Here is a 121,896-nt window from a genome sequence, read left to right as displayed (position 1 = left end):
AAGTTACCACCAATATATATCATGGGAATTAAAATCATCGTGCTCAAAAGGAATACACCACAAACCATGCCAAAGTAGGTATGAATTCTAAAAAATTGACCAACAAAGGCAAGGGCAAGGTAGAAGTGCTATGGACCAAGGGAAAATGGGAACAACTCTCAAGATGAACTCGAGAACTCCCATCGGCCTCTTGCTTAGAGGAGATTCTTGTGAAATCGTAAAAGAGCTAGTTAACAAGCAAATCTCACCTCTAAGTAGCCCCAAGACACTCAAGTCTTCAATTCTTACATGGGAGGATACCTTTTTATAAAGAGGTTGCTGTGCTTGCTAATAATATGTCGAACCATTGGATATAAGAATTTATTTCTTACCTAATAACATGTTGAACCACTGGATATAAGAATTTATTGCTTACCCAATAGCAAAACAAAGCACAAAGAAAATACATATATATAACCCGCTGCAATATCAAGTCACCGGAGGCCAAAATGTACCAAGGGCATAAAAGTCAAGAGTCAGGTTGCAAACGGCAAAAAAGCCTACGTAAATCCAAAGCATAGCAGGTTGTGTCATCCATACTATCTTTAAAGTCAAGTCACTTGTGCTGGTGAGGCAAGAATATTTGTCAAGTCGAGTTGCCTATGTCGGATGCACGAGGCATAAAGGTCAAGTCCAAGTCTGGGTCACAAGAATGAAGAATTATGTCCCCCTCATGCACTAAATCACAAAAAAGGCTTAAGTGAAATCTTAACTCTAGAGCCTCTCAAGTACGTTTCTAGATGGGGAGCGCTAGCGAGATGATGGAAGGGATACCTTTCTCTGGCTAGCCTAGACCCATTGCCAAGGAATTCCCTATGTAATCCTTTCTCACATCGCAAGATTATGACATCAAATTAACGGAGTACCCAAGGTAAAAAACTCCTCCTCAAAAAGACCATGGACCCTCACTAAGCATTCTCACACCACATGTTTTATGAATCTAAATGCATCCCTAGGTGTGCCTATATTACACAGACACATACATTAAGCACCTTGGATCTATAGGGACCCACGTACTAATACCTTGGGCAAGGCAAAAGAATCCCAAAAAGAAAATTAATACTATCATGTTTTGGTTCGCCCAATCCAAATCCATACCAACTATCCCGAATTTTGGATCATCATAAGATTTTGATTTGTGATCCGAATCCATACCAACTATCCTAAATTTTGGGTTATCATCAAATTCTAATTGACTATAACAAAATTCTATTGCTCTAATATTGCGATCCCAAGATCCCAAAATTCTAATGTTCTGAACACCAATTCCAAGTCTCAGATCGTTACACTTTTGGATTGCCAATGCTTATTTTGGATTGTCTAATTTCATATTGCCTCATTTTTAGATCATATAAATTCACTACAGTTTGGATCACTCATCCAACCCATTTGCCACGTCGATGATCAAACTTAGATTTTGATATAAACCAAATAGCTATTTGTATAGGCATTTCACTGACAATCTAAAGCATAGAAGTGTCTACATGCTACCAAAATCGTTTTGCTACATCTCTTTGAAAATCGATACTTTAGTATAGCTCCAATGAATAGTGTGGTTAAAGATTCTGTCGAGCAGGCCTAGGGTTGTGCAGGCTGTGTGATTACATTCTATAAGGTTGAATTAGGGTTAGGCCCACAATCAAAACTTTGCCAAAACAAATGCAAAAGGCCTGTAAACCTAATATTTCAAAAGTAGTGATAGCCATTTGCATTGCATGGCAACAATTATTTGTAGAGGTTGTGAAAGTAGAGTGCAACAAGTTGTTTAGGCATGATTGCAACAGGCAATCCTACATGATGGTAAATCAAAAGTTACAACCCCCAATGAGGTTGTATCCCCTTACATCCCACACCACATAATAGCCAACATGGTGGGGTTCTTCCACAAAGAAGAACTACAGCAAATAGGGAGATGCATGGTGAAGTTCCATGTAAAGGATGGTCACATAGACAAGACTTATTATGTAATGGTCACACAAACAAGACCTATTATGCAATGGTCCCATTAGCAAAATGCCGTAGCTAATTTTGGAAGATGTAGACACCAGAGTCGGCTCCTAGAAGAAGTAGGCCTCCTATAATTTTTTAGACTATCGCCACCACCGTGGGGCATGGAATACTTAAGGTGCTTCGAGGCAATGAATTCATATGACTAAAAAATAATGGCCCCTAGGTAGACTCCATTTAAGGTTAGGGGGAACAAAGATTCATTCTCACTTAGACTCACTATGGAAGTCATGCAAAATGCCCTTAGATTACCAAGGGTTGGTCGGGGGCTTGGGTCAAGCATAATGCATCTAAAGCACAAAGAAAGGTAATGTTTGGCCCAACAAAATCCACAAAGCCCCACAAGACTGATGTGCGATTGTAGTATCTCGTCACAACACTTGGAAAGGCCATATGCACTTCTCTTTCTACAAGCCAAATAGGTTTACTAAAGTTGACTCTAGGAACTCCTGACACTATAGATGGCTTATAGAGAACAAGATGCTGAGGCGACACTTCAAAATTTTGCAAAACATGTTTATAGGGAGCTAGAAAAGCTCTTACCACCACTGGGGAGAAACACCTTGGTGAAGAACTGCTACTCATAAGAATAATCCACTCTGATCTTGAGCCCTAGAGCAATTTCTAGAGCCCATGCATAGGCTCGCTATAAAGACCTACGCAACAGAAAAGAAGTAGACTCATCAAGGCCAACTCCCCCACTTGCAAAGAAGCTAACAGTGAAAGAGACCATACAAACATCTACAAAGAAAAGAACAGTTTTAAACTTAAGGATATCAACTTGGTAATGACTTCAAAATCTGGCACTAACTTAGAGAAAACACCCTCTCTGAAGCCATAGGCATAAGGGAAGGGCAAGCAAAAGGTACATGTGGTATAGACAATTAGACTTGGTAGCATGCAAAAGAGGCCACTACCATCACTTAGATGGCGGGGACCATTGTCCCTTAATGCTAAGTAAATAGACAAATGGACGGCTAAAGTTACATATGCCAACAAGGGTGCTTTGCCAACTGCTTGATTCACATCCACGCTGGGTGTGCTTTGCCAACTGCTTGATTCACATCCACGCTGGGTGTGCTAAGTTGATCCAGCATTATGTTGCATAGCTCTCATAAATGTATGTGACACAAGCTCAGAAAGCTATAGAGAATGCCCAACAAAGTGCCAATTATACAAGAACAAATTAGACATCCGGAGGCTCAAAAACATGAGCTCATGGGGTCAAAAAATGCCATGTTTACAACAATTCGGGACATGGAAAAGGGACCAGTCAAGGACACAATTACATGTGGCTGAATTGGATAGACTCTTGTCCCAAATTTTAAGAAACCAATCCTTTCTCACAAAGTAGGACAGGGCCATAAGCACATTACAAAAAGAAAGGGATTCAACCCTTAGTGCATTAGCCAAGCAACACAAAGAGAGGTAAATCGCCTCGAGGCCATGCCGCACACCAATGCATTGTATATATAGCATAGCTCAAGAGATGCCATCATCAAAAAGCTACAAAGCAAGAACTTGTGAAAAAAAGATCTCAAGAACCAACAAGAGTCGACATGAGCTAATGTAGAAATGGAGCTGGACTCTGCAGAGTCCAGCTCATGTAGAAATGAAGTATGGACTCTGCAGAGTCGACATGAGCTAATGTAGAAATGGAGCTGCTAATCCTAGAAGTGGTTGTTGACTTGCCAAACCTAGTGCAATAGCACCATAGCCCAACCCAATATCTTCATTTGGGTCTCCATGAAATATCCCTCATGTTCATCTATCATTTGGGTCTCCATCAAATATCCCTCATGTTCATCTATCAAGGATATACCTTGGACCCACCTCTCACCCCACATGTTTATATACCTATGCGCAAAGTGCCAATGGAATATATGCATCTAATCAACATTCATATTTTCAAAGGAGATAGATACCTATAGAAATTGGCAAAACATTTATATTCAAAAATTAATTGTTACAAATTTCCATGATTGGTGCTCTTTTCTGAACAATCCATTTGCAAAGGCCAATGCAAAGCAGATAGTGTATTGAATACTGATCAATTTGTTGCTGAGTCCAGTGCCTTGTGGGAATGATATGTTGGACCATGTAGAAAGATGGGCTCATGGCAAAGGCTTTTCTCTCATGCATACTACTTTACAAAAAGTGTTGCAAACTAGTCCAAAAGCTACTACTTATAACCCAATCGATGTTGTAGTTCTCTATTGCCAGATTGTGACATGATTTGAAGTGCAAAAAGTAGCCAATATCATCTTCTTTACCACAACATGTTGCTTATCCCATCTTCGACATGATGAAAAGGGATGAGTCTCTTGACTTTACTAATAAGCTTGATAGGAAATATTACTTTGACAAGTATCATGAATCTGGAGGAGGTTTACACCCTCAAGGCTCAAGCAAAGACAATGAGGATGCAGGTAAGGACATTTAAGAAAAGGATAGGGAGCCACCCTCTAACAAAGAACAAGAAAAGGATGTTTAGACATCCAAAAGAGTTGAAAAAGGAACAAGCCCCAAGATGCAGACTTCCTAGACCTCAAAGCATTTGGATGCTTGTTTTGCATGGCTTTTTGCCTCTACACAAAAACCAACCATCACCACAACTTGTACACACTTTTGCTTCACCCAATATCGACTTTCTTGGTACTTTCTTGAATCTGATAAAATATGTGATTTTTTTTATGAAATATGGTTTCACCTTGGGTGGCTACCATGGCAACCAAGCCCTTATCCTCAAGATCTAATGTGGCACTCAACAACGTATGGTGATGCATGAAATTATAAAGAGTGATGTTGTGGCACTCAACAGTGCATGATGATGCATGAAATTGTAAGAGTGACAATGTGACAGTCAACAATTGTAAATTGCTTGATGATGTGTGTGGGAGTGATGATGTGAAATTGTAAGAGTGATGATGATTTAAAATTGTAAGTGATGATGTGGCACACTTAACAATGCATGATGATATGTCACTCGACATAACATGATGATGTGGCACTCGACATTGCACGATGACCTCACATTAATATTGCATGATGTTGTGGGACAAAACATTACATGATGACGTAACACACAACATTTCACGATGATGCAACACAAACATTGTTGGCACGCAACATTATACAATGATGTGGCACTCAACATTCCATGATGATGTCACACTCTACATTGCACGTGTGTTTTAATTTTGTGTGGAGATTAAAAATCTCTTCTGCTCTCCCCTCTTTCACTCTCCTCTCCACCACTCCTCAAGACTATGCCTCCTTGTGCTTTCTGTACTCCAAGCTACATAAGGCAAGATGTGTTATGAGAATATATTTTAAGCTCTCTTATAAATATTATTCTACCCTCTTAGATAATTCGGGGATGCTTGGATTATCTTTGCATCATGCCAAATCATGTTAATATCATGGGTGAATATTAATACATTTGGTATACATTGATGTATTTTTGGGTTCTCCCAATGTTTATTACAGCTGGTTTGTATGGAAGGGTGATTCTTGGGTTACTTATGCCCAGCAACATTTGTGTGGTGATGATGATTTATATACTTATGGAATATTTGTTTAGAAATTTATTGTTGGTTATTTTTATAGGTAAAGAGGATTCATAAGATTGAGGAGACTATGTATAGTATTATTTGTTGACACACATTTTTGTAAACAAACACATTTTTGTAAACAAGCACATTTTGATTAATTTTAAAAGCTTAGATTTAAACTTTAATACTTTTGTAAAGCGTGATATAGCCTCAATTTATGGACACACTATTTTGAGCATAAGAAAGTGCCGTGCAAGTAAAAGCACCTTTTGTATTTTTGGAGGCTATGGCCTATTTTGGAATAAAAGAATTACGTAAATACTCATGTGTGGGGAGAGGCCACACACATGAGGGGATAATATTGCACCCTATGAGGCCACACGCATAAGGGGGGAATATTGCACCCAATGTTGAGTTGTTATCTTGAGCTAAGTATTTTACATGTTATTTATTCAATTCTTGAATATGTTGAACTTGTGATTTTTGATGAGTTGATTGGGTTGAATAACCTATTTTCTCGCAAGTCTCTGTTTTCTCTATTTTCCTAAAAGTGGATCCATGTCAGTGATATTAGAGCTACAGGTCTAGGAAGATGGAGGGAAGACTTAAACTCTTAAAAGCATAAATCGAAGGTTTCAAGAGTTGCAGGCTGTTGTCCAAAGGGCAAAGACCAAAAGACAAAGGAGGTGGTAAACCACTCTGCATAAAGCAAAAAATCACCTTTTTTCTTAAAAAGTGGTTTTTATATTTTCTCTACCTCTTGTTGATCCATCTATATGGATGAAATCGGCATACAAGGGAGGAATTGGCTCCACTGTCAGATTTTGCTAAGATTTTTTCTCTGACTAAATTCCATAATGGACAGTAGTTGATTACCCTTTGGAGAAGAAAATTGTTTTAATCATTTGCATGCCATTAATCATGGATTAAAGCTTAATTAAGAAGAAATTTAAGCTTGTTTAGATGGAATTAAAGCAATTGTTTCTCATCCTTTTCTCTTCATCCACGGGCTGTGGTAGAAAAATTGGGAAGGACTGGCGATTTTGGTTTCTCTTTTCTTTCTCACACAGTGAGTGTAATGTAGGTATTCAGCCACATGAGACAAAAGCTTATGTTAAAAAAAAAAGCTTTGCAAGCTTTAAAGTAGCTTATTATTATAAGCTTTATTTTAAAAAAAATTAAGAGAAGAAAGGCTTATAACCATCAAAATTTGCAAAGCTTTGAAAGCTTAAATCTCTTTAAGCTCCAAAACCCCTCATAGTCAAAAAAAAGAAGAAGAAGAGAGGGAGCTCTATGAAAGGGAAATTCTGGCTTGCTGAATATTTGCAAGAATTACTGAAAAGTTTATATTTATTCTTCAAAAAATTATGGGCACTACCAAAGGGGTTCAAAAACCAAATAATTTTGGAGGTGCTTTTCAATGCCAATTTCTTCATCACATCAAGCTTTGGGTATGATTTTTGGATACTCAATGAATTCAAAAGTGGCTTGCCAAAGTCGACCAAGACTCAAGTCTCTTGACCATGCTCGAGATTCATTCGGAATTGGAGCAAAGGACGGTGTTAAGATCAACCTTTTGACAAATTTCAAACCTAATTCAACACGGTTCAAGAGCTAAGTTTCTCATTTTTTTGAATTGATCATCATAAATTGCACTTTCTTTATTTGATTATTTTTGTCCAATTTCCTTGTACAACCCACTATGTAAGAAAATTTATACACTTAAAGAGCAAATTACAAGTGAGCATGAACTCCGACATAAGCTAGAGTGACATATAAAGCATTTCAAGTGCAAGTGTGACTCTTCCATCTTTGATGAGGAGGAAAGTGATCACATTACGTGCATTATTAAAGCTACTTTGCATGCTTCGAGTTCCCGAAAAGATTCAAGGATTAGTCAAAAGGCATTCACTTTCTAGATTTATGATGATGACAAGAAAGATGCACGAGTATTCATTGTATGGCTCAGTCAACTGGATGACTATTTTTCAAGCAAAAATTTCTTGGAAATAGACAAGATAAGTGTGCTTGTAATAATTTTATTGAAAGTGCTACTTTATCATGGAATGTGATCAAGTAGGGTAACCATCTACCTACAACATGGAAGGAGTTTCAGAAACTTTTAAAGAAATGTTTTCTTGCTTCTCAATACAAGGTTAAAGCTCATCAACGATGGGATACTTATGCAGGTCAAGAAAGAGGATGTCCAAGCCTACATCAACAAATTTTGGGACATTCTACTATTTATAGGTTCAAGTAATCAAGAAGGTCAAAGAAAGAGAGAAAAAAAGAAAATTCATTGCTGGTCTCAAGCCTACTATTAGGGTTGATGTTAATATATTTCATCCTTGTAGTCTTCATTCTGCTATGGATCTTGCTCTAAATTCTGAACACAAAACTTCTATTTTTAGAGATTCTAGAATACAAGAAAAGTCTTTTACAAAGCCTTCTAAACCATTTTTTCGAGTAATCTTGATAAATCTAGGATGTATAAGGATAAAGATGTAGCTAAAGGAGATGTTCAAAAAGACAATAACAACAAACCCTCGAATGGTCAACTGAAGAATCGTATCATCGAGTGTTTCAAATGTCACAAGGAAAGTTACCTTGCACGAGACTATCCAGAGAAGAAAAAGAACTACACACATGTGGTTGGTCTTAACGTTGTTGAAGAGAACAACAGCAATTCTTTCAAGCAAGAGTGTAATTCTAATCCTGACCATTCAAAAGAAGGTAAGATTCCAATTCATGCTTTGTTGATAATTTAAGGGAAAATAAATGGAAAACTAATTTCTATTTTGTATGATATGGTAGTTCCCATGACTCCATTTTTGAAAAGGCATGGAAAGCACTTAACCTAGATGCATCGTACTCGAAAACTGCATTTCAAGGAACTAAGTACAATTGCACTCTAAAGAGGTTAAGAATGTAGAACTGGAAATGGATTCACTCTGAAAGAAAAATAACATTTTTAGTATCTCCTTTGCAAGGTATTGATGTTGTCTTAGGAATGCCATGGAGATATCTACATAATACTCAGATTGATTATGGCACCCATATAGTATAGTTAATGAAAGGTGACATGGAAATTCGTCTCCAATGTCAAACTAAGGGTGATTTAGGTCCACTTTTAACTCATACCCAAGCTAAAAGAGCTGTAAGGAAAAAGAAGAAGACATTTTTTATTCTTGTCAACCAGCTTAGTGCTCTGGTTGACTCTAAACCAAACGTGTCTCATGATCCTTTCTAACTACTTTATAGATGACCTACCTCCTTGCTTACCGAAATCTTGTCCAAAAGATCATAACATTGAAATAATCCTTGGAAGCTCTCCACCATGTAAAGCTCCTTATCGAGTTAACATACTTGAGTAGAAACAAATTCAGAGACAAGTTCAATAATTTTTTGAGAAAGGACTAATTAGACCCAACAGTTCTCCATTTGGTACTCCGATTCTTCTTGTTAAAAAGAAGAATGAGACATATTGAATGTATATCGATTATCGTGCTTTAAACAAGATTATTGGCAAGAACTGATATTCGATAGCATGAGTGGATAACTTGCTAGACAAGCTTAAGGGAGCATAAGTTTTTAGTAAAATTGACCTCAAGTCTAGTTACCATCAGATTCAAATGGATGAAGGAGATATTTTCAAGACTAATTTTAGAACACAAACTAGTACTATGAGTTTTTAGTTATGCTATTTGTTTTGACTAATGCTCTGGCTCATTTCAACAGAACGATGAATATAATATCCTTGAAACATTAAAATTTTGTTGAATTGTTTTTTTTATAATCTTAGTTTTCGGTAAGAATCTTTAAGAGCACGAATAGCATTTAGAAAACGTGTTCTCACTTCTTTGAGAGAATTAGCTCTTTGTCAATTTTGAAAAGAGAAAATTCTTTCAAGAGGAAATTGAATACTTAGGACATATTGTTTATGTTGATGGTATTGGACTACAACCCAAAAAGACCAAAAGCATTACTAATTACCTGCTTAAACCACGTGATATTCACGAACTCCAATCTTTTCTTAGATTGTGTAGCTACTATAGGAAGTTCATTAGAAATTTTGCATATATTGCACATTCTTTAACCGAACTCCTAAAGAAAGCTATATATTTTAATTAGACTAGTAGACAAGACCATTCCTTCTCTGCGCTTAAGAAAGCATTCACTCATGCATCAGTTCTTACACTACCAGATTTTCAACAACCATTCTTTGTTGTAGTGAACTGATGCAAGTGGACATGGTTTTGGTGCTGTTTTCATGCAAGATGTACAACTCATTGCTTATGAAAGTTGTAAGCTTAAACCAAGAAAAAGAAATTATAGTACATATGACAAGGAATTAGCTACTGTTGTATATGCTTTAAAACTTTGGAAACATTATTTAATGGGATCTGAATTCTTAATTAAGACAGGCCAACAAAGTATTCGTTATTTGTTGACCCAAACATTAATTTACGAGACCGACATATTAAATGAGCTTCATTTATCCAGAGTTTCCAACCCATGATTCAAAGAAAACATTGTGGCCAATGTTGCTTTAAGTAGACGTCCTAGTGTTCACAACATTTTTGTCATTCAGAGAGTGAACCTTTGAGTCCTATGAGAGAATCTTATGAGAATGGTCCGAATTTCTCTGAGGCTTGGACGAAGCTTAGATTGGTGATTTCTCATGCCATGATGGTTACCTTTTCTTCCAAAAGAGATTGTGTATTACACAATCTTTCAGACAATTCATATTGGAGGAAATACATCAACTGTAGATGGGTCATCGAAGTGTTTCAGCTACTTTACAATTAATCTCTGGAGAATTCTTTTGGCCTTATCTTAAACAAGATGTAGCAAATTTTGTTGCTGAATGTTCTATTGTCAGAAAATTAAAAGCTACAAAGGTAGTACCCAAGGACTTCTTATTTCTCTACCAATCCCTAATGATACTTAGGAACAAATATATTACATGTTTGCCTACTACATCCGGTCATAATGACATGATTTGGACTATAGTGGACCATTTAAATAAGCAAGCGTATTTCTTACCTTGTAAGAAAACATTGATTTCTCAGCAAGCTGCGACTATGTTTATCAAGCAAATCTTTATATATCATGAAATGCCAAAAATCATTGTTTCTGACACAAACTCTAGATTCTGCAATAACTTTTGGATCGCTCTTTTCTCCAACTTAGGTACTAAGATAGATTTTTCCATAGCTTTCTATCCAAAAACGAATGAACAAACTGAGGTTACTAATAGCACTATCTTGGATCTACTCAGAGCCTTTGTTGCCCAACAACCTAATTCATGGGATAAGTGCATTCGTCTTCTTCAGTTTGCTTACAATAATACTCCTCATTCGGCTCTACTGGTCGAGCACCTTTTGAAATTGTGTATGGAAAACCTTTGCATATTCTACTACTATACTTTCTTACAAAATCGAAGATGTTGATCAATTCACTATCAATTTTAGTAGCATTTTGAATGACGTAAAACATTCCATTACACGTGGTCAAGAGCAATATGTTAAGAAAGCAAACCGTATATATAAAGTTATCTTGATTATGTACTTTTGAGAATTGAGAAATGTAGACTTAAGAGTATTGAAAGTTTCCTAGCTATTAAGATTGTCCCAAGATTTTATGGACCTTTTAAGGTGATTCACAAAATTAATGATGTTGCTTACAGACTAGAATTACCTTCTTATTGGGCTGATTCATAACTCATTTCATGTAAGTTTGTTAAAACCTTTTAAGGGATCACTTTCTACTTATCTTGTGTATGAGGAACCACCTCTTCTTGAGGGTGAGAAAGAAGTTTTGATTCCAGATACTATCATTGATCATTAGATTACATTAACTCGTACTGGAAATTTATATATCAAATATTTCATAACTTTTCAAAATCATCCTTGTGGAAGATGCAAGATGGGGGTGCTTGATAAATACTTTCATGCCTTTCCTAAGATCCTCCGTTATTTTCAACAAACCTATAATTAAGGGCAATTGTAAACTCAAGCAAGAGGGAATGTTGTGAGAATATATTTTAAGCTCTCTTAAAAAATATTATTCTACCCTCTTAGATAATTCAGAGATGTTTGGACTATCTTTAAATCATGCCAAATCATGTTAATATCATGGGTGATGCCATTATAAATATTAATACAGTTGGCATACATTGATGTATGATTAGGGCCTCCAATGTTTATTACAGTTAGTTTGTATGGAAGGGTGATTTGTGGGTTACTTATGACTTGCCAAACATGTATATGGTGATGGTTTGTATACTTATCGAATATTTGTTTACCAATTTATTGTTGGTTGTTTTAATAGGTAAAGAGGATTCAAAAATTTGAGGAGAATGCATACAATATTATTTTTTTGCACACATTTTTGTAAACAAGGTTTGTATATACATGTGCTAGCTTGTGCACATTTTGATTTATTTAGAAAGCTTAGATTTATTAAGCTTAGACTTGAACTTTAATACTTTTGTAAAGCATGATCCTAGCCTCAATTTATGGACACTCTATTTTGAGCATAAGAGAGTTCCGTGTAAGTAAAAGTACCTTTTTGTATATTTGGAGGCTATGGCCTACTTTGTAATGAAAGAATTACGTAAATATTCATGTGTTGGGAGAGGTCACACACATGAGGAGGGAAGATTGCATCCAATGTCTCGAGCTAAGTATTTTACATAATTCTTGAATATGTTGAACTTGTGGTTTTTTATGAGTTTATTGGGTTGAATTCTTACAAGTCTCTATTTTCTATATTTTCCTAGAAGTGGATCCGTGTCAAGATGCAATTGAAATTTATTTACCATTGTTGAATTCTTACAAGTCTCTATTTTCTATATTTTCCTAGAAGTGGATCCGTGTCAAGATACAATTGAAATTTATTTACCATTGTTGCATTCTCACAACCCTTTTCACAATCCCACACTTCCTCTTGGCATTAACTCTTCCTCCTACAAACCCAACCCTCTCCTCATCCTAGCTTCACTCCCTTCCCATGCGCAAGCTTCACTTCACTTTACTACGAGATTTCACCTCAAAGCCTGTTCCTTCACTTATAAGAACCTTCTACAAGCTTTCCACACATATATAAACCTCAAAGCTCAAGCAAACCCATAGCTCATGCAAAAGCCAACATGACAAGCTCATATAATAGCTAGAGCACTCACAAGTTCCATGGAACAAGAAATAACAAAGTCCCATAAGGAGAGTAATGAGAAGCATCCACAAGAGGGGAAGAGGGCATGAAAGATCTCAAAGTAAAATTGAGCATGTAAAAGTGTATTGATTGTAGGGATTTTGACTTATATACAACTTAAGTTATGGGTGTTCCATCCTGTATATATTGGTCTAGTCTCCAACTCCTTATTCCCTAAGCTTATTATTCAACAAACAAGGCACAGGGAACGAGGGGTACCTAGACCATTAAGGGTGCCTAAGAGTATAATTACTTATTTCAATGAAGCTACAAGTTGAAAATGGCTTTTCCTCATGCTCTTGGGTTTCTCTGGTCAATGTATCCATCTTTATAATAAGTACATTTGACCTTAGAATTGGTGCTTTCCACCATGTGGACCCGTCTTGGGTAACTGCCCCCATCAATTAGAGGTTACTTGTGAGCTTAGTATCATTACTAGAGCTTTAACTTCCTCATACATTGCTCGTAGAGCTGATTTGTGTATTCTTGGCATCGTCATCATAATGAATGCTTCCTTAGCTGAGCTTTGACTTGCATTGACTCAAATTGACCAGGTTAACATCTCCCCCTTTTTGGGTGACATCTAGTCCCTTGAACTCACTAGTACTATGGTACATTTAGGAATTTGCGGACCCTTATCACACTTATCACACACCATTGTAAGGGTGATATGATTGGAGCTTGGGGGCGGTTGGGTGAGCTCCTATGGGAGAGGGACACCTCTTATGTACGAACCATTTTTTATGGAGGATGCATTTAAGGTGAAATACTGGTCTCTTGGATATTGTGGTTTTTATGGTTCTTATACTCATGTCATCGTGGTGATAAAGAATATTTGTAATGATGTGGATATTGCACATGGTTATGAATGTGTGAATGAGGCTTTAAGAGTGACAAAAGATTTTATTATGTGTATTTTGAGTTAGTGCACTATCCTTAGTTGAGTAATTTGGAGTTGGAGTTGTTGCAGGCTCCTTTGTTGCATCTTCTATCTTTATCTCCATCCCTGCCAATGCTCGCAATGTCATTCAACACCTCAAGGAGATTGTTAAGAACAATGATGTGGAGCTGTACACCATGTTCAATGACATTGAACAGGGGTCCCAATGATACTGTGCCAAGACTCCTTAACCAAGACATCTTTCACGAGGAAGTAAAGACAAGAAGAAAGAGAATGTGAGCAAGGGGCCTACAAGACAAGGGCTTAAGGGATTGGTGGCTTTTGTGTTTGTGGCATCTAAATACCACAACACAATGATAAATTTAGTAGCAATGGGGGCGAATGTCCTTTTGGGCCGAAGGGGTAATGGTTAACATTATAAAGGAAGAGCATCTAACATGGGCACATGTGGAAGCACATTTGTAATGTAAGACTAGCTCTTTTAATATAAGTGAGAGTAGTCCTGTAGTCACAACATCTGCTTTTGGCTCTACCAAATGGGAGTTCTCAATACACTAGAGTTTGTCCACGGATCTAGGGGTAGCTAGGGTAGTGGTCTTGGTTAAGCCTAATGCCACTACTATTGTTGTGCACCTCAACAACATTTCTACCCTCACGATGGTGCCGTATCTTGTCCACTAGACCATGTGCTACATTCTTATCTTGACTCTCACACAGCTAGTTATGTGGGTGCTTAATTAACACTAGGACATTGGCAAGTGAGAGATTCATTGGAGCTCTTTCACCTTTGCTTCTAATAGGATCTAGCTTTGTACTAGCACCTTCATTATAATCGTCTTAAAGTTATGATTCTTCATCACGGGCATCTAATTTTGTGATGCATCTAATAATTTTTGCCTCTTGGGTGTGTTCATGCTTATATTTATATAACTTTTTCATGGATGGACTTTCATTCGGAAGTCAAACATCTATGTATGAGAGAGTTTAGGAGACAGTTGGTGCATGGTGTAGTTGGTTAGGAGCCAAGGGGCGGAGGGTTTGGCGTAGTAGGGAGGCACATTAGGGAGAAGATGGCTTGGCGCCACGAGTACACAAGTATGACTCCACTTGCTTTCTTATACATCTATGATTAATCTTTGTATTGGGTTTGCATGTGTGGGGAGCAACATAAAAGAGCAAAAATAACTTTTAGGAAGGAACCAAAAAACCTACATAGGTGGAACCATAACCCTAGGCTTACATTCTCAATGCTAGGTTGGCACTTCGATTCTCTCTTCAATAGTTTAAAAGACTTGCTGCAAGGATCTTGCTACAACCCAGGCGGCCTCCTCCTTGAACTCATTTGATTCATCTGGAGCCACTGTAATTCTTTCTCCTATGGTCAAGGATCTTGTTCTACAGCCTAGATGTTCTGCTCCTCGAACTCATTTGTTCAATATGCTGTTGTGTTTGGATCAAGGAGGGAGGATTCAATATAGGACAAGGCCACAAAGATGGAACCGTGGGGCAAGGGACAAGGAGGGAGGATTCAATATAGGACGAGGCCACAAAGATGGAACCGTGGGGCAAGGGACAGAGTGATGAGTAACCATGGTGATGGCCAAGCTGAAGAAAATGAAAACAAAGAAGGAGATGGAAAATAGAAAACTATTTTTTTAAACATGGGAAAAAGTGCACTTTTAAAATCCAGATTCCAAACTACACCAAGTGAAACAGCGTTGGCTATTAAAAAAACCCAATGAGGTGATGCCACGTCATGATATTATTTCAAAAATTAATGTCCAAAGTAAAAACGTATGGGTAAGACCTACCTTTTTACACAGGCTTGCCGAAAATATATGTTGAGGTCTCCGGATCTGCGAGGATGTTTGAAGCTCGAACTGGAGCTATGAGGGCCAGGTAACCATTGCCATCTGCACGTCTTGTATGATCCAATTAGGATTTGTTCTGATACAGTTTGTTGTGCCCCAAGTATGGCTTATCTGCGTATCTGGGTTTGTTTCTGTGCTGAGCTCCAATTAGGGTTTCATCTTACGTGTTCAGAGCTCCTTTTCGGGTTCGTCTGTACACCTGATAGGGTTTTTATTTTGTTTCTTTGCAGAACTCCGATCGGGGTTTTATGCTTCTATTTGATGCTGCTGCTGCTGTTACATAATGTGGTGCTTGCGTCGGCACAGGACAAGGGTCACACCACGCAAGAGGATAAGAACAATAAGTTCCGACAAAGAGAGGCCACCGATGATCAGCTTCCCTATCCCACTCTGTGAGTGGTAATCTAATTGTCATCAATGTGCAATTAGTAGCTCGCAGTTGTACTTTTTTTCATCCAAATCTCAATAATTGTAATCGGTTAAGGGGTGAAGGGAGGACGGCTGCAAGGGTAGGGCAGGACAAAATGCCTTACATGAGATGCTCATAATGAGAACATATCTTTATGATACAGTCGGCATTTCTGGTTCAGAAGTTCACAAAGCTTGAGAGAGGATGGATGAGATTGGAGTGGATTGGATGGTCTATGAAGAGGTCGTGGCTTTGCTTTTCAACATACTACACATGGACTAAATGATAATTTTCCCATCATCCTGCACATCAAATTGGCGTGATGTCTTGCTTTGTTAAGGCACCATCACTCCTAGTCCTTTCCCTATGTACTTTTGATGTGCTTGATGTCTTGCCACCATCACTCCTAGTCCTTTCCCTATGTACCTATGCTTGTTAGACATCATCTCCTTGTTCCTGGCTTCATGTTTGGTGTCCTATTTTAGCCTCTAGGGCTGACCATGTTAGCTTGTGCGGTTGGTCATCCCTCACTTATTTTACCCATATTTTATCCCCATTTTATGGAGTCTTAGGGCACTTTTCTTTAGTCGTGGGAGGATCTTTTCCCTAGTCAGCTACCTTCATGTTGGCATATATATAGCTGGCTTTGCCTTCCTCATTCTTCACTGCTTTCTTAGCATTGTTTGTTGCAGCCCCTCACATTCCAGGTTTTCTCCCTTCTTACTCAGGACATGTATTCCTTTGGATGATGATATTGAGAGCAGGTTCTCACCTGTGTTTCCTGAACGGTTTACCGCAGGACATAGTCAGTGAGAGGGACTCTAAGTTTACAAGTGACTTTTGGAGGCTTGTTGTTGAGAAGTTGGAAATAACTTTGAATCTGAGTTCCTCAGATCATCCTCAATTTGATGGCTAGACTGAAAGGGTGAATTAGACTTTGGAGGACATGCTTCGTGCATATGTCTCCAAAAGACAAGGTTCATGGAAAGATTATCTTTCTATGTTAGAATTTGCATATAACAGTACTAAGCATACGAGTTCAGGTTTTAATCCTTTTATGCTTATGGACGGAGTTCAACCTAGATCACCTGTTACCGTGGGATTTTCAGGACTTCAGCATAATGTAGCGCGTACTTTTTGCAAGACATGCAAGAAATGTTACAAGTTGCGAAGGAATCTAATAGAAGTGCTCAAGACAAAGAGAGATTTTATTCTAATAGACATCGTTCACCAAGAGAGTTCTCTCAAGGAACAATGGTGTATTTATGAGTTCGGAAAGATTTCGAGATTTTACGGACAGGACGATCTTTGAAATTATTCCCTAGATTCTGCAGACCATTTCAGGTTACACGTCGGATTGGTTCAGTTACATATGTATTGGACTTGTCTTCTCATGTGAAAGTTCATCCTGTATTTCATGTCAGTAGACTTAACGAAGTACTGGGTGGAGTAGATCAGCTAGTTACTCCTCAAGAAATCATAGATGTCGAGGATGACATTTGTGCCATACGAACTAGAAAAGATTCTTGGATTTCGTTAAAGACGATTGCGGCATACGCTACTCAAGGAATACAAGATCAAGTGGAAGGATCTTGTTGAGGAGGATGCTACATGGGAGACATTGACTACCCTTCAGAGGGACTACCCTGGGTTTTTACTGAGCTCAGGAGTGAGCTCTTAGAGGAAGGGGAGTATGTCATGTGCACAGAGTGTATCTACCATGTGCAGCATGCACAGAAGACTAGCTTCGAGGCTTGGGGTAGTGTCAAATCCCCACGGATCCCCTCGTGATCGATCTTGGTTCGAAACTCGAATCCTGCAAACAAACTAACAAACAAACAAGCAAGGGGGTGCAGGCCTGACTCACCACCCAACTATGACAGCCGTGGGTAAGCCCACAGTCTTGGCTGTCCCTACCGAGCCACGAGCTGAGCTAACTAGGATGATGTACCGACCAATCTCCTCCTCGCGACGTTCCATACCGCCACGAAGCTGCCCTCGCGGACCTCGAGATTGCTGCCGGTCTCGGCTGCGTAAAGCAGGTGCACGTCTGCACTAGATCCAGGCTCCAAGACCATAGAGCTCTCACAAACTCGCGAGACTCTCTATATCACAATAACTAACCTTGGCCACCCTTTTATAGGCTCTTGGCCGATCATCGGGCGTCCACACTTGGCCGCCCGCTCGTCCGTACTTGGGTGCCCGCCGGGTAATCTCTCTGAAGAGTAGTCAATGTCTCCCATGTAGCGTCCTCCTCAACACGATTCTTCCACTTGATCTTGTATTCCGTGATAAGCGTATTACGCAATTTTCGTTTACGAAATCCAAGAATCTTTTCAGGTTCGTGCGGAACAAATGTCATGTCCACGACATCTATAATTTCTTGAGGAGTAACTAACTGATCTGCTCCACCCAGTACTTCCTTAAGTCTACTGACATGAAATACAGGATGAACTTTCACATGAGAAGGCAAATCCAATTCATATGCAAGTGAACCAATCCGTCATGTAACATGAAATGGTCCACAGTATCTAGGGGATAATTTCGGAGATCGACCTGTCCGTAAAGTCTCGGAATCTTTCGGAACTCGCAAATACACCATCGTTCCTTCGGAGAACTCTCTGGGTGAACGATGTCTATTAGAATAAAACCTGTCTCGGTCTTGAGCACTTCTAATAGATTCCTTCGCAACTTGTAACATTTCCTGCATATCTTGCAAAAAATTACGTGCTGCATCATGTTGAAGTCCGGAGAATCCTACTGTAACAGGTGATCTTGGTTGAAAACCATACATAAGCATGAAAGGACTAAATCTTGAACTTGTATGCTTAGTACTGTTATATGCAAATTCTAACATAGGAAGATAATCCTCCCATAAACTCTGTCTTTTGGATACATATGCTCGAAGCATATCCTCCAAAATCTGATTCACTCTTTCAGTCTGGCCATCAGATTGAGGATGATGAGAGGAACTCAAATTCAAAGTTGTTTCCAACTTCTCAAAAACAAGTTTCCAAAAATCACTCGTAAACTTAGAGTCCCTATCACTGACTATGTCTTGCGATAACCCATACAGTCTAAACATTGCTCGATAAACTGCCGTGCTAATTGCGTAGCTGTAATAGTCTTCCGGGTCGGTAAAAATCTAGCCATTTTTGTCAAGCGATCTACCACAACCCAAATAGAATCGTGGCCGTGATGTGTTGTAACGCCTCCGCTACGGCTGCGTCTTCCTCAAGCCGCCATAGCCTCGGCGTGGAGAAGAAGAGAGGGTGGAAGTCGGTTCACCTCCCAACCATATAATGACGAGTTAGGGTTTCTCGTTGGGTTTTATAGCAAAACCCTGGCCTGTGTCCACACCTCCTAGCCCGGCCGCCCATCTTACTTAAGAGCCGTGCTAACTTAAATGTGTACACACATGGACCAAACCCTAACGCCCATTAACCCCTGAACCCCGCTAGCACTAATAATACTCTCGAGACTCCGAAAGCTATTAACTTATGCTAGGGTTCGACTTCCGTAGGACCATAGTCCTGACATTACTCCCCCCTTTGAAAAGAGTTTTCGTCCTCGAAAACAAAAGTGGGGAAACGTTTCCTCATCACACTAATGTTTTCCCAAGTGGAGCCTTCCTCTGGACGGTCCTTCCACTTGATAAGAGCTTGTTTCCGAACTTGGTGGCGAGTACGTAACATGTGATAATCCAATACTCTTTCTGGTTCATGAGGCAGTATTGGGGGTTCCACATATTCTACCAAGAAAGAATCATCCACCGGCCTTTCATGACCCATAAGGCGTTTCCTCAAACGGCTTACGTGAAAGATGGGATGAACCTTGGAATGTGCTGGTAACTCAAGTTTATAGGCTACTGGGCCCACCTTCTTGAGTATCTTAAACGGTCCACAAAATCGGGGCGACAATTTTGGTACGGGACCCGTTTTTAAACTGATGGAGTTTTCCGGTACCTTCAGAAACACCCAATCACCTTCTTGAAAGTGAAGTGGCCTACGTTTCTGGTCCGCAAACTTCTTGTAACGATCTTGCGCTTGACGAACATTTAATCGTGCAAGGCGCAACATATCCATATGGTCTTGGATAAAATCCTTAACCTGACTGATTTTCTCATTCGCCAGTCCCACCGACACTGGTGAACGTGGCTGAAAACCATACATCAACATGAAAGGGCTAAAGCCTGTCGAGACATGCTTTGCACTATTGTAAGCAAACTCAAGAATAGGCAAATAAGACTCCCAATCAGATTGTTTTTTGCTGACATATGCCCGAAGCATATCTTCTAGCACTTGATTAACCCGTTCAGTCTGACCATCTGTCTGCGGATGATCAGCTGTACTAAGGTTCAACATAGTACCCAACTTACTGAATACTGCTCGCCAAAAATGGTTGTTAAACTTGCGATCGCGATCACTGACAATATTGGATGGTAAGCCATAAAGTCGGTAAACATTCTCCACGAAAAGGCGTCCCAATTCTGGAGTTGTAACTGTTTTCTTAGTAGGCACAAACCGACAAAGCTTGGTTAATCGATCCACGATTACCCAAATGGCATCATGTCCACGATTCGTTGTGGGCAAGCCCGTTATAAAATCCATAGAGATACTTTCCCACTTTCCGTCAGGAATCTCTAATGGATGCAGTAACCCGCCAGCTTTAAGACGTTCTGCTTTGTTCACTTGACACTTCTGACACTGCAGAACATAGTCAGTAACATCCTTGTGAAGTCCAGGCCAATAGAAATGCTTTCTTACGAGAGCATACGTTTTGCGAATGCCCGCATGACCTGCACTTGGACTATCATGACACTCAAAAAGAATTTGGCGCCTAGTGTCTAAGTCCAATGGAACACAAACTCTCCCCTTGTGGAGTAAGTATCCATCATCGATGGAAAAGTTTTTCCATCGTTGTAGTTCATCTTGTGATAAAGAAGAACCATGTGTGGAAGAACTGGAAACACTACCGTTTGAGTGAGAGGGACCCCTCATTTGAACATGATTCCACACCTTTGAGTATGTTGAATCCTGCTTGCATTTGCCTCGTAAAGATTCTAACAATTCGCTTTTCAACTCTGTGAATAGTAGCGAATTAATCTCCGGCATACGACTCAAGGCATCAGCTACAATATTGTAACGTCCTTTGCGATAGCGTAGTTTGCAATCATACTCCTGAAGGATCTCAGCCCATCTGGCCTTTCGACCCTGCAAATCTGTTTGGTTCATAAACCACTTTATGCTTTCGTGATCAAAAACAAGCTCGAATTGTGCACCATATAAGTAATGTCGCCATTTTCGTAAGGCATATATGATGGCAAAGAGCTCACGCTCGTAAGCTGAGTAGTTTTGTTGAGCACGATTGAGCTTCTTGCTCTCATAGGCAACAGGATGACCATCTTGAATGAGAACCGCACCCACTGCCTTAGCACTGGCATCCGTTTCAATCACAAATGGTTTTTGAGGATCCACAATTGCCAAGATGGGAGCTGTAGCCAAAGCAACTTTAAGCTTATCAAAGCTACGTTGTTGCTCCTCACGCCATTGAAAGGTAATTGCCGCGCCTTTCAATTGATCAGTCATGGGAGCGGCAATCTTTGCATAACCGTTCACATATTTGCGATAAAATCCTGCCATTCCCAAGAAGATTTGAAGTTCTTCCTTACTTCGAGGTGTTGGCCATCGCATAATAGCATCAACCTTACTAGCATCCATAGCAATTCCGTCTGCAGAAATTACATGACCTAGGTATTGTATGCTATCCTTGAGAAATTCACACTTACTTTCTTTTGCGTAAAGTGCATTCTCGCGTAGTAACTGAAAAACTTTTCGTAAGTGTTCCAAATGCTCTTCTAAAGTCGAACTATAGACCAAAATGTCATCAAGAAAGACAATGACAAATTTGCCTAAGTACGGCCTTAGTACGCTATCCATAAGCGTCATAAACGTTGCCGGGGCATTAGTAAGCCCAAACGGCATAACCAAAAACTCATAGTGTCCAAAGCGAGTTCGGAACGCAGTCTTGGTTATATCATCAGCGTTAATACGCACTTGATGATATCCTGAACGTAAATCAATTTTAGAAAAATACTTCGCACCTTTGAATTGATCAAACAACTCATCTATCTTAGGTAGCGGGTATTTGTTCTTAATGGTTACCGCATTCAAGGAGCGATAATCCACACACATGCGCATGGATCCATCCTTTTTCTTCACCAAAAGAATGGGCGATGCCCATGGTGAAGCACTATGGCGAATGAAGCCCTTACTAAGGTAGTCAGCAAGCTGACGTTCCACCTCAGCTGCTTCAGTCGCACTAAGCCTGTACGACGGCTTACTAATTGGTTTGGTGCCCGGAACGACATCAATGCGATGAGGCAAAGCTCGTTTGGGTGGCAAACCCTCTGGTAATTCATTAGGAAAAATATCTTTAAATTCTTGTAACAGTTGTTGCAAAGACAAAGCATTAACTGATTGCTTAAGATTATTTAAAGAGATTTTAGAAGAAGGTAAAGAGAAAGAAGGCATCGCTGAGGAAGATTCATTTGAAGAAGAAACATCATGCACATCAAACCCACTAGTTTGAGACACAGAATAACAAAAATAGACTTCTTCTATTTGATTACTATGCTCCAAAAAAGAGAGTTCGGCATTACATATGAGTGGTGTTGGGGGTACATCACGTTCCCCAATAAGTAAAACATGCTTACCATTGGCCTCAAACGTAAACGTATTATGTTCATAACTCCTTTTGAGTGATGACCCTAACCCATATAACCACTCCCGTCCTAAGATGACATCCGCACGAGACATATTCATCACTTGGAAGTCAAGAACCATAGTGTGTTCTTGCACAAACACAGGCACTTGCCGTACTAGAGTATCCCACACATCGTGATCATCCCCTTGAATGGTGGACACCACATAACGATGAGAACTCTTTGTCTCCGGCAACTTTAATTTCTTAACTAATGCATAGTTCAAAAAATTGTGCGTGGCACCATCATCAATGAGAATACGTACTCGATGACCATAAATGGAGCCATGCATACGGACCAAATCATGTGGTCCAACTGTCTCTTGCCACATAGATGCAGTGAGATTACACTCATGCATCTCGGCAGTGTGCGAAACCTCTACCGCAGAATACTTAGGATCAGCATCCAAGGGAAGTGTTTGCACCATGTGTACAGCCTTCTCCTTGACCTTCTCCTTATCCTTATTCTTGCGAGGCAACTGTGGACAATTTTTCTTCTCATGATCACTACCTAAGCAATGATAACATAGTTTCTCCTTCTTGGCCCGTTCAAAGTCTTGTGAAGACAACGGACCACTTGACCCTTTAGACTTCTTTGTGTTTTCAGTAGAATTGCTGGCAAGTTTACGCTTATTAGCATTAAATTGCGAGCCATTGAATTTGGCCGGTCTATCCATGCCCTTCTTATCCATGGTGTCATCAAAGATAAGGGCACTTTGGATAGCCGCTTCCAAAGTTTTAGGATATTGGGTTTTAACCTTTGCCTGATATTCTTTATCAAGGCCTCTAACAAACCCACGAACCTTTTGAAAGTCGTCCAAACCATCTAGCTTGAGAATGACTTCACGGTATTTGGACACATACTGATTAAGTGTAAGACCTTCCATCTTGCACTTGTCCCAGGCTGTCCAACTCCGATCTTTCTCGTTTTGTGGTAAGAACTCCTTTTTAAATGCTGTCACAAACTCCTCCCAAGTCTTAGGGCGAGTTTCAATAGGTAGACTCATCCACCACTTGTAGGCTTTACCTTCAAGTGTGAGACTCGTCTCAGTGACCATAACAGCAGCGGGAGTGCGGCGTAAGCGATGCAAGTCCGTCCACTTGTGTAAAAATGTATGGACCGCATCCTTGTTACGATCGCGCTCCTCTCCCTTAAACACAGGCGGCTTCACGTTTTTCAACATAGCCCCTTCCTGCGTTGCAGATGGTGCAATAGATTCTACTATAGGATTTGGAACAAGAGGAGGCATAACTATCGGAATAGGCCCTCCACTTGCCGCCGATCCACTTGCAAAACGTGCCATAAATTCAGTAAAAAGCGTGCTCATGTTTGTGAGATTGGTATTGACATTTGTTATAGTGCGCTCAAGTGCAACTACCCTTGAAGTGAGACGCCCAAACTCTACCGTGTCTACCAAACCATAATCATCTATTGGACTCGCACCCCCTTCGGCATCGGTCATGTTGTCATCCCGATCAGGCGCAACGGCCTGTCGCGAATCACCCACACCACCACCCAAAGGGTGTGCCTCACTAACATCATGCATATCATTCTCAAAATCGAAGTGAACATGAGACGGTTCCGCTGAGGCCATGGTATGCACGTGCTTACAAATAGAGAACGGATTACCTTCAAAAGTGAACTCCAATTGAAGCGTCGTAGAAGAAGTCCTCTTGCATGCACGGAAATCGAGAAGAAATCACCACTTGAGTCGTCAATCAACACATGCATGCAAAAAAGTGTGTTGCATGTAGCATGTCGTTGAAGATCCGTCCACCAAAAACTTCCAAACTTGGAGCATAGAAAACTCCTCTCACAAATTGAAAGAAGGAAAGTTGAAGGTGAAAAGGTCACTTTCCTTGTAGTTTGTGTCACTTTCCTTGTAGTTTGTGTCCTCCCTTGAAAGAATAAGTAGAGCTCTTTTGAAGAGAAGAACAACACAAGTGAAAAGGTGAAGTGGCTAGCACACTTGCCTTGGAGCTTGAGGTTGTGGGTTCAAAACCCCACTCCTTGGATGGTGAAGCCTCCCCCTTGTGCCACTCAAGTAAGGGAGAATTCTCGCGCGCTCGCCAACGGCGCGCCAACGATCGCTCACCGATCGCCTTCGAGGACTGCCGGTCTGCCTTGGTCGCCGCCTTGGGCGTCCGCTGTGGTGGCCGTCTGCTAAGGCCGTACGGACGACGGGTGCGTGGCGGCACTCGCTGTGGGCTGTTCACGCGGACGCGTGTAGACTGCGCTCGTGCAGGTCACCGTACGGGCGGCGGCGCTCGTTTCTTTTGCTGCAGCGTTGAGCTCTTTTTCTCGTGCAGGTCACGCCGGTCGCCGCTAGCTCTGATACCAGTGTAACGCCTCCGCTACGGCTGCGTCTTCCTCAAGCCGCCATAGCCTCGGCGTGGAGAAGAAGAGAGGGTGGAAGTCGGTTCACCTCCCAACCATATAATGACGAGTTAGGGTTTCTCGTTGGGTTTTATAGCAAAACCCTGGCCTGTGTCCACACCTCCTAGCCCGGCCGCCCATCTTACTTAAGAGCCGTGCTAACTTAAATGTGTACACACATGGACCAAACCCTAACGCCCATTAACCCCTGAACCCCGCTAGCACTAATAATACTCTCGAGACTCCGAAAGCTATTAACTTATGCTAGGGTTCGACTTCCGTAGGACCATAGTCCTGACATGTGTTCTTGGCAATCCGGTAATAAAATCCATAGAAATACTTTCCCATTTATTACGTGGGATTTGCAAAGGATGCAACAACCCAGCCTGTCTAAAGCGTTCAGCTTTATTTGCTTGACAAATTCGAACATAATCTTCTACATACCCTTTCATCTTCGGCCAATAAAAAGTGTGTTTCACTTTTTATTGGCCGACTAGGATCAGGCAATGCTAAGATAGGTGCTTCCTTGGTTTCAAAAGTCTGAAGGCCATTTCCAAATCGTTATTCCAAGTGATAGGCTGATTTGACTTACGTCCACGACCTTTCAATAAGTCAGTCATCGGTAGTGTGAGCTGAGAGTACTCCCGTACAGATTTCCGAAGAAAAACAACAAAACCGAGAAAAGAACGAAGTTGTTTCACTGTTCGCGGTATAGGCCAGTCCAGAACCTTTTGAACTCGGTCATAGTCAATGCTCAATCCATCTCTAGTGATCTTGTGTCCCAAGTAAATGATGTCGGTCATAAAGAACTCACATTTACTCAACTTAGCATATAGTTGATTCTGTCTTAAAATAGATAAGCAATCGTGAGGTGTTTGACATGATCCTCAAGAGTACGACTATAAATCAAAATATCATCCAGGAATACCACCACAAATTTTCCCAAATGTTCACGAAAAAGATCGTTCATCATTTGCTGGAGCATTGGTTAACCCAAAAGGTAATACGAGAAACTCGTAATGGCCATACCTAGTCCGAAAGGCGGTTCTTTCGACATGCCTTTCATGAATACGTATCTGGTGATAGCCAGTACGTAAATCTATCTTCGTGAAATATTTCGCTCCTGCTAACCGGTCAATCAGGTCATCTGATCTAGGGAGAGGATAATGGTTCTTAATGGTCAGCTTGTTCAATCTCTTGTAATCTATACACATTCTCCAAGAATTGTCCTTCTTTCTCCTAAGTAACACAGGTGCACTCCAAGGTGATTTACTTGGACGGATCTGGCCCATCCTCAAATAATCTTCGAGTTGTTTAGCCAACTCATCTTCCTCAGCTTGGCTCATCCTATAAGGTGGAATACTGACAGGATGAACTCTAGGGATCAAGTCAATACGATGATCTACTGCCCGTTCAGGTGGTAAACCCGATGGCAGTTCCTTAGGAAATACATCTTGAAATGAATCAAGTATCTTATGTAATTCTTTGCTTTCAAACACACTTAATTCATTTACATCCATGGAAGGGATGAGAAAAGAAGAAAGTGGAATCAATACACAATGGAAAGCGGTATACAAAGAAGAATCCATTATATTTCCAAAATCAATAGTATTTACAAGAGGTCCCTGAGAGGGATGAATACAATCACCTAAAATACTATACTTGGTGTCCTTGAGAGGGATGAATACAATCACCTAAAATACTATACTTGGTGTCCCTATGCTGAAAAGAAAAAATATGACTAGACCAATCTATCTGGACGTCAAGAGTCTTAAACCACTCAATCCCTAATAACAAGTCTACATTTTCCAGATGCATTGCATAGCAATTCCAGAGTATCTTTGTAGTCCTGAATCTGGATTGGAAGCATCTCCACCTTGCGATCCCAAACTTGCCTTCCCGCAGGTAGACGTACCTCATAGGTATGGTTGCTAAGTGTCGTATCAAGACTCAATTTCTGCACAAGTTTGTAGTTAACAAAGTTATGCGAACTGCCAGGGTCTAAAAGAATGTGAATGTTATGGCCATTCACTTCTCCATAAACTCGGAGAAGATCATGCAAGCCAAATACCTTAGAATTGAACAGACAATCAGAACAAGTACTAGGGCGAGAAAGTACAGTAATTGACATACCTGTCAAAGACAACTGGTTAGTAGCTGCCTTTGGCTTTGGTCCCGCGTTTGACATGGTACCCTTTTGCTTCGGGTACTCATTACGCATGTGTCCTTTTTCTTCGCAGATAAAACAACGTCCTTTCTTCTTCAGCTTTAAAGCCTTAAGGAGTCGTTTCTTCGTTGGTGTTGAACTGGAACTCTTCGAAGGTTGGTCTGAAGACTTTCCTTCTGTCGTGTTAGCCATAGGTGCGGAGAACTTTCTTTTATGCTTGTTCCCCTGCTCTGTAAAACGGGTTTCGACTTGGAAGAGACCATCATATCATCATAGATACGAGCTGAATGAATGGCCTCGTCTAATGTTTTACATTTGTTATTTTTAACCTGTAATTGGTACGAGTCTGGTAAACTAGCTACGAAAAACCCCAAAAGAGTAGTGGGATCCATCTTTGTAGCTTTCATCTGCAAGTCACAAAACTTCTGGAGGTAGACCTCATAAGTGAGGTGCTGCGAGGTCATGGTCAAAGCTGAAAACCGGGCAACATCGTAATCATCCTCTTTCATGAGGAATTCTTTCTTGAAAACGTCTTCAAATTGGGCCCAAGTCGTCGGCTTAGGGTTGAGTTCCTACTACCAAAGCAAAGCTTTGCCGGACAAGAAACCTGTTGCTAACTGGATCTTCTTTCCATCATCATATGGATGAAAGTGAAAGTGAACTTGCCACATGTAGCCACGTGTCCACGATCTCCTTGGTTCGTTGCTTTTGCTCGCCCCCGAAGTTCGAACGGTTCCGGAGTAATGTTGGGGCCTAAAGCTGAAGCCAAGGTATCCACACCCGAGAAAGTAGAGAGAGTAGTGGTCAATAGAGCGATGGAGTTCTGCAAAGCTTGCATCTGGGTGGCGATTTGTGCCTGACGTTCCGTCGAAGAAGCTTCGAGAGCCACTTTGAACTCTTGGAAATCTGATTTTGACACAAAATCGTCAAAAAGATCGGCATCGGTACCTTCCGTGTTGGGGTAAAGGCAGAATGCCCACCCTTATAGTGTGTACAAGCCCATAAGTTATAGTACATAGTACACTTAGTACTTTTAATGTACTAAGTGCACTATGTGTACTAGTGCAATATACATGTGTGATAGGGGAGTCACACACTCACACTTGGTGAGTTGACTTATCCCCACAACTCTCTCTCTCTCTCTCTCTCTCGTTCTCTCTGTGTATGTCTCCCACATGAATGAACTCTAACCCTAATTCTTCCTTCTCCCATTCAACTGGTATCAGAGCCTGAACTTCCAACATGGTTGTGTCGAATTTGCTATAGAGGAGAAGAAGGTGCAGGCGCTGATTTCTTTCCTGGCTTAGGTAGCAAATCAAGGCTTGTGCTGCTTGTGTTGAACGCTAGGCTGTCTGTGTAAGCAGCAAGGCGCTGGTGGCCTTAAAGTGTAACAAAGAAGCGTAAGGCTGTGTGAGCGTGGAGTTCCAGCGCACAGCAGGCGTTGAGGCGTTGGTCCAAAAAGCGTATAGTACTGGGCGTGAGACGGCCACTACGCAGGCGAAGGCGGTGGCAACCATTAGGCGTTGGAGTGTTGCTGCGAACCAGAACCAGGCGTAACTGGCTGCGAACAAGAACCAGGCGCATACCTGGTGGTAGCCTATGCAGGTTCGTTGGCTTCATCGACTTGTCCGTGAGCAAAAGGCCTCTGTTTGTGGTGTCGATGCTATTCCACACCTGCGTTTTGGCCGCCCACGCCATGCGGTTCGACATGGAGGCAATCGAGACCAAATGCTTCTCTGAGGAGCTCAGCGCCAAGGGCCTGGTGCTCGCCAACTACCACGTGGTCTCTGAGAATACCCCCAACATCTCCGTCAGGATCGCCCAAATGCACTTCAAGCGTCCCCAACTCCTGTGCTTTGTGGCCACCAGCAGTAAGCATACCACAGTGCGGAGCTGAGAGCATACGTTGCTGTCTTGATCCTCTGTACATCAGCAGCATCATCACCCCCTTTTCCTGCAACAACAAAATTCAGCCTGCAAATTGAAGAAAAATCAGAAATTACAAGGTATTTTCCTCAATTTTTTTGGGGATTTGCAATTGAGCAAGTACAATCAACAATTGAGTAGGTACAGGTGTCGAATTGCTCAATTTTGAGCAAAATTGGCAAAATTGGGTGACATTGGTCACAATCAGGATCAATTTGCAGGAAATTGGTCACAATCAGGATCAATTTGCAGGACATTGGATGTCGAAATTTGGGGCTTTTGATGTAATTGTGCAATTAAGCACTCATACATGCTGAATGATGTGAGAAATCGCACATTTGGGCAAAATTGCAGCAAATTGCAGAGCAAATCAAGGGGCTTTTGTGCCGATTGGATTGATTTGCATGCAGGCAATCGCATTTGATGCTGTGGATAATGTGTTGATGCCTTACAAGCACTCAATGTGCCTGTAAATCAAGGGGCTTTCATGTATTTGATGTATATGTGGCGAGGGGGAAGCATCGTGAACACTCTGGATGCCTTCATGTGCGTCAATGTACCATGTATGATCAGAAATTGATCTTAAATCAAGGGGCTTTTCAAGTTCGTATGCTTGTTGAGCTTGGCAAAGGAGCAGGCAAGACTTTTATGCCTTGAATCCTCAGAAATCAGCTTGCAGTCAAGGGGCTTTTGCCCAATTTCTGTTCGGAACTGTTGTATGCAGTGTTCGGGACTGTAAAAGTCTGATTTTCACTCATTTGGACAGCCAGGAGAGCATTTATCGCTATTGTACCTGCTGGTACAGATTTGGCACAGCTTTGTGCAAGTTTTGGCATGGCTGTACACTGTTTTGAGTGACCAGAAGGTTCAATTTCAGCTGTTGTACTTGCCGGTATAGGTTTGGTACATCATTGGTGAGCACTTGGTACTGCTGTACAGTACTTTGGAAGGGCAACAGAGCACATTTAAGGTGCTGTCCAAAATCTGCAGCAACCAGATTTTGGTGATTTCATCACATAAAGTGGGAGAAAAGTTGCATTTGTGCTTCCGCAGTGGGAGATAAAGCTTGGGAGAACAACAGTGAGCACTTTGTGTGCTTTTGGTGCAGTGTTTGCACATTTTGCAGGGAGTCAGGCATTGACAGGTTGCATATTGCTATGGCAACCACATGTGAGAGCTCTTCATTGCTTCACATCAAGAAGCTTGAAGGCTCGCATAATTATGATATTTGGCAAACCCAGTGCTACAATGTGTTGCTCCAGAAAAAGCAGCACAAGCCTATCAAAGAAAGGGGTGTGATGCCCGCTTCTCTTACTGCTGAAGAGTGGGAAGATATGGATGAGCTGGCAAGATCTACTATCATGTTGTCTGTGTCAGACTCATTACTTTTCAGCATTCGTGAAGAGAAGACAGCTTGGGGAATGTGGCAGAGATTGCAGGACTTGTATGCCCAACAAAGTGCCTCAAGCAAAGTGTATTGGTTGAAGAAACTCATAGGTCTTTAGATGAAGGAAGGGGCGTCTATGACAGCCCATCTAAATGAGTTTAATGGTATTGTCAGCCAGGTCATTAATCAAAAGTTGGCAATGGACGATGAGTTCAAAGCCACTTTTCTGTTATGCACTTTGCCAGAGAGTTGGGACACATTCAGGACAGCCACTAGCAATTCGCACGCTATGCTGTCATATGCAGATGTTGAGGGTGCTCTTCTTCAAGAAGAGATGAACAGGAAAAACAACTCTGTTGGAAAGTCCAATGCAATGAATGCACGTGGGAGATCCTAGCAAAGGGGGAAAAGCCAAGAAAGGGGAAGGAGCAAGTCTCGCTCCAAAAAGGATTTGGAATGCCATTATTGTGGCAAGAAGGGACACATTAAAAAGCAATGCTACAAATGGAAAAACGATCAAAAGGAAAAGGGAAAAGGCAAAGACAAAGAGAAAGATGAAGCCAAAGATGTAAAGCCAAAGGGCAAAAGTGGAGTCAAGATTGAAGAAATCAATGTGTCACATGCAGGTGGCAATGAGGATGAGGTCCTATTTACTTCTTCACTTGATGCCCATTCACTTCTTACAGGTGGTCATGGTATGCACTCATGGATCATTGATTCAGGTGCCTCCTTTCATGTCACAGGTTGCAGAGACTTGTTTGTCAGGTATACTGCTGGCAATGAAGGAGTGGTTTATTTGGGTGATAACCATGCATGCAAGATTCTTGGCAGAGGTGATGTGAGGCTTGTGTTTTCAGATGGCTCACAGCTTATGCTCCATGATGTCAGGCATGTGCCTGAGATCAAGAAGAATCTGCTTTCTACTGGACAGCTTGATGATGCTGATTATGTTACCACATTTGGTCGTGGAAAGTGGAAAATTAGTAAGGGCTCACTGGTTGTTGCCGGAGGCTCTAAGGTGGACACTCTTTATTTCATGCATGCAAGTGTTTGTCACCATGCTAATGTAAATGCAACCGAGCTGCCGGAAATCTCTGTGGCATAGCCGGTTGGGACACATGAGTGTCAAAGGAATGGAGCAATTGTCTCGTTTGGGTTACTTGCCTTCTCTAAAGTTTTCAAGTTTTCAGTTTTGTGAGCATTGTATATATGGTAGGCAACTACAGTGCCCGCACAAGAAAGCTCTTGGACAGAAAGATGCTCAGTTAGAGCTTGTGCATACAGATGTATGTGAGATGTCTCAGCTTTCTTTGGGAGGGGCAAAATATTGTGTCTTTTATTGATGATGCCACATGCAAGGTGTGGGTTTATCCTTTTCGTCTGAAGAGTGATACATTCTCAGTGTTTCAGAAGTTTGTTGCTCTTGTTGAGAATCACACTGGCAAAACACTGAAGGCTTTGCGTTCCGACAATGGGGGAGAGTATATGTCCAAACAGTTTCAGGACTTTTGTGATGCTAAAGGCATCAAGAGGGAGCTCTCTACTCCTTATGATCCTCCACAAAACGGGACAGCAGAGAGGATGAACAGGACCATTCAGGAGAAGGTCCGTTCTATGTTGTCACATGCTGCATTACCTCATGGTTTTTGGGCTGAAGCTGTTATGACAGCCGTTCATCTTATAAACAGGTCACCTAACACGAGGCTTGGTGGAAAAGTGCCAGAAGAGGTATGGACAGGGAAGCCTCCGTCATACAAGCGCTTGAGAGTGTTTGGTTGCGTTGCGTACGTGCACATACGCAGGGAAATGCGCACCAAACTTGATCCTAAGTCTCACAAATGCATATTCCTAGGATATGGTGACAGAGGTGAAATGGGGTATAGACTTTGGGATCCCGTGAATAGAAAGATTATACGCAGCAATGATGTCATTTTTGATGAAACATGCATGTATAAGGAGCCTGCAAGGCAACAGGAGCCTAGCAGAGTCATCTTTGATGATGATGGACATCATGGACAACAAACAAGGGCTGTAAATCAGCCATTACAGCAGGAAAACCAGCCCTTAAATGGTGCTGAAAATGGTCCAAATGGACAGCCAGAGATGGCAGAAGATATCCCTATGGATATACCACAGTTAGAGGAGATACCGGACATGATTTTTCAGCCTTATGGCATGGAACAGGAGCCACCAATGGGTGATATGCAGCTTGGACAGCAACCTGCAAATGATGGTCATTGGGTACGGAGGTCCACAAGACCCTCCAGAGCCCCTGACAGGTTTGTTCCAGGGGTTGACTACTTGATGCTTACTGACTGTGGGGAGCCCTCATGTTATAAGGAGGCTTTACAGAGGGCAGACAAGGCTCTTTGGGAGCGTGCCATGAAGTCAGAGATGGATTCTCTGCACAAAAATGGAACATGGAAGTTGGTGCATTTGCCTGCAGGCAAGAAGGTTTTGCCATGCAAGTGGGTTTACAGGCTCAAAGTTGCACCTGATGCAAAGCCAAGATACAAAGCCAGGTTAGTGGCTAAGGGCTTCAAGCAGGAATATGGTGTGGACTTTGCAAAATGACCACACTTAGAGCTGTGTTAGCTTTGGTTGCGCATGATGATCTGGACTTGATTCAGATGGATGTGAAGGCTGCTTTTCTTCATGGTGATCTCCATGAGGAGATATATATGCAGCAGCCAGAGGGTTATGCAGTGACTGGAAAGGAGAAGCTTGTATGCAAGCTGAAAAAGAGTCTTTATGGGCTCAAACAGGCACCAAGGGAATGGTATCATAAATTTGATACATTCATGAAATCCCAGAAATTCAGGAGAAGTGACATAGATCACTGCTTGTACACCAAGAAAGCTTTGGATGGCAGTCTATTGATCCTCATCTTGTATGTTGATGATATGTTGATTGCTGGGAAATCTCGTAAGGAGATGGATACCTTGAAGCAGAGGCTGCATCAAACCTTTGATATGAAGGATTTGGGTGATGCAAATCACATCTTGGGTATGCGGATACTTCGGGACAGAAATCAGCATGTGTTGTATTTGTCTCAGAAGGAATACATTGGCAAAGTCTTGCAGAGGTTCAATATGGACGGGGGAAAGAAGACTAGTACTCCTTTGCCTCCATATGTGAAACTCAGTGCTATGGACAGCCCACAGTCGGATAGAGACAGGGCTGATATGGCCAAGATTCCGTATGCTTCAGCTTGTGGCAGTCTCATGTATGCCATGGTTGCTACTAGGCCGGACATTGCATTTGCAGTGGGAGTGGTTTCTAGATACATGGCCAACCCTGGCAAGAAGCATTGGGAAGCAGTGAAAGGTGTCATGAGATACCTGAAGGGCACACAGGATATGTGCATTTGCTTTGGCAAACAGGATGCATTAGTGCATGGTTACACGGATTCGGATTATGCCGGTCATCCAGATAACCGGAAGTCCACTACCGGTTATGTATTTACATTCACAGGAGGTGCTGTGTCATGGATATCCAGGATGCAGAAGTGCACTGCCTTATCTACTACAGAGGCCGAGTATATTGCAGCCATAGAGGCTTGCAAGGAGGCATTATGGCTATCTCGGTTAGTGGTTGATTTGGGTTATACAGGGGATATTCCATTGTTGCATTGTGACAGTCAGAGTGCCATCCAGTTGGCAAAGAACCCTGTCTTTCATGCAAAGACGAAGCATGTGGATGTGAAGTATCACTTCATCAGAGAGGTGATAGAGAACAAGCAAATTCAGCTTGTTAAGATTCACACGGATGACAACCCGGCTGATCTGTTGACAAAGAGTTTGCCTCCGGAGCGGTTTGCTCATTGCAGACACTTGATGGGCATTGGATGAGGCCAGTTTCAGCCTTGATATGGCCTTGTATATTATCATGTACATGCTGATTTTTCTTTTCCTTCATTTAAGGGCACTTTGCCTTTAAGTGGGAGGTTGTTGGGGTAAAGGCATAATGCCCACCCTTATAGTGTGTACAAGCCCATAAGTTATAGTACATAGTACACTTAGTACTTTTAATGTACTAAGTGCACTATGTGTACTAGTGCAATATACATGTGTGATAGGGGAGTCACACACTCACACTTGGTGAGTTGACTTATCCCCACAACTCTCTCTCTCTCTCTCTCGTTCTCTCTGTGTATGTCTCCCACATGAATGAACTCCAACCCTAATTCTTCCTTCTCCCATTCATTCCGTAGCCGGCAAGCCTTCGCGTTCCACAAGGGGCTCCAACTCCGATTCTTGGGTCGACATCGTGAAGAGGGTACGTGGAGAAAATTCGATCTTTGCACAACAAAAGTGCGAGTGAACTTGAGAGCTTGAAAGCTTGAAAACTTGAGAGATGTGTGGCAAGAAGCCCGCTTGAGGAGGTTTATAAAGGTTTCCCAAAAGCCAAAAATCTCCAAAAGCTAGGCTTAGCTTTTGCTTAGCTTTTGTGTTTTTTTTTCTTGAATAAATAAATAAATATATATATTAATATATATATATATATATATATATGGATATATATATTCTATGTTCTTTAAAAAAAATAAAAATATAAACACTTTTAAACGTTGGAGAAGAGATGACTTTTAAATTTTTATAAAAAAATTTAAACTAAAAAAAAACGAAAGCCCAAAAATAAACGAGTGCTTTCCTTGTTTTTTTTTTTTCGCTTCCCTCCTGGATTGGTTGCCGTCGGTTGGCTGTTTGCGGACGTCACCATGGCCACCTGAACCGCCGGATCTGCCAGCGCCAACATGTGTAAACATGGCCTGGGCGCCGGCCTGCTGTGCGTGGTCTGGGCGCTGGCCTGCTATGCATGGCCTGGGCATCAGCCCGCCTTGCCTGGCCTGGGCGCCAGCCCGCTTTGCCTAGCTTGGGCGCCTTCATGGCTTGGCTGCTTGGCCGCCTGGCTTGGCAGGCCTAAGGTGCGTTCAGCCGACTGTAGCCCAACGCCAGCAACACCCGTCAGCTCACAAACACGCCAGCCTTCAGCGCCTCTTCTCACAACCGATCTCTCTCTCTCAAACATTCATTGGAAAGCAACGTGCTTTTTTTCCTTTTTCTCTCTCTACAGTACATGCGACTGCACAACCGATTCAGGCCTCTTCCTCATGCAAATCAACGACCCTACTTAGACTACCACCTCCCATCAACATGGGTTTCTTTGATGAAGGAAAACACATACTATTATGAAAACAGCAGTATGCACAGAAAAAACAGCAAGCTTTTCAACACATACCTTTCTTCGACCTCTTCTTCTCTACCTACCGACTTGCCTGTTCACGAGGTACGCTTTGATACCACTGTCGAATCCCCACGGATCCCCTCGTGATCGATCTTGGTTCGAAACTCGAATCCTGCAAACAAACGAACAAACAAACAAGCAAGGGGGTGCAGGCCTGACTCACCACCCAACCATGACAGCCGTGGGCAAGCCCATAGTCTTGGCTGTCCCCACCGAGCCACGAGCTGAGCTAACTAGAATGACGTACCGACCAATCTCCTCCTCGCGACGTCCCATACCGCCACGAAGCTGCCCTCGCGGGCCTCGAGATTGCTGCCGGCCTCGGCTGCGTAAAGCAGGTGTACGTCTGCACTAGATCCAGGCTCCAAGACCATAATGCTCTCACAAACTCGCGAGACTCTCTATATCACAATAACTAACCTTGGCCATCCTTTTATAGACTCTTGGACGGTCATCGGGCGTCCACACTTGGCCGCCCGCCCGTCCATACTTGGGTGCCCGCTTGTTAGTATTTCCCTAACTTAGCTCGTCAATCAGCCTGCCTAGTTCCAAGCTTCCCCAAGCCTCGAAACTAGTCTTGCATGCGTATAGCACACGGTAGATACACACTGTGCACATGACAGGTAGCTTGGAGCTAGGTAGGCTGATTGGCGAGCTGGGTAGGGATAGACCAACGGGCGGGCACCCAAGTTGGACGGTTGGGTGCCCAAGTGTGGATGCCCGATGACCGGCCAAGAGCCTATAAAAGGGTGGCCAAAGTTAGTCAGTTGGTCATAGAGTTTCGCGAGTCTTTGCGAGAGCTCTACGGTCAGGAGCCTGGATCTAGTGCAGACGTGCACCTGCTGTATGCAGCCGAGGCCGGCAACAGTCTCAAGGCCTGCGAGGGTAGCTCCGTGGCGGTATGGGATGTTACGGGGTAGGGATTGGTCGGGGCGTCTTGCTAGTTAGCTCAGCTCGTGGCTCGGTGAGGATAACCAAGACTCGTGGGCTTTGCCCACGATTGTCATGGTTGGGTGGTGAGTTAGGCCTACATCCTCTTCACATTGTTTGGCTTTGTTTTGCAGGTTTCGAGTCGTGTTTTAGGAGCGCTCTACGAGGAGATCCATGGGGATTTGACACTCCTTGTCTTGTAATTCCGCAAGGAATTCACCCTCCGTGACTTGGGTCAACGCCTCGAGTTTTGAGGACGCCCGGGTTTCTTCTCATTGCCCTAAACAATCTCCCATAAACCCTTATGTATAAACTTGACCCGTAGATGTAGCTTCCAATGAGCATAGTTGGTTCTGTCCAACTTGTCCTCCTTTTTTATACACAGGGGAGCCATATCCATAGCAACAAAGTATGCTGCAAAAACACACATCTCAGCAGTCCAAGACTTCTCTCAAGCACTTTCCAATGGAGCAAGGCACGAGGTCCAATCAGCCCCCTGTCAAATCTGAGAGAGAGAGAAGCTGGACTGCAGCAAAACAGTCCACCAAAATGCACCGGAAAGACCCAACCGAAGGGAGGGGAAGCCGGCGAAGAAGTAGGGCTGTCGAGGCAGCTTGTCGGGCTGCACCACACTCGAATAGACCACCTCCAGAAGCTGACCTGACTGTAAAAACAGCCACTCGAGGAGAAAAAGCCCAAGGCAACGCTGGTCTGAGTAGTCCATCACTCTAGACAATGGACAATGACTCTAAGAGAGATTGTCGACAATGGACAATGACTCTTAAGAGAGATTGTTGACAAGATCACCTTTTGATTAGCAAGAGGCTTACAATGGGAATAGCCAGCAAATAGGGTTATACAATGTGCTTGGGATTGAATACAACAAGAGTGATGAGGGAGGCCCTTTATATAGGAAGGCCTTGTAGCTGGATGACTGCTCATGAAGTGGCCGACAGCAGCCCACGACTGTAATAAAGTAGGAACTTTATTCAATAGGGTTAATAATGGGACAAGTCCATGTATAAAAGAGGGGACTTGGACCATGGTTGTAACTTTTGATGATCATTTTTAGAAATGGAAATTTATGTTTCTTGGAGCTCATGGCTTCTCTCTTGGCTTTTGGAAGGCTATTTCCATTCTCTTGGTGAGAGACTAAACACACTTAGGCATCATGTTTACATGGTGATTACTCATATTTTTCATGCATTACATCCCTTCATTCCAATTGGTATCAAAGCTCTTGATTTTGATCATGGGCATGCATGGATTGTTGGGAAAATTTGCTTGAAAATTTGAGTTTCTTTCATTTTTTTTTTCTCATTTTCTTGTAATCCTTGAGTGATTCTTGACAAATCTTCTCTAATCTTGCTTAATCTCATGGAGATGGTGAGCATTTCATGGAAATTGCTTGAATTTTGAGTGATTTTGGCCAATTTTGCCATTTTTGGACCAAATTTTGGGCCTCTGGACCAAAAATTTGAGGCAATCGGGCCAAAAGTTAGGGCAAGTGACTAATTGCAATTAACTTTTCTGTTAATCACGTTTAGTAATCATCTTCTTCTTCCTCAAGCTTTCCATAGCCATGGGATGCTCTTCCTTTACCCGTTTTGATGCCAAACCTTAGGGTTTTTTGTAGAGCTCCTTGAGATCTTTCATTTGAGCCTCTTTCTTGCAAATTTTTCTCAAGATTGGAGAGCTTTTGTTCATTCTTCCATGGCTGTGAGAAATCTTGCATTGCTAAGCTCTTAGACACTTGATAAGCATCATATTATGGTGATTTCTTCTCTCAATGAGCATGGAGACTAGCAATGGGACTGATTTTCACTTCCACGTTGAATTTTGGACTGATTTTCGCTGATTTTCGTCGCCTCTTCCAAGCTATGAAGCTTAGTCACAAGCTTCATGAAGGATTGCTAAGTGTTTTAGCCCTTTTTGGTGAGATTTTGGGAGCATTTCATGGCCAATGGAGAGGGAGAAATGGTGTTCTTTGGCTGCAAATTTGAGAGCAAAGAGAGGCCACGTTTTTCTCCTACAAGAGGCTTCTTCAACAATTTTTTCCATTGAAGCTTTCCGGATGACATTGGTGAGTGATTTGATCAATTTCTTGCAAATTTGAACCATTTGGTGGAGCTTGGGAATGGATTAGGGTTGGACACATTCAAACTTCCCTAATTTTCAGAAATTAACCATTAAAGCTTGACCATTCACATGCCAATATTGCTTCTCCATGCATTATTGATGGCAATGGTGAAAGGAATTGATTCCACATGAGCTTGGCCAATTCATAGATCACATTTTGGGGGATTTTCTTCATTATGTCTCATTTGGCATGCCATTGATGGAATAGCAAGCTTATGCAATGCTTTTGGAGTCCCTCATGCTCATCTTGATGCCATATGGACACTATGGATGCTATACATAGCCATGCCAATGCTATGTTTTACACATGGGCATAAGAGAGCATAAGTTTTGGAAGCATGCATTTGTCAATATGATGTGAAAGGGATTGTTGGAATGCAATTGCAAATGCCTTGATTGTGGTTAACAAATGCTTATGCAAATGCCATGGTGAGGGCATTGTGAATTGTTGGTTTGTGTTGGAGCTTTTGGATGATGGATTGAGGCATGAGTCCATGCTTTATTGATGAGTTCTAAATTGTAAAAGGGCATGAGTCATGCTCAATACTTGTAAGCCAACAAACTTGTTCTATCATTTGATATTATCCACATCATTTTGTACCTACACTCACCATTGCTACCACTTCAAGTTTCTATAGAATCTAGCAATGTGTGAGGGTACCTTGGCATTGGTTGGAGAGGCCAAGGGGAGAATGGCTTGAACTCTTTGTGCCGTGATTGCTTGGTAAAGCGGTACAAAGGGGGATTAGGTACACCGGTGTGAAGAAATGGCCTCAACCTTCACCTTGGAGGAAAACTCGGTGAAGGGGTGAGAAGAGCTTGGCCGGGAGATCGGCAAGCTTCAACGCGCGTCCTCAACAATCCTCACCATCGACTTTGTGGATGCATTTGGGCAATGGGGCCCCTTTTCCGTCATATTGTGTGGATATTGCAAATGCTTTGATGGACAAAGAGTGCATATGATCTTTCATGACATTGTGGGATACAAAGAGTATTGCATTGTGATTTGAGAAGTTGCATTTTCATTTGAGATTTGGTTCCAATTACAAAGGAGACTCTGGCGGAATTTTTGCAACAAGGGAGCCAAACAAGCTTATTGATTGGAGATTTATCCCATGGATACACTTGAAGAGTTATTCATAACTACCAAGGGGAGAAACACCAATCATTTGTAGCCGGATTGAGCTTTGGGACCGAATTTGGGGAATTTCTGGGATTTTACAAAACCCTAATTCAGTCCTAGGGTTTTTGGGATTAGGTCCGAGTGATTACACGACTCTATTCTACTCCTTGAGAGTTTTCAAATGAGCCATAGAACCCCTTAATCGGATATCACAATCTCGGTCAAAGTAGTCATCTTGACTTTCTGGTCAAAGTCAAACAGAATATACTTCCACTTTGACTGAATCAAAATGCTTTTAGGGGTAGGTTCTATCTTCCGTTAGCTTTCTATAGAGCCGTCAAAATCCTAATTCCGACATATATTTTACGTTTTAGAGCCAAATTACTACTTTCAGCTGTCCTGCACAAACCCTAAAACAGAGAGTACTTGCCCACACCTAATTCTTACTGTGTTCATTTGGGAGGATAGTAGACACCATTACCTACCCATAGAACCTTCTTTTGTCCAATTCCGACATCATTTGGGCATTCTACCAACATCTTGCATTTCTCTACTATGCCGAAGGGAAGACCACGCAAGGGTGGGGATGTTGTGCAAGAAATGATCATTGGTGATGAGGACATGGAAGGTAATATGGATGCAAGGGATGCATTCATCAATGAAGACAATGGGGGCAATGTACATAATCAAATTTCTCAAGGGACACAAGCGGCGGTTAACCATGACACCCTCATGCAAATGCTTGTACAACGGTTGGAGACCTTAGACTCCAAGCTTGATTCTCATTTTGAAACATTATCCTCACGAATTGGTGTGATGGAGGACAAGTTTGGGAAGTCTCAAGCACAAGAAAAGCATGGGAATTATGGTGACTATGAGCAAAGAAAAGGCAAGGGCATCTTGAATGAGGATTCCATGAAGGCCGTACAAGAGGATCCATTGGGAGCATCCACTCGGGGATTCATGGCGGATGCACGGAGACCTCTTGTCAAGGACATGTTTCCTCCTTCTTTTCATTCGGGTTTGTCTCACCTCAATGCATCAAAGGGTCCTACCTTTTCTAGGGCAATGCATTCAAGGGAAGAGGATGAGGTGTTTGTGAATGATGAGGAGATTGCACTCGATTGGAATCAAATGTCCTTTGCCCAAAGACAAAGGGATGCTCACGAGAAGTGGATGGAATTGTCGAATATCATCAAGAGGGATTACAAAGACTTTGCACAATTTATGGAGTCATACTCGAAGATGCAAAGATTCAAGCCCTCTACCCAACATGATAACTCATCCCACATATCTTCCAAGGATGTCAAAGACAAAATCTCACTATCAAAGTTCAAAGGTGACGGGTCATCTCCGCAAGAGTTGGAGGAGTGGGCTACCAAGCTTGACACCTATTTCCAACTTTACCCAAAAAGTGAGCGTGATATGGTACAATTTTTCTCCTTACATCTTGAAGATTATGCTCATCAATGGTGGAGGCACTTGGTCAAACAAGGGAACACGCCATCAACTTGGGAAGGATTGAAGCGGGAGATGAACTTGGCCTTCATTTCACCCTTAGTGCTCGACCGATACCATGAAGAATGGTATGAGCTTTCTCAAAAGGGGATGATGGTGAGAGGTTACATCAAGAGATTTTTGAAGCTTTCAATGTACGTGGAAGGCTTGAGTGAAGACATGAAGATCAAAAAGTTTGTGCATGGGCTTGAACACTTCATCAAGGCGGATGTGTCGGCTCAAAGGCCTAGCTCTCTCAAAGAAGCCCATGACTCTATGAGCCAAAGTACAAGAGGTCTCAGCCCATGACCTTCACCAAAGACACACTCAAACCAACCACTACTTCTTACAATTTTGGGAAAGGTCCTACCTCTACATTACCATCCTCTAATCCAAGAACTCCTACATCATTTGGGGGTGGACAGCCAAAGAATGGGATACATCAATTTGATGCCAAAAAGAGTAGTGACTTCATGAAGAAGAAGCCCTTTCAACCCTTCAAGAAGACTCAAAGAATGGATGATCCAAAGATTGAGGAGTTGAGAAGCAAAGGGCTATGTTTCAAGTGCAAAGAGAGGTGGTCACCCGGGCATGTGTGCAAATCAAAGAAGATTGTGGCCACTATGATCCTCATGGATGAGGTAGAGAACAAGGATGACTCTCATGACATTGAGGAATGGGAGGATTGCAATGAAGAATCACATGAGGAGTCACTTGAAGACCATTCTTTCATCACGGAGGATGGTGAGTTTCCGTTTGATCCGGAAGGTGGAGTTAAGGAAAGCCTTGTGGACGGAGACATGCCTACAAATGCAGAAATTTCAGCTTGCATATGCTCTATCTCACAAGAGTTGTTGGCGGGTTGCAAGAACCCAAGCACACTAAGGTTGGTGGGGACCATCAATGGGAGGGTTGCACATATTCTTGTGGATTCCGGGAGCACTCATAGCTTCATCAACTCTAAATCCATCAATTCTCTCAAACTCAACACAAAGAAGACACCTACAACGTTCCAAGTGCAAGTGGCAAATGGGGAAAGTGAGAAGACTAGCTTGGTTTGCCCTTCTACAAAAGTGGTTTACTTCATCCATTACCTATTCCGGATGGTAAATGGACTCACATTTCTATGGACTTCATCACGGGTCTACCAAAGACAAAGCATGGATGGGATCAAATATTTGTGGTGATTGATAGGCTTACAAAATCAGCCCATTTCATTGCTTCAAAGACCACTTATGGAGCATCTCATATTGCCAAGCAATTTTTGGAACATGTATTCAAGATACATGGCTTGCCACTCAACATAGTTTGTGATCGAGATACCAAGTTCATGGGGACTTTTTGGAGGTCATTATATGAGAGCTTGGGTACTCAAATCACTCCATCTACGGCCTATCACCCTCAAACGGATGGGCAAACGGAGTGCACAAACAAATGGCTTGAGGTGTACTTGAGGCACTATTGTCATGACATGCAAACATCTTGGGATGAGTGGCTTTATCTTGCTGAATTTTGCCATAATTCAAGCAAGCATTTGAGTATTGGCATGTCACCATTTGAGGCTCTCTATGGATATCAAGTACATGTGCCATCGATAGCCTTCCATGAAGACAAAGTGGTCAATCCATTGGCAAAAGAAGAGTTGGAAAGAATGAGACAACTTCTTCAACTTTGCAAGGACAATATGAAGAAGGCTCAAGATGTCATGAAGGCTAATGCGGATGTTCATAGAAGGAATGTGGAGTTTCAAGAGGATGATTATGTGCTATTGAAGCTTCCCAAGAGTCGGCATAACACTCTCAAAGGTGTAACCAACTCAAAATTGGCTCATAGGTATTATGGACCATACTTGATTATCAAGAGGGTTGGTGATTTGGCGTACAAGTTGGATTTGCCTTCTTCGACAAGGATCCATAATGTGTTTCATGTATCTAACCTTAAGAGGTTTATGGGATCTTTGCCTCAAGAGATGGAAGAGCTTCCACCCATGAATGAAGAAGGTGAGATCATTTATGAGCCGGAGAGGGTTATTGGCAAGAGGACAAGAGAGTTGAGGAATCGGAATATTGATGAATACCTTGTCAAATGGAAGCAATTACCCATGGATGAGGCTACTTGGCAATCATTGGAGTATGTCCAACAACATGGCTTACTTGTGGATGACTTTCCGTGACCAAGTGGTATGGTTTACTTGAGCAAATTGGGTAATATGAGGAGAAGTATACATGCTGTAATTTCTGGACAGCTTTGGGAAGGTCTACTATTGGGCCTATTTTTCTACTCCAACAAGCTTCATGGCGTATCTTAATGAAAGATTATGATGTGGGCTACATATGGCTGAGTGTACATATCATTTTCAGCCCAATATATGGAGTCTAAATGAAGGATTTTCAAGGGTCTTCATCGACTAGAAGGGCTTCATAACAGTCCCACTCATACACTTTGGGCTTGAATCTTTGTGGACTTGTATACATCCGGATTTTCATTGTATATGTGCTTTGGATGTACTTGAGAACTCTTAACCACTTCCCATTGATTACATTAGAGTCTCATACTTTGAGATTGTACATGTTATTGATTTTGAGGACAAAATCTTTGGGAAGGGATGGTTTGTAATAAAGTAGGAACTTTATTCAATAGGGTTAATAATGGGACAAGTCCATGTATAAAAGAGGGGACTTGGACCATGGTTGTAACTTTTGATGATCATTTTTAGAAATGGAAATTTATGTTTCTTGGAGCTCATGGCTTCTCTCTTGGCTTGTGGAAGGCTATTTCCATTCTCTTGGTGAGAGACTAAACACACTTAGGCATCATGTTTACATGGTGATTACTCATATTTTTCATGCATTACATCCCTTCATTCCAACGACCCATAAAATGAGAAAAATACATAAATGCCAAATAAAGGTTCAGTTCCCTAATCAATGAGATGCACTATATTCTAACAATATGGAGACCCAAGGAGGAGAGCTTCTACTGATTATTCGTCTTAGAGGTTGAGACAGAGGAGCATTAAATATGTCGCTGCCCAATATACTATGAGATCTGCCAGAGGTTTCAGTGTTTGTTCCGTGAGGGATTTGGCCCACTCTCCAGGATCATTGACTTCCCATACTAGCATAATCGACATGGGAGAAGAGAAGCATGCGCTTGTAACTCTAGTAGATGATGGTCATTACAGGGAATGTATCACTGTATGCATCTCTAACTAGAGTTTACACATATGGTATCATCATTGGTATCATGGTCTGTTTCGGGCCTCCAAGGATGTTAATAAGGATCACTCTCTCTCTCTCTCTCTCTCTCTCTCTTTGACGATACATGTATGTAGTACTGAGGTAGTGTTACAGGACTGAGTATTTTACCTCTTGATCTTAAGCATTGTAATTATGTTTTGAGCATGTTTAACATTCACTAATCATGTTTTGATCTGTGTATGCATATGTAAGTTTGTACACATGTGAGGATACAGATACATGTTTAGTGTGTGTGTGAGTACATGTTTGTTCATGCCCATTTGTATGTACATATGCATGTTTCTCTTACCTTGATGCAGGAGCAGCAGCTAAGGCACCTTGTGGGACAGCCCAGTCAGCAGTTGACACGTGGCCTAGTCAGTAGCTGACACGTGGCCCAGCCACGTGGCACATGTACAGGTGCTTGGGTGATTGGGTGCTTTTGAGATTTGAGAAGGCTAGACTCAGGAAAATGAAGGGTAAACAGAGCTTATATTCTAAATTGAGTATGCGGTACTATGGGTCTTTTCAGGTGATTGAGCAGATGAGTGATGTTTCCTATCGTCTTCAGTTACCGGATCTTTGGAAGATTCATAATGCATCCCAAAACGCAGCATGGATTTTTATTTTTATTTTTAAAAAGCTAAGCACCATGCATTTTTATTATTAAAAAAAAAGAAAAAAAGAAAGAACTCGGGAAAAAGCCTCTCTAGTAGATTTTTTTAAGGGGGAAAAGCATAGCTTTTTTCCCCAAACTTGTATAAATAGAGGCCAAGGCTCTTGTATTCGAATAACACATGTTGGGTGAAAGCTTGAAGGAGATCTCCTCCTCGTGGATCAAGGAGGAATCTTCTCGGGAGTTGTGCAAGGGCTACGCCGACTTTGAATTATAAATAAATACCTACGGGGACACCATGCTTTGGGACCAATTGGTCTTTTCTGCAAGAGCACTCTAGCTCCACTTAAATATTTTCTTTTTCTTCCAAATTTATTATTCTAGTCCATAAAGTGATTAAAGTGTGATTAAGTGTGTTCACCGCCCGTCAAGTTTCTAAAGCCCGGTTTCAGGTAGCACGCTGAGAGACAGGCCCAGTCTCGACAAGACACCTCTCAAAGAGCCATCATAGATTTTTTCGTGGTATAGGCATCCATATTAGAGTCCACCACCCAGATGAGTGCCTTGCTTTGACATCAGAGCCCACCACCCATACCCGAAGGTCGGCTTTGCACCCGACAGGAGTCCTCAGTGACCGAGCTCGATCTATCCTGCAAGCCAGACACCCTCATCTAGAGCACCATGATCCTCCTATTAACAGAGACAGATCCACGAGATTCTCGGTCGATATGACATGCTCCCATCACAGAGGTCTGATATTCTGTCTACTAGCTGATCACGGCATATCTTTCTCTACACAGGATCATTTGCTGATTACATGTACATACACTAGTGTTAGATGTTTTCTTTTTACCTTTTTTTTCAGTTTTCCATGGCTTGGTATATCTATGGTATCATTGTATTACTTTTGGTCTCATAGACCCTTGGGGTCTTTCATAAATGTTAATATTACATTCTTCGCCCCCCCCCCCCCCCCCCCCCCCCCCCCCCCCTTTCCCCTTTTTCCTCCCCTCTTGTTTTTTGGGTACATTGGTGCAAATTGTTTCCATTTATAGAGGATACTCTACACTTTTGATTACAGTGATGAAGCAGCATTGACGAATACACAGTGTCCTCAGCACGTCGAATTACGGTGGCAGACGGAAGTGAGCTCCAGCATATATGCCACTCCTTTGGTGGCAGACATAAATAGGTATTCTTATGTTGAAAATGGTAATGCTCTCTTTTTTGTACGTGCCTAAATACACCAATCAAGGGTTGACATCAAATAAATTATAATTTAATATTATATTTGCAAGCACAACATGAGCAATGCTTTGTACAATGAAAGCTGCACAATTTGATTGAATGCTAACCCTCAAATGAATTGTTTTGTAGTGATGGCAAATTGGAGGTGGTTGTTCCTTCCTTTGTGCACAACATAGAGGTTCTTGATGGATCAGACGGGGAAAAGTTGCCAGGTACAAATCTCTTTGTTGTGTCCAATTTTTATGTTCAAAGTTGTTCAAGGATTCAAGTCTCACAAGGCACCTTTGGATATTGCAGGTTGGCCAGCATCTCACCAATCCATTGTTCATTCAAGCCCTTTAATGTATGATATCGACAAGGATGGTGTTCGGGAAATCACATTGGCAACATACCATGGAGAAGTCTTGTTCTTTAGGTGCATTACTTGACCAGAGTAATTGTTTGTTTTGAACTGAAAGATGATGAAATATTTGAAGCTTAAGTGAAAGTTCATGTTTTTGTGAAGGCCCTCAGGTTATTTAATGACAGAGAAGCTGGTTCTCCCAAGGGAACGCATTCGGAAAGATTGGTATGTGGGTTTAGAGAAAGATCATGCAGACCGATCGCATCCTGATGTTAAGGATGAGAGTCTCATTGCTGAAAGTCGAAGCCGGTCCACTTCTAGTGGTATTTTTTTTGAATTCTTTTGTTGGGTTTTTGAAGATGATAAGATGTCTCTGCCCTGCTTGGTTCTCAAAGTAGTGGTTTTGTAATACTGTATCCTGGACAAATTTTTCTCCATATGCTGTGCATGTCCTCATAGCTACAGATTTCAATGGATTGAGATGAAGATAGGGGGAGAGTTGAAGCGCTTTGTGCCCAAGTGGTCATGGTTATTGTAAGTGCATTTTTGACTGAACCCAGTTTCTTCTTTACTACAGATCATGCTAAATCAATTCCAACAAGTGTTAACGAGACTGCTCTCAAGGCGGCTGCTGATACTGATAAAGCTGATGGTGGTGCCTCACTTCAAAGTGAGGAGTCAACCATGAGCAAGGAAGTAGTCAACAAAACAGAAGGTCAAGAACCTGTAAATGCTGCAAAAAAGCCAGAAAACACACCAACAAGAAACTTAGCCGATGCAAAGGTCGATGAAGAAGTGAAACAAGTTGAAGTATTAGGCATGGGATTGGAAATGGCTGCTGCTTCTCTGAACAAGTCTCTGAATTTGGGCGTATCATCTGTGCATGGGGCACAAAGGCGGCGGCTTTTTGAAGATACAGGAAACTCGCAAACAGATGCTAAAGCAGGCGAAAGTGAAAAAACTCCCACTGTTGAAAATGACCAGGAAACCTTAGAAGATGCAGCTGATGCTTCATTTGATGTTTTTCGTGATGAGGAGGAGAACATGGAGGATGGATTGACAGAGGAGTATCAATATGATTATGATGATTATGTGGATGAGACGATGTGGGGTGATGAGAACTGGAAAGAAGCTCAGCATGAAAAGGAAGAGGATTACATCAACATAGATGCGCATATCTTGTGTACTCCTGTAAGTGTTGTGCCTTCCACCCAGAACTTTTTAATCTTGAGCATTACAATGTCGTTTAAGAGAAATGCACGCATGCAAAAAAGAAAGAAAGAGAAATAAATTATATCAAACGTCTACAACAGACCAAAAGCATCTTTGAGACTAAGAATGAGTACATATGATCCATGAATAACTGGATGTGAGAAACATGAAAAAAGAATCATCTACCAGATAGAAACTGGCTCGCATAATCGGTGGACACGTGTATTATACAGCCTAGTTGCATGACAACTCCGTTTACATTGATAAAAACACGTTTTTGCGTTTTTATGACATTTTCACGTTTGCATGACGTTTTTCCTGTACCAAATCATGATGGCTTAGAAACCTTAAACGTTTACAAACGCCCATTGGCAAGCCGTTTTCATACTGTGATCGTAAGATTGAGCTCATTTGAGGTATGGTTTTGTTTATGTGACATTTTTGATGGCGTGGTGTGGCGTTTTCATATGTTACATTTAGAAAAAAAGTCAGGTTTCATGTTGATGTAGCATTTTTATCCATTTACATTTACAAAAAAGAACCATTTTCATGTGATTGCATTGGCTGCCGTTGCGTTTATGTTTTTACGTTTTGATAATTATGGTATACAATGAAGAGAGTCAAAGGTTACCATGTCAACCTCCTCTTGAGTAGCGTACACTGTAAAGTGCAGCAATGTCTACCTGCTGTGGTGGTACATTTTCATGGCATCTGAGGACATCTTGCATTTGCAAGTGGTGGGTCTAAATCTTTGGGTATGGTGACATCTTGCTCTTTGAAAAGGCTACACCCTCTCTGGTGACTCTCCGGATGCGTGGCACCAGGGGGTTTGTCACATGCACGCTTGTGCCATTGCTAATCTTCGGCATTAACAGCATTAATCCCTGATTAAGTCAGCATTTAGCATCAGTAGCATCATCTTCGTGCCAAAGATTTGCCATGGCATGAGCGTGCACGTGACAGGGTTGCAGGCTTGGCTGCGATGTTCGCTTCCCCCTAGTCTACGTAAGTTTGGGTGTTGATCCCTATGGTCACCTTGTGGGGCCCAAAAAGTTTGTAATAGAGGTCTGAGAGGTGTCGTGCTGATCCCTGATGACGGTGAAACTCCATCATCAAGTACAAGCCCAAACATCTATAGTTCATCACCTGTGAGAGGGGGCCAAAATCATGTGTGTGTGAGAGAAAGAAAGAAAGAAAGAAAGCTTTATTAACGTCTACTAGAGGCCGAAGTCGGCCTATGAGACAAAACAATATACAACTGTCACTATCCTTTGGGTATTCAGATAATAGAAAAAGGTACAAGGTACAAAGCTGAAAAGCTAAGGATCGATGGGAGAGTGGACCTTCAAAACTGACAAGGGATGGATGGAGCTCTATCACTAGGGGCTCAATGTGCAGTACTGTATGCATCGGGTATACAGTCATGCTATGCAAATCTAGCTAGCTCCATCCAGTACCATACTGGGGATGTAGGATGGTGTACATCAGTGGAGCTCGCCAGTGACAGCAAGAGGTAGGTGTGATCCACACCAATAGGACAGGGGGGGATGGTGAAAGATGTCACTGCTTGTGTGGTCACCATGGACCCCATGATGTAGTCCACTGTGCTACCCCCCCTGATTGTTGAAAGCATGTCAGTGCTCTTGAATCCTGCCACTGTCTCATCCCGTTATAAATAACGAGATGGTGTCGGGCTCCCAACTCAAGTAAGTGATGACCATATCTGGTGTTATCTGGCCCCATGTCCTCTAACACCCTACAAGCTCCCGTGTCCTCCACCTCTAGTGTGTGCATCACCTCGGAGCGCTCGAAATCATAAATGTCACACTGTTGGCTTTGTGTCCGTGCATTGAAGTCCCTCATAAGGAGGACTTCCCCCAGGTTGGAGTAGTGTATGATCTCATCTGAAAGGGCTGCATATGGTGACTCTCCCAAGGGCCCTGTGTTCTCCTTCTCTCTACTCTCCTCCTCTGCTGTCATGGCATATCTTGATCCTCTAGGAGAGAAGTAGCATAGAGCAATGTATAACACCCTGTTTACCAAGAGCTGCAGTCTGATCCACATGTATCTAGCCTCCTGGTCACCCGTAGGTGCTCATGTAGCTCTTGCCTGAAGAGTACCGCTATACCTCCAGATCCTCTCGATGTGCTCTGTCGTGTGGTCCCCCTATGTGTAGACTCCCACTGATAACCCTCTACTTTGGGTAGCCCCCTCTCTGGGCTCTAGTGTGTCTCTGTAAGTAGTATGATGTCCCGTCCCTCCATGACCTCCTCCATCCTCCCAGGATGTGTCCAAAGTGCTCCATTGCAGTTCCAAACTGCTATGTGTATCTGTGAATCTGGATCCTCCATAGCCGATGTCCCATAGGCCGCCTGGCGCTAATCGGTGGCCTTGCCATCGATGCTGACACGGCCATTGCGATAGAATACTCTTGCCCTCTTTCTGGGCCTGTAGGACTCTCAGCATGCATGTTTTCCTGTGTTCTATCTGCATCCTCGTAAGGTCATCATCCAAATAGATGGGATCTCCCTGTAATCCTCGTAGAATCACCCTCTTCCTCATGAAGGTGGCCCTCTCCATCTCTCCTGCAAACTGTAGGATGAGGGCTCGCTTGCGTGTTGAGTCTTTCTCGGATCTCCATGCTTTGGTGAAGGGGAGAGGGTCCTCTTCCCTGTAGCCGAGCTTCATGCATAGAAGCTTTCCATCTTTCTCGGGAGTGGAGTCCGGTGTCTCGGCTCTACCTGTGAGTCGAATGTTGAGGCGGCGGGGTTGCCTCATCTTCTCCTCTTCAATGGTGCTGTGAATGATTTGGTGTTCTTCCCTTTGAGTCTCCTCTCTCACTTCTTTACGGATGTTCTTCTTCACCACTTCAACCCATCCTGATTGCTTGGCTTCGAGTTTCCCCTCCATGTCCTTAGTGATCTCCTTGGAGATCTCTTCTTTGATGGCCGTGAGAGTGTTGTCATTGATCTCCCCTTCTTCCTTCTCGGTGTTCTTGACGGCTACCAGTTCCACTTTCAATGCACTCACCTCCTCCTCGAGTGCCGTGTTCTCTTGTTCAAGTTCCATGACCCGTACTTCGAGGGCCATGATGTGCCGGTGTAATTTGTTCTCCACCTCATTGAGATTGGAATCGGATGTCTTCTTGTTCTCCTTGATTAGTGCCTTCATTGCCGTCTCGAGGGCCTCGAGCTTCGCTTGGAGACTGGGAGCCATTCCTCGAGATTACTCTGCAGCGCTTCCCATAGGCAGAGAGGAGCGAGAGAGGGAGCGCAGTAGAGAGAGAGAGAGAGAGAGAAAGAAAGAAAGAAAGATTTTATTAACGTCTTCCAAAAGACCGAACTCGGTCTATGAGACAAATCAGTGTACCTGTGTGGGGTATCCTTTGTCATCCCAACAAAATGAAAAAGTACTGAACTAAAAAGCTGAATCTGGGTGTGCAATAAGTGCAATGAGTGGGGGAGGGGATGGAGCTCTACTACTAGGAGTGCAAAGCTATATGCATGGAGTATACAATCATGATCTGCAACCTAGCTAGCTCCATCCTGTACCATACTGGGGGAGGGGATGGAGCTCTACTACTAGGAGAATGCAAAGCTATATGCATGGAGTGTACTTGTGTGGGGTATCCTCTGTCATCCCAACAAAATGAAAAAGTACTGAACTAAAAAGCTGAATCTGGGTGTGCAATAAGTGCAATGAGTGGGGGAGGGGATGGAGCTCTACTACTAGGAGAATGCAAAGCTATATGCATGGAGTATACAATCATGATATGCAACCTAGCTAGCTCCATCCTGAACCATACTCTCACGGCCATCAAAGAAGGGGAGATCAATGACAACACTCTCACGGCCATCAAAGAAGAGATCTCCAAGGAGATCACAAAGGACATGGAGGGAAAGCTCGAAGCCAAGCAGTCAGGATGGGTTGAGGTGGTGAAGAAGAACATCCGTAAAGAAGTGAGGGAGGAGACTCAAAGGGAAGAACACCAAATCATTCACACCACCATTGAGGAGGAGAAGATGAGGCATGCCCGCCGCCTCAACATTCGAGTCACAGGTATAGCCGAGACACCCGACTCCACCCCCGAGAAAGATGGACAGCTTCTGTGCATGAAGCTCGGCTACAAGGAAGAGCACCCTCTCCCCTTCACCAAAGCATGGAGAGCCGGGAAAGACTCAACACGCAAGTGAGCCCTCATCCTACAGTTTGCAGGAGAGACGGAGAGGGTCACCTTCATGAGGAAGAGGGTCATACTACGGGGTTTAGAGGGAGCTCCTATTTTCTTGGATGATGATCTTACGAGGATGCAGCTTGAGCATAGGAGAACTTGCATGCCACGAGTCTTACACGCGAGGAGAGAAGGCAAGAAGGCCTTCTATCGAGATGGTCGGGTTTTCATTGATGGCCGGCCCATGGATTAGCGGTTTGGGGCCTATGGGACACAGACCAGGCCACTGACAGAGATACACATGGCAGTATGGAACTGTAATGGTTCACTATGGGTGTAGCTTGGACGACGGGAGCATGTTATGGTGGGGAGAGACATCATACTTCTGACAGAGACACATCAGAGCCCAGAGAGAGGGCTACCTTGAGTAGAGGGATTCCAGTGGGAGTCAGCATACAGGAGGACCACACGCCAGGGTACCTCGAGAGGGTCGGGGGGAGTAGCAGTCCTATTCAGACGGGAGCTACAGGGGAGACTGAGAGTGGTAGCACATGATCCAGAGGCCATATACATGTGGATCAGCTTACAGCTCTCACAGGACAGGGTTATATACATAGCTTTATGTTACTTTTCTCCATCAGGATCCTCCTATGTCATTACAGAGGACATGCCACAGGAGGAGGAGACAGGAGCCTCGCCATACACTTGTCTGTCAGAGGAGATTATGCATTATTCTACACTAGGGGAAGTATTTCTTACGGGCGACTTCAATGCCCACACACAGAGCAGACAGTGTGAGGTGTATGACTATGATGACATGGAGATCCTCCACCCTGTGGATCCAGAGGAGATAGGGGCTAGTCGGGCATCAGAGGATACTGGACCAGACAGAGGACATTATGGGGACCACTTACTAGAGTTGGGAGCCAGGCATCGTCTCGTTATTTATAACGGGATGCTACAGTGGCCGGGATCAGGAGGGCTGACATGCTTCCCACATGGGGGTCATACACAGACCGGAGGCACGGTGGTAGACTACATTATGGGGTCTTTGGAGGCATCACAGCTTGTCACCTCATTCTCCATTCCACCTCATCCTATTGGGGCAGATCATACATACTTGGCATTTTCACTAGCCGGATCACCAGTATCATCAGCCCCCCACATACCGACGCCACACACTACCATCTACTTCACACATGACATGGCAGACATATACACTGGCAGAGTAGAGTATGGGCTCCTACTCATGGATCCCCTGGCACCTATGGATACCATCACAGCCCAGCTGGCATCACTCCTACACACGGTTGCATTACAGAGCTTCCCACATCGTGTACACTTAGGAGAGCCTGCGAGACTTGGGACTATGCCCCAGAATAGATGGTATGATGACGAGTGCAGAGCCCTATACTCACGGCTCCGCATATAGAGAGCCTTGGGAGCCATCACAGAGCAGGAGTCGAGGAGAGAGATGAGGAGACTTACTCGCCGCAAAAGGCGGGCCTTCGCAGAGATACAGGAGCTAGAGATCTTTCATTTCTTCATGAGTAGAGATAGTCCTGTCTCATGGCGGCACTTCAGAGAGCCCCGGACCCCGACACCTATTGCAGACCCACAGACATGGCACACATATGCAGAGGGCCTATACCATGCCCCACAGCAGCCACCTATACCTCAGCCCGACCTACCACAGCTAGCTTCTTTACCCACTCGATGGTACAGGAAGCTATCCGCCGCCTACAGCATGGATGGGCCGCCGACCATATGGGCCTGCAGGGTGAGCATCTCATATATGCAGTAGATTCTTTAGCTCCTTTTCTTGCACACCTGTTTAATAGGGCACTAGCAGAGGGTTTGCCTGCGGAGTGGACGATGCACACCATTGTGCCGATTCACAAAACAGGGGATATGCTCGATCCGAGCAACTACAGGACGGTTATGGTTGGCCACGTGCTGGCCAAACTCTATGGTGCAGTGCTGGAGCAAGAGCTTAGCTTATATGCTGAGCGAGCAGGTTTACGCTCATCAGGGCAGGCAGGCTTCAGGAGAGCTTTCTCTACCATTGACCATGTATTCACTTTGAGATGTATGATTGATCGGGCCAGAGTGAGGAAGAGAAAGCTCTATTGCTGCTTTGTGGATTTCTGCAAGGCATTTGACACAGTACCACGAGAGAGGCTCTTTCAGCGCCTGCAGTCTCTTGGCATACCAGCAGATATGACATGGGGCATCTATGCATTATATGAGCAGGTTTTTGGGCGAGTCAGATGTCAGGAGGTAGTCCGAGATTATTGCTAGCACCATTGGTGTGAAGCAAGGATGCCCACTTTCCCCCACGCTATTTGGGTTATACTTTGATGAGGTGGCTGACTTCATTACACGGGGAGGCGGAGATGGAGTTGATTTTGCAGGTACCTCAGTACATATTATGCTCTATGCTGATGATATTGTATTAGTGTCTGAGTCTCCAGGTGGTCTACAGCAGCATCGACATGCACTCGATGATTTCTGCACACAGAGGGGTCTTACTGTGAACCTTGGGAAAACCAAGGTTATGGTCCTTCATACATCGAGATAGGGCAGGAGTCAGCTGACATTCACTCTCGCAGGATGCCAGGTGGAGGTGGTGACATCATACGTGTACCTAGGGGTTACCTTCTCTGCAGCAGCCACACGCTTCACCATGGGCTCAGCAGCCAGAGCTAGATTGACACGGGGATATGCAACATTGGCTATGCTAGAGAGACAGTGCCACCAGGCGCATTTTTAGGAGCCCCGGACGAAGGGGTGGCTATTTGACACATTAGTCACACCGGCATTGATGTATGGAGCAGCGGTATGGGCGCCAGGCCTTGCTACCCATTGGTGGACACAGATAGAGAGACCACAGGCCCTCATGATGGCACGCATGATACGCAGCAAACCGTCAGTGCCTCATGACATTATCCGAGCAGAGTTTGCTGCGCCTCCTATGATGGTAGAGGCCATATTTCAGACTATATGCCTGCTAGACAGATTCAGGGAGATGCCACAGGACAGATTGTCATACAGAGCTTTTGAGGCATCTAGACAGCTGGCTGAGGCAGGAGACAGAGGATCATGGTATGCACAGGTCACACATTGGTTCTCACAGCATGGCCTAGACATGGATCATCTACCACCATTCCAGTATGACAGCGATGCACCACATATCCGTCTCTCTCATAGTGAGAGGAACAGAGTATTGAGACAGGATCTATGGCAGCTCTATACACGAGAGACATGGATGTCGCCTACACAGTCTCTTCCACCGAAGATGCTATACTACAGAGATCACTTCATGAGTATCACTGATGATGGATTTATAGAGAGGCCTAGATACATGGAGGGCTTTTTACCACACGGCTCCCGAGTGGCTATTGGTCAGCTCAGAGTTTCATCACACCGATTGGAGATTGAGACTGGTAGAGCAGCACGGATCCCCCAAGAGGAGAGGGTATGCAGATTGTGTAGAGAGGAGGTGGAGAGTGAGGAGCATTATGTATGCAGATGCAGAGCATATACAGCCATCAGAGAGAGAGATCCCATTTTGTTCAGAGAGCCACATTCCCTACGCCAGATCTTTGAGACAGTAGACCAGCGCATACTGGGGAGATACATTCTAGACATACAGCGCCACAGAGAGACATTATTACAGGCTTAGATAGCTCCAGAGGGGGGGCGACAGACACAGATTACTACATTTTTTCAGAGATCCATCCCCCTCCCAGCCCCTACACGGCAGGGAATTACTCTCCAGAGAGCTGAGACACTTAGAGCCCACAGGAGACAGAGGACACCTGGCTTTCGGACACCACGCCTATACCAGAGAGAGATGACAGAGATCAGAGCTCAGTTTCACAGAGAGGGTGTGGAGCGACTGGCTCGCTTCAGAGCACACCCAGGCATGTTCTTCAGGGAGCTGTGGACACCCCCTTCACTGATGTATACCATTTTATACCCCCAGTATGGTACAGGATGGAGCTAGCTAGGTTGCATATCACGATTGTATACTCCATGCATATAGCTTTGCATTCTCCTAGTAGTAGAGCTCCATCCCCTGCACACCCAGATTCAGCTTTTTTTGTTCAGTACTTTTTCATTTTGTTGGGATGACAGAGGATACCCCATACAGGTACTCCGATTTGTCTCATAGGCCGAGTTCGGTCTTTTGGAAGACGTTAATAAAATCTTTCTTTCTTTCTTTCTTTCTCACTGGAGTGATACAAAACTGTCCATGGAAACTCATCATGAAAACCTAAGAACATAAAAACATGGGAGCAACATCAGCTCCGAGTAGATGGTATACCACTCTCCAAAATGTCAAGCACGGGGTTGACAAGTATGGCCGAGAGGTCACCCTTAGCTATGTCACGTGGAAAGGTAGCTCGATGGCGGTGGAGCATGTCCTGGATTTGGAGCTGATGAGGTGATCGTGGCCGGGGGGGGGGGGGGGGGGGGTCGAGGGAGTCGGACACACTGGAGTGCAGAGGCTCGGTCCGAGGTAACTCCTCTCGGGCGAGGTAGGCCCGTAGCAGCTCGTGGAGGGTCCACAAGATCCAATATGTCGGTTTCCTCCACCTCCTGGGTCCGGAAGAAACTGGTGATGAGTACTTCTGGCAATGGAGGACAGGCCAGCACAGCGCGAGCAGGGCAGCGCCAGGCGTAGCACAGCAAGGGTGCGTAGCGCGAGCAGGGCAACTCGAGTGGGTGGGTACGAATAGGCGCAGCACAGCGCGAACAGGGCAGCGCCTGGGGCAGCACAGCAAGGGTGTGCAGCACGAACACAGAGAGACCACCAGCGCGTAGCGCGAGTAGGGAGGGGGGCTTGCGTGACGTTACGCCATATATATATATATATATATATATATATATATATATATATATATATATATATATGTATGTATGTATGTATGTATGTATGTATGTATGTATGTATGTATATCTATATGTATGTCTATATGTACATACATATAGATATACATATATACATATATATATACATACATATATATATACATACATATATATACATATACATATATATATACATATACATATATATATACATATACATATATATATATATATATATATATATATATATATATATATATATATATATATATATACATATACATACATACATACTATATATATATATATATAGAGAGAGAGAGAGAGAGAGAGAGAGAGAGAGAGAGAGAGAGAGAGAGAGAGAGATTGTATTAACGTCTCTCTCAGGCCAAAGAGAACTGGCCTATGAGACAAAACCATGTACAATGTATGTGGTATCTCTGAGTATCAGATGGTGCTCAGTGCACAATACAACAACTGGAAAAAAACTGAAAGAAAACTGTTAGTGTGAGGTCGGGATGTATGTACATATATAAGGATGGAGCACTACTGGGGTAAATGCACAACTATAGGGCAGGGTGATACAACGATGCTCAATGCAGGCATGCTCCTAGTCAGTTCCATCCTGTAGTAGGGGGGGGTGTAATATGTCATACATGTCAGCGCCAGTTGTAATGATATGCAAGATGGCCGCCAAATCAATGGGTCTTGGCTGTCCTCTCTCCTGTAGTTGCCTTTGGTGTCGTGCCTGAATGTCCCTGATCATATGTTGATGTTTGTGGGAAGGTCGGTATCCGCGCGCTCGTGGACGCCGCAATGCTCAAATCTCCTGTGCTCTCCTCAAAGTGACTCCTTGGCCCATCATTGTGGGATCTGGGATGGCTGTCCTCTGGAAGAAATTGGTCAGCTGAGTCTGTCGGATCTGGGCTCTCCTCTCTCCTGACGGGAGTAACTGCTCTTTGTGTCTGTATATCTCTAGTAAGAAGCGCCCAAGTACTCATTGGTCTGATATCTGCAGGATGTACTGAAAAGATGTGTCAGCTCCTCTGAAGAGAGTAGGGTAGGTGGCTCTGATCCCATCATAATAGGGACATCTGCATACAAAGTGTGACTCACTCTCCACATCCTCTCTGCATAATCTGCATAATCTCTCCTCCCGTGGGATGCGGGCTGCTCGTCCAGCCTCAATCTCCAAGGGGTGTGATGAAACCCGGAGCTGTCCAATCACTACTCTCAGAGCATGTGGAAGATATAGATCCATGTAGTGCGGTCTCTGAATGAAACCATCATAAGTCAGCATCAAGAAATGATCTTTGTAGTATGCCATCTTCGTACGAAGAGGCTGTGATGGTGTCACCCATGTGCGCATGATATGTCTCTGAATCAGCTCCTGCCTGATGACTCTATTCCTCTCAGTGTGTGAGAGGGAGAGGTATGGGGCATGTAGATCATATTGGGTAGGTGGTAATCGGTCCATATCATACCCAGAACTCTGGAGCTATTGGACTACTTGTGTATACCATGAGTGACTGTCCCCTGACTCTGCAAGCTGCCTAGATGCCTCAAAAGCAATGCGCGGGGGTCGGTCCACCGGCATGTCACTGAGTCTGTGCAAGAAACATACTGTCTGAAAGAGTGCCTCCACTAGCATTCGTGGTGCAGCAAATGAAGGAGCTAAAGAAGCTCAGCTGAAACAATTAGGGTTTCATGTGGGAGACACACACAGAGAAGGGAGAGAGAGAGAGAGAGACGTGTGGGGATAAGTCAACTCACAAAGTATGAGTGTGTGACTCCCCTATCACACATGTATATTTGCTCTAGTACACATAGTGCACTTAGTACATTAAAAGTACTAAGTGTACTATGTACTATAAAACTTATGGGCTTGTACATACTATAAGGGTGGGCATAATGTCTTTACCCCAATAGCAAACTCTGCTCTCACAATGTCATGGGGATTGGATGGCTTGCTACGAACCATCCGGGATAGCAGTATGACCTGTGGGCGCTCTATCTGGCTCCATGTGGAGGCTGCCAAGCTTGGTGTCCAAACTGGGGATGTGTACATCAGGGCTGGGGTGACTAAAGTGTCAAAAAGCCACCCTTTTCTACGGGGCTCCTGGAAATGTGCCTGATGGCTCTGTCTCTCTAGCATAGCCAAGGCTGCATAGGCTCGGGTGAGTCGATCATGGGCTGCCTACGTCATAGAGAATCGCCTAGCTCTGTTGGTGAATGTAATCCCCAAATATACATAAGATGTAGAGACCTCTACTTGGCTGCCCTCAAACATAAAAACAGATCTCCTCATTTGCTGGCGATGTATGGAAGATCATAACCTTGGTTTTCCCAAGGTCACTGTGAGGTCTCTATCTTTGCAGAAAAGCTCTAGAGCCCCTAGATGCTGCTATAGTCCCTCCCGTGTCTCTGAAATCAGAATAATGTCATCAGCATATAGCATAATATGTACCTGTGTGTTCGAGATCTGCCCGCCGACTCCACCTCCTCGCTGAATATAGTCTGCTACCTCGTCGATGTATATCCCGAAGAGGGTGGGAGATAGTGGGCATTCTTGCTTCACACCAATGGTGCTAGCAAAGTCTGCAGACATTCCTCCTGGGCATCTGACCCTGGCTGCCACACGCTCATAAAGAGCATAAATTCCCCACATCATCTCTGTAGGTACTCCGAGTGTCATGAGTCTTTGAAAGAGCCTCTCTCGAGGAACCGTATCGAACGCTTTGCGGAAATCCACAAAGCAGCAATGTAAGCGTCGGCTCCTGGCCTGCTCAATCAGTATCCTGAGAGCGAAGACATGGTCAATGGTGGAGAAGCCTCGCCGAAAACCTGCCTGTCGTGGGGCTCGGAGACTGTGGGCCTCTGCATAGTGACTAAGCTCTGCCTCCAATACTGCCCCATATAATTTGGCCAATGTATGACCAACCATGATAGTCCTGTAGTTGGCTGGGTCCATACGGTCCCCAGCCTTATGTAAAGGCACTACAGTATGCATAGTCCATGTCTCAAGCAAACCCTCTGCTAGAGCTCTATTAAAGAGCCAGGCAATGAAAGGAGAGAGAAATGAAATGAAATGTTATATTAACGTCTTCAAAAGGCCATAATGACCTATGAGACCAAAAAGTTACATCATGGTGGATCTGATACAATGTCTGGATAAAAAACCAGAAAATGAAAAATAAAGATGATACTACTGGCACCTAGAAAATGAAACTGGAACTGGAAGGTAAACAGAAACCCTTATAGGGTGTGAATATAGTGAGGGGGGGGGGTACGCTATGGAGGTGAGTGGAGTACAGTGAGGGGATACAATATCATGTGGGACGGGGGGTACACTATGGAGGTGCTTCCATCTCATAATATGTGCCGCATCGGACGCTGGCGGATCTCTCAATATCCTCTGTGGTCAGCACCCTGACTGGGTGTCCCGCATGTCTCGCAAGAATAATCCGAATCCGCCGCTGCAACCTCCGTCTATGCTGGGATGCCCTCCTCCGTAGTCGTGGGCGTCTGGACCACCCAAGCTCAATCGCACGATCAATTAGTGTACCGCTGGTGTGGGCGGTATCCATGTCCTGCTATTGCTGTGGTCCATCTGGCGCAGTGATGGCTGGACTAAAGAAGTCTGTAATGTGCCTCTGAGTTTGGCTCTCTGTGCGCCTAAGCAAGCTATCTCTATATCTCCGCAGCTCAAGCAAGAATAATCCCAAACACCTCTGGTCCTGGTACCCCATGACTCTGGAAAGTGGTCCAAAACCCTCTCTGAATAAACAGTGGAAACGACCACGTATCTCATATTATGCAGTACAATGGCATATATAATGCAGCTCTGTCTCTGGCTCCCCATGGCATACTCGGCATATCCTCGCCTCAGCTGGTATACCTCTATATCGGCCAATCTCAATCTCAAGCTAGTGTGAGGATGTGCGAATCTGACCAATAGCACATCGTACTGCATGAAACAAGTGTACATCCATGTAACTGGGTTTGATCACAAAACCATCTGTTGTGAGCTGAAGAAAATGCTCTCTGTAGAAAGCAATCTTCGTGCCTAGCTCCTCAGTCGGTTGTATCCATGTCCTCCTAATGTCCAGCTGAACTAAATCCTGACGGATGAGTCTGGTAATCTCTGGTCGTGTGAGAGTGAGAGAGGGTGCCTCCAGAGAATACTGGAAGGGAGGCAATTTGTCCATGCTAAAATCATGTGCCTGGAACCAAGATGTCATTTGTCCATACCAACAAGCTGTGTCTCCCTGTAAAGCTAACTGTCGGGAGGACTCAAGGGCGAGGCGTGCATATCTGTCTCGGGGGAGATCCCACAAGCCATGTATGTAGGAGAGTGATCTTGTAAGAGCCTCAATCACCAGAGGGGCAGCCGCCAGCTCTGCTCGACTAATCTCATGAGGTACCACGGCCTTGGCTCTAATAATCCTAGCAATCATAGATACCAAAGGCCTCTCCATACCTCTCCACCCGCCTGCGCTGTGATGGCCCACTGAAGGTCCCCATATCTGCACTCCATAAAGCATAGCTGATGTCTCTAGAGTGTCAAAAAGCCAAAGTTTCGTTCGAGGTTCCTGAAACTGAACCTGCGAACACATTCTCTCCAAACCACCTAGGGTTGCATGTGCTGTCACCATTTGGCCACCTGAATGGTTCACTCTTGCTTTCACACTATGTACATATTGGATTGGTGTCCATGGCTTATGGAATGTGGCTATGCATGTGATTGACACGTGTCATGCTGTATAGTTGGAAATGATATTCCGCTGGGACTTGACGTTATCATGCCTGGAATATCTGGAGGACTTGGCTTTCCGCTCGGACTTGTGCCTTTGTGTACATGCCCGGAAACACCTGGAGGATTGGCTTTCCATTGGGTCTGGTATCGCATATACTTGCCTGGAAACGCCTGGTCGTATATGGTTTCATGAACGAAAATTGCTCATGCCAATGCTGCATTGCATAGCATCTTTATGTGCTTGCTTGCAATTGAAATTGCATGCTGTTTTCATGCTTGCTTGACCAATGTGTAGTTACGGGTAAGGGGACGTCCGCCCGTGAACCGTGTGTGTGAAACTGTCTGCTGACATGGTTGTGTGGCATGTGAACAGGTGGTAAGTATTACCCAATCTAGGCTCAAATAGCCCTTAGGACTTAGCCAATATTTATAAGTGGGTGCGTTCCCACTTCATTAAAGTTTGGGCGCCCAAAAGTCACTTATAAATTATGACCGCTTCCAAGTTCATACTCACTGAAGTCCCGAGGCGGACAAGACTCAATGTCCAGGACCTGATTCTCCCTTTTTACTCATAAATGGGCATCTCCCCATGTCCCCTTACCTGATTGGACCCCAATTCACTTACTTATTAAGAGAAAATTCGTATTTTCTCTTCATGAGGATTTTTGGAGGCTGAAAACTCTGTTTTTTCACCATTTCTCTTCATTTCCAAGCTCTCCGTAGCCATACCCAACTTGCTAGGGTGTTTTCCAAGCTTCCAAGAGTGTTTCCAAGTGCTAATCACTCTCCTACTCACTCCCAATGACTGAAATTCAGCAAAACAGCTCTCATTTTTGCTGTAATTTCTGGTCTTTTTGCTGAAAACCCTAATTTCAGCCTTCTTTTCTCAAGTTGAACCATAGGGGAAGCTTTCCCAAGGTTCCCTTCTTCCTCTTGAAGACTTTTGTCGCGAAGGATTGCGGCAAATCGAAGATATCAACACTTCTAAAGCTTCCAATGCGAAGGCTTCCGCTTGCAACAACTTCTATGAAGACTGGTAAGTTAATTGGACAATATGTTGTCATTACTTATTCAGTAGAAGGGCAGGACTCCTTGTTTAGCCGCCTTGTTTAGTATTTCTCTTGTCCTATGTGCTCTTGAAGATGTTGCTACCTTGCTTGGTAGAACATAGAGCCAATGGTAGAGAATATGGGCACTGAAGTCGGGCCGGGCATCAAGGAAGCTATTTGGTGATCTACATCGACATACCATTGTTTTCTAAATGCTGAATTTCATATGCATTGGCATGGAGGATTTGGCAATGGATGCCCGTGAAGCTATGTATTGAATTTCTCCAATAGTAATACAATTTACTCAAGGGAGGGGTCGGCCGTTCCGGCTCATTGTGTGTCTCTTGTCAATTCAGCAATTTACTTCTTGTATTTGAGCAAGTGTCCTTCAAATCTTAGTGTATTTAAGTGTATTGATTAGCATTGTGTTCAACCAAGCTACATTGGTATCAGAGCATACGGTTCTCTTTCACTTCTATCGTGAGAGACGATCACCGTGAACACTAGCTATCACTACACTTAGAACATTATGGATAGCCATACAATGAATGTTGGAGATGCTAATACAAGAGGCAGGGACAATGAAATGCATGCCTCCAATGCTTTACAGGATGATCAAACTCATGTGGTGCACAATAGGGAACATGAATATGTGGGACAGCCGTCCCGTGGCAAAGAGAAGATGCAAGAAGAAGAGTCCATAGTCTTGAGGGCTGAACTTACTTGTATGCAGGCTCTTCTCCATGCACAACAAGAAGAATTGAATCCATAGTCACCAGGGAACGGGAACGGATATGGGAACGAGGGCCAATCCGGAACGGGAACGGGATCCCTTGCAATCCGGAACGGGATCCGGAACGACACGTTATCATATTTCAATACACATGAGTAGACAAATATACAATTAAAAGTAGGCAAAAAGATCATAACCTTGGTTTTCCCAAGGTTCACTGTGAGCCCCTGCTGTGCGCAGAAGTCATCAAGAGCCACAAGGTGTCTTTGAAGCCCAACCTGCGTGTCGGATACCAAGACGATGTCATCAGCATAAAGCATAACATGGACAGTAATACCTGATAGCTCAACCCCAGAGCCTCCTCCCTGTGTGATGTAATCGACCACCTCATCAATATAGAGCCCAAAGAGCGTGGGGGAGAGCGTGGGGGAGAGAGAGAGAGAGAGAGAGAGAGAGAGAGAGAGAGAGAGTCTCGAGCTCAAATTTCAATGCTGCCAATGCCTTGGGATGTGCATTGTACTTGAGTGTACTTGAGTCTTGGAATTTGCAGGTTTATAAGGCTACAGCCTACAAAGGTACGTTTTTTCTGAACGTTGAGAATGACATATTTTTCCTTAATGTTGGGAATAACGTTCGTTTTTGCCATGCTAATGTTGCAACATGCCGTTTTTTTTTCCTAACGTTGTAAAAGGCAGTTTTTTTCATAACGTTGCAACAGGCCGTTTTTTTTTTCTTTAAATGTTTAACAAGGTTTAAAAAGGCCCAAAAAATCAGCTCGTAGAGGAGGACACCCAGAGTCCACGTCGTGGCCGGTCCCACCCCCACAGGATCTAGGATCTGGGGGGCCACGTACTCCTCTGTTCCCAAGTAGCCTGCAGGACGGGCGCCACTTTGGCCTTTGGGATGCCGGCAGTGGGCGGTTGGTTTCGACGGTTCTGGCTTGGGCCATTTTTTTTCTCATGAATTTCGGTTGAGCTTAATAAATGCTTACTTTATAGGAAACATTCCGGCCTTTTTTAAAGGGTGCCCAATGTTTGGGCACCTTGTTCAATGTTTAAAGAAAAAAAAACCGTTTTTGCCCAGCATTTCTTACACAAAACGGCGTTCCTCTCCCGGAACGCATGCTCACATTATGGGAACGGATTTGAGGCGCTCCAAAAACACCACCCCGTTCCACCACGTTCCAGCGTTCCCATCTATATGCATGGCACGTTCCCTCGTTCCTACTCTATGGAACGGCGTTCCCATGTGACTATGATTGAATCTCTATCGCCGCGAGGATCCATTGGTACATGATTGTTTGAAGGCCAAGAAAGCTGAATCTTATATGGATCATGCAATGGCAATGATTGCTCAAGAGTTGCACATGCAACCGAGGGATGCAACACGTGCATACTTGGCTCGTACCGAGGATGCCTATGCAGAAAAGGCAACCATCCCACATGTCTTGGAATCCCCACTGGTGCCCAAACAAGAACTTATGTCTACGAGGATAAATCTCCATGCTATGGGAGAGGAACAATCAGTGACTTCACACCATGCAGGAATACCTCATGTAGCCCGTGAAGGATACAATGTTTATAGCAGTGGTCAAAATGTATGTCAAATGCCATTGCCGGCTGAAAATGTACATGCACAATACATGCAACATGGGCTGCAATTTTCTGTTGGTGCAGGTATTCCGCGTATCTCTCATGCCCCTTATGCCTTCGAGTGTGCTCGTGAGGGAGAAGTTATGGCTGAAAATGTATCAATGCATGTTGAGGGGCCAGCCATGCCTCATGCTTAGAGGGCACATGTATCTGTGCCTTATGCATCACCTTTTGGTCCAAAAATGATGCCAGTCATCACAGGGGCTGTCCCAATGGACAAACATGGGGGAAAACATGTTGAGATGCACACACATGCATCAAAGTCTCGTGACTTCAAAGCCGGAGACAAATCTGTGAAGTTTGACACACATCACGGGGAATATGATGCATCAAAGGCACTTGCTTTTATTGCCCAGTTTGATATTGCTTTCAGTGATGAGGACTTCACTCAGAAATCCATGATCCGGCATGTAAGCATGTTCATGAAAGGCACTGCTGCCCATTGGTGGCTCACGGAAGCTCTCACCGAATCCTGTTAGATCATGGGAAGAGTTCAAGGAGAGGTTCTATGCTCAATTCTTGCCTCTCAATGCATTGAATGAGATAACAATGAAGTGGGATTGGGTAAAGCAAAATGAGGGGGAATCGATAAATGCATATGTACAAAAGTTTTGGAAAGTGCTCTTGGAGGTGTCTCCATTTATGCATGTCACCGAGGTGGAAAGGAAGAGAAGGTTTCAATCGGGATTGCAACCCGTGTACAAAGCGGGATTACAAATGTATCCTGGTTATACCTTACACCAATTAATCGTAGCCGCCACTGCCACCGAGCAATTGGAACTCAAATTGAGTCGATCCAATAAGACTAAACCCTCATTTCAAGGCAAAGAGAGGGCTGTCCAAAACCTGCGAAATGATGGACAGCCACCTAAAAGGGACCAAAACCAAGCCAAATCAGGTCCAAAAGCTGAAAATAAGTTTGCTAAAAAGCGAAATAAGCCGGCAACTTTGGTCTTAGTGCTGAGAAGAAGGAGAAATATATGCGTGAAGGCAAATGCTTTACTTGTGGCAGCACTGAGCACATGGCAAGAGCATGCCCAAATAAGAACAACAAAGCTGAAAATGCTAATGTACCGAAGCCTAATGTGCATATGGTTCCGGATGTGCAAGGCAACACTTCACATGATAGCAAAGATAGGGTTGTATGTAAAGCTTGGGGACAGCTCAAAGATTAGCCCGCTTTGTTTATGTTTGATGATTGTGTAACGGAGAATTTCATATCCACTCAGATGGCAGTTGCTTTGGGTATTGAAGTGGAGGACATGGGTCCTCAAGTTGAAGCAGGGGCTGCCTTTGTTGGTAGAGAAGTGCAGGTCATACCTATTTTTGGCAAGTTGCGCATACACATTCAAGGCTACGTGGATCATGAGGATTTTCTTGTGGCGCCTTTGAATGGCTGTGATGTATTGCTTGGAAAGCCTTGGCATACACGTATTGATCCGTGCAAGGCTTACAAGACTAACAGGATCACCTTCATGCATAAAGGCCGAGAACATGTAATTGATGCTGGTGAAGAGGGTGATACCATTCTCCTTGTATCTCATGTACAAATAATGAAAAAGATTATTTTTGCGTACTTGATTTTTGTACGAGATCCTGTTGAGAAAAATAATGTACATGTAAACACTCTTTGTAATGATAGGCTGAAATTTTTGCAAGAGCACAATGATTGTTTTGCTGATGAGTTACCAAATGAGTTACCACCTGTACGACCGGAAGATCATCGCATTGATCTTATGCCGGGTAGCTCACCACCTAATAGGCCAGCCTATCGTGTAAGTGCATCCCAAAAAGAGGAGATCATGAAGCAAGTAAATGAGCTTCTTGAGAAGGGTTTGGTTCAGCCAAGCTCTTCCCCATATTGTTCACTCGTGCTCTTAGTTCAAAAGAAGGATGGATCCTTTCGTATGTGTGTAGATTATAGAGCTTTGAATAAGCTTACCATTAAGAATCGGTTTCCGATTCCATGCATAGACGACATCCTTGACAAGTTGGATGGATCGGCATGCTTTAGCCGAATTGATCTCAAGAGTGGATATCATGAAGTGCGTGTAGTGCCTCAAGATGTACACAAAACTGCTTTCAGGACAGCATTTGGCCTTTGTGAGTATCTTGTTATGCCTTTTGGTCTTACAAATGCCCCGGCTACATTTAATAGAATGATAGATCGCATATTCCGTGGGTACAGGAAATTTACAGGTGTCTTCTTTGATGACATCCTAGTCTTCTCGAAGATCGAAGAAGAGCATAAAGCTCATTTGGCTATTGTTTTTGAAGAGCTCCATAAGCATTAAACTCTTCATAAATGCAAAGAAGAGTGAGTTCTTCTTGTCAGAGATACATTATCTTGGGCATATTGTGTCCAAAGATTGGGTATTGCTGAAATTTGAGAAAGCAAGACTTGCAAAGAGGCCTGGCAAAGAGGGTGCATATCCTAAGCTTGCAACCAGGTACTATGGGCCTTTTCGAGTGATCGAGAAGATCAATGAAGTGGCTTTCAGATTTGCATTACCTAGTCATTGGCACATACACAATGCTTTTCATGTGAGTCTCCTTCGCAAGTATGTAGGGCCGGAGCCCAGTGAAATAGTCATTGAGAATCCACCAGAAGTGGATGAGCTTGAGGAGATCTTGCAGCCAGAGCAGATTGTGTATCACAAGGAACGCAAGCTTGCTGCATGCAAAGTTGTGAGACGTTACCTTGTGAAGTTTAAGAACTATCTTCCCATTGATGCTAAATGGGTAGATGAAGAGTTCTTCAAAGATTGCCCGCATGTGCTTCAGACATATTTGGATGCATTTCAGTTGCGGACAATTGTTTAGAAGCGGGGGGGGGGGGGGGGGGGAGGGGGGATGTCACCATTTGGCCACCTGAATGGTTCACTCTTGCTTTCACACTGTACATATTGGATTGGTGTCCATGGCTTATGGAATGTGGCTATGCATGTGATTGACACGTGTCATGCTGTATAGTTGGAAATGATATTCCGCTAGGACTTGACGTTATCATGCCCGGAATATCTGGAGGACTTGGCTTTCCGCTGGGACTTGTGCCTTTGTGTACATGCCCGGAAACGCCTGGAGGATTGGCTTTCCATTGGGTCTGGTATCGCATATACTTGCCTGAAAACGCCTGGTCTTATATGGTTTCATGAACGGCAGTTGCTCATGCCAATGCTGCATTGCATAGCATCTTTATGTGCTTGCTTGCAATTGAAATTGCATGCTGTTTTCATGCTTGCTTGACCAATGTGTAGTTCCGGGTAAGGGGACGCCCGCCCGTGTCTGCTAACATGGTTGTGTGGCATGTGAACATGTGGTAAGTATTACCCAATCTAGGCTCAAATAGCCCTTAGGACTTAGCCAATATTTATAAGTGGGTGCGTTCCCACTTCATTAAAGTTTGGGCGCCCAAAAGTCACTTATAAATTATGACCGCTTCCAAGTTCATACTCACTGAAGTCCCGAGGCGGACAAGACTCAATGTCCAGGACCTGATTCTCCCTTTTTACTCATAAATGGGCATCTCCCCATGTCCCCTCACTTGATTGGACCCCAATTCACTAACTTATTAAGAGAAAATTTGTGTTTTCTCTTCATGAGGATTTTTTGGAGGCTGAAAACTCTGTTTTTTCACCATTTCTCTTCATTTCCAAGCTCTCCGTAGCCATACCCAACTTGCTAGGTTGTTTTCCAAGCTTCCAAGAGTGTTTCCAAGTGCTAATCACTCTCCTACTCACTCCCAATGACTGAAATTCAGCAAAACAGCTCTCATTTTTGCTGTAATTTCTGGTCTTTTTGCTGAAAACCCTAATTTCAGCCTTCCTTTCTCAAGTTGAACCATAGGGGAAGCTTTCCCAGGGTTCCCTTCTTCCTCTTGAAGACTTTTGTCGCGAAGGATTGCGGCAAATCGAAGATATCAACACTTCTAAAGCTTCCAACGCGAAGGCTTCCGCTTGCAACAACTTCTATGAAGACTGGTAAGTTAATTGGACAATATGTTGTCATTACTTATTCAGTAGAAGGACAGGACTCTTTGTTTAGCCGCCCTGTGTAGTATTTCTCTTGTCCTATGTGCTTTTGAAGATGTTGCTACCTTGCTTGGTAGAACATAGAGCCAATGGTAGAGAATATGGACACTGAAGTCGGGCCGGGCATCAAGGTAGCTCCTTCGTGATCTACATCGACATACCATTATTTTCTAAATGCTGAATTTCATATGCATTGGCATGGAGGATTTGGCAATGGATGCCCATGAAGCTATGTATTGAATTTCTCCAATAGTAATACAATTTACTCAAGGGAGGGGTCGGCCGTTCCGGCTCATTGTGTGTCTCTTGTCAATTCAGCAATTTACTTCTTGTATTTGAGCAAGTGTCCTTCAAATCTTAGTGTATTTAAGTGTATTGATTAGCATTGTGTTCAACCAAGTTACATGTGCTCTAGTCAATCTAGTCTCTGCTGCTCTCCTCATCGAAAACACTGGCCCACTGAATACTACCCCAAGATATGTATATGCATCTGTATACTCCACAATCTCCTAAATGTGGGAGCTGATCGCCTAACCCGCTGCGGCGTGGTGTTAAACACCATAACCTTGGTTTTGCCAAGGTTGACAGACAATCCACTATCATGTGCAAACTCATGTAAAGCATCCAGATGACGCTGCATGCCCTCAGGGGAGTCAGAGATCAACACAATATGATTAGCATATAACAATAGTGGGATCCATGTACCTGCTAGCTGGGCTCCTCTGTCCCTCAATCTCTCAATGTAGTCAGAAGCCTCATCCACATACATACCAAACAATGAAGGAGATAACGGGCAACCTTGCTTCGCTCTTATAGTGGAGTGAACCAAAGTAGAGACCCCCTCTGGGGTGCGTACCTGTCCTGCAACAACTGATCTATATAAAGCCATAATCCCCCATATGAGCTCTGTGGGTACCCCCATCTCTTGTAATTGCCTCATCAATCTAGCTCTGGGCACTGTATCAAATGCTTTGTGGAAGTCCACAAAGCTACAATAAATCCGTCGCCCATGCGACCTGCCCTCCTCAATAATGGCCCGCAGAGTCAAGATGTGGTCAAGAGTAGAGAAACCTCTCCTGAACCCATCCTGTCCCTCTGCTCGAATGCCCTCTCTCTCTGCCCATCTACTCAACTGCCGCTCAAGAATGGATGCATACAATCGTGCTAGTGTGTGACCAATCATAATAGGGCGATAATTCCCTGGCTCCATAGGGTCCCCTGACTTGAAGATAGGCACGATGGTGGACATACTCCAAGTCTCGGGTAAGCCTTCACACATAGCACGATTGAACATCACTGCTAGAAGCTCTGCTAGCATGTCTCTCGCATGAATAAAGTGCTCAGCGGCCAATCCATCATGATCATATGCTCTCCTAGTCTTCATCCTATCAATGGCCTTCCTTACCATCTCTGCGGTAAAGAAAGTACATGTCTGTGGGCATGGTGCTGGCGGGTCAGGAAAAGGTGTCTGTCCAGGAATTGTATATAGAGATGCTGCATAACTACCCGAGACCTCTGTAGAAGTGATGGCCAAAGCAGGGGAGGACTCATGAAACAAATACCAAGCCTCCCTCGAATCCTGGCTCAAGAACAGCTGGTATAATTCCTGCTCTAGCTGAGCAAGGAAGGCCCGCTTCTTCCTTCACACAAGGCGCCGGAAGGCAATACGTGACTGTCGGTGAGTAGTGACTCCCAAAGCAACCTTCCGCTGCAGTCGGGCTCTCGTCTCTTTGCACTCCTCATCATACCAGCTGTTCTGGGGCATACACCTAGAACGCTGTCTCTGTCCAGGCTGAGTATGTGGATATGCCTCTCTCGCTGCATCCTGTAAAGTCTCTGTCAGTATATGGGTCAGCTCCTCCAAAGGTCTCCCTGGCTCCTCTGTGTACAGACGTCTATAAATCCCATCTCTGTAGACAGCATCAGTCTCTGAAGTAAAAGCATATCGAGTCTGATCTGCCCCTCGTGTCCTCTGAGCCGTGGTAAAGTGAAAAGAGATGGTCAATGTCAACAATGCATGATCCACTACTACCCCAATGGGCCGAGATCCAACTGTGAAGTCCTCAATGCATGAAACAAAGCTCGGCATAGCCATAACATAATCCACTGTGCTAGCACCATGTCTATGTGGAAAGCAAGTAAATCCAGCTGCTGACGGAAACCTCTGCAAGTCCCCATATCTACCAAATATCTCCCATACTCTGTGCACTCCACATCCTGTGAGCGTCTGTCTAATCCCATATCCAGAGTGTCCAGCTCTCTCAGCATCTCCTCTGAGGTATCATAAAAGGCTGTCTGGCGGTTGCCCGTCCGGGCATTAAAGTCCCCTAACAGGATGATGTCTCCATCCCTAGAGAACTCCCATATGTCATCATCTAGCACAGAGAAAGGAGACTGCCCTCTAGGTGCTGCATATGTCGATGTACTAGGAGTAAAATAGCATCTGGCAATATACAGGAATCTGCCAGTCTCACCCACATATATCTGGCCTGATCATCTCTCTGAACGATGTGTAGAAGCGGTTGCAGCTCCTCCCTGGAAAGAACTGCCACTCCCCCCTGATCTTCTACTACTGTATACCGATCTCGTCCCTACTCTGCATGTTGTCTCCCATCTGTATCCTGTCACCTGTGGCATCATCTGACCTGGGGCCTAGTGAGTCTCCGAGTAGAAGACTATATCTCTATCTCTAAAGCTGTCCTCAAAGGCACCTACATCAAGTCTGAGGGATCCATTGCAGTTCCAGGCTGCCAGCTTTAATTTGGTCCCATAGGTCTCGCACCGTCATGTAGAGCGTCGCCCCACGATGACCACCCTCCCTTCTCTATAAAATGCTATCTTTCCCTTTTCTCTTGCCGCCCTAATCTCTGGCATGACTTCCTTCATATGTGCAAGCTGTGAAAGAGTAAGATCGTCACCAAGAAAAATGCCTGTATTCTTTAAAGTGGGTCGCCTCTTCAAGAACTCCTCCTTCGCCTCAATAGAGGGGAAGCGAAGTATAAGAGCTCTTTCCTTTGATGTTTCCCCTTTGCCTCCGCTTTTTTTGCCCACTATCCAGGCTTTTGCGTGTGCCGGACTTTCAATCCCCATCAACACCATAAGCTCTTTCACCTCCTCTTCAACTTTATCCCCGTCTTTAAGGCCGGTAATCCTCACATGCAAAGCACGTGTACGTCTTCGTTGTTCCTCTTTCAAAGTCATGTTAATGATTGTAGGTATAGGGGTTGTTATCTCCTTACCTTTACCCTTCTTGGCGACCTCTATCCACTTCTCCGCTTCATCCATCTTCCTTTGAGTCTTGGTGATGACTTCCACCTATGTGGAAGTCTTTGCTTCGTGTTGCTTCTCTTCTTCCTTAATTGCCCGTACTTGTTCCTTGATAACCTTGAGCTCTTCTATCATGGATGGCTGAATTTCACCTTCTTCAAGTCCACCATTTGCCTTAGCCTTTGCAAGTTCCCTCTGAAGAGCTGAAATTACGTCTTTGAGCGTGTTGACTTCCCCGTGAAGGTCTTTGACTTCTGCTATGAGGTCCTCCTGCTCCTCTTTCCACCGCTTACCCTCATTGAATACCATTTGGAGAAAGTTGGCTTTCTCCTTCCACCATCCCTCCATCTCCGCCTTCCATTCCTTCATCTCCTTTTCCACATTTGTTATCCTCTTGTTGTGAAGAAGCGAGAGAGAGAGAGAGTTATGTTGCTGCCTTGGGGGCCTGAGCAAGGGTGGGAATGGGGGTCCCAGACCCTAGCAGAGAGAGAAGCGGGCCAGCATATTGCCAGCAGTACTGTGCAGCGAACAGAGAGGGCGGCTACGAGAGAGAAAGCGGCGAACAGGGCAGCAGGTTCGAAGAGAGAGAAAGTTGGGAGGGAGGCGACAGATCAGCAGTACTGTGCAGCGAACAGAGAGGGCGGCTACGAGAGAGAAAGCGGCGAACAGGGCAGCAGGTTCGAAGAGAGAGAAAGTTGGGAGGGAGGCGACAGATCAGCAGGCGGGAGAGAGGGCGGCGGAAGCGAACGGAGGGGGCGGCGAGCAGGGCGAACAGCAGGCGGGAGGGAGGGCAGCGGAAGCGAATAGAGAGGGAGGGCGAGCAGCAGGCGGGAGAGGAGGGCGATACAGGTTCACAGAGAGAGAGAGAGAGAGAGAGAGAGAGAGAGAGAGAGAGAGAGAGAGGGAGAGGTTAAAAGTCTACTAAAGACACAATGGGCCTATGAGACCAAAGTGATACAATAATGTCCATGGCATAACTCATCATGGAACGGAAAATAAAATAGAAACAAAACAAACTATCTGAGAGAGAGAGAGAGAGACGGAGAGAAATGTGACACACCTCTACTACCTATGGGCTTTTGCCCAGCAATGGCTGCCACATGTCAGTCAGCCAACCCCAGAGACAGGCCATGAGCAGGTCGGCCAGTAGGAGCAGGTGCGCATCAGGTCGGGCAGGCATCTGGGCAGCTACAGGGGTAAAACGTGGGCATTTATTGCTAGTCGGGGGGGGGGGGGGGTTGTACAGTTAGGGTTTGGCTGTACACTGTGCAGATCTCCCTGGAAATGAACAGAGCTGGTTGTATAGCTGAGATAGAAAGAGTCCTTGCAGTAGGCGCCTAGCTCAAATGGGGAAGGGAAAGGGAATAAAGTTTGAAGGATGGCCAAAACGTTAAAAGTGCTGCCACTTGGCCACACTTTGCATCCTTGGGCCCACACATGTCAAAAAGGACTAGGGCTCTTCACATGGCTTTTAAAAACAGGGCGCTCATCTCATAAGAAGGGGCCTGGGTACCCAAAGGGTAAAAAAAGCTAAGTGCGCAACTTATAATGGTTCACACTTTATAAGTGTGTGAACACATTTATTATAGCTTCTTCACTTTTTTCTTTTGGTTTTGGCTAAGTTCCAGACATTTTTGTGTGCTCTTTCACACTTGCAAAACTCCAACCACTAGTCAATGAACAATGCACTCTCACGTGCTAGCAAACGGGTGTCCCCACCAGTGTTAGACTTGGTCACGTTAGCAAACACATCACTTGAAGATAGACCATTTTTGTACAAATCTCTAAATAGACATGCATCTCATAAGTAATGCAAATGCACAAATACAATGGAAATCTCCCATTCACTTAGCTTGAACTGATTCACTGGGTTCTAGTAGAGTATTTGGAACCTCCTCTCGTAGGATCACCGTAAACACAGGCTAAACACAAGGATTAGTACAAACAACATAGAAGGGTGTAGGCAAGCTCACCACCCAACCACAGTATGCATCCGCAGACCTCTCCCAAGCTTAGGAGTTCACTCCCAGAGATCCATGCTAGTCGGCCCTGGCGTTGTATACCATGAGTGCCTATGAGTGTAGGCCCTCGGCAAGACTGTTTGTGATTTGCCATGTCCTCGGTAGGAGTATGACAACTCTTGGTTTGGACACAAACCGATTGTCAAGCCATAATGATAATAACCAATAAGTCATTAATATAGTGACAACTACTACTATAAATAACCATCTAGTCATAAATAGCCAATAATGAAACCTAGCCACTTGAATCAGCCTCCTCCTCCTAATCTAAGGGCTCTCCTAACCGTGCTAGATTAGGCTCTAATCGCAAGGATTAGTCTACGTATGTAACATACCTCCCGCTCCCTGTCACCATTTGGCCACCCAATTGGTCCACCCGTGCTTTCTTATCATGTATGTACATCGGATTGGTGTCCATGACAGTTGTATATGCCGGGGATTGATGCCACTCATGTGATACTGTGGACTTGGCTTTCCGTTGGGACTTGTGCCTCCGTGTACATGCCTGGAAATGCTTGGTGGATTGGTGTTCCATTGGGTCTTGTACCTCTTGTACTTGCCTCGAGCACGTCTATTTTGGTATAGTCTCATGAACGGGGATTGTCCATACCAATGCTGCATTGCATAGCATCTTTATGTGCTTGCTTGCAATTGAAATTGCATGCTGTTTTCATGCTTGCTTGACCAATGTGTAGTTTTGGGTAAGGGGACGTCCACTCACGGACCGTGCGTGTGAAATCGTCTGCTGACATGGTTATGTGGCATGTGACAGGTGGTAAGTATTGGTCATAAACCTAGCCTTAGGAGTTAGCACTAATTTATAAGTGAGTGTATACACACTTCATTAAGTTTTGGGCGACCAAAACTCACTTATAAATTATGACCAGCCCGGTGTTCACACACTCTGATGTCCCGAGGTGGACAGAACCCAATGTCCACCGCCTAGACCTTATCCCCTTTGTACAAAGGGAGTAACCAGCCATGTGTCCACTCTAGCTTGCTCCACAAAGCACCTGCCTGCCACCTACACTGAACAACTCACCACCTCTCTCCTCCTCTCTCTAGAGATCGGCGCCTCCTTCATGAGGGCTGTTGGGCTGCAATTTCTGCACATTCTCCTTCCCAACTCCATTTCCAAGCTTGCTAAGGTGATTTTCAAGCTTCCAAGAGTGATTCCGGATGCTAATCACTCTCCTACACACTCCCAATGACTGAAATTCAGCAAAACAGCTCTCTTTATTGCTGTAATTTTTGGTCTTTTTATTGAAAACCCTAATTTCAGTCCTCCTTTCTCAAGCTGAACCATAGGGGAAGCTTTCCTAGGTTCCCTTCATCCTTTTGAAGACTTTTGTTGGGAAGAAAGGCGACAAATCGAAGATCTCAATACTCCAAGGACTTCCATTGTGAAGATTTTCACTGTCATCGACTCTACTCGCTATTGGTAAGCTTTTACGCTTAAATATGGAAGCAAGTAGCAAGAGGGAGGAAGCTTTTACGCTTAAATATGGAAGCAAGTAGCAAGAGGGAGGAACCGGATTACAAGATCACATATCCTGTGTAGTGTTCTCTTGCAGATTGTTGCTACCATGTGTTGGTGGAACAATAGAGAGCAGATGTTAGGAAACATGGGCACTTCAGAGGGTAGTGTGGATTGCAAGTCTACAACGACAACCACTTGTTTGCAATACTGTATTCATATGCATTGGTATGGAAATCTGGTCAGAAATTCCCATGACACTATGTACTTGATTCTCCCGAGATCAATATACTTTATTTAAGGGAGGGGTCCGCCGTTTGGGCTCATTGTGTGTCTCTTGTGAATTCAGCAATTTACTTCTTGTATTTGAGCAAGTGTCCATCAAATCTTAGTGTATTTAAGTGTATTGATTAGCATTGTGTTCAACTAAGTTACATTGGTATCAGAGCATACGGTTCTCTTTCACTTCTATCGTGAGAGACGATCACCGTGAACATTAGCTATCTCTACACTTAGAACATTATGGACAGCCATACAATGAATATTGGAGATGTTAACACAAGAGGCAAGGACAATGAAATACATGCTTCCAATGCTTTACAGGATGAGCAAGTGTCCATAAAATCTTAGTGTATTTAAGTGTATTGATTAGCATTGTGTCAACCAAGTTACATTGGTATCAGAGCATACGTTTCTCTTTCACTTCTATTGTGAGAGACGATCACCATGAACACTAGCTATCTCTACACTTAGTACATTATGGACAGCCATACAATGAATGTTGGAGATGCAAAGTCATGTGGTGCACAATAGGGAACATGAATATGTAGGACAGCCGTCCTGTGGCAAAGAGAAGATGTAGGAAGAAGAGTCCATAGTCTTGAGGGCTGAACTTACTCGTATGCAGGCTCTTCTCCATGCACAACAAGAAGAATTGAACCTCTACCGCCACGAGGATCCATTGGTACATGACCGTTTGAAGGCCAAGAAAGCTGAATCTTATATGGATCATGCAATGGCAATGATTGCTCAAGAGTTGCACATGCAACCGAGGGATGCAGCACGTGCATACTTGGCTCGTACCGAGGATGCCTATGCAGAAAAGGCAACCATCCCACATGTCTTGGAATCCCCACAGGTGCCCAAACAAGAACTTATGTCTAAGAGGATGGATCTCCATGCTATGGGAGAGGAACAATCAATGACTTCACGCCATGTAGGAATACCTCATGTAGCCCGTGAAGGATACAATGTTTATAGCAGTGGTCAAAATGTATGTTAAATGCCATTGCCGGCTGAAAATGTGCATGTACAACACATGTATCATGGGCTGCAATTTTTTGTTGGTGCAGGTATTCTGCGTATCTCTCATACCACTCATGCCTTCGAGTGTGCTCGTGAGGGAGAAGCTATGGCTGAAAATGTATCAATGCATGTTGAGGGGCCAGCCATGCCTCATGCTTACAGGGCACATGTATCTATGCCTTATGCATCACTTTTTGGTCCTAAAATGATGCCAGTCACACAGGGGCTGTCCCAATGGACAAACATGGGGAAAAACATGTTGAGATGCGGGCACATGCATCAAAGTCTCGTGACCTCAAAGCCGGAGACAAATTTGTGAAGTTTGACACATGTCATGGGGAATATGATGCATCAAATGATCTGCAGCAAACGTGCAAACTCCGGAGAAGGTACCTGAGAACTTTCCTCTGCATTCTCTCCAACATTCACTGGAGTGTAGCTTGCATCAACATCAAGCCTTTGACGTTTTTGTTGCTCCGAGGCATCTGAAGCATAACCCACATCCTTCTCGATCATCTCCTCAATAAGATCCATGTTAAGGCTATTGGCAGCCATGCCACCAACAGCAGCAGCCGGGTCATCCAAATCCATGTACAAAAGCAAAGAAAACCCGTTCTCTCAAGCCCTAATTCAGCACCTGAAAACCCTAATTCAGCACCTGTAAACCCTAAATCAGTAGCTACAAACCCTAAATCAGCACCTTCATAGATCGATCCGCGTTTTGGTCTCTCTCTCTCTCTCTCACACACACACACACACACACACCCCCCCCCCTTCGTGCAGCACTCTCTCTCCCCTCTAGTCTCTCTCTCTCTCTCTCTTAGAGATGAAGGCGAGTAGGTCGCAGGCGATCACGCGAGCCTTCTCTCTCTCTCTCTCTCTCTCTCTCTCTCTCTCTCTCTCCCCCACATGATATTGTATCCCCTCACTGTACTCCACTCTCTCTCTCTCTCTCTCTCTCTCTCTCACACACACACACACACACACACACACACTTCCTCACCAAGGGTATTTCTATAGGAGCGGTTGGTGATCGCTTAACCTTGGTTGGTGACCGAGGGTGTTGCAACAAGAGTGGTTGGTGACCGAGGAGTTGCAGGTAATGTGTTCACCTATGTTTTCACATATGGATAAATCTGGTGTCAGTTAGATGAGTGTGTACTCTTCGGCCACCCGCATCTTGTACATATAAATACTTCTGTTGGTAATAAAGATACCGGGGGGGGGGGGGGGGTGGGGGGGCGGGCTGGCCCTACTTCAGCCCCTAGTGTTGTGTCATGTGCAAGCTGGTTTATGTTTGCAGGATGTATATGCTCATGTAATATTTGACAATGATGGTAATCATGTATATGCCAGGAATGGTTGATGTATGTATGCTGTTTTGGTAGTGAATTGGTTCCGTATACACGTGCCCGTTTTGTGACACTCTTTGGCCATTTGAATTTGATTGTACCCATTGAATCCATCAAGAAATGAGCATATCTCATGTCCCGCTACTCCATCTAGCAAGGAATTTGTAAAAGGAAGAGGAAATGCATCATCAATTGTAGCTTCATTGAGTTTTCTGTAGTCAATACAAACTTTGAGCTTTCCATTCTCTTTCGGGACAATGACTATTGGTGATAGCCATTTTGCTTTGTCCATAGGATAGATGAATCCAACTCTTAGCAACTTGTCTATTTCTTTCTTGACTTGCTTCACATAGTTCAGATTCATCTTGTATTTGCTTTGCCTGATAGGAATTACATCTTATTTTCAAATTGATCTCATGTTGGTAATAGCTTTTGTCAATTCCTTTCATGTCTGTATAACTCCATGCAAACACATCCTTATATGAAGTTAGCAATTTCTGTAGTTCTTCCTTCAGATTTTGACTCAATTTCACACTGATTCTGACTGTGCATGGCTCTTGATCATCACCTAGATTGATCTTTGTTAGCGCATCGTCCTACACTCTAACATTGTGCCTTTTTCATTTGCCTCATGCTATTTGAATGTGAGCATGGTTTTGTCTTGCTTTGATAGCTCCTCATGCCATCATCCGTTGTCGTTTGTTTCTCCTTCATTTATTTCTTTTTGACTTCCCTGAGTAGGCAGCTTTTCCGGTTGTACTGTCAAGCTTTTTGCATCATTACCTGAGGACGATCTGTTCTACATCCACTTCAAATAATGAGAGAAAGTCTGGCTTCTTCCTCAGGATCTGCTCTTTCTCATTATCCTCTACACCCTCCAAGTAGTTTAATCCTTCTGCATGCTGAGGTCGGCTAGTTGGATCCAACTTGTCCTTGGCTACCATTGACACTCTGACTAACCTTTTTCCTTTCGTGATGGCCATCCGGTCTGTCTTCCAGTTGTGCTTGATCTTCCGCTCCTGAGCCACGGCCTTTCTAATAGCATGGGGTAAGCTTCCGATGTTTCTGTCGTCTTCAAGACAATGAATACCACACGGAAAATGCATCCTACTATCTCAATGTCTTCTCCTCAGACAATGCTGACTGATGACTCTCCCTCTGGTCCGCCATCGTGACTTGGAATGGGGTTGGTTGAATTGCTGTGATTGCCAACTTCATGGCTAGGTTATCTGAGAGTATGTTGAGACCATACCCTCCATCTAGGATTACGTGGGACACCGACTAGCCTCTTATCCTGACAGTCACAGTCCTGCACTTTCTCCACACTCCTGCAGTCCATGTCTTGGGCATCAGCACCAAACCTTGGCAGTTGCACCAGTTTCTCTGTGGGTACTCTATGCTATGCATGATGGAGTCAATGATTTTATTCTTTGTTAGTAGATTCCCATGGAGTCAAGATTGCTGTTTGGTTTTTGATAGTTTTGGGAAATGACCAGAACTTTCCATTGGTATATATAAATCAGTATGCTAATCATGCTTTGGGAGATGTATATATGGTGACCTCCACTTAATTGAAAGCTTTAATAGTTTTGTTGAGACATCGGCACCTTTTTCTAATCATTTCTCTCATGCTGTGATGAAGGCTTTTTGTTCATTTGAAATGTGCACACGTAATGTATGTATGTTTATTTCAGGTGATAGCTGACATTGATAAGGATGGTATTGATGAAATGATCATTGCCACTTCTTACTTTTTTGATCGCGAGTAAGTAGTTTGCCACTTTTGTTACTTACTCTAATGTTTATCATGTACATGCGATAAACCATATCTTAGTTAATGAGATTGGGAAACTCTTAGAAGATTGTAAATTTAGCTTTGCATCTCACATATTGCAACGAAAAAGCTTTTTTTACACATTGCAATAAGATATATAGAATGCAATCCATACAGATTACATGCTTCCATGTGGTGTCATGTCTAGGGAGTATGTGCCCACCAATCCGCTTGGAGTTCACACATCAAACCACATAAAATTGCTAGCAATTTTTGATGAACAGCTATGGAACTTGGAGTGATCACAATATGCGAGATGCAGTATAGCTTTTGCCGACTCACCCAAAGAGGGATTTCCTTGCCAGATGGGAACATGAGTTGTATCAGCTCTTCCCGAGGGAAGACACTCAGAGGCTTGGCACATTTTGGATGAGAAGAATGATGTGCCAGATTAGCCTACACCACAGATGATACACATCCCGGTTCCCACATCATCCCATCTTTTCAACACTGCATGTCACCAAGGCCCTAGAGAAGCTGCATAATGTATATATTGTTTCTCACCTTGGCTCAAAAGGAGCTAGGAGGATCAGGGCACTAGGCCACTTGAGCCTAGAGGTGATCCTCTCCATCTTCCTACATGTTTCAGTGGCAGTGGTGCCCCTCACACCTACATACCAATATCTTCTGTGATGGATGGAGCCTGGAGTATGCACCTAGCAGCAGAGTGGGCCTTCATGGAAGCTAGGACCAGGGCCCACCTAGCTCGCGTCAGGTCCCGGACAAACTGCAATTATTCCCTCTCCAACCCTCGGAGCTGAGGGTGCACCGAGCCAATCGCACTCCGCCTAGCCCTAGCCATGAGGATCACAATTTCCTTGAATTCTCTTAATTTTTTTCCTGATTTTACCAGTGTCAAACATTTTGATTCCCCTAATTTCTCCAGTGTTTCCCAATTCCCCCAATTTCCCAAAATTTCGTACTTTCCTCCAATTTTTCCAATGTCTCCAATTCTCCCTAAATCTCCTCCATTTTCCCCCAAGTCTTTCAATTTCTGCCAATTTTCCCAATTCCTCAATTTTCAATGTTTCGTATTTCCCAACTAGAGCACACATTGAGAGACCTTTTCCCAAGGGAGTCCTCATCACAACCTTGAGACAACTAGCTGCATCTAGTCACCCTTGTACTTGTCTGAGATTCCACAGAGGATTTGAGGAATTGCCCGGAGACCACATGAGTGCGATTGTAGACATGCTTTGTGGACACATGGAGGGCTCACCATCCGGCCTCTCTAAAGATAAAGTTCTCAGCTGCCTTTGTAACCCCATCGCTCTCCCAAAGAGTGACCTTGCAGGCCTTTTAGAGGCACATAGAGGGAGAGCCCAACTGTGCTTCATTGTTTGGCATATGCTTTGTTGCAATGATCTCCCATTTCATCTTTCATCTTCTATTTATATATTTTTATACCCTTTAGGGATGCACTATGCATCTCGTTTACAGATTGAAACACACTGCTTTTTGGATCTTATAGGCCTTATGTGTGACCTCTCTCACATATGGTACACCTGGACAGGAGTAGGATGTGTGTAGTAGTCGTGCAGGCTTTTGGCATGCACAGGTTTCATGTGGCAGGAGATGGCCATTGGACAACAGTTGGCTAGGTCGCATGGGTCATGGTAGTCCTCTCAGTAGGCCGACATCATCTCAGTAGGCCGACATCATCATAAACAGGCTGACCAACACTGGTGATGCATATACGTGTGAAATTCGTCATTTTCGATCTGGGTTCTCCTAGCAATTGGGAGTCTATAGGGCATCCCCCTACGTTAGGGGCTGGCCCAGGAAGATTTTCAGCATGGGCTGTGAATTGACATCTTCATTCTCAGCCATCTCTTGTACTCAAATTCCAATTGTAATACGTCACTTTTGTACAGAATACAGAACAATAGTTTAAGGACTCCTGTGCGTGCATTCCTTCGCACTCTACTCTCAAACCATAGCACATGGACACGAGTGTTCTATAGATGGTATCACAGCTTAGGGAATTGTGAAGCTTTTCCTTTTCGTCACCCATGTGCGTTGGTTGCTTGATTAGGGTAGAGCCCTATTTGCCAGGAGTGCACAAGTTAGGGTTGGGAAAAATCACGATTTGGGTTCTCTATCTCCGTTTCTTGGAAAAGTCAGTCCTTGTGCCACCCACCCTTTCCCAGTGTGAAGAACTGCAGCCCTCACCATCCCTCTCTTATCAGTGGTTCTGGCTCTTCATCATGGATTTGGGGGCAGTTATGGAAGTGCTTTCGAGTATGGCGGCCATAGTAACCCATCTTGATAGGCATGACTAGCAGTTACAGCGTTGATGCAGTAGTTCTGGGAAGCTGTGGGTTTCTGTTTGATTCCTTCACCAGCAGACATATGTGCGCTCGAGGGCTGGCTTTGCAATTTCAAAGGCTGCCTTGCAGGACTAGACACTAAGCTGACTTCCTTGACTATGTCAAGGAAGTCAGGTGCTTACTGGGGAATTGTCTGAAGAGTGGTACAAAGAGGAGGCAAGCTACTACAAGACATTGGGAGAAGGTGATTGAAGCAACACGGATTACCAGCTGTAACAAGCATTGATAAAAAAGGCAACAACCATGCAGAACTACAGAAAACAAGTAATTGAAACGTAGTTGTGGATAGCTGAAGAGCTCACCAGAGCACAATTGATCATCAAGATGGTGGAATTGACCAAGGTTCAAGCAGCTTGCTAGGCAGGCAAGTGGGCAGTCTTCCAAGATAAAATGGCTTTTGTTGTACCCCTATATTCAATAAATGCTCACTCTTTAACTGATGTTTCTGTAGATTATGAAGCTCCACTTTCTCTTCTGTTCCTGATCATGTTCAAATTCTTCACTTAGTGTTTGTTTATGGTCTTATGGGTAACGCTTGGCCCCTCTGGATGTTAATTTAAATATTTGTGTGTGTGTAGTATTCATAGATTGAATGGCTCAAAGCATTTGACAAGATCAGCATATGCATTATTGTTTTAGTAACTTTTGATTTAAACAACCTTTGCTCAGATGCAATGCTATTTAGGCTGCCTACAGATATGCTCATGCTCATCATCTACAAATGTTGCCAGCTTTAGATTTTGCTTGGATGAAAAATCTTGCGTGTTCCAGAGATGACCTTCCCCATTTCCTGCATTTTCTTGGTGCACTTTATTCTTTTTCGGGCAGAGAAGTTCTACACAGATACCCATGTATAAAAATAAGGTATATCCTAGGCACTGGTAACACACCCATGAATTGTGCAGCCTTGCAGACACACATAGAAATGCATACTTCTCTCAGGTTTGGTCTTGTTGATTTTAAGATTAGTCTTTTTTTCAGGCTTCATATTCGGCATAAATGGAATCTTTTTTAAACCAATTTTGCAGGTACTATGATAAACCTGAAAATTCTAAGGAGCTGGGTGAAGTTGATATTTCAAAGTATGTTGCTGGCGCTATTGTGGTCTTCAATCTGGACACAAAACAGCTGAAGTGGAAGAAACTTTTGGATCTTAGTACAGATGATGGGCAGTACCGTGCGTATATCTACTCATCTCCAACTGTGGTGGATTTGGATAATGATGGTTATTTGGACATCTTGGTTGGTACTTCATTTGGCTTTTGTTATGCACTTGATCACCGAGGTACTGTTCCTTTCTTTTAGTTATTTTCTTTATAATGAAGCCTTGGTTTGTTGGAAGCTTAGTAGTACTTTCTTGTTTGTGGTGCTGTTGATTGTCCAATAAGTAGCGGTGCTTGTGGGCGTGTTACAGGCGAATTTCGAGAGAAGTTTCCCTTGTTGATGGGAGAGATTCAAGGTCAAATTTTAGCTGCTGATGTCAATGATGATGGGAAGATTGAGTTGGTGACAACAGACACTCGAGGAAATGTAGCTGCATGGACCAACCAAGGGCAAGAAATTTGGGAGGTCCATTTGAAAAGCCTTGTTGCACAGGTATATAAAGCATTTTTTTGGCCTCCAAACTTTACATATTTAATTTTTGGAGGTGTGAAAAGGAAATTTTTTTGAGGCTTTTTGTAATCATTTTAAAATTAGGTTCACTCAGGCTGGAACAATTTTTTAAGATTAGAGGAAAGTGTATTGACATATTACATGCCTTCAAAAAAGAGTTTTTAAGATTATATACATGCAAGTGGGATTGGAAATCCTAAATGGCAGCAATGCTTATCCTCAAGCTAGAGGCACGTATCGGGGAAAATTATTCTATCGAGATTACATTCAATTGGGCGGAAATAAAGTGTTTGCCGCTTAAGATGTGTTCTACTATAACCTTGGTAACGCTTGTTTTTCTTTATGTAGCAGAAGTGCTTTGTTGTGTGTTTCTTTTTTTTTTTGGGTGGAAAGGGGGGGGGGTGTTGCTTTGGGGTCTGAATCACTGAGGGTATGCAAATTGTGCTCTGTGGAGACTGAACAGCGCACTCTCTTGGAATGCTAAGCCCTTGGAGATATTCTTATGGGCTTCTGTCACAACCTTGAGGGGTGTGACAATATCCATGGTTTCCTTTCATAGAAGGCAAATACTATCACCATTACTGCTGTCATCAAGAAGGTGCTCCATGGTTCAATAAGTCAGCCGCATCCACACCTAGTTTGATGCTAGCTTTTTCTAGTTTTTCTTTTTTGTTTATAACCATTTACTTGTTCAATGGGTGTCGTAGGTCATATTCGCCCCCCAAAGAGAATACTATAAGCTCTTTTTTTGAGAAACAATGTTGTTTAAATTATATATCCCCTCTGCACGCAAAGTTACATGCAGGCCGTGCCGCTGTCCTTCATACTGCAGTACAGCATGGGCCATAAGATGGCCATCACAAACTGACACGAGGAGAAACACACAAGCTTAAGTTGTCAACAGAAACACACAAGCTAAGCTAGCAAAGGCCACAGGCTGGCCGACACCATAATACCTCAGAAAAGCCCTAGTATATCAAAATCAGCAGCAACCAAAAGAATGAATTGATTGTGAACTCAACACAGCTTCCAAGGGGCATCTTCTCCATCTCTTCAGCAATCATTAACCCTTGTCTTGATAGTATTGAAGGCAGTAGAACACCATCCATTCACCTGAGAAAGAAACAGGATGTTAGCCTTCTCCTGGCAGGTAAGAGTTTCTATACTGATTCCTTGATCTCTATAGGACCCAGAAAACAAATCATTGCTTGAGATCCACACTTCCCGTAGGCATGTAAACCTGATGATCGTGAAAACACAGTTGGAGTCATCTGTGCTTTTGCCAAGCAACCAATTAGACCAAGACACTTAGCAACCAAACACACTCTTGCACCATCTTGACATGTATGCCCACATGTGTCTGAGAGCAGGACAGCTCTCAAAGCCATTGCCAAGAGCTCTCCTTATATGTTTTGCACCTAGGGCATCTCCCATAAGCATTACCTCTGCACTGCACTTTATCACCTATAGGCAAGGCTCACACCATAACTCTCCAAAGGAAGACAACCATGTGTAGGGGCAACCTAGATCTCCACATCATATTGCATCTCCTTGACCAACACCTAGCAGAGAAGCTCACTCTCCACAGCCTGTTAAGATGATCCTAATTGATCCTTGCCTCTTTCATATGATGTTACAACTTTTCTGTCACATGATTAAGCAGAGGCGCCCTACTAATCAAGAACCAATGTGAGGCCCATGGGTCCCACGTGAACGTAGCATTCACCCTGCAAGTGCCTCAACTTCCTCATTAAGTGGTGAACAACTCTCTACTCAAAGATGGGGAGTTTGCTATATTGAAAATATCATAGTGGTGAATGTGTAAAACTTCTAGGTATTAGAATAAATAAGTGCTAGGGGCACACTTTATGTTAAAGTGCATAGAAACATAAAATTAAATGCGTGTTAGAGCACTTATAGGGAAATGGCACCTACTAGGTCACCTGATAGGGCACTTCACACATCTAGTATTACACTTGGCATATGTGTATATACTTTTCTATATGGGCACAAGGCCATCCTCTTGTATAAAAAAGGTATCAGCAATAATAAAAAACATGTTTCCACTCCACAACTTTCATTCCCTTACTCCCTCATCAATCCCTTAATCTATTTTTTTTTTCCGAGAAAAGATCCTTTCATTAGTTATATAATAAAAAACGCCCGTAGGGCTACAACAGATCTCTCCTGCTCATAAGAGAAACAGAGCAGGAGAGAATACAGCAGCCCGGGAGACTCTCCCTAGGTGCTGCAAAATACAAGCATCAGTACAAAGGACTGAGAGGCTAAATCATACAATAGGGGGGGGGGGGGGGGAAGAGCTAAACAGGTGGCCTGTAGTGCCAACGGGGGGATCCCGTGTGTAAGGTGTAGAAGGGGCCACAACGCCAAGTGGTGTGAAAGGCCTGGCGCCGCAAGATCGCCTCATCCGAGTCTCCCCGGATGCGGTCGTACTGTCCTCGCAGGGTGTGGATCAACTCCTGCCAAATCCCCCGTACAGTCTCTGCTGGTGGCTCCAATCTCCCCTCAAAGGCCGTAAAGCACCGGGCCCTCCAGGTGAACCAGATGGTGAGGCTGCTGAGGAGCTCCCATTGTAAATCCCGCTCCTGTGTCCAGCTGGCGGACGAGAAATCCGGTGCCGGAACCAGGCGAGGCTGGCCCCTAATAAATCTGATGGCCTGATTGCCCTGCTCCGTCTCATAGCCCATATAGCAGGCCCTGACGAAGTCGACCAAGCAGCGGCACCCCACGTAAACATACCCTCTGGAGAGAGGGGAGCCAGAATACGCAGCATCCGCAGCCAGATTTGCTGCGCCTGAGGGCAATCCCAAAGGCAGTGTCTCTGTGTCTCCATAGGGTGGCCGCATCGGACGCAGGCCGCCGGAAGACCGTTGTGAACAAGCCAAGTGCCAACTGCTGAGCCCCTGTGGGCGACCAGCCACTGAAAAGTCGAGATCCTGCGGGCCTGTCGACTAGCCCAGAGCCGAGCCCAAAAATCCTCCAGGAACTCCTGTGAGAGCCCCTGTAGCCGCCAATTCCCCGCTGCCGTTGGAGAGACCGTCCTCCTCGCCGTCAAAATATGCCGCCCCAGCCGAACAGTATACTGGAAAAAGGTAATCTCTGTGGCCTCGAGGGATGCATAAGGATCGTGCCACTCGTACTCCCCGGGGTCCCACTGTAGCCGGGCCAAGGGGCGCGCTGCATATGCCCATATGCGCCAATCCAGGAGCACATCAGCAGGATCGGGGTCTATATGCCACTTCCGAGAAGCGGCGGCCACTACCCTAATCCTCTGAAAGGTGCACTCTGCAACCAAAGGCGACTCCACCTCCACTCGCTGGAGTCTGCCCTCATCCTGAATCTCATAGTAGAGGCAACTGCCATCCTTAGTGCAAGCTCTGACAGCAATCAGGATCTCCAATTGTGTAAAGGCTCCCATCCACCGTGGGGTCACTGGCTCGAGAGGCCCCTTAATCTATTTATGTGCTTAATCTATTTGTTAATGGAGATTAGTATTTTCATGCTCTGTTAATCTTGCTATCTAAGAGCGATGGTCGGCTTCTTTCACGTATTTGGCACCTACAATTGGTATCAGAGCATTCCCCCCCTTGCTCGTTTCATGCCTCCCCCCCCCCCTCTCCCTCCCCATTGCTCCCCTTTTTCAGCCATGCCTCCCCCTTTTTTCCCTTGTTTTTTCCTTACCCCCTTCCCGATTCCCTTTTTGCTTCCCCCAGTCCCCTCCCTTCTCTGAGCCCCCCTCCCCCTTTTTTTCTCTTTCTTCCCGTCCCCTCGCCTTCCCGTCGCCGTGTTTTTTCTTTTCCTCTCTCTACTCCCTATTCTCGCAAGTTGAGTTTCAGGATCGTCGGGGTGTTCTCATCTCCGCAAGTTTTCGGCATTTTCTGGTCTTCACCCCAGGAGGACTCCATGGGTGGCAGCCGCTTCGTCATCCCCGACCGAGGCCGTAGTTGCTTGCTTATCCTTTTCTGAAGTGGACCTTCAAATTCTCGCCACGACTATTGCAGACAACTCAAGGATCATTTACAGGCGAGGCTCATTGGTGAGCTTGCAAAGATCACAGCCATTCACCCTCTCGGGCGTGGTTACTACCAGGTGGAGTTCGACTTGCGAGTGGCGTCATACTGAGTCATGCTGCTGAGCCCCCCTCGCACTACGTACGGCGTGGGCCTTCTTTCGTAGTGGCACCATGGCTTCGACCCTGCATCTGATCCACTTGCTGGTATGCATCTGATCCACTTGCTGGTATGTCAGGCTTCCTAGTAACAGTTTTCTTCCTAGGCCTTGGGAAGGAATACCTTCCTCTTCTCCCGGTGAATGGTAGTGCCATCGGGAGAGTGATGGAATCCCCCTTGCTACTGTCTCGACCCTTGCACGAGCAGCTGGAATTCCATCCCTTCGCATCTGTGTTGCCACGTCGGATTCAGTGCGGGTAGACCACATCCTCCAGCGAGTGGAGTATTCAAGTCTTCCAAGCCAATGCATTACACATGGCATATGTGTATATACTTTTCTATCTGAGCCTAAGGCCATCCAATTGTATAAAAAGGGCAACAACAATAATATAAAAACATGGCATATGTGTATATACTTTTCTATCTGAGCCTAAGGCCATCCAATTGTATAAAAAGGGCAACAACAATAATATAAAAACATACTTCTAATCCACGACTCTCATTCTCTTAATCCCTCATTAAACCTTTAATCTCTTTTTGAGTTTAATCTACTTTTAAATCGAGATTAGTATTTTAATGCTCTGATAATCTTACTATATATGAGCGCCGATTGGCTTCTCTCACATACTTGGCACCTACTATAATTCCACCAATCAGTGTGGAATGCTTGTTTGAGCACAATGCTAATCACTACACTTAAATACACCAAGGTTTAATGGACAACATGATCAATACAAGATGTAATTTGCTGAATTGAGAATAGACGCACAATGAGCCGGAACCGTCGACCCCTCCCTCAAATAGTGTATGTTAATCTTGGAAGAATCAAGTACATAGTGACATGGGCATTTCTCACCAGATTTCCATACCAATGCATATGAATGCAATATTGCAAACAATATGGTTGTCGGTGTAGATTTGTGACTCACACTACCCGCTTAAGTGCCCATGTTCCTTAAAATCTACTCTCTATTGTTCCACCAACACATGGTAGCAACAATCTGCAAGAGAGCACGGAGAACAAGAGAACACTACACAAGGTATGTAAACATGGAGTCCAACTTCTCCCTCTTGCTACTTGCTTCCATAATTAAGCATTAAAGCTTACCAATTGCAAGTAGAGTCGATGACAGTGAAAGTCTTCGCGATGGAAGCGTTTGCAGTGTTGAAATCGCGATTCTTCGTGACAAAAGTCTTCAAGAGGATAAAGGGAACCCTCGGAAAGCTTTCCCTATGGTTCAACTTGAGAAAAAAAGGCTGAAATTAGGGTTTTCAGCAAAAGACCAAAAATTACAGCAAGAAAGAGAGTTGTTTTGCTGAATTTCAGTCATTGGAAGTGTGTAGGAGAGAGAATAGCACCGGAAACACTCATGGAAGCTTGAGAAACACCCTAGCAAGCTTGGATATGGAGTTGGGAAGGAGAAAGTGTAGAAAATACAGCCCAAGAGGCCTCATGAAGGAGGCACCTACTTCTAGAGAGAGGGAAAAGTGAGGTGGTGAGTTGTCCACTATAGGTGTCATGTAGATGCTATGTGGTGCAAGATAAAACGGACGCATGATTGGTTACTCCCTTTGTACAAAGGAGATAAGGTATGGGCGGTGGACATTGGGTTTTGTCCACCTCGGGACATTAGTACACATTGATCAAGCAAGCATGAAAACAGCATGCAATTTCAATTGCAAGCAAGCACATAAAGATACTATGCAATGCAGCATTGGTATGGACAATCCCCGTTCATGAGACTATACCAAAATAAACGTGCCCCAGGCAAGTACACAAGGTACGAGACCCAATGGAACACCAATCCACCAGGCATTTTCAGGCATGTACATAGAGACACAAGTCCCAACGGAAAGCCAATTCCATAGTATCACATGAGTGCCTTGTATAGGCCATGAAACAAGGTAAGGTAATGATAGAATAACCATCATTTCTATCCAGAACTGTATATCTGTCCATAAATTTCACCACCATCAAGCCTAACAAGGCTAAGGCTGAAACTGACAGCAAGTTCTTCTTAATGTTTGGCACATATAAACTTTAGAAAGAGTAAATGCACCCCCATTTGCAGTAGTGAGCACAACTCTACCAACTCCTTTTATAGGATATGAGGAACCATTTGCACATGTGACGATTCGTGCACTTGGGACAGATTCCAGAGATGAGAACAAATTTTTGTGTGAAGTAATGTGCTTACTAGCACCACTGTCAAAGTACCAAGTATCCGATTCTGCCATTGACATGCATACATCATGAACAGAAGGGTCATAACTGCAATGTACAGTATTGAGTTGTACGAACCATCTCCAGAGATTGGTCCATTGCTTTGTTCCATGAGAACAAAAATGTTCACCGCCTACAATTTACTTCAATGGCCAAGGCCCAGGGTGGTTAGCCACCATCACTAGCTTTAAAGATTTGTGGACTTACGTCAATACGCCACTGAATCTATGCACCAAACCCCCATGAAATGATGTAAACTTTTAAAGCACATCTTTTTCTTTGCTTTCTTTCCAAACAAGTTATGTTCTTGTATGCCCCAAACTTTGACTTTCTTCTTAGTGACAATCTCCCAAACACCATCCCATTTTTGCCTGGATCTAAGTCCTTGTACATTCCAATGTTACATGCATCCACATCAGAGTCCACCACCCATACGAGTTCCTCTGCTCTAACTTCAGAGCCCACCACCCATACCCGCGCTTCAACTGTGTGCCCTAGAGGAGTTCTTAGTGATAGAGCTCGATCCATTCTATGAGCTAGACGTCCCCGACCCAGACCATCAAGACCCTCCACCAGATAGAGATGGACTTGGGAGGTTCTTTGTGTTGAGATTCATAATTGCATGCGCGTGTCTACTCATGTGTGAACCCCTGTTTGTGTGTGTATGTGTGGGTGTGAACAGCCCCTAAAAGGGTTATTGTTCTAGTAGTGTGTGAACACAATCTTATAAGTGTATAAGTTGACTGTGCCACGTGGCATACACTTATTAAAGTGTGATATTTGTATGGGACAAAAGATAAGGCTACAAGCCTACAAAGGCATTGTACGTGGTGAGTGAATATCACTTCTATCATATCAATCTAATAAGAGATAGAGGAGCATTATATACTAAGAGATATGAGGCAGATACCACTGCCTATTTGGGGGGGGGGGGGGGGGGGGGGGTCTCTCTAGGATCGTGGACTATGAGGACGAGCGATGTCTAAGCCTATTTTTCTTGGAGATGCGACGCCATGGAGATAGGCTATGCTAAAAAGAGGAGACACATCGCAGAGTACTTTAGACACCACAGGAGGTGACCTGATGGCATGCCCCTGAGTAGGAGGATATTCAGCCCAGGCACGCCCGCCAGCGCTTTATCATGTGCACGCGCCCACTGTGAGTTTCTATTGAGAGGGCTTGCCAAATCCAACGGACACGACAATCCCGACCACAGAGGAGAAGCCCTTCTATGTGCTCCGGATCCAAAGTCTGCTACAACATCAGAACCGTCCTTATTTAGTAGTGGTGGATATATCGTATCTTATGGATGGAGCTATCATCTGAACCACTTTCAATGGTCATGACATTGTTGTCTTTGACAACTGCTTGTGCAGCCCAGTGGAGATTCATACTCGTGTGTGTACTTGGGAGTCACTTTTACAGGACCGATCTTCTCGATGATCCATGCTGCAAAGGCTAGACTGATGCAAGGGTATGCTTCTCTTGCTCTCATGGAGAGACATTGCTTCTAGGTCCACTTCCAAGAGTCGAGGACCAAGATGTGGCTATTTGACATTGATGTATGGAGCACCCTTCTGGGCGCCTGATCTTACAGCGGCCAAATGGCCAAGGATAGAGAGGCTTCAGGTCATAATGTTATCTCGTATGATACGCAACAAACCATTGGTCCCACATGATATTATCCTGGTAGAGTTTGCTGCAACACCCATGGTAGTAGAGGAACTCTTCCAAACAGTCACATACATTCACATGGTCACTGACATGCCCCCCTGGAGACTCCCGAGGCTCGCCCTACAGTCCTCCCATTGGCTAGCAGCAGATGGGCACGAGTCATGGTATAGCCGAGTATGCACTTGGTTCATGAGGCAGGGACTCAAGACGGATTGACACCCCCCCCCCCCTCAAAAAAAAAAAAAACTCCAGTACGACCCAGACTCCCTACTCATGAGGCTCTCTCAGGATGATAGGAACCAGGTGATCAGATATGATTTATTGGGACTATACATTTGGATACCTAGATCACAACACATGAGCCACTCTCACACAAACGGAAGTACTACATGGATACTTTCATGAGGCTTACAGAGGATGGTTTCATAGTGAGGGCCAAATATCTTGACATATACATGTCATCACATGCCATGCGGATTGGAGTGGGCCAGTTCGTTCCACTCTCTCTTGAGAGAGGGATTTGGACCCTTATCGAGGATCATGGATTACCCAGATCAGCGGTGCGTGGGCCTCTTCCTACTAGAGCTTCATCGCCACAGACTCTCATTGATAGGGAGTCGAGACCCTATGGGAGACACCTACCTTGGCCCCAGGCGACCATCACTGAGTTCTTCCGACCATGAGAGGATGCCTGACCAGCTATGGATGACGAGCCACACATTCTTGAGTGCCCGACCCCCCGCTAGACCCCACTCTGGCATGACTTGAGACCGGGCCACTACACTACAGCGAGCCCGACGCCCTAGACTCCTTGGACCTCGCCAGCGACACAGACATCACCCCTAGCTTGAGGAGATCTTGGAGAGGCACAGAGCCACCTTCCCACACCCAGCGGATCTGCGGAGCCTTCTATAGGCTAACCCCATGCTCGATACCATGCTCAATATCCTTGACGGCCCCCTCCCCCTACCGGGGGGTTAGCTCCATAGGTTGTATGATGATGGTCCCACTTTGTATCATATGCTCAGATTTGACATTCTCAGCTAATAGGTCTAGTCTTTGTTTTCTTTTGTACCATGATGAGATTACATGGACACTATTGTATCACTTTGGTCTCATAGACCCATTGGGTCTTTTGAAGACGTTTAATATAACTCTCTCTCTCTCTCTCTCTCGATTATGCGATATGAAAAAACTAGGCTGAAAAGCACTATTCAGCCTATGCACACATCAGACAAAACTCCCCACATGTTGTGGAGTGATACGCTTAGCAACCAACATCATGTATCAACTATGGGCTACTACTTTGCTGAAATTCTCGATCATTGAGATAGCCTAATGAAACATGACCATGAAATTTTACTACTTTACATATGCACAAGCATACACTTGGTTTGGACCGTAGTTGTCAAAACGTCCCAATAATGTACTATACAAAGTATTACGAAGTGCTCGTGTAAATGAAACTAATTTTATTAAAATAAAAATGATCAAATCGTTTATTCCACTGCTGAGGTTTGAAATTTTCAAAGAAATTTGCCTAAATTAAATATTCTTTGAGTCAGATTTTGGAAAAGTTAATGAAAATCGCCTCAAATTGAAGAGGAAAAATTTTGGAGAGGATTCTCAATCTTTGGGAGAATGCTGATTTGGAAAAAATGTATTATTTAATTAGAAGATTAACTTTAACAGTAGGCTATTTAAATTCCCCCAAATGTGGAAAAACCAGCGCCTTGTGAAGAGTTTGGTTGCAATCTTTTTCTTGAATTGTTTGTGCCAGGTGGTGGTGGCATTTGTTGTGCGTTAGGAGAGGTGTGCATTCTACACGACTAGGAAACATATATGAGGCTATTGCACTAGCTGTTTTTTTCAACTTTGTTATTAAAAACTGGATACAGTTCTCCTCTTGCAAATTTTTTTTAACAGCTCACTTTTTATTAAAAATGTGGGTGCGATGTTTCATTTTAGTCCAAAGGAAAACAACATTTGAAATCCCTAGGCACGGCTTTCAGCCAAAACTCCTCAAAACTTAGCACAATAAAGATTCATGTCTTTCTTTCATCATTCTGGTCTGCTCAGTGGAAGCACAAGGCTTTTGTTTCAGAACTTGTTTCTGAACTCTTTTTGGCATTCAAAATGGCTTGTTTGTGGAAGACCAGTCTGTATTTAAAATGCGGCCCCATTTGATGGTTCTAAAGTCCACCCATTGAATGTAACTGCTGTTTCGAAACCACCTCCTGTCTTTTTTTGTTGACCCCATTCCTTGGCCCTCAACTGCATTCTTTGCACCGAGGTAAACAGAATGTCCACTCTTTGTGGATCTAAATGTTTGAAACTTAGTTGAATTGGCTCTGTCAAAATGCTTAAGAAATTTTGTACAACTGGAGCTGCCTTGGAGCATTATTCCGTCTGTGTGTCGTCCTACACACTGTGACCACTGCTGGCTGTGCACGGTACAGTGAAGGGCATGTAACAATGTCTTGGGAGTAATGCAAGTGTTGTTTACAATATGCTTCACATTGTGCTATGCTCGTATCCTAATCTGTCTTAGTCTATTCATGCCTGCATTGTGCCGTGAGTATTGAGGATTCCGGACATACTGTCTAGAGGCGAACCACCACTTTAGTGTGCTGGGCAACCAACCCTACTACAAAAGGGTAGGTTTAAATGGTGTGTGAGAAGTTGAAGGCAGGAGGGCAGAGGTGGGAAGCTGGGTGTGCAGCACAGGCCGTGTGGTGGTGGTCGGTGTGTTTTCGGTTGGTCTGTGGGGGGGGTGTTTAGGTGATGAAAAGAAGCTGCCAACTCTATGTTGGCAGGCATCGCAACTTCTCACATTGCTAATGTATGTTTTACCTTTCCGGGACCCTTTCCCTGCCTTTTGACAAGGAACAAAAGCATGAAAGTGCCAAAAACCCCACAACACCTTGTTTGGTTTTCCCTTCCTTTTTTTAAAGGAAAAGAAGACAAAACACTCACAAGAATGCCCTAATTATTTCAACCAAAAAAAAACCCATCTTGCGAAAAAAGGAAACTACTCAGTAAACTTTACACAGTCTTTGGAAGTTGTGTTTTGCCCTTAGTTTTCTCAACAGTGGACTGCTTGATGTGATGACAGCTGGGAAGCTGGAATATAATGCTAAATCCCTTGAACATTTAACTGGCAGGGCCCTACAGTTGGAGATGTTGATGGTGATGGGAGGACTGATATAGTGATCCCAACTGCTTCGGGAAATGTCTATGTCTTGAAAGGTTCAGATGGAACAACTTTGAAATCATACCCATTCCGTACCCATGGCCGTGTAATGGCTCCTGTTCTTCTGATAGATCTAAACAAGCCTGGCACAGACAGAAGGGCTCTTACGCTAGTGGTCACTTCATTTGATGGCTACCTGTATCTTATTGATGGTGCAACAGCTTGTGCTGATGTAATAGACGTTGGTGAAACATCGTAAGTATGTAGAGATACAATAACCTGTGAGGGTTATATCTCTACCCATGTATAGATATGGTAACTAGGAGGGTTTGAAAATATGAAGTAGAGAGTTGTTTTTGATTTTTCTTGTGTTTGAGGCATCATATGCCTTCTTTAATTCTTTGATTGTACAACACTTTCGGCTGCAGCTACAGCATGGTTTTAGCAGACAATGTCGATGGAGGGGATGATCTTGACTTGATTGTGACAACTATGAATGGCAATGTGTTTTGCTTCTCCACTCCTGCTCCGTATCACCCTCTCAAGGTAAGCTTTTCAATCGTATGACTTGTGTGTGCTTGCATGGAGGTGTGTGGTTTTGAGAAAAAAGAGATTTTCTTTATGAGTCTTACTTTGGGAGGATTGTTTGTGGCACTGAATGCAGTCATGGTCATCACAAAACCAAGGGAGAAATGTCCTTGCAGCTCGCCAGAGGCGCGAGGGCATATATGCCTTACCATCATCGAGAGCTTTTCGAGATGAAGGGGGTGAAAGTTTCTGGTTGCAGTTTAGTATTGTTGACGAGCATCGATCACCTTCTGGCACTCAAGGACCCTATCATGTTACGGTGAGCGCATGCTTATATTTATTGGATTTTCATAGCGTCCCTTTTTCCTTCAAATCGTTTCTGAAAGAATTTTTTACTAAATCAAAAGCTCTTGTTTTATTAAGGTGCTTTTGCCAAGGTCTTGCCTGAAGTGACTTTGAGCTCCAACATGAGTACATGCATCACTGCCTCTCACAAGTGCATGTGGACATTCTTGATTAGGGCTTCAGAGCTTTGTATAGAATGTTATTGGACTTAGTCCACAAGGTTTCACATGAGTTAGCTCCGGAAGGAATTGCACCTTTCTGAGGCATCATGCACTCTCCATTAGAGCAGGGACAATATGGAGACAGTATGGAGCAAGAGAAAGTCTTGATATATTTTGAAAACAAGGCTCTTTCATGTGCACATGAATCATGATGTTCAACGCATTGGTTTGGTCATACCACACGTAGAGCATTATCCCGAAAGAAGAGTTTGATCATTGAAATGCCACATGTGCTTGAAGCATTCGTTCTTTCCCACACATGCTTCCCTTCTGCTGGGGCCCTGTTAAATAGTTGGAGTGTAGGAATAGGTTTATTGCACAGAAGTTTTGGTGAATTCGGAAAAGTGTTTGTTGGAGTCTCATGCTTGCATCTATGTTATGTTTACAGGCCACCCTTCTTGTACCTCATAATTATATGGGCCAAAGGCGGATAACAGAGAGTCGCATGATTGATCAACCTGGAAGGTACCAGTTCAGAATGCCATGTGTCTCTGTGCGATCCTCTGGGACAGTGGTTTTGGAAATGGTTGATAAGAATGGGTTGTATTTCAGTGATGAATTCTCACTTACTTTCCATATGCATTATTACCGCTTGCTGAAGTGGATGGTAGTTCTTCCTATGTTGGGGATGTTCTGTATTTTGTTGTGGCTTCATCCTGAAACTGGAGCTGCTCTCCCATCTTTCTCCAGGGATAGATAAACTGCATTGGTAGCATGCTTATCTATACTACTCAGGTAAGTTATGTAGAAGGAGCTCTCAAAGAATCAATGAGCTCTTGCATATGTAACGTCATGCCAAGTATTCCAAAAATTTTGCGATACATGATACATGGTTTGCCAGTTTAGTAGCATGTGGGCCTATGCTCGTTGCTCATGGACAGCTTTTACCAATCGGATCGCCGAGGGTTTTTCTCCCTACTAAAGTTCTCTTTTAATACGAGTTAATGTTTTTGAGAGAGAGACATGGTTTTTGTAGTGATGTACATCACTTGCAAATGTTGGTTGAGACGCCTCTTAACGAAATAAAAACCTCAGATTAGGCTCTCTTGTTTCTCAAGCACATAATATTGACCATTGATTTTCATCAAAACACCACACATGGAGGTGGAAACATTAAGCGTCACTATTGTAAATGGTGCCACATCACAACTTTGTGAGAGGGAGGAGTGCAAATGCTAAGGTTTGAGGACATTCGCTTTTCTGACTAGACTGCTAGGACATCTGCACTTTCGTGGGTTTACAATCAAGCTGTAGACTAACTAAATGAGACCTTTTTGTAGCATGCCTATTTCTGTCGTGCTAGTGTAACTTACGAGGAACTTTGAAGCGCAAGCCACAGAGCGCTACACATCGAGTGTCCGATATGCATTCAACGTTAAAGAGTAGGGTATGGCTGAATGATAGAATCTTCTAGTGTATGGCAAGAGTGGTTTTGGAGGTTCAGGACCAAAGGACCAAGTAGCTTTGGGTATGATCATGTCATGGGCTACCAAGTTCACATAGGCCACACCTACTATGTTGAGTGTTGGTCATTTGTTGGGACCGAAGGAGGATAGGTAGGTAGGAAGAGATGTGATTTGATGCACTACATGAATGGATTGTGGTTTCCAATAATTAGGCGTAATCAAGTTCACATCAAATGGTTTCCACCTTGGTGAATGATCTCTAGTGCTTTCGTGAAGAAGCAAGTCTGAAAATGACTTTAAACACGTTTGTTTTGCTCAACTTACAAATTTTCTTTTCTAAAATTGATTTTTTATTTTTATTTTTTGAGCTTTTTTTGCTAAGCTCACGAATCTTGGCTCATGTCTATGGGGTCACGCCTTGAGACTCATGCCTATAGGTTCATGCCTTTTTGCTATGAAGTAGGCTCATGCAAGCCTTGTGAGATACGTCATGCCTGATGGGTTCACGTCTCTAGGCCTATGCTTGTAGACTCACGATTTTAGGCTCACAAATGTCGACTCACGCTTATAGACTGAAGTCTCTAGGCTAATGCCTGCAAGCTCACATATATAGGTTTAGGTTTGTGAGCTCACACCTCTAGACTCATGATGCTTGTAGACTCATGTCTTTTTTTTTGTATGAATTAAGTTCACACATGTTTGGTGAGCTAGACTTACGTCACTCACATCCATAGGCTTACACTTATAGACTTACAAATTTAGGCTCGTGCTCATAGACTCACGTTTGTAGGCTCATGCTTGTAGACTCATGTTTGTAGGTACTTTTTTAGTTACGAACTAGGCTCACGGATTTGATTTCTATACAATAGTTCTAACCTAGGTTATGGAGCAATTATTAGATAATAATTATACTTTATATCCCAATAATTATGAAAGACAAGAAATTTTCATGGAAATTATAGTTGGTACAGATTGTATGATAGGAAAATCGTAATAGGACATGAGTAGGTATATTTGTATAACTCTTCCATGTAGTTTTAATTGGTTGGTATAATATTAACCACCTCTAGACTCACACATGTTTGACATGTATATTGTAGCATTACATGGTAATGATGTGTGTGAACACACTTAGGACCGTTGGACACTTTTTTTCTCACTAGTAGGTTTTTTCTCCGGTGTGTGTGTGCACTTGCTGCATTATATCTGGTGCGCAATGAAGCAAACTAGGCAAAACATATCTGTTATGCGAGTTGGTGACCAAGCTTTTGTTGCCAATTAGAAAGGTAAAGGTGAAGCTTCTTCGCATAGTGGCTATAAGCCAAAATCAGAATCCTCAGGTAAGGATGCAGAGAAAGAAGGTGATAAGCCTAAAACGAAGGGCATGTGTCACTATTGCAAGAAACTAAGGCACTCCATAAATGAGTGCAAGAAAAGGCTCGAGAAGGAGAAAAAGAAAGAATCAGGCATTGCTGTGGCTGATGCATCTGCACAACTGCAGAGGAGAAAGAATCTGTAAGTTTTGCTCAAGATGATTGGGCATGGATTGTACATTGCAGTCATGGCTTATATAAGATGGATGTATTTGAGAAGTTGTAGCATGATGCTTGCTCAGTCTCTGCGACTCGTGCTATGAGTGATGCAGAATTATGGCATGTACGATTTGGCCATCTGAATTATGGAAGTTTGTTACACCTTCAAAGGCATGATATGGTGTTTGAGTTACCAACTTTTGAGACCCCTACTAGACATGTATGTGGGGTGTATTCTATCGGGCATCATTTCCAAAGGATGGATCTGTGAGCTGTTAAGAAATTACAGCTTATACTTAGTGATGTATGTGGTCCTATAAGGACACCATCTATTGGGAGATTTCTCTACTTCGTCACTTTTATTAATGATTACTCCAGATATAGTTGGGTGTATCCATTAAAGCAGAAGTCAGAGGTATTTTTGGTTGTCTTGCTTATGCTCTTGTGCCTGAGCAACAATGCAATGATCATTGGATGCATGCTATGCAGGATGAGTATAACTCTATACTCAAGAATAACACTTGGTATTTGACAGATCTACCTCGTGGCAAGAAGGCCATTGGTACTAAGTGGGTTTACACGTTAAAACGCAATGCTAATGGTAGCATTAATCGCTACAAGGCCGGACTTGTTTGCAAAGGGGTATGCCCAACAAAAGGGCATTGATTATGATGAGACCTTTGCACACACATCTCGTATGACTACTATTAGGTGTCTCATTGCTTTGGCAGCACATCATGGTTGGAATGTACATCAGTTGGACATTAAGATTGCATTATTGTATGATGATTTACATGAGGAGGTGTATGTATCGCAGTCTCCTGGTTTTGTTGTGAAAGGAGAAGAGTCTAAAGTATGCAGATTGAAAAAGGCTCTTTATGGCCTTAAGCAGGCTCTTAGAGTATGGTATGAGAAGATTCATGCATACTTGGTTGCAAATGATTTTTGCAATAGTCCAACAGAGAGTACCCTCTCTAAAGGAGAAGAGTCTAAAGTATGCAGGTTGAAAAAGTCTCTTTATGGCCTTAAGCAGGCTCTTAGAGTATGGTATGAGAAGATTCAGGCATACTTGGTTGCAAATGATTTTTGCAATAGTCCAACAGAGAGTACCCTCTATGTGAAGAGGAGTGAGGACACATTTTTGGTCATCGTTCTATATATTGATGACATGTTGCTCATGGGACTCGATATAGATTAGATTTCAGCCTTTAAGGTTGATTTGCAGTCATTGTTTGAGATGTCAGATTTGGGGTCCTTTCATTACTCTTTGGAGATTCAATTTATGCAGCGCAATGATGGCATTATTATGCTGCAGTCTAAATATATACGTAAGCTATTGAAGAGGTTTAATCTTGAAGACTGTAAACCTATGGCTACACCTATGGGGAGACAGGTACTCGACTTAGACTTCAAGATGCAAGAGACTCTTTGGATGCTAGTTTTTTGTATCAGCAGGCTGTTGGATCGCTTCTTTATGTGTGCAACACGAGGCTAGATATACAATATGCGGTCTTATAGTTGAGCAGATTTATGCGTAGCCCAAGCACGAAGCATTGGCAGGCTGTTAAGCGGGGGTGAGTCACAGCTGCATGTTTTTGAGTGATTCAGATTGGGCTGGATGTTATGACACACGAGTGTCCACTAGTGGGTTTTGCTTTTGCCTTGGTGATTCATGTATATCATGGCTCAGTAAGAAGCAGCCTACAGTGGCTACTTCCAGTTGTGAAGCTCAGTTTAGGACAGCTTTTATAGCTACAATTGAGTGTGTGTGGATCAGACGTCTCATGGTTGATTTAGGTGTTGGACAGTAGTCTAGCACTACGATTTTCACTGATAGCCAGAGCGCATTAGCATATGCGAGGAACCCAATGTTTCATGCTCGCACTAAGCACATTGAGGTGCATTACCACTATGTCAGGGAAAGACTCTTTGCAGCAAAGATCAACTTGGTCTATGTGCCTACACATGACAACATGGTAGATTTATTCACGAAGGCTCTTCCTCCGTGAAAAGTTTATAGCTTTTCGTAAAGCTTTGGGCGTACTACCTTTTCAGGATTAATCGGCCATACCCTGTACATGTTCACATCATCATTCCAGGGGAGATTTTTAGCATTATGAGGTAGTGATGTGTGTTAACACACTTAGGACCGCCAGGGTACTTTTTTCCTCACTAAAAGATTTTCCCCCCCATGCGTATGTACACCTCTTATCTGCTCATTTTGGAGTGTGTACTTATTTTTGTATCTGGCACACATTTATTCATTCTAATCTAGTGAGTTTGTGTGCTCTCAAGCTTCTCTATCTTCTGTGTGTGCATTGTTGCAACCCTAACCCTAATTCCAATATATATTGACTTACGTATGTGGATTCATGCCTTCATACTGATGACTCATGTCTCCATAATCATGACTCATGTGTCCAACTTTAGGCCTTACATCTCCAGCCTTGTTTTTAGGATTGTTTGGTCTAATTTTAAGTTTTTTGGAGTTGATGGGAGGTGATTAAAGTTCATAATCCTAGTTTATGGTGGTTATGCAAGTGATTAAGTGTTTTTAGATTTTATTTCGATGTTTTGCATTATCTAAGTTGCTAATTCCAACACATCATGAAAAATATGAAATGCATGAACTCTAAACAATACGTTTTCTTATGTTTTTGAAGTGGATTCCACTCCTAATTACAATCACTAACCTTTAGCTTAGTGTAACAAGGCCAAAGCCTTAAGGGCTTCAAAACCATATAAAAGACCAACATAATCATGCTTTCCCCTTCCAAGTTATGCAACTAGATTTACACCAAAAAGTGACAGAGATTTCACTCTTCTATATAGATAAGAGGAAAAATATAATATTAAAATATTGACTCTCTCTTTCTTTTGTAGAATTATTTTGTGGGACCATGTTTTATTAATATTATAATACATTCATCGAAATATTTTATTGTTATTATGTACCCTAACCAACTTTGAGGCGAAATCTAACGTATGATGCTACTAACATTCTAACTACCTTAAATGCATCGGGCTTAAACGATTAAGATAATCTCGCTTAATATTTTAAATTTTTGATAGTTTGAGAAATTTTATGAGTATTCTTTGCAAGCTTTATTTCTAGTTCATAATATGATTTTTTTAGTGTTTTAAAATACTATCAACTTCCTAGTATGAGTATCTAGTTTTCTTCCTTTTTCTATGGATAGCTCTATCTCCTTTCTCTCCATTCTCACATTAATGGTGATAAATGTTCCCAATCGGTAGTAGAGATTAAGGTGGAAAAAAGGATTAAAGATAAAGAATATGTTGTGGTGCCATAGAGTTGGAACCAGAAAATCATCTTACTCTTTCTAGTCATTGCAAGTTCAAAGAAGAATAAAGCTATAGAGGTGAGTAATCCATCGATTCAAATCCATCAATTCAAATGTTATGTTTTGTTGAAGGATTTAAAATGATATGTAATGTTTATGATTTTATCAATGTTTTAAGGTAAAAAGTTACCCTTTTATAGTTCAATGGTTTTGATTTACTCAACCGATTTTGATTCAATGTTGCTATGCATTACTTATGTATACCGGTGATTTTAACTGAGTTTCACTATACACAAAGTAAGAAAAATCCGAAGAGGGATCCTATTCTATATCTACCCTGACAAGTATTCACTTTTGCACTTTACATGCCATGTTAAGGATACTTGAAAAGTTGGCATACGAATAAGTGCTTTGCATGCATCTAGGAAATAGAAAAGGAGTTTTGTTAAATATTGCTTTACACAGGGATCAAGTGGAAATTAAAAAGGGTGAAAAGATATCAGAGGCAAGTGGAAACTTACCTTGTAAGCCATGCTTTAGTGGTGTAAAGGCGAGTTTTTGTTTTCTCCACCACCAACGAAATGAAAAGGGAGATTTAATGGTGAAGCATCCATTGAAATATAATGCATGGAAAAAGTTACATACGATTGTTCTTGACAAGAGCAATGGAGGGAATACTCAATTGGCAAAGGTAAACGTACGAGTTGCACTTGACCAATCGTTAATTATTTTACAAAATATGACATTTACAATGGATGATGAACTCAATTTCAAGAACGTAGAAACTCTTACAAATCAATGGTAGAGGCTTGGGGTCATAGTAGTCTTCAGTATTTGTTGAAATATGCAAGTGAATGGGTGTGTGCGGGAACAAGCTCTTAGCTAGAGATCATAAAAAGGAGTCAGTAAATGTGTGGGTGGCAGTGAAAAGTTGAAAAGAATCTACTGAATGAGAGAATCAAGGGTAGCATGAGTGAATATAGGGGTGTGGAAAGATTCTAGGAAAAGGTGCCCCCAGATGTAGGGGAGGTGGCACAAATCAAGAAGAAATCAGTGGGATTAGATGCTTGACATCTTATTGATGTAAAATCTATAAATTGAGGCATTGGCCTAATGAGAAATTGCTAGTTTTTGAATATTCATGCCTACATTAAGCTATTAGATTAGTTGTGCACTAATCTCATCTTAATCATCTTCTAATTACTTGCTAATCATGTTGATCTTTGCATTTGATCCACCATAGCTCATCACATTGCCACAAAATCAACTTGGTATTAGAGCCATAGCCTAGGATTCATCTAATTTTTAAGCATAATTATCATGTTAATCATAATTAGAGGTAATTCCCTTTTTTAAGTTCTTTTTAACTAAACCTCTACACCCCTAGTTGGTGGAGGGGCTTGATCTCCCTTCAGCCATAAAATTGGATCAAAAGCTACACCTAGCTTGACTCCCCACGCATCAGCCCATCGCTTCAAATCGTCAAACCGCTGTCAGGAGCAGTCGGAGTTCGCGAAATCGCCAGCGCCTTATTTTCTAAGAAAAACTTAAAATTCATCATCACTAGGAATTGGAGCTATTGGAGCTAGCCTAAGAGGTTTTTGGGTGTGCTGAACATGCTGGTGATCTCAGATTTCAGAATTTCTTCAAGGAGAAGTGGCATCAAGCCCTACATCAAATCTGCAAGGTAAAAACAGAGATTCAGCATTCATTGTTTGGTCAAATCTTTTTTTTTTGGGCTTGATCCTCTACTAGACTAACTGCTTTGATGCCTCTGAAAGGATTTGAGCTCATTTGAACTCTAAGGCACCAGATCTAGCCTCCCTATACACTCTATTTTTTGCACACAAAACATGGGATTAATTTTACTAATCAATGATTAATTAGCACTAATTATTATATTTTGGTGCAATTGATGGTTCAAATTTACCATTGGGTATCTGATACAGATCTCTAATACTTTAGATTGTAATTTGAAGTTGGTTTGATAACCCAACCATCTAGTACAAATCAATTATCCTTGGCTTTATGTAAGTTTTGGTGTATTCATGCTTGTAAATCTATTATAATCATCATTTAACACCAAAATGGAGTTGTAAAAGGGTAGACACTGCCCTTGAATCTTGAATTGGATCAAGAGGTAAGACCCTGTTCACATCATCATGAGCAGTGCACAAGAAATAGCTAAGTTCAATAGGGAGCAGTTCCATACATGGCAAACAAAGACCATGTATTTGCTCATGAGGAAGAATCTATGGGAGCTAATTGAGGGAAGAGATGAATGTTCAGTAGAGAGTGGGGAGAATGAGTGGAAGAACAAAAATGAGAAAGCATTAGGGCTCATTGCACTTAGCTTAAATGATAAAATCATTCACCACATTGCAGGGATACAACAAGCTAAAGATGCATGGGATGAACTTAACAAATTATTTGGCACTCAAGCAAAGAATTCAAAGATAAATCTGCTAATGAAATTCTACAAACTTGACATGAAGGAACGTGAACCTCTAACCACACATTGGAACAAATACAAAAGCATTAAGTAACAACTTGCAGCCATTGGGAAGAAAGGAGAAGATGACGAGGCACTAGCAGTGCTTCTAAAGAGTGTGGACAAGGGAGAGTATGAGAACATTGTGTGGCAACCTTAAAGAATGTACCAGATTTGAAGCTGCATGAGATAGAAGGAGCTCTACTAGAGAAATAAAACAAGGTCAAAGAGAAGAAAGGATTGGAACCAACAACTGGAGAGGAGAAAGCATTCTACACCCGAGGAGGCCTCGCATGAGGATGAGGAGACGAGGAAGAGGCAGGGGAGGAGGAAGGACCTTCACTTGCCCACAACTGTGGGAAGCCAAGACACATGGCTAGAGACTACTACAGCAAACCAAATGAAGAAGGATCGATATCGGCAAACTTCATGTGGTGGAGACTCCGAAGTTAGAGGAGTCAGGACATCTTTTCTGAGAGAGAAAGAGAATGTAACCTACCCCAATAGAGTAAAACCACCTCTCAGCCCACCGATGATGTATGCCATGTGGTAGATGTATGTGTGAGAACTTTAGTTAAGGTCACGGGCACTTGTAGTAGCCTTGGACACATAAAGAGAGTGTCAAGGACTATGAGTTAGGGACTTCTGGTCGTGGGCTACCAAGTGAGAGGAAAACTTGGTATAGGGTCTAGGTGTGCTAGAATTATTCACTTGAGGGGAGGTGTTGAAATATGCAAGCGAATGGGTGTGTGCGGGAACAAGCCCTTAGCTAGAGATCATAAAAGGGAGTCAATGTTTTAAGGTAAAAAGTTACCTTTTTATAGTTCAATGGTTTTGATTACTGAACCGATTTTGATTCAATGTTGCTATGCATTACTTATGTATACCAGTGATTTTAACTGAGTTTCACTATACACAAAGTAAGAAAAATCCGAAGAGGGATCTTGTTCTATATATACCCTTGACAAGGATTCACTTTTGCACTTTACATGCCAAGGATACTTGAAAAGTTGGTATACGAATAAGTGTGCTTTGCATTTAGGATGCATCTAGGAAATAGAAAAGAGATTTTGTTAGATATTGGTTTACACGTGCGCTTTTGCCGCACAGGTCGTAGTGCTGGGGACTTGCCGGACACCGTATGCGAGCCACGAATGGCTGCAAGCATACAACCAGGGAAGGAAGCTCAAACAGAATGCCAAAGGGTGTGTCACTCACCGCTCAACCGTCGCCTTGAAGGATTCCCGCGTCGCAGTTGTGAAGGAGGAGCCGCCGTCGCCGCTCTACCGCCTCTCCGCCGCCGTGCCGCTACATAGTGCTCGATCACTCTCTCACTCTCTCTCTCTCTCTCGCACACACGCAGGAGAAGGAAACCAAAGAGATAAGGCAAGAGCACTCTTGTATTCACAACACATGAGAATGAGGATTTTAGGGTTACATTTGACTCTTATAGGTGACTTGGCCGTTCACACTTGGGCGCCCATACATGGCCGGCCGATCCTAACCCTTATCCTACTGACATTCAAGGTGCGCCTCTCATCGGCGATCACCCAATCCCTTTATCCTTAACATATGGTGCCGACAAGCTCGGCCCATGACTCGAAATATTTAAATAAATGACGTAAAACATAGTACGTCTCAATGTCCGTCATGGGTTAACATGCCCCCCTTCCTGATGTAGATTCCGTCCTCGGAAGCTATGGTATGGTAAGCTCGATAGGGTTGTTGTGGTGGACCGTCTGCAAAATAGGAAAGTAGAGTGAAAGTATGCTGGAATTCAAAAGATATAAAGTGTGTAAATTCAAGCATGTTAAACCACAATGGATGTTGCTATGAGAACTTAGTTTAAGGGTCACATGAATGAGCTAGTGTAGCAAATTAACAGGAGTTTAAAATTATTGAAAGTAAATCAAGAGTAAGCAAGGTGTCAAAGGTTAATCAAGGTTTATAACTGACCTAAGTCAAGGAAAATAACCAAGCTTAATAAATAAACAGATGACCACACTGTGTCTACTCTAAGAACAAGTTAATACCACAAGCCTTGGGACACAAGAAACATCAGAGTTACAGGAGCTTTTTGCCTTCTTTTTTTTAAAAAAAAAATGCACGTGACAATTTTTACACACAATGGCGACCTTCCTAAGGCAAAACTAACATCAATCCTGGTACCATGTTTAACACAAGGCATTATCCAGGAATCTATTAGCTCACTTTAGGCAAGGCTACCCCCTACCAACCAAGGCATCGGTCTGGAGTAGAATACTCGTCGCCTACCAAGTATCAATAAGGTGATAGGCCAACATTAAAGCACATCATAGACTTGTATGGCCATTTATTGTAGGCTTTTTTTTTAAATCTATTTCTTTTGATCTTCGCTCCTGAACTATAATTTGTCTTGCATCCTTTCGACAAAGGGGTAATAGCTATGTCCTAGAGGTCAACACACACATGGCCAAGTGTCAAACATTAAGATGGTTTGACCCTAGACCTAAGACAATCGTATTCCAAGGTTAAGTAAAGACGTCATGCTGCCTAGGAATATTTCCAATAAAGTTAAGCTCATTAATGATTTACACTAGCATGCAAGCAACTTCAAAAACTAAGTAGTACATTGACAATTTCCATGTGGTCATGCATTATAGTTTATGCAATTGATTGAACAGTAAAAACGAAAGAGAGTGGGTATGGAAGAATTACACCTATAATTTTAGATCTCCTTGATTTGACGAGACAGCTTGCAATTTGATGTAGATATATTTTGATGAACGTTGCGGCAGTCTCAGGACTTGAAAGCGAACCCACCTCAAACTTTTCAACCTGTACAATCAACTAACAAGCACTATACCTCGAGAGGCACATCAGTGTGAAAATTTCAAGACTTGTTTAAGGAATCTAAACTAGAAAAAACTTAGAAACGCTAATCTACCTACCAGTCACCACACTACTACTGAGGATACGGTAAGAGGATGTTGTAGAGTCCTGGCTCTAGCCCTAAGGCTAAGCCTCTATCCACATCATCCAAACAAATAAAGTCAACCTCAGTAGTAGTGCCATGAGTTTCATCCGTCCATTCATCATTGTCAAATATTTCTTTTTCATTTTCCCATCCACATAAACTCATCAAAAATGTAACCATGCGAGGATAGTCATCTTGTGGAAAAGGAAAGCATTGGGCTATCGGGGATATGTCCTCTATGGAGTAGGGGTTAGTCATGGTCAATAGGCAAATTAGCCATTCTAATTCCTCAACATTTTCTTCTCTGGCTAGTACATCTATATGATCCCATTCAGTTTCAATTACAGGATAGCACATGTGGAATATCTGCGAAAGGTACAGATGATACCTCTCACCAAAGGTAGGAGTGGATGAAGTGTATGATGATCGGGCATCTGCCATATCTGCAAACACAGATATAGCATCAGTAGGTTTATGACAAGTCAATCTAGTTCTTGATTGTATACGGATATTTCTCTTGTTTTTGTGCTCTTGCTCTTTTTACTATTTTTGTTTTTCTCTTTTCTTTTCTATGTATGAAGCTATATATATACATCCCCTTGAATTTGGCAATTACATGGTCAGGGGAGAAGGTTAAGGAGGAAGCAATAGAATTTCGAGCGTGAGTACATGCTCTCCCTTTCCTTGGGTAGATCATATTATTTGCAATGATGTTGCAGCCTCTTGGAACCAATTTGTCCAGCGGGTCATAGGTTGTGATGTGGGCAGATAGCTTTTTCTGACCCTTGTGGCCACATCCAATTGCAGAGATGGTAGTGTACGCTTCCATTGACGAATGGAGGAAATGGTTTCCGACGATACTATTACAAGGGGAGGCGTAGACTCATCGGTTTTTTGTTGGGTGTTGACAAGAGTAGGAGTAGAGCATGTAGAAACTTCTATATGAGTGTGTGCCTGGCATGAGGAGCTAGAAGCTTCATGTGGCTCCCCCCTTCCTGAGCTAGGTGGTAATGATCGATATCGTTTGGGAATCCAAACTAACTCTGGAAGAAGTGGTGCAGAGCACTCTATTACCTTTCCCTTACCACGGTCTTGAATTGTCATTGGGGTGGCAACAATTGGTTTGCAAGGTTTTACAGGTGATGTAGAGGGATTTAACTTATGTTTAGGGACCCAAATCTGGTCATTCCCCTCGTAGTACCCTTGGGCTACTAATAATTTTTTAGGGATCCATCGCGATGTTACATTGTCCTTTCTCGGGTGGGTAGCTGCTTTCCTTTTACGAGGCTTCTTGGTGGCTGAACGAGATTGAGCAGGGGAAGTAGCTATTAACGAAGCTTTGGGAACCCATTTGTATGTACTCTTTGGCATAGTAAGCGAAGCTTTAGGGACCACCTTGCTTGTTTCCACTCTTGGCATTGAAGCGTTAGAGGGGTGGCCAACAATCGAAGATGGTTTTGCCACTGGACTTTGTGATTTTTCATTATCTAATATTTGAGTGGATGACTTAGGTGCGGGATTTTGAGCGGTCAGACCTAGTGTTGGTTCTTGCGTTGTGACTCGTCTAGTTGCCCAATCGATATTGCACTTGGTGGCCATCATCCATTTGCGCCCTAAGTTTACAGTCCCTTCCATGGTACCCGCAGGCATAACCAAAAAGCTTTGAATTATGGTTCCCTTGTTATAAGCAACCGGAGTGTGCAGAATTCCTGAGACAGGGGTTTTCTTCTTGTTGATTCCTTGAACTTGGATAGAACTCTTGGATAAAGGTGGTTTTCCAAGTTGGCACCACACACCATATGATAGCAAATTGTGTTGAGCTCCTGTATCCAATAATGCATTATACAGCACCTCTCCGTAAGGACTCTGTAACTCAATTGGGTATCTTAGAGGCGGGTCAGATTCCAGTGTATCCTCCTCTGCTTCCTCGAAAAATACTTGCGTAATTCCCAAGTTGGCTTCTCGTTGTCGCCTAGCACGCTGTTGACGTTCTTTGGCTTCGACTCTTGCTTGTATCTTTTTAAGCTCAGCTTGTTCTTTAGCTGCCTTCTTTTGATGGATTGCATGTAACTCCTCCTGGCTCAGGGGGTCATAGTATCGTTTGAATTTACTCCCATTAAGGAATCCAATGGTTTCAACTCCGTCGAGAGTCTCCACTCTGATGGTACCTTGCGGGGTAATTTCACATACTCTATACGGTCCCTTACCAGCATATTTGAGCTTTTTCTTTTCGTTTCGCACTCCATACATCAGGACTTTATCCCCAACCTTGATGTCCTTGTCCTTTAGATGGCGATCAAACCATTTTTTCCTTCTATCCTTCTCCACAAGGGCATTTTATACAGCCAATTGTCTTTCTTCGTTTAGCCGCTCAAGGATATATAGACGCTCTACTAAGGGATTACCATCCCAATCCTCTTGAGTAGCAACACGAAGACTAGGAATGACAAATTCCCACGGCATGACTGCTTCTTGGCCATATACCATTTTGAATGGTGTGTAATTAATAGCCACTTTGTACGCAGTACGATAGGCCCATAAAGCTGTTGTAAGCTTTAGATCCCAATCCGTGCGATGAGCTTCAACTGTCTTTGTCAAAACAGAGATTAATGTCTTGTTTGTACTCTCGGCTTGGCCATTCGCTTGCGGATAGTAAGGAGTAGATTTATGATGGGATATCATGAAATTTGTTGTGAGCTCCTTAATCACTTCATTTATAAAATGCGTACCATTGTCGCTCACAAGTTCAAAAGGACAACCGAATCGTGTGATTATGTTTTCAAAGAGGAACTTGGCTGTTGTCCTTGCATCTGCCTTACGTGTCGCTTTCGCTTCAACCCATTTGGTCATATAGTCAGTGGCCACAATAATATAGCGAGATTGTGTGTTTCGGGCCGCTGGACTAATTGGACCTACAAAGTCTAAACCCACTTTTCAAATGGTTGGTTTGCTTTGATTGGATGTAGGGGCATCTGATCTTTCCTCTGGGGTTTCTTGTATCGTTGGCATTCATCGCAACCCTTCACAAAGAGTGATGCATCTTGGAACATAGTGGGCCACCAATACCCTGATTGTAAGATCTTTCGCGCAGTTAAGTTTCCTGAGAAGTGACCACCGGCTACGCCCATATGTGCCTCTTGTAAAATGTATAGATACTCATCCTCTCGGGCACAACGCCTAAGAACGTCATCCTTTCCTCTTTTATAAAGAGTCCCGGCTATCAGGCAATAGGGTTCGCATTCTTTGATTAGCTTTCGAGCTAGATCTTTACGAAGCTCCTTGGGTGGAAAGCCATTAACCAAAAAGTTAACAATCTTCTCACTCCATTCAGGCATTGTCTCCACCATGAACAGGGAAGTGTCCGGTAAGTCATCATCAACCCCCGTAGGAGCCTCACCATTAGGTATGCGAGACAAATGATCAGCCATAACATGTTTCTTGCCAGGTCTCACAACAACCGTGAAATCAAACTCAAGAAGAATCAATAGCCATCGTGTGATTCTTCTTGTGGAGCATGGTTTGTTTACCAGATACAACAATGCTTGATGATCTACATAGAAAACAAACTTGGTGGCAAGGAGGTAATAACGAAATTTCCTTACTGCATATATCATTGCCAACCCTTCTCGCTCCGTAGTGGTGTAGTTCATCTCAGCATCGTTCAACTGGCGACCGACTGGCAAAGCTAATGGGGTAGTCGAGCTTGTGTTCTCCAGGGTGAGTTAAAACACACCCAATAGCAAAGTTTGATGCATCAATATGCACATGGAAGAGTAAATCCCAGTTAGGCATCCTCAAGATTGGAGCACTCGCCAAGGCCTTCTTTAATAGCTCATAGGCACAGTCACATTCTTCGGTCGAAATAAACTCGATGAGAAGCTTATACAATGGTCGAGCTATCTCGGTGAAGAAGAGAATAAACCTTCGATAATAACCAACGTGGCCCATAAAGCGTTGGACTCCCTTGTAGTTGGTGGGTGGGGGTAATTCCAGAATGACCTTGATTTTACTCTCGTCAGTGGAAATCCCATTTTTGGACACTATATGCCCTAAGATAACTCCATGTTTAACCCAGAATTGGCATTTGAAAGGATTCAATGAGATGCGATATAATCTACACCTTTCAAATATTTTTCGTAAACACATCAAGTGCTCATTCCAAGAGGAATGAACACAAAGATCATCTAAGAAAGCTTCACAGAAGTCCCTTAGATATTCCTTAAAGGCCGTGTTTATCAATCGTTGGAATGTTGCAGGTGCATTGGTCAAGCCAAAGGCCATGACGCAAAAGGCAAACACTCCAAACTCCGTGTGATAAATGCTATTTTAGCTTGGTCCTCGACTGCAATTGTGATCTGATTGTAACTCGAGTACCCATCTAAAAAGCTATATGCCTCCTTGCCTGCCACTCTTTCAAGCACATGTTCAGAATATGGCAAGGGGTAATGATCCCTTCTGGTGGCTGCATTAACCTTTTTGAGGTCAACGCAGACTCTGAGTTTCCCATTCTTTTTTGGTACGATGACTATCGGAGAAACCCATTCTGAGTGCTCAATAGGATATATGAATCCACATTTTACCAGCTTTTCAATTTCCTCTTGTATAATCTTTGCGTACTTAGGATTCATTGGGTAGGGACGTTGCTGGACTGGTTTAGCAGTGCTAATCATTGGAATCGTGTGTTGCACCACCGAGGGTGGGACACCCTTCATATCATGATATGTCCAGGCAAATATGTCCTTGAATTCCTTAAGAAGCTTCGTAAGTGCAGCTTCTTCCGCCTTAGTGAGGTCTTGAGCAATAAAAACTGGTTTAGACTCCTCACCCGGATCTGCTAAGTCTATCTCCTTGACTACCGCAGGGCCATCGTAGACACCGCTACTCCCATTGGTAGGCGTTCATTGGGCTTTTGTGTAGACTACTTTACGTTCCCCTGTGGTGGTGGTGAATGATTTGAAATGCTCGGGTGCGGGGTGTAAGTCTACTGGTTCTTGTTGTGCCAGGTTTTTTTCTTTCAATTCCGCTTCCCTTTGTTGTTGAGCCAACTCTTGGTTTTGCCGCCTTCTTGTAGTACGACTTAGTTTCGGCTTCTCTTCGATTTCTAATTGGGCGACGTCATGAGGTTGCGGAATACACCACATGACACTTTGGAGGTATTGTCCCCAATTATCCGCTATCTTCCGATGAGCATCAATGGCTCCTACATAACTAAGCTATTCTGCAGTGGATCTTTCCTTGTTTATTGCAGTGCGTACATTAGCTCGATAGCGTTGGCGCTTTACGGGCAAGGCCAAACAACCAACCCTATCACAATTGGAGACTCCCTCGGTGAGTCCCATAGACCCTTCGTATGTTGTTTCGCCTGGAGTCTCAATGCAGGTTGAGCCCACGAGTAGTAACTTTAGCTTTCCAACCTTGGCTCAACTTTCCATTAAGGACTCCACAATGCCTACCCCAATGATGAGCATGACAGAAAGCGCACCTGTTACCACTGTAGTTAGTACGACACCGCTACCTAGTGGAACAATACCTACAGCAGTGCGTGCCAGTGCCTATCAACCATATGTACCTATCGCTACTCATGCTCATGTAGCTCCTACGCCTCTTAGTATGCCAATGGCGTATGCTCCATGACCACCTTATCATAACCATTATCCAAGGGGAGCTAGGCCTAGTCACATATCATATCCTACGTCGTTTGCCAACATACTCAGACCAACGCCAACTCCTATCAGCCAGGCTATCCCAGAAGTGCCTCAACCAGTTATGCCTGCTCACCTAGGTGATCTCGCAGCGTTTGCTCAAACGATCGGAAGATCTATTGCGGAAAACATGCGGGGTATGCCTGAGAGAGAACCTAGAAGCAAGGCAGTACAAGTGGCTAAGCTCACTCAAAACTTCAGTGGTAACGAGGATGTTAGGAAGCACATTGAAGTCTTTGAACACGTGTGTGATTCTTTGGAAGAGCACAATGAGCTGCATAAGTGTAAAGCCTTAGGCTTAACCTTGAGTGGGAAGGCCGGAGATTGGTATCGAACCTTAAGGGTTGAAGAGCGCACTCACTACCCCACTCTCAAGAGATTGTTCTTGAAAGAATACATATGCGAGGGTGTGCTTTGGGGGGTATCAGTGAGAGACTTTATAAGTCGATTGAAGCATCTAAATTCTCGCTGCACTCCCAATGAACGCTTCAATAACAACCAACTCCTCGATAGATTCATCCGAGGATTGCGCCACGAGGACATTTACAATGGCCTAGTCATTAGAGGTCTTACAACGTGGGAAGCAGTCACTGCCAATGCAATCCAGTTAGAAGACAACTTGATGATTGCAGGTAAAAAGGTGTCTTCGGAAACAAAATCCTTTAGTTCACAAGTATCTGGGCACGAGCCAATGACGGTGAAACCTATTGCCAAGGAGCCCAAAATATCTGAAATGTCTGTTTGACCGACCTTACGACCGACCTTACTAAGGCTCTCCAAGAATACTTTAGGGGTAATCGAGCTCCTCAGAATAGCCATATGTACCCAAGGAGAGAGCAACAATGGTGTTCGGTGTACTTAGGACCACATAGCACGAGTGAATGTCCCACATTCACAGAGTCAAATTCAATGGGAATTGCAATGCATGTGGTAAGTATGGCCATCAATCTAAAGATTGCCTAGTACTTAAGCGAATGTTGGCAAACCAGGCACCACTAGCTTGGTCGAATACACCTCAAGTACCCACGCTAATGCCTGCACAACCTGTCGAGCAACCGTCACAGCACATAGTTCCAAGGAATCCGAATGTAGTCCAGTCTGTGCCATTACCACCGCCAGTGCTAGGACCATAACCTCCACATCCCCAAGGATTACCCCTGTAAACCAGATGGGTTGTGAGTCACATAGTGCATGTGGGGATTATGAAGAGGAGATAGACCCCACTGCTCCATACGGGATTGATACGTTTGAAATGACTCCCCAGTACTACATGGAGGATCATTTCGGGCAAGTTAAGCCTGTATATCAAGCGGCTGCTCTCGCCACAAGAGGGCAAAACCTTAATACCTTGGCGAGGAGACCACCTCTTCAATGCTACGAGTGTGGTGGACCGCATCGTGTAGCAGAGTGCCCTAATAGGCTACAGAAGATCGCTACTCATATGCAACCAAATCAAGGGAGCACATCGGGAATGCCGGTACTTACATGTAATCGTTATGGCATAGATCATTTGATCGCTCAATGTCCACATAATCCTAATGCACCCAAGATTACGCCATTGAATTTGGTTGGGGTCACCAACCAAGTACGAGGAACCACACCTGTTGTACCCGCGAATGTAGTTACACGATCAATGCTTCAAAATCAAAACTACATTCTTGAAGAGAGGGATACTGTATCAATCGCTCAGGCAAAGAAAAAGAAAACACGACGAAAGAGATCGCTTAATGCCACGAGCTCCAAGCCTAGTTCAAAGACTAACATAGGGACAGGAGACGACCCCGTGTATATGAATGATCCTGAAGATGATTCCGATTCAATAGAAACCATGGGGACCAAAGCCACTACCTTAAGGGAGGAACCCACTCGGGAGCTCAATGAAGGAGAATCAAGCGAGTACATAAATAAGGGAAAACAGAAGGAAACTTCCTCGGTCCCACAACCAAGTCAGTTAATGCCATCTCGACCACCCAAACTGACTGAGACTCCCCAAGACAAGCCACGTGGGCCAAAAACCCTTAAGAAAAAGATTGGTACTTACCCAAACCCAGTTGAGGAGATTGAACAAGTGCAACACTTAAGGGGTTTGGTGGAAGAAACACAAAGAGAACTGGAGCCAAACCCGAGAAAAATCAAAATTCCAGACACCGTGTTTCCTACGCAAGTTCAGCCTCACCGGAACCATAAACCGTTAGCTATACCTAGTATCATTCGGGAAGAAAGTGAGGATAGGACATCCGGAAGTGGGCAAACACCCTTCTTGCTAGAAAGAATGTTTAGTGAGGGAATGCCTGACCCCATTGAAGAGAAAGTGATTCCATCTTCACCAATCCCTAATCAAGGGGCGATGTCTCGAAAAGTACCATTGAATGTGTCTAAGCTAATGGATTTCATGTCCTCTGAGATCAGAACCACGATCATATCCAAATTATACGGAGATCCTGAGCTATTCTTAGCTCTTCGGGCATTTCTCAATGGAGAACTAAAGGCGGGGTTACCACAATTTGCAAATATGGATAGACCCGACACGCTTCAAGATGAGGAGGAACATTGGGATCTACAACCCAACCTGTCAAGTGGGTTTTCTACTATTTGTAGGGTACTTAGTATTTTGGATTGTTTTATCCAAAGGGGGGTGAGTCACAGCTGCATGCTTTTAGTGATTCAGATTGGGCTGGATGTTATGACACACGAGTGTCCACTAGTGGGTTTTGCTTTCACCTTGGTGACTCATGTATATCATGGCTCAACAAGAAGCAGCCTACAGTGGCCAATTCTAGCTGTGAAGCTGAGTACAAGGCAGCTTTTATAGCTACAGTTGAGTGTGTGTGGCTCAGACGTCTTATGGCTAATTTGGGTGTTGGACAGTCGTCTAGCACTACGATTTTCACTGACACAGCCAGAGCGCATTAGTAGTGTGCGAGGAACCCAGTGTTTCATGCTTGCACTAAGCACATTGAGGTGCATTACCACTTTATTAGGGAAAGACTCTCTGCAGCAAAGATCATCTTGGTCTACACATGACAACATGGTAGATTTATTCACAAATGTCTCTTCCTCATGAACAGTTTGAAACATTTCGTAAAGCTTTGGGCTTACTTCCTTTTCAAGATTGATCGGCCATACCCTGTACATGTTCACATTATCACTCCAGGGGCGATTTGTAGCATTATATTGTAGTGATGTGTGTGAACACACTTAGGACCGCCGGGCACTTTTTTCCTCATCACTAGGAGGTTTTTTCCCCGGTGCGTATGTACACCCTCTTATCTACTCATTTTGGGGTGTGTACTTATCTTTTGTATCTGGCACACATTTGTTCATTCTAATCTAGATGGTTTGTGTGCTCTCAAGTTTCTCTATCTTGTGTGTGTGCATTGTTGCAACCCTAATCCTAATTCCAACATTGACCACGATTCCCTTGAGGATTTTATTGGTGGATTTTGCTTGCCCATTTGCTTGCGCGACGGGTAGAAGACCGATCACTTCTTATGTATTATCATATGTTGCTCTCTTAACCTTGATCACTTCATTGAGGAAGTGGCTCCCTTGGTCGCTGACTATCTCTATTGGGCATCCGGATAGTTTCATGAAGGAACTTTGGTGCTACTGACGATGCCTTACAAAATCTGGCAACATTCTTGGGCGGCTATGTAGCTTTACAATAACTGCGACCTTGGCCGGGGATCTACTACTAGCCCTTATGGAGATACTGTAAGAGGGATCCACTTTGTACAACGAAGGCGCACTTGGTTGGATTAAGGCTCAGTCTGGCTTTCTTGCACTTCTCTAAGCACATCGTGAGGTGTGTTATGTGGTCTCCTTTCTTTCCGAACACACTGAAATCATTTCTTACCGAACACACTGAAATCATCCACAAAGACCCTCATGAAGGTGGTTAAATATTCATAGAATATTTCCTGAACCATCCTTTGGAATGTGGTTGAAGCATTCTTCAGCCCCCAAAAGTCATTACATTGGAGGCAAAATCCCCCCATTCTGTCACGAAGGCTGTTTTTTCCTTTATCCTTATGGGCCATTCATACTACCTGGTTGTTGTACCCATTGAACCCATCCAAGAAGGAATATGTCTCATGCCCAGCTACCGCGTCCAGTAGGGAATCTATGAATGGTAGTGAGAATGGATCCAATATGGTGGAAGCATTCATCTTATGGTAGTCAATGCAGACCCTCAGCTTCCCATTCTTCTTCGGGATGATGATTATTGGTGAAAGCCATTCCGCCCTATCCACAAGATGGATGAATCCTGCTCTCAGCAGTTTATCAATCTCCTCCTTTACCTATTTGGCGTAGTTGGGGTTCATTCTATATTTTCTCTTCGTGATAGGAATTGCATCCTCTTTTAGGTTGATCTTGTGTTGGTAGAAGCTAGGATCAATCCCCTTCATGGTGGAGTAGTTCCAAATGAACACATCTTTGTAGGATTTCAACGATTCTAAGAGTCTTCCTCTGAATTCCTGATTCAGTTTGGCATTGACTCTGACTGTTTTGGGCTCTTGGTCATTCCCCAGGTTCACTTATTCGAATTCATCTTCCTGGACTCTGATGTTCCACTTCTTGAGCTGGGCTTCCTCCTGCTTGAGAGCCATCATAGCCTTTTCCTGGTCAACCTACAGCTCTGCCACACTGACCTGAGTGTCTTCCTCATCTTCTTGAGCTGGGCTTCCTCATCTTCTTGAGCTGGGCTTCCTCCTGCTTGAGAGCCATCATAGCCTTTTCCTGCTCAACCTACAGCTCTGCCACACTGACCTGAGTGTCTTCCTCATCTTCTTTTGCATTTTCTCCATTTAGTAGCACTTCAGGGTGAGCCACCATGACTTATTGATTGTATCTCTGTACAATCCTTTCTATATCCATCTCAAATAGTGATAGCAGATCTAGATTTTCTTTCATGATCTTCTCTTCTTTGTTGCCTTCTAACCCTACCAGGTAATTTAGACCTTCTACATGCAGGCGGTTGGCTAGCCAGATTCAATTGTCTTCTCTTGCAACCGAGATGCAGACCTTCTTTTTCCCCCTTCGGATTGTGATCTTGTTCGTATTCCATTCTTGATCCTTCCACTTTTAAGACAGTCTTCCTAACAGCACGGGATATACACCCACTATCTCAATCATTTTGAGGACTATGAACAAAGCAAACATGCATCCTGCCACTTCTATTTTTTTCTCCCCTCACTATTCCAATTGGTCGGACTCTTCTCTGGTCAGCCATGTGGATCTGGAACGTAGCTGGCTGCATATCCGTGATACCTAGCTTTTTGGTCGGTTATCTGATATTATGCAGCTGGTTGCATATCCGTGATACCTAGCTTTTTCGCCGGCTATCTGATATTATGTTCACTCCTGATCCTCCATCCAAAATGACCCTCGCCACTATCTGCCCTTTGATCTTAATGGTCACTTCCAAAATGGACGTGATAGTCTTGAACTGCTTCCACATTCTTGCATTCTATTGGATTTTTTAGTTCCTGCAAAGACATTTGCGCTAGTTTGTCATTTGGTACTATGGCCTGAAGAAGCTTTTGCCTGTAATTGGGAACTAGGTTCAGCATTTGGTCCAGTGTGATGTTCAGTTTCATCTTGCTGAGATTCTCCCACATGTCATATTCCTTCACAGAGTTATTTATTTTCTCCTTGTCAGTGGGCCTACCTTGGCCTCTATACATTCTTCATTCTTCCTCCTTTGCTTCCCTTTTCTTTTCCTGACTTTCCCTTGTCAGTTTTCCTATTCGGATTCCTTCCAGACTTCCTTCCATTTCCTTCCTTGCAACACTTCCGCTTGCTCTGGGCTGTAATTGACTAGTTGGCACTTCAACATCCTTTCTTCGGTTACTCTACCATTGCACACCACTTCTTTCTTGCTGCAATTTCTTCCCTTTTCTCTTGACCAGGTTTGTCTTGTTCAACTTCTCCTCGGAATGCTCTCCTAGGAGCGGGCTTTCCTACATTGTCCGTACTATTCCTTGTGCACTCTACACCAACTTGGTGATTTTCTCATCTCTGTTGCCCTACCCACGGTTCTGGCTTCCCTTTCTGTTCCGACTCGAAACTCTTGCACGCCAACGTCTTAAACAAGTCCTTGTGATCTTGTCAACCATCACCTCTGGTGGCTTTTCTTGTTCTTTACATGCTCCATGGTCCACTTTTACTGTCTTTACAGCTGCAATTGTTCCTACTGCTGGGTTCGCCTCCCTTTTCGGCCTTGCCTCTTGCAGTTCTTGCTAATGGCATTTTGTCTATGCCCTAGACCATTATAGTAGTTCCTACTGATGGTGCTAAAATATGGGGCAGTCATTTTGTCTATTTTAGCGCCATTAATAGTTCCTGTTGATGGTGCTAAAATATGGGGCAGTCATTTTGTATATGCCCTAGACCATTATAGTAGAAGCAATCTCCCTCTGGCCTAAATCTTCCTCCTTCTCTTCCATACAGTTTGTTGATTTGAGGTCCTGTGGTGGCGACCTGGTTGACAACAAGGGCTTGCTGTTGCTACCTTTCCATCACTCTCGGATTTCTAATCCAAGTATTGTAGAAACACGTCTCCGCGGTGTGATTATTTCTTCGACAGATAGTGCATATCTACTGTGTGTTCTTGAACTGGCACTCCTCCTTTCGTGTGACCTTGATTGTTACACCTTGTGCACCAGACGTCCAGTTTGAGTCTAGATCCTGCGTGTCCTCCAGCAATCTTGGCTAGGGTGGCCTTTAGTTCTTCTTGAACATTTACTACATGCTTCTTGCCTTTCTTTTTGCGGGGTTTTTGCTCTTCGTCAGCATCCGACTCCTAGCTGGACTCTGATTCTGAGGTGTCTTCTCCGGAATCCAATTGGAAAGTTTCGTTCTCCTTCTTCTTCCTTTTTTCCTTCTTCTTCTTGGGGTCTTTGCTTGTTTGCTTCAGGATCCCCTCAGCTCTGGTTTCACCTACTGCCGTGATCACTTGTTCGAAGGTGAGGGCATCCAAATCAATGAGGCCACTACTGTCTCAAGCTTTTCCCTCATCCCTCTCCTCCCGAAACATTGGCTCAGTGTGGCTGGAGCAGGTCTATTGGGCTGATCTAGGCGCTTGGAATTCAGCTGCATAGTCTTCTGTTGGCCTCTTCTTCTGAGTTAGCCTTGGTAGCTTTTCTAGTACTTTTATTATGGACTTGTCTTTCCCGAATCTTTCCAAGAAGGCTTTCTTCAAATATTCAAATGTCTGAAAGTTCTCCATACCATATTTTGCATACCAACTGTGGCCTTGCCACCCAAAGTTGTCACGAAATACTCGGTCTTTTGTGGCAACAAAGCTCTAGTGGCTAGGAATGTGGTTTCGAATGAGATGTGGGCATTTGGATCCTCCTCAATCTTGCCCTTGAACTTAGGGTACTTGAGAGACATCCTTCCCATAGTTGCGTCTTCTTCTAAAGATTCATGCCTCATGTTTTGTAGC

General features: G+C 43.5%; 1 protein-coding gene and 1 pseudogene across 1 annotated transcript; one reads left to right on the top strand and one right to left on the bottom strand.

Annotated features, from left to right (window-relative positions):
* The first annotated feature begins 15,496 nt into the window (after window positions 1–15,496).
* DEX1 (defective in exine formation protein (DEX1)) lies at window positions 15,497–98,014 on the top strand. Its single transcript, XM_086780651.1, has 14 exons — window positions 15,497–15,615; window positions 15,818–15,979; window positions 46,488–46,598; window positions 46,784–46,866; window positions 46,952–47,069; window positions 47,160–47,320; window positions 47,575–48,188; window positions 80,596–80,666; window positions 84,094–84,350; window positions 84,480–84,661; window positions 95,932–96,215; window positions 96,389–96,506; window positions 96,625–96,807; window positions 97,443–98,014. Exons 1-14 carry the CDS (start codon window positions 15,581–15,583, stop codon window positions 97,752–97,754), a joined length of 2,691 nt encoding a protein of 896 aa, XP_086636777.1. The 5' UTR covers window positions 15,497–15,580; the 3' UTR covers window positions 97,755–98,014.
* LOC147640448 (uncharacterized) lies at window positions 50,588–51,425 on the bottom strand (annotated as a pseudogene).
* Window positions 98,015–121,896: the final 23,882 nt, after the last annotated feature.

Source organism: Cibotium barometz, chromosome 3 (assembly GCF_041138505.1).
Source record: "Cibotium barometz isolate CiBa-2024 chromosome 3, ASM4113850v1, whole genome shotgun sequence".
Taxonomy (NCBI): domain Eukaryota; kingdom Viridiplantae; phylum Streptophyta; class Polypodiopsida; order Cyatheales; family Cibotiaceae; genus Cibotium; species Cibotium barometz.
The sequence above is the reverse complement of the archived record's forward strand: the minus strand, read 5'-3'. Positions and strand labels throughout refer to the sequence as shown.

Coding starts and splice junctions, on each gene's coding strand:
- DEX1 (XM_086780651.1), top strand. CDS start 15,581: ATGTTTGAAGCTCGAACTGGAGCTATGAGGGCCAG. Junction 15,980..46,487: donor CAGCTTCCCTATCCCACTCT/GTGAGTGGTAAT, acceptor TTTTGATTACAG/TGATGAAGCAGCATTGACGA. Junction 84,662..95,931: donor TGAAAAGCCTTGTTGCACAG/GTATATAAAGCA, acceptor TTTAACTGGCAG/GGCCCTACAGTTGGAGATGT.